Source organism: Amborella trichopoda, chromosome 12 (genome assembly GCF_054954075.1).
Source record: "Amborella trichopoda isolate Santa Cruz 75 chromosome 12, AtrichopodaSantaCruz75HAP2 v2.0, whole genome shotgun sequence".
Classification (NCBI taxonomy): domain Eukaryota; kingdom Viridiplantae; phylum Streptophyta; class Magnoliopsida; order Amborellales; family Amborellaceae; genus Amborella; species Amborella trichopoda.
Window position 1 is genome coordinate 11,208,911 of NC_142347.1, and position 144,179 is coordinate 11,353,089.

General features: G+C 37.7%; 1 protein-coding gene and 1 pseudogene across 14 annotated transcripts; both read left to right on the forward strand.

Moving 5' to 3' along the window:
• The first annotated feature begins 7,156 nt into the window (after nucleotides 1-7,156).
• SRFR1 (Tetratricopeptide repeat (TPR)-like superfamily protein) lies at nucleotides 7,157-115,237 on the forward strand. 14 transcript variants are annotated; one of them, XR_016045732.1, is made up of 23 exons: nucleotides 7,157-7,346; nucleotides 7,482-7,591; nucleotides 14,096-14,562; nucleotides 17,654-17,698; nucleotides 17,814-17,915; nucleotides 17,997-18,077; nucleotides 20,738-20,804; nucleotides 31,751-31,851; nucleotides 31,938-32,048; nucleotides 37,007-37,077; nucleotides 37,221-37,277; nucleotides 57,958-58,066; nucleotides 58,162-58,242; nucleotides 62,492-62,578; nucleotides 70,985-71,590; nucleotides 83,859-84,193; nucleotides 86,164-86,250; nucleotides 86,323-86,422; nucleotides 109,173-109,264; nucleotides 109,358-109,396; nucleotides 109,481-109,568; nucleotides 114,626-114,723; nucleotides 114,814-115,237. XR_016045732.1 is itself a non-coding variant. In XM_088853577.1 (23 exons), exons 6-23 carry the CDS (start codon nucleotides 18,115-18,117, stop codon nucleotides 115,094-115,096), a joined length of 2,016 nt encoding a protein of 671 aa, XP_088709703.1. In that variant the 5' UTR covers nucleotides 7,157-7,346; nucleotides 7,482-7,591; nucleotides 14,096-14,562; nucleotides 17,654-17,698; nucleotides 17,814-17,915; nucleotides 17,997-18,114; the 3' UTR covers nucleotides 115,097-115,237. The 14 variants fall into 14 exon arrangements, 10 of the variants coding, with proteins under 10 accessions (XP_088709703.1, XP_088709704.1, XP_088709699.1 ...); XR_016045734.1 differs by having other exon boundaries at nucleotides 70,985-71,191; nucleotides 83,872-84,193; XR_016045733.1 differs by having other exon boundaries at nucleotides 31,941-32,048.
• A 16,494-nt stretch (nucleotides 115,238-131,731) lies between these two features.
• On the forward strand, nucleotides 131,732-132,359 carry LOC18424576 (putative esterase D14L pseudogene; annotated as a pseudogene).
• Nucleotides 132,360-144,179: the final 11,820 nt, after the last annotated feature.

The following is a 144,179-nucleotide window of genomic DNA, read 5'->3' on the forward strand; positions in this document are numbered from 1 at the left end:
ACTTTTCATTAAATGCCTCTAGAAATACTTTCCAAGTCAAGGTTTTAATTTCTTTGACCAATACTTCTTTTGCCATTAGCCACCAATATTGTGCTTCACCTTCTAACATAAACACTACCAAAGCTACCTTCCTATCATCAGGACATTCCATTATCTCGAATATTTTCTCCAATTGCATAATCTATCCCTCGGCTTCCAATGGATTTACGGCACCCTTAAAAGAATGCAGGTTCAATTTCTTAAATTGTTCGATATTACTCCCACCATTTTCTCGTAACTAACTGCCTGGGTGGATTGTTGTTTTCCATCTGATGTTGCATTAGAGCAACCATATTTTCCAAGGCTTTGTGAATTACTTCCATATTAGCTTCAGCTATTCTGCATCTTGATTTCGTCTCGATCTGTACACACAATAATTGTGATTTTAAGTACATTCTTTTTAAATTTCCTAAGAATCTTAAACCTATCGCTCTGATACCATAATTGTCACACCCCAAGAATTTACAATACTGATATTCCTGAGATGTGACAGTCAAAACAAAGCAAATTTAGATATCTACCATGCATTGAATCAAAATAAAAAACCCCTTTTATTTTTTTATTTTTATTTTTTTAAATTTTAGGATTATTATATAAACTTTGTTCATAACTAATATTAACATAAAGGTCTAAACATATTTACATCTCTTGACAGAACAAATTTACAGTGGCGAATTCTTACGAAGTAACAAAAGAAAGTTTAAGCACAACTACAATATCCTCCAAAGTTGATCCTGACGAGCACTCAAAATGAAACCGCAGTTATCTTGAAAAAATGTTTACCATAGTTTGATGAGTTTGGCTACTCAGTAAGTGATTGAAAGATATCAATATTTTCAACAAGAAGATCTATTAACAGAAATGCATCAACAATTTCACTTTAAAAAATGCATAATTAAGTATAATTCGAATAATTGAAATGCGTATAACATTTTAACGGCAGTGTATAATTCAAAGGATTTCACAAAATACCCTACTGGCGTCCCAAGTAGATCACCTATGTACCCCATCAGCATCCTGATGAGTCCACTTAATACCTATCGGTGTCTCAGATAGGTCCACTTAATTCCTGCCGGTCCACTTATACCTCACCGGCTTACCGGATGAGTCCACTTAATTCTTACAGACGTACCGGATAGGTCCACTTATAGCTCACCGGAGAACCGAATGAGTCCACTTGCATACTTAAAGTATTTCTAAATCTCTTTAAACATTTGAAAGCAGCAATATCATGTACTCAACATATCACTACATTGTTAATATGAATTTCACTTAAACCAATAATAACAGTCACTTTCAATAACATTTCAAAAATAACCAGTCAAATATTTTGGGCTCCAATTCAGAAAGGTAGCAGTTTGTAAAGACATTCTAGCATAACTGCCAATCTAGTATGTATAGAAAAACTCTTATAGAAATCCAAGAATACGAAATTATCACAATTTATGGGATCTCAATTCACAAATAAACATTTCACTGACTATGCTATAGTCAAATGCAAAAATATCAGTTTTCAAATAAAAAGGCAGTCATTTGCACATAAATTTTACAATGCCTAGATATTCAAAAATAGTAGAAAGAAATCTCACAATTTTACTAAAAGCAGAAATATCACATTTATTTTTAATAATTTTACAGTATCTAAAATTCTCTAACAATAGACAAGAAAAATAAATTTATTTCTAAGAATTTACAGCATTTAAAATTTCTAACATAGATAAAATATCACAATTTTATTAAAAAGATTATTTTTTGAGACAATGAGGTCACTTACAGTTGCTCATCAGATTGATTCATCGGAACCATATATAGGTCTGGACCTTCAAAATGGTCTAAGAGATTCAAGGTTTAGAGTCCCTAAGCTTTACTTTGTACGGTTACTGCTCTCACCTTTTTATTTTCTTTGGAGGAACTAACCCTTGTCGGATGGTCAAGCCCTTTGAAATTATCAACTACATGGCAGAAGTAAAAGTTATATAAGCGAAGGAAGACCTCATTACTAAGATGTTAAAAAAGGATGGTCGGAGAAGGACTACTCCAAGAGAAACATCAAAGTGTGCTTTCCTGTTATCCTCAGAACTCATACATATATAAGGGATACAAGGGAGAAATTTTTTTTTTTTTTTTTCTGATGATGTACAATATTTAAAATTCCTAACAGTAAATAAAATTTCACAATTTTACTAAAAGTTTATTTTTTCAAAATAATGAGGTCGCTTGGGCATAAAATTTATTGCTCCTAAAATTCATGATAATAAGCAGAAGTAATTATTTCTTTTCATTTTTAAAAAGAACGGATTATTTTTCAAGATAATGAAGTCACTTACCTAAAATATTTGAGAGGGAGCTTCCGATAAAAATTCGGTTAGAGAGAAGAGCTCACTTTGTTTGTAACAGGGAGAGCAAGAGTGGAGTTTTGTAAGGCGACGCCTTACCCTTCACCCCTGTAACAATCCTAAAATTTCAAAAAAACAAAAAAAAAAAAGAAGGGAAAAGATGCTTTTAAATAGGTGATGGTCTGTTTGAGTATGATGGTCCTTGGGGACCATCACTATTTTCAAAAAGTTTTACTTGGTTTAACTTTTGCTTGCCTGCTTTTGCTTGCTTGCTGCTTGCAGCTGGCAACGTCCTTTAGTGGATGTGGTTTTCGTATGTTAAAAGCAGACGCTTAATGCGACACCTCAGGTATGAGGTAGAGCGTAATAAAATATTATAATAATACGTTATAAGAATTTAAATAGGGGAGGTGAGCACTCCCACTCTAGAAAATTTTAAGATCTCTCTCTCTCTCTGGTCGAAACACAGTGAACTTCTCTCTCAAACCGAATTTTTTTTTATCGGAAGCTCCCTCTCAAATAATTGTGGGTAAGTGACATCGTCTTCCTGAAAAATAGTCTATTTCTAATAAATAGTGATATTTCGTCTAGGATCTTTATTTTATCAGTTTTATGTGTAAGTGACCTCATTGCCTCAAAAAATAATCCATTCTTTTAAAAAATAAAATGAAATAGTTATTTCTGCTTATTATCATGAATTTTAGACGCGATAAATTTTATGCGCACGTGACCTCATTATCTTGAAAAATAATCTTTTTAATAAAAATTGTGATATTTTATCTATGTTAGAAATTTTGAATGCTGTAAATTAGAAAAATAAAATTATTTATTTTTCTTGTCTATTGTTAGAAATAAATGTGATATTTCTGCTTTTAGTAAAATTGTGATATCTCTTTCTACTGTCTTGAATAATTAGACATTGAAAAATTCATGTGCAAATGACTGCCTTATTATTTAAAAATTGACATTTTTGTAATTGATTATAGTATTGTTGTGAAATGTTTATTTGTGGATTGATATCCCATAAATTGTGATAATTCCGTATTCTTGAATTTTTATAAGAGTTTTTCTATACATATTAAATTGGCAATTATGCTAGAATGCCTTTACAAACTGCTACCTTTCTAAATTTGAGCCCAAAATATTTGATTGGTTATTTTTGAAATGTTATAGAGAGTGACTGTTATTAATGGTTTAAGTGAAATTCATATTAATGATTTCAGTGATATGTTGAGTACATGATATTGCTGCTTTCGAATGTTTAAAGAGATTTAGAAATAATTTAAGTATGCAAGTGGACTCATCCGGTTCGCCGGTGAGGTATAAGTGGACCTATCTGGGACGCCGGTAGGGATTAAGTGGACTCATCCGGTACGCCGGTGAGGTATAAGTGGACCTGCAGGTATTAAGTGGACCTGCAGGGATTAAGTGGACCTATCTGGGACGTCGATAGAGATTAAGTGGACCCATCAGGACGCTGATGGGGTATATAGGTGACCTACTTGGGACGCCAGTAGGGTATTTTGTGAAATCCTTTGAATTATATACTGCCGTTAAAAGTGTTATAAGCATTTCAATTACTCGGATTATACTTAATTATGCATTTATTGAAAGTGAAATTGTTGATACATTTCTGTTAATAAATCTCATTTTGGAAAATATTGATATATTTCAATCATGATTATTTTTAGGATTATGATGATCACTTACTGAGTAGCCAAACTCATCAAACTATGGTAAACATTTTTTCTGGATAACTGCGGATTCATTTTGAGTGCTAGTCAAGATCAACCTTGGAAGATACTGTTGTTGTGCTAGCTTTCTTTATTTACTTTGTAAGACCTCGCCACTGTAAATTTGTCCTATCAATAGATGTATATATGTTTTGTCTGTCACATCTCAGGAATAACAGTATTGTAAATTCTTGGGGTGTGACAACCCCATTTAAATATTTTAAAACGCCTCCACCTCATGTATAAAGTGTAACGTAAATGTCCGCCTTTAACCTATGAAAACCACGTCCACTAAAGGACGTGGCAATGCAACAAAGCTTAAACCAAATGAAGGTAAAATCTTTTGAAAGTAGTGATAGTCCCTAAGGACCATCATGCTCATATGGACCATCACTTATTATTATTATTATTATTATTATTATTTTTTTTGAAATTTTAGGATTATTACATCACCTCTCTTAATAGGTGATGTACTTGGCCGGCGTCATACATGGCCCACCCACCTTAGTCTACTCACTCTCATTTTATTGCCTATTGGTGCAATACCTAAATTATCTCGAATAAGATTCATTTCAAATTTTATTCGTTCTTGTCTTCCCATTCATCCATTTCAACATCCTCACCTCTGCTACACTCATTATGTGGATATATTGGTTTTTGTCCTTCAACATTCCGCTCTATATAGTAAAGCTAGTATCACCGATGTCCTATAGAACTTGCCCTTCAGCCTCATTGGCATGCGGCGATCACATAAAATTCCAGTCGCACATCTCCAATTCGCCCATCCAGCTTTAATTCTGTGTGCGACATCTTCCTCGAGCTAATCCATTTTCCTGGATTATTGGCCCAAATTATCGAAAGTGTGGTATTTTTTGTATTTCCTGGCCGTCAATCTTAACTACTTCATTGTCTCTACTCGTATTATTACTAAACTTGCGCTCCATATACTCTATCTTAGTCCGACTAATTTTAAAACATTTGAATTCTAGAGCATCCCTCCAAAGTTCAAACTTTGTATTGATATTTTTTCGGGTCTTATCAATCAAAACTATGTTATCTGCAAACAACTTGCACCATGGTACCTCATCCTGTAGGTGCTTAGTTAAGTCGTCCATAACTAAGACAAAGAGGTACGGGCTCAATATTGACCCTTGATGTAGACCTATTGTCTCTGGAAACTTACTCGTCTCTTCACTAGTTGTTAGAATTGACTTGTTTTCAGTAAATTTAAATTTCAAATAATTTGAAATTAGAAAGCTCTTATTATCAGACTCCTCTGTAATATATTTTGTATCATGAAGTTTCCAAAGTTCTCTTGCTATTGCCTTTGATGCATACTTAGGATTAGTCAATGCATTGAGAATGCGACCCTTGCATAAGTAGTCGTCTTACATACATTTTTTGTATAACCGGGCTTGCTCCTTTGTATCATTTCCAATTGGTGGTGGTGGTTCCGACATAGATTCAATAACTATATAAGCTACTTTGAATGCAATCAACAAAAAGATTACCTTTTATTGCCACATCTTTAAAATTCATACAATTAAATCACTCGTTTTGTGAAATCATGATTCATGATTTTTAAGGAGGTCATATTAGTTTCCTTGATTTTACTCATAATATTGGGTTGACTGTTGGATATGGTATAGATGAAATAGTGGCATGAAAATACACAAAATCCTTCTTCGTTTTTAAGCATGCGATAGCGCTTCCTCAAGACATAAGAGAAAATGACTTCTATTTACTATCTCTATTGATTGAACATAGGAAAGTTTCATTTGAGAATATATATATATATATATATATATATATATATATATATATTTATTGGTAATTTAATAGGAAAGAGTCCTCTACTTGTGGTGGGAGTAGAACTCAATATGTCATGTTGTAGTACCTACCACTCTACCCACGTATGCCTTGAGCCCATTCTTTTTTCTTTTAATGACTTTACTTCAAATCATTAATAAAAAAGGTAATTCCAAAATGATTAAGTTAGAAAACTATCTAATACACAAACTTTGCAATGAAACTCCTCATTTAGCTAGCCCATCGGTAACATCGGTCCCCTCTCTGTATACATGTCTAAAAGAAAAACTCCACCCGATCACAACACTCCATTACCTACATTCAAATGGATATCGGTCTCCAAGGCGGTCTAGGCTCCTTATTGCACTAGATAATTATATACAAAGAGTTCCCTTCTACAATGCATGAATCACTAATCCATCAATCCATTAGTATCTACAATCCTTGAAGAAGTGGAAGTAATTCGGTTTGGTTTACCCAAAATGCAACCCCAAAGACCAGCAAAAGACAAGGTAATACCACCATAATTGTTGCAAAAAATTATTCTGTTGTTTTTGGTTTTGGATTGTCCAAAAAACTACCATCAAATTTCAACTCAACACATTATAAAATTGGAGGTTCCCATCTTCCCCATCTAACTTTAACTACTTTTTGATTAATCAAATTAAGCATGTTGAGAGCCAGAACAATTTTAGATACCCCTTATCCTTCCTTCATAGATGAAAACCGACTTCACATGGTATGTAATATTCAATTTTTCACTTTGAAACCATCCTTTTGAAACAAATTGTTTTGAAATTTCATTTATTAATTTTCAAAACCCAAATACTAAAAATAAATCCTGTACATATTTGGCGAGCTAAATACTCTTGGGTCCTCTACGTATTTGGGAAGCTAAATACTCTTATCATGGGGATATCATGCATGTGTATTTTCAAACCACTGAGGAAACATTGCAGTTCCGCGACCTCTAAAAATTAGCCCAATGTATTGTTGACTCCACTTTTATCTCAAAATTTCCGGTGACAATTCAGTTTTGGCAATCATGTACATCTACATTACGACCTACTTTTAGTATGTTCACACATATTTTGGGTGGCAAAAATAAAAAATAGCGCCTGGAAGAGAGAAGAGACTAAAAAGGGGTTTTCAGACCACGGACAGTCGCAACCGAATTCCTGGCGCCGGCGACGAAACCAGGAAGAAAGAAAATGAAAGAGGAGGAATTGCCATTTTAGAGAGAGAAAGAGAGAGAGTTTTGTTGCAGTGCTCTTTCTCTCTCTAGGTGTTTTCCAACTTGAGCAAGAGGCATGTCTTCGATTGCAGAGAGGAAGGCGTTAGCTAACGCCTGCAAATCAGAAGAATGGTCGAAGGCGATTCGCATCCTTGACTCTATAATCTCCAAGTCCTTCTCTGCTCAGGACCTTTGGTATATCCTCTTCTCCTCTTATTTCCTACTTTCTCTGTCTACCATGTATCTTATGGTTTTTGCCCTAGAGTCAGCTGTTCTTGCTCTTTGGGAGTTGAGTTTATGTGGCTTCTTACCTTTCTTTGGTGTTTCCAGCAATAGGGCCTTCTGCTACAGACAATTGGAGCTTCATAAGCATACGATCAAGGACTGCGATAAGGCAATTGAGCTTAATCCTACACTGCTCCAGGCCTTCATTCTCAAAGGTATCTGCAATTTTCAATTTAGATTCTCGGGATAGATGTCCTTGAGCTTCTGTCCATTTAGACATTGATGCTCTCTCTGTCTGATGTTATGTTCTTCTCCAATGTTTTTATTATTTTATTCGCAAACTAAGTAGAATTCTTTGGTTCTTGGGTTTGCATTTCTTTCTTTCATCATTAACTATGTTTGGTTCGTTTTTGAATATCAGCTGTATTTCATTTCTTTCTGTAATAGTATACGAGTGTGGTGCATGTGCTGCTACACAAGTATTTAGGATATACAATGTTTTCACAAAGTGTGAATATGGGGCTCTATGATAGCGATAAACTCTGGTTAGTGTATTGCACATCCTTGAGCTTCTGTCTGTATAGACATTGATTCTCTCACACTCTCTCTATCTATCTCTCTGATATTATTTACTATGTTCTTCAATTATTATTTGATATTTTAGTCTCAAACTACATCGAGTTTTATGGTTCTTGGATTGCATTTCTTTCGTTCTTAATTTTTTATTGGTAACTGCATTTTATTTATTTTTTATTGTTAACTTTATATCATTTCCGTCTGTGAAGCATAAATTCGTGGTGAATGTCATATATGAGTCCTTAGAATGTACAAATTTTGTACAATTGTGAATATGGGATAAAAGCCATAAACTGTGTTTCTGGGGTTCTTGTGTTGCATGTCCTGACACTTTAATGTATATATGGCTATTGTGTGTCTGCATGCGTGTGTTTTTTTGGGTGGTGGAGGGTGGCGATATTATGTTCTGCTCATAACACTTAAAACGGAGGTTCACATACTTGGCCTCGGGCCCCTGCCGAGCCTAGTAACTTGGGTGATTGGAGTGGACTCGCATGAATAGTGTACGGGGCCAAAGAAGTCCTAAACATCAAAAAATAAATTCAACAAATTTGTTTAAAATAAAATACAAATAGCAAAAATAAAACTAAACTAGAAACAACATAACACGTCCAACTAAGTCTTGGAAAAAAAAAGAAAGATGAAACATGGTTTTGAGAAAAAGTTGATTATAGCTGTAGATATTTCAAAACAATCCAGAATAAGAGAAAAATATATACATCGGGCATATGATAAGAAAAACTTAGAAATCAAAGCCGAAAGAATCCAAAATATATATAAAACATTTATACATTGATTTCACAGTTTAATATAATGTTTGTTTATTTTTAGTTTTTAGTTACCCTTAGTTTACTTTAATACTTGGCTTGGAAGTGGCTGAGTCCGAGTAACTCGGCGGAGTCCGAGTGGACTTGGCTGAGTCTGCCAAGTTATTCATCAAAAGCACTAAAAAAGTTAACAACTATAAGATTCAATCAGGTCTCATGGTATTACCATGGCTCGTTAAGATCACGAGGCGAGTCGACATGGGCTAGCCTTGAGTTAACTTCTCGAGTTTTAAAGCATCGAAAAGGAAATTGCGAGTTTCAAATTACGCATCTCTTGAGGTATTTGATACTTCCAAAAAAGAGTCATTGTGAAAGGCAATTAACAATTTCAAAAAAAAAGAAAAAGAAACAAAAGAGTCATTGTGGAAGTTGAGACGTTATGTAGGGTCTGATACTTTATGAGAATTGCTCCATTTGTTTTGCTTTTTCTTTTTCATTAGTTACTTTTTGAGAATTGTTGGAAAGGATTTGTATTTGGTTTGAGAGAAAAGTTATTTTGATAGGAGGTGCTTTGAGAGGTTTCACTGTATGTGTGTCAACATTTGTTTGTGATCTAGTGGTCCTAGATTTACATCAGGGGTTAGCGTTGAGCCCATACCTTTTTGTCCTAGTTATGAATGATTTAACTAGGCACCTACAAGATGAGGTGTCGTGGTGTATGTTGTTCCCGGATGATATAATTTTGATTGATGAGACCAGAAGCGGCGTCAACACAAAGTTAGAAACTTTGGACTGATGCTCTAAAATTTAAAGGTTTTAAAATTAGCTGGACTAAGACATAGTATATGGAATGTAAGTTTCGAAATAATAGGAGTAGAAACTAGGAAGGAGTTAAGATTGACGATGACGAAATACCAAAAAGAGCACATTTTCGATATCTTGGGTCGATTAATCCAGAAAAATGGAGAGATTGATGAAGATGTCACACATAGAATTAGAGCTGGGTGTGCAAAGTAGAGATGTGCAATCAGAATTTAATGTGATCGCTGCATATCAATAAGTTGAAGGGCAAGTTCTATAGAACAGTTGTGAGACTAACTTTGCTTTATGGGGCAGAATTTTGGGCGTTCAAGAAATAATATACCTATAAGATGAGTGTAGCTGAGATGAGGATGTTGAGATGGATGAGTGGCAAGACAAGAAGGGATAGAATTTGAAATGAATACATTTGGGAGAACTTAGGTGGCTCCAATAGGCGATAAGATGAGAGAAAGTAGACTTGGGTGGGCTGGCCATGTGCAGCGTAGGCCCAGTACAACACCTGTTAGAAGGTGTGAGTTAGTTCAAGTGGAAGCCTCAAAAAGGCCAAGAGGTAGGTCCAAAGGGCATGGTTGGAAGTAGTGAGAAAAGATATGGAGACTTATGGCCTCACTGAGGTTATGGCCCTTGATAGAGTAGAATGATAGACCATGATTCGTGTAGCTGACCCCAAATAGTTGGGAAAAAGGTCTGATAATGATGATGATGATGATCTAGTGGTCTCAGTTTCCTTTGTGCTTCATGATTGAATTAGAGCTTTAATATTATTTCTAATGTATAATATTATTTCTAATGTACTAATTATCGAAATTCATGCTTGATTTAGTGCCAAGGTTTAAAAAAAATGCTAGGCGACCGGCCTGGCGCTTAGCACCTAGGTGCTAAGAGGGTGCCTAGAACCTAAGGTGCCCTGAGGTAAAAAATTGCATATATGTGCTGTTTGAAAGGACATAGTTTAAGATGTTTGTGTTAATTTTATATTTTTTTGCATTTATATGTATTCTAACTAACTTTTTCCATTCAAATATGTACTCGTGAAGGTTGAAACTTGTTCAAAATTTAAAATCATTAAAAATTTAGTGAAAGAAGTCAAAAACATAAACAAGTCCATGATGCATTAGCCTCCAACTATCCAATCCAAACTGAGTACGGCATATTCCAAACTGACACACAAACACAATTACAATTAGACAAGATGAAATACAAAAGAGAAGTATACATATAATCTTTTGACATTTGCTTTATTTGTCAAGCAACTCACCATTATACATATATATGGTCTATGTAACTTTCATGCCTTAGTTCTCTAGTTTCATAGCATTGTGATTATTCATGAAATTTTTATTAAAATGGTTTTAAAGTATGCTTCCTTAAAATCAAAAAAAGTTATTCCTGGATCGAAGTTTATTAAAATGAACCGAAAAAGGATAAAGAAGTATGCTTTTTTCCAATCAGGCTGAAACAATGGAGTGCAAGCTTTTGGATGTTTTCTCAAACCTAAGATTCTTTTTTTGATTCACAGAAATATCAAATCAATTGATTTGGGGGCTTAAATTTGATTTCTTTTTTCACTTTGGGGTTTTAAAATATTCTCAAGTTTCATATATGTAAATTTTGTGGGTCAAAATGAGCCAAAGTGCCCTTAACTTTAATTACAAAAAAGGGGCCCAGTACCTAGGTGCTCGCCAAGGATTGGGCCCCTGGGCGGGCGCCCGCCAGTTAATGGCCGCCTTGGCCAGGGTGTGAACCCTAAGGTTCCGCCTAGGTGCTCGATAGCCCTTTTTTGAACACTGTTTAGCTTATTGATCTTGTCACTCTTTCTTTGCTTTCTTTGTACTACCCAACTCTTTGACACTTTGACCTATCATGGGGTCATACTGGTAAGTTGGATGAAAAAGAAACATGACACATTGTATGCTATCATTTATACAAGTAGCCCATTGAGGCTTTACATGTGACTCAACAAATCTCAATAACCTATCCAGTGGATCCATCAGTCTTATTCTTGTAAGTGTTAATTTATTGTCCATAGCCTCTTTGAGAACTTCAATCCAGCCATTGCTCGTTGACAGTATCTCTATTGGGATTGAGGCCTGTTTGAGTATTGGGGGCATATTGATAAACAATGGCAACATTGGTTGGCATTCCGCATTCTTTAACATCCTTTTGAGGTATTTTATGGCAGAAGCATGTGCACTTCTTGCTGTGCTTGTGGAAATCTCCTAGCATATTTTGGGTTCCTAATGGCAAATTACTAACAATATCTTCTTTTAAGGAAACATTTTTTAGAAAACCATAAGAAAAAGGAAGCATCTTTTGGAACTAGAAGATTGATTAGAAAACCTATGATATTGTTTCCTGCATGCAACTAATATGATTTCTTCAAATATATTATCTTACACGTGAAGCTGCCAATGACGTGTTGTGATCCTAGTTAACCTTTCCTAAAAAGAAAAAACAAATGATGTGTTGTGATCCTTCCTATTGTTTTTCTTTCTTAGTTAATGCACAGCCAGGTTGATAATTTCAAGCCAGAATCCCGTGCATGAAGCTTGAATGGTATGTTTTTGGGGACGACCTGCAATAAATGCATGAGGTTGAGAAATTTTTTTGTTTTTTTTTCCTGTTTTTTGAGACCAAATAATAGAAAATTACAATAACACCTTAAATTCTAAAACTAAAAGATTTTATTCTCCCATGGGAATATATATCCATTTACTCCCTTGGATACAATTAAACTAGGAGTATTTTTAGGAATTCAAATTTTGTAGATGTAACCTCTTCAACTCATACTCTAACCTCAATAAAATTTTTTCCAAATTGCACTTGCTGTTAGGGTTGAGTATTTACCTGGTTTTGATCCGAAACCTGAATTTCAGACCCTATCCGGATTCGGTATGGATCCAAGATTTGGATTCGATGGGTTGGATCCGTATCCAAAATTTGAATTCAAGTGGTAATTCAAATCGGATCCGGGTACAAGTGGATTCACCCAGTTATTAAAATATTATATATTATTTTATATATACATATATATTATATAATAATTTTTGGTTATATATATATATCCGGATGCGGATCCCATGTATACTTTTCACATCCAGATCTAGATCTGAATATTCTGGATTCGATCCGGTCTGAATTTGGATCCGGATCCCATTTATACTTTTCAAATCTGAATTTGGATCCCCGTGGATCTGAACCCGATCTGACCCATTCTCAGCCCTATCTCTATGGGCTTGAAAAAAAACAAATCTCAATATTGACTAGAGACTGTCCAATTTTTGGATGGTGAGATCTAAGTGTTAGACAACTCAAAATTCAAATTTTTTATTTTGAAAATAATTATCTACTGATCATTATGTGGTTCCCAAAATTTCAAATCGAAAAAGTTCCTAAGTAGGTCTTCTACCCGAGGGAGTAAGTGCATTGTGTGGTCCTGTAAGAGCATACTATACATGTTTTTTTTGGGTAAGTAAAATGGGTGAGTAAGTCTGGAGAGGGTCCCTACCCTTGGTAGGAATTGAGACCAGGACGTACATACTATACATGCTTAATGCTAAAATATGTAACAAGATCACATTATTTGTTATTGTTTATGATTTCCTTTAAAAATGAAAGCTTGAATTTCAGGGGTTATTGCAGCTGATGTTGACATCACCTGTCGCTGTTCATTTATGATTAGTAGACTCAATATTGCAGCTAGAGTTGTCATGTTGCGACGTTGTAACTTTGGCGAACATGTCTTGTTTTATCAATCAAATTGTGTTGCAAGGTGTAGATTATTGGGAAAATTATAGGTACCCCCATCGACCCTACTTTCTAGGCATGCCATGCCCCCAATATATTGTAAATCACACTCCTAACCCCAAAACTTTCTATTATTGCAACCACCCAAAGTAAAAAAGAGGGCTTATTTTTGGACTGAAATACCCCCTTTTTAGGCCACGTTTTCCAGTTTCTATCTCAATGCCAGTCCATCACAAAATGTGGTAGACTGACACAACTTGCTAGACTGGCATGACTTGAGTACAGAATCGGTCCTACACATATTTTGTGCTGGGCCTGCTCTATATTTAAGTTGTGCTGGTCCAAAAAATGTGCCGGACCTACACATTTTTTAATGTGTCGGACTGACACGTTGGGTGTCACGTTATGGAATCATGGGTTAAAACCTGAGGGGGTAGGGTAGGTGGGGTATTTTGGTCCAAAAAATTCACTTTTTTACTTGGGGGGTTGGTCGCAAAGAAAAATAGTGTTGATATTAATATTGCGGTATCTCATGTGTTTGGAGGGAGGATGCCTAGAAAGTACAAATTGGGGGGAGGTTATTATTTTCCCTAGATTATTTAATGTTATTAGTATTAGGTTGATTCTGCGTGTCTTCATTTTACTTATTTGTTAAATTTCATGCAAACTTTTGGGGAAAAAAAAAGGAAAAAAAAAGAAAGAAATTATGCAATACCTTAAATCAAGAAACACTTCCAAGTGTTGCTTGTCGTTAGAATGCTGTGCTCGTATTGTCTTCGCATTGATCATTTTTGTTATCTGTTCTAGGTTGTGCTTTGTCCTCTATGGGGAAGATTGAGGATGCTTTGTGTGTCTGGGAGCACGGTTATGGGCGTGCAGCCAGCCATTGCACTGATTTGAAACAAATACTGGAATTGGAAGAGCTGTTAGCTAATGCTAAACTAAATGGACATGCCGTCTGTGAAGAGCAGGCCATGGGATCGTCTTGCACAGTTACATCTAGTTCTGAATCAGACAGCGGAAGTGCCCCCAAATCACATCGAAACGATCAGAATATTGAAATAACTTCTGCTATTGTCAATGCCTGTGAAAGTGTTGGTGTTATGGAGAAGAATTCTATTACTATTGAACCACATGATGTTGGCGGTGTTGTGGAAGAGAGTTCTGTTATCAGCACACCACGTGAAGGTGTTATGGAAAAGAGTTCTCGTGCTAGGGTTTCAAAGACTACATCAGTATTTGTGGATTTTCGTTTATCTCAAGGAATAGCAGAGGTTAATGCTTCTTTGTCATGTAGAAATTAAAATACTATTAGTTGGATTTGCTATCTTGGGAAATTTTTGATTGCATCATACATATTAAACTGAGAATACCTACCACATATATAACTACTATAATCCAGGCAAATGATTCAAACATGGCTTGTGGAGGGGCGCAAGATGCCCCAAGATGCTAGCATACCCATACTACCTCTTGGTGATATGATGCTACCATTACCTACAAATAAATACCTACCTGAGCATGGTCTCCAGCCAGTCCTTGCAGGTACCAAATTTGAACATTGAATATATATTTGAACATTGAATATATATATATATATATATATATATATATATATATATATATATAGGGAAAAGTTTATATATAGAGCCGAGGCTCTAAACAATCAAATTCGAGCCTACCACAAAAATTTCACTAGAAGAGGTTGTTTCTATGGCCAAATATTGATCATCTCGACATCAAGATGTATGGACATAAAAAAAAATAGATTTCAAGTTTTGGAGATAGTGTATTTTAATAACGCATTTTTGGACTGTCAATTTTCAAGATTTTCAAGTTTTCATAGATCTATCGATTTACTCTATTTTTGAAGCTTTAAACTTTATAAATAAAGATTAAAATATATTTTAAGGCTATCACTAAGATTTCCAATATTGAAATCACATTTCTCGACACTATTTGAAGGTAGGGTCTAATTTGATTGTTTAGAGCCCAGGCTCTATACAAATCGCGCCCATATATATATATATATAGGGAAAAGATCCTGTCAACCCACAGGCTGATAGCTACAGTGTCAGCCAATGGCCCAGGTTGAATCTCGGCCGATCTGACGGTCACGACCTTATTTCGTGTTTGAATTTTCATTTGTTTTCTACAAATCCAAATCACTGGAAATTTGGAGCATCTATTCTTCAAAAATAGAAGAATCTAATAAACATATAAAAAAATAATTTGTAAAATATTAATTGATATTTCGGGGGTATTTTGATCAATTTATATTTTACGAATTATTTTTGTATATTTTTATTTGATGTGCCTGATGAGAAGAATGAGCGCCTAAAATTTCAAGTGATTTGGATTTGTAGAAAAAAATGAAAATTCAATTAGGAAATAAGATTGTAATCGTCATATCAGCCTATATTGAATCTGGTTCAGTGACTGACACTATAGCAGTCAGCCCGTGGGTTGACAGAATCCACTCCCATATATATATATATATATATATATATATATATATATATTAACTTGAGAAACTCTACTTTTACTCAACTTGAACAGTTGCTGCGTTTTTTGTAAATGAGAACTGGGTATGCCTGAGTGTTTCATATATGTTTATTTTGGAGATTTTGTTATCTAAGTGGGCATCTCTGAAGTAAGAGCATTGTGGATTTCATTCGTTTTAGAAAGGTCGACTCCAGCCGAGTCCGAGTAACTTGGCTCGAGTAGTGCCGCTTACTGTGGCAGCAAAAAAAAGTCAAAAGAATTATAAAAAATGAAAAAAAAGGAGGAAATGTATGTTTAAAGTAGGATTAAGCAAAACACTTCAAAATGAGGTTACAAGAGCAGTAAAAAAATAGATTTTAAAAAATAAACTTATGATCGGGGTATTTTCAAAATAATTTAGAAACGATGGGAAAACGTGAAGATAAGTATTTGTGGCCAACACACTTTCCAATCTTAGCTAAAATGATAGAAAACAAACAAAAAACATATCACAAATAAATTCCTTAATTTCTGGAATTTTTATATATTCTTTAATTTTTTTTAATATCTTGGAGTGGTACACCAAACTTGGGGTATCTAGGGCTCTCTAGGGTGCCGAGCTTGAGTACTCGGCCCGACTACTTGGCACTCAGAGGAGTAGTCAAGTACTGGTTTTGATTCGGTGATGAGTTGGGTTCGAACCCCCATGATAGACCACATCGTTTTTTTTCCTCCTCATAAACACCAAAAAAAAAAAAAATTATTTTCCTTGTAGACTCTTCAAGTTGGTGGGTCAACTTCGTTTTTGGTAGGGATCGAGTTAATCACTGAGTTTGAGTTTTGAAACATTGTTATTAAATACATGTTCATGTAGTAACCAGGGCAGGGGTTTGCATGTTGGTTTCCAAAGCGTGTCTAAAGTTACACACGGCCCGAAAATTGCAAATATATAATAAAAAGTAATCTTTGTAATCAATTTAAAAAACATTAGTTGTTCTTAAGTTCCATAGTCACAATTCGGTGATTTATCTAACAAAAGAAAATCAATTAAAATTTATTTGCCTTTTGTCTTTCTTATATATTATTTGGCTTATTTTTTGGCAACATTGGCTTCTGAGTATATATACATTTTATACTCAACCTTCATTGGAATTTATGAAAAATATTTACAAGATGGTTATCCTGTAGAAGCTAATATATGTCTACATAAACGTTTAAAATTTATAAATAGGAATAAAATTTATAATATTTTGTCAATTGTCTTTAGCTTGGTCCTTGATGTTCTTTATTTTATTACTAGTTGCCAAAAAAAAGAGAAAAAGAAAGAAAATCCTTTTTCTTAAAGTTCTATTGATAATACAACTTCGAAAAATGATTCACTTAAGGAATCCATGACTTGATCGTAAAGTGCTTGATTCCAAGCTAGGAGGTCACAAGTTCAAATCATCTATGGGAGATTTCGTTTTCAAGAAACCTGGCCTCTTTTAGTCTAAACTTTCTGGTTGGACCCATTTCTAAGCATGTCAAATTGTTTCATTCTGTTAGAACGTGTCAATGCTCAAAACCATGCCCAAAAAGGGATATCTGGGTAACGAAGTTGTTACATATGAAGATTTCAATTAAGTGTATTCATCATTAGTGTTATGTTACAATATGTTTTCAGTTATATAAAATATAGTTTCTTTAGAATTTGCTATTTTGATTGTTCTTTTATTTATGTACAATTTTTATGTCCTGTATCAGCACTTAAAACCAAATCCTTGTCTTGTTTCATAGCATGAAGATTTTATGACTGTTGGAGTTACGTCCAATATGCTGGAACAAATTAAACTTGATCGTTCTCCAAGATATCCTGTTGTCACTAATATACTCTGTCAGCAGGTAAATGAAGGAAACTATGATCAAGCTGTGTCTACTTTTGAGAAGGTATGATTCGATCCTTGTGCTTTGGGAAATGTTTTTGTTATTCAATTTACATTTGTATGCTATTTGCTTTTGTCTTATGTAAGTATTATTTATATTAATATGGTATTTCTTACAGGTGTTGCAAAGAAATCCAGCATCTCCTGAGGCTTTAGTTGGAAGGGGAACTGCCTATGCATTCCAAAGAAAACTTGAACTTGCTATTGCTGACTTTACCATGGTAAGAGTATCTTTTTATTCATGAAATATCTGATGCTCTAATTTCATGATTGATCTTTTTCCTAACTGGAGTTTCATGAAGGCCATACAATTAGATCCATTGGCTGGAGAAGCATGGAAGAGGCGTGGGCAGGCTCGTGCTGCTTTAGGGGAGATTCCAGAGGCAAGGCTCATATCTCTATTGTCTTTGTAACTGAAGCATGGTATTGCCTATGCCACTTTCAATTCATGATGTGTTCATGCTGTTTCAGTTGGCATATTCTATGTTTGTTGTGCTATTATGAAAATCGTATTAGTCAAGATCGTGTGTTCTTTGATTTGAAGGGTGAGTAGGAAATTAGCCCTAATGTTCAATCTGCTGCCTTTGGCCTGTAGAATTGATTTGAAATTCGGGCAGGCAGCAATTTATATTACTATAATCTGGCTGAGATAGTCATGACCTTATGGACTACTATGAGATAAAACTTGCTGTAGTTTACATGTACAATTGATTAAACAAATGAGAGTTAGTTTAATAACATAGGGTCAGGTTGGGACGTGGTGTGTTCTGAGCAGAGTTGAATAGTATCCCGAGCCTCAAGAATTTCAATGAGCTCAACAAACTTCACTGCATATAAAAACTTGTTTGACTCATTTAAAACTCTTCTGACTTGGTACAGACTTAGTTGGTGCCCGAGGTAAGTAAAACTCAATGATTTTAAATCTTATTGCGCTCCACATTTGCTGATGTAGTTTGTGAATATGTGGCTTCAGAAGCTGCCTAGAACTTGCCTCATAAGGCTCTTGCATAGCTGCCACAAAAGGGATATATGTGCCCAATTAGAGTTGACTATGGGAGACTCATAGCTGCATGACAACCCTGACAAACCTGCTATTCTGAGGCATTTCCTGTCCAGTCTAGTTCATGCTAGGTGCTTTCTTGCATATTAGTGTGCATCTACTGTTTTTAAGAAGTCATACCTCTAGTGATTCATGTTGTTGTCTTTTTAACTTCAAAATATTTAGTTTTATTAGTAGGATGGTTTCTTTACATCAATTTAATTACCACTGTTCCTGTAATCATGTTTTTTATCAGCATTACTACCATTTAATATGTCATGGGTAGTATTTTTTGAATCTGGTCTTAGACTTGGAATCGGGCAGGGCCCTGGCCCAGGTCTAAGTTGGGGACTCACAATATTACTTGCGCTTGGCCGAGTCATCAAAACAATAATAAAGAAACCTTGGAAACTGGTGATACTGTGCCTGTTCGCAAGGTTTTTTAGTTAGACTCAGCACTTGCCAGGTGCAAGTGAAGTGACTCAGTTGAGTCTGAGTGTTTGAAACACCAATTATAAGAAACTTTGTTTATCAGGATTCTGTAGCTTGTAAGTACTGGAGATTTTGATAGATTGTATGAATGTGATCCTTTGGGGTCCAAGGTTGGCTTGGCAGCAGTTATTTTTTGATGGGTGTTTGAAAAGAAAGGAGTCTCCAAAGGCTATATCGACATGGTGGGAGATATGTAGGAGGGAGTGCTAACTAGTGTGAGGACAACTATTGGAGAGACCAGTGAATTTTCAGTGATAGTAGACCTACATCAACGGTCAGCACTGGGCCCATATCTCCTTGTTTTGGTTGGGGACGAGTTAACTAGGTACGTACATGATGAGGTATCATGGTGCATGTTGTTTGCGGATGACATAGTTTTGTTTGATGAGACTAGAGTGCAAAGTTAGAACTTTGGAGGGAGCTCTAGAATTGAAAGGTTTTAAAATTAGTCGGACTAAGATGGAATATATAGAATGAAAGTTTAGCAATAGTAGGAGTAGAAACGAGGAAGTAGTTAAGATTGATATCCAAGAAATACCTAAAAGAGGTTATTTTCAATATTTTAGATCAATAATCCAAGAGAATGGAGAGATTGAGGAAGATGTGCATAGAATTAGAGCTGGGTGGGCGAAGTGGAGATGCGCGTTTGGAGTTTTAATTGATCCCCGCATATCAATGAAACTGTGGGGGAAGATCTATAGGGCCGCTGTAAGACCAACCATGCTTTATGGGACAAAATGTTGGGCAGTCAAAAACAACATATCCATAAGATAAGTGTAGTTGAGATGAGGATGTTGAGATGGATGAGTGACAAGACATGAAAGGATATTCTAGAATGAATACATTCGAGGGAATTTAAGTGTGGCTTTAATAGGTGATAAGATGAGCGAAAGTAGACTTAGGTGAGCTGACCATGTGTAGTGTAGACCTAATACAACAACGGTTGGGAGGTGTGATTTGGTTCAAGTGGCAGGCTCTAAAAGGGCATGGGGAAGGTCCGAAAGGATATGGATGGAAGTAGTGAGAAAAGATATGGTGACATATGATCTTACTAAGGGTATGGCCGTTGATAAAGTGGAATGGCATAATAAGATTCATGTAGCCGACCCTAAATAGTTGGGATAAGGCTTGGATGATGATGATGATGATGATAGTGATCCATTTCTTTAGTGTTGGAAATAATAATAATTATTATATCTGAGGGTATGAATGTGTTTTATTGTTGTTTAGGACTTATGTGTCCTGTTTCATTCTTCATGGGAAATATTGTAATTTGATACACTTTATTAAAATAAAAGGAGGTGCGCTATGGTCATTCTAGACCATCACGCCACTCTATTTCTCCTCTCTTCTCCTCTCTTCCTCATGCCACTCCCTCTCCTTCTCTCTCTTATTTTCTTCCTTCTTCCTCCTCTTCCCCTCTCTTACTATTATCTAATAACTTATTTTTACTTTTTCACCTCTTCCTTGTATATACCAGATACTAATCAATGCCACCTAATTTACTTCCAGGCTATTGAGGACTTGACTAAAGCGTTGCAATTTGAGCCAAAGTCATCAGACATCTTACATGAAAGGGGTATTTCCATGAAACATAATTCTTCACTGGAGTTTCATTTCAGTATAATATCAATCATGTGGCATGTTTAGGCCTTATTTTGCTTATCAACTTTTTGTATATGCGTCTTGCATTAATGCTTTTGCACATTTGCATTTTTCAAATTATGTCATAGATAGGAAAGTTTTGTGTGTCCAGTTTTAGTAGTTCACTAAACCTAGTGGATTGATGTTCTATGAGTACCAACTGACTGCAAATATGATTCTATGGAGTTTGGCTTCAACTTATCAAATTCGCACCATGCTGCTGTTGTGTTTTATCCTAAGGGTGTAAGTATGCATGTGCATAATGTTTGTTCATGATGACTTTTTGGATGTATTTACTTATGTATGTATGTACTTATGTATGTATGTATCTCTGTTTGTCTGTATGAATGTATGTAGGCGTCTGTAGGATAGAACCCTTTCCCTTGCTGTTGTTTCCTGCATTACTTATGGTTTGGCTGTGTTGTGAGGAACCTTCAATGATCAAATGGAGGCAGCCATGCATTTTCCAAGGTATAGGACTTCCATTTAGTCACGAGTGGGAGTGTGTAGTTTTGTTCTCATGTAGTGAGGTAAGCCACCTGTCAATAATGCCAGGTTATTTTCTATCAAGTAGTTTGTGTCCAAAATGCGCAGATATGGCTAACAAGGCTATAGTATTAGTTTTTTGTGATTTTATAAATGGGTCGAAGCTCCAAGATAACTGACTACAAGTATATTGTTCATTTTGAAGAATTTGTACAATGTAGCTCTAGGCCCTTCCTAATAAGGGCATTTAAGGAACTTGCTTGGATGCAGATTTTGTCTTTAATTTATGCTCTATGATGTCCCAAGCTATATGAATCAACTTTTTCGATCAGTGTAATGCACAAGTCTTTGTAAGGGAAGACCTTGGTTTTCTGTACTTGATCCACTATCCAAGGGATGGTAGTGTTTGTCTTGCTTATTATCTGCGGATTACCCGTGATTGTATTAATGATCAGCAGTGTTTCAAAAAGCGCTACGCGGGTCCTAGGCGGATTGGGGGGTCCAGGCCGCCCAGCGCCTAGGCGGGCACCCAGAACCTGGGCGGCCCAGTTGAATCCAAATAAGGATTATGCAGTCCAGTTGAATCCCAGTAAGGATTCTGCAGTTATTTGAGTATCAGACTATCTGTTATATTCAAATTATTCTACATATTAGCACTTAGCACACATTCCATGAGCATAACCATAATCCATACGCCGGTTCATACTCCATAATCCATATCCAATTAAAACTTAAAATATGCCAACCAACCGAATTATAAAACTATGAAAGTAATACTTGAAAACTCAAAAGAATCTTCAATAGTTCAAATGTTCAATACACAATACTTCAATCAAAGACTCAAAGTTCAAACTTCAAAGTAACAAAGTTTAATAATTATTCAACAATCAACATTCATTCATCATCAGAAAATCTTGGGTTAGCTGCATTGGCATCATATTCATCGGAGTCGACGGAGTTGTCACCCTCCTCGACATATTGCGACTCGGTCTTCCTCCGCCTCTTGTGAATCTGCCTCTTCTTCTTCCTCTTCCTCCACCCTTGTTCTCTGTGCGGAAGCTTTAGCAGCCCTAGGAGGGTCAGCTGATGTCCCTGAAGCATCCGTGACCATGTCCCATGTCAATCCTTCGTGCCTCTTGACCTCATCATAATCAACTAACCACTCCATAGCATTGTCCATATTTTTTGATCTGATAGGGTCTCTATTATCTCTCTTAGCAAATATGTCCTTCATGAATCGATTGTACTTGACATAGACAAGGTCATTGAGCTTCTTTGATTCAAGCATGTTCCTTTTCTTTGTATGAACCTAACAAAATAAAATGAAAGTGAATTAATTAAAATCTAATATCTATGGTTTATGCCTCCCCGTTTGTATTCTTTTCACAAAAATTGCATCTTATGCAATTTTTATCATTAGGATCTGGGTTATAACTGTATTTCCAGCCAGGATCACTACTCCTATTAGATCCCGAAGAAGACATCTAAAAAATAATGCAAATTATTAAAGGCTAAAGTAATAAAGAAAATCACTTACTTTGAGTAACTGAGTTTGATTGCTCAATCTTCAAATTTTCACCTCAAAGATGTTTTTAAATACTCAAACTCTTCTAAAACACCCCCTAATAACTTTGCAAAACATTAAAAAGTAAATATAGTACCAACAGGTGATGTGTTGATCAATTTTGGTTAACTTTGAGTATCCCTTCGATCTTGAAAAATTCGCCACAATCTAATTTTTTTGTGGTTTTTCTCTCTCTAAATTTGGCTCAAACAAGGTTTAGGTTTCAAATGAACCTAAAACCCCAAATTTTGGGCCTTAAAAACAAGGAAGAATAACCAAATTTGCCCCCACCGAAATGGATTTCCGTCCCTGGGCGTGGCGGAGGCCTTGGGCGGCCGCCTAGGGCTGGTGCTAGGCGGCTGCCCAGGTCTGGTGCTAGGCGGCTGCCCAGGTCTAGTGTTAGGCGGCTGCCTAGGCGGATTCCGTACAACCTAGGCGGCCGCCCAAGGATGGACCGCCCAGATTGGCTACTTAGGCCTAGGCGATGTGCCCAGGTCTTTCGGACCGTCTAGGTAGCCGCCTAGGCGCTGGGCGGTCTGCTTTTTAAATCATTGATGACCAGGATTGAAGCGTGAAGCCCTTTTTGTCACTCCAGGAGCTGAGTGAAGTTCCATGGAGGGCGATAGTTGTTTTGTTTGTCTACCTTTGGTAGTTTGAAGATCATGAAAAAGGAAAGCTGGGGAATGCACTAGGGCTTCAGAAATGGAAATTGTAAGAAGTACTTCTACCATTTGGCACAACTCTTTGCCTTCCAACCGTCTCTTTTAAGAAGATATCAGAGGGGTATATATAGATCTGGTTGAGGCCGAGGTCACATGCATTGAGCCAAAGACATCAGTTAGCATCTCCAAGTTGTCTTGTATGTTATATTTTTTAGTGAACATGGTATCATCATTTTTAATGAATTATTTATTTATAAGTTTATCTAGGATTTTGGAATTTAGATTGTACCGGAAAGTTTTGAAAAAATTGGGTGATGCAATTTTTAATGATCCAGTATGAAGACATTTATAAAGAGAACTAAACTACAAGTATGTAGTATTGATTATAATGTTAATGTCGATAATAATTAGCATATTTATGTAAGAAAGGAAAATATTACATGAATATTATCCACCTTGAAATAGGTTCACACTGTCAAGCAAACTCTTCAATTTCTAGGTGTGTGATGGATGAGCATGGGTAACGAAGGCTTCTGCAGTGATGATTAGCATCATCTATTCCTCAAGAAGCTATAACCATATCTCTCCTCTTTTGTCTATGGCCCGGGTCATGCCCAAAACCCTTACCCCTGGCCTTGTGGAACTACTATTGAGGGTTTATTGTAGGTTCCCTTGTTGAGGTCGTAGAGATTCTCAAAGATGTTTTTTATGGGCCACGAGAGCTATGTGGTCTCTTTTGTGTGGAAGAAGGGCCTATGAGAGCAAGGGCTATATCCTCAACAAAATTTCTGCACGGCATGTAGTCATGTACATATGACAACTGCATTTTGGGAAGAAACCCTATATAGAGGGACACATGTACATGTGCATAGAGAGAGTGCGCCCTTTGCACTATGTCTGCTGCTAGGGGGAGGAAGGGAAGGGGGAGGAGCTGTAAATCCACATACAGGGACTATGGTTCCACTGTTTATTGGCTAATTTTGACGGGTCAATCATGAGTCCATGCACTTGACTGTGGGTCATGTATCTCATTGGGTTAATTTGAGAAGATAGTTGTGGTTCATGGATCCTGGCATTGGTGCAGTGCCTTGATATTCGTTTTTTCTTTTTTTGATTGTTGCCTTGGTATTCACTTATTTTTGAGCCATTATGTACCTGTCCACTTCTAAGTTGGATTTTTTTGGAACTCTAGAAATATTGTTTTCAACTAAAATTTGTTACTGTGAATTTTTTAGAATTTAAAAAACAAGTTTTAATAGTGTAAGAACTCCAAAAGGGTATTTTTGTAATTTTAAATAGTCGGGGTATTTTAAGAATTACAAATTTTATAGGTAGGACCCAAATGGGGCTACGGACCTAGTCCCATAGCTATGGTGCCCACTAGGGGCTATCACATGGGGCCCCCTTGGGCCACACACCCCTCTTTGTGAGATGCCCAAATATTTCCCATTTAGATGGGATTTATTTGTGGTGTAATATTTTATTAAAATATTTTGTTAGTTAAAAATTATCTGGAAATATTATCTTTGTGAAAACTATTTAAGAAAATATTATTCTTGTATCGAGTTTATCTTTCACCAATTTGAATTAATTTGAATTTCTTTATTAAACCTTTGTGAGAGAAAAGGAATTCTATATAATTCTATAGGATATGTTCGATTGGTCAAAGTTCTAGATAGATTAGAAGTGCATATAGGTCAAATATCAAGGGATAAGGTTCATACATATTCACTCTAGATCATGATGACTGATCTTGGAGATGAATGACTTAAATCTTTTCTCTCACCTCATAGATCTCCTAATAATCCTAGATAATGTTGAACTCCTAATCTAACTGGGACTCCCTAGGCCCTAGAGGCCCTTATAAATATAAAGGATCTCCCCCTCATTCAGCACATCAGATATCTCTCTCTCTCTTTCTCTCTCTCTCCTCTCCACACCATTCTCTCTTTCTCTCTCTTTATCTCTCGTCTCATTCTCTCTAGCTCCTCTATCTCCTCTTTACAAGGTGGCCTGCCACCCCCTCCCACCTCCGCCCTGCGTAGGTGTTGGGGTGACACGCACCTCAAAGGAGAAGCTAAGGAGGGGGGACACCCTACCCTCTAGTTTTTAGAATTTTTAGGAGGTGCCATCTTGGCAATGCCCGTAGGTTGAAAAATGTTTCTTTTTGAAACCCTAATTGTGATCCTAGCTCTCTTGCCCCATACGTTTCATAAAGGGAGTCCGAGAGGTGCTTCTCAGTTTTAGATTGGTGGATTCAACAGGTTCTAGGATCAAGTGCGTCATTGGTCGGGTGATTTGGTGTGGGGCGTGCTAAGCTTTAATGGGATAGACCTAGGCAACAGTTAGTTAGTCTTCTCCATGTTAATTTAATTTATTTACTAATGTTCTTGTTTATTTATTTCTGAAGTTGTTAAGTTTTATTCAGTTTGAAAAAAGTTCTTTTTTTTGGCATTTAGTTATTAATATCCTAGATTGTTGCCTATTTTATTATAATTGTGGTACCTGCAATAGAATTTTCAGCGACTAATAAAAGAAAAGAAAAATTTGAATTTACAACCTGGAATTCTACAATATCACTTCTTTCATTGGTATCGGGGCTACTTTTGTTACTGACATATTTTAGGAATTCTTTTTATTTTTCTTGAGTCAAGAACATGGCTGTCAAGAGTTCATGGTTCAACTATTAAAAACTGAGAAGTTTGATGGGAAGAACTATATTATTTAGAAGAGAAAGACATGTTATGTCCTATTCGAAGGACTTAGTGGATGCAGGGGTCCTTTCTCAGTATATGTGCATTTCGCTTGCTAATGGATCAACTATGTAAGAGTGGCTTTCCATTTGTGACCATTTATGCACATGCTATGAGAAGGTTCAAGGTCAGGAATTTGAGCTTATGTCCTCTCAGACCTAACGTTCTCATATTGGGCTATAACACAGAAAATGCTTGAGCTTGTGTCGCACACCATAATCAATATCACATTGCCCTGGCCAATGCAAGTTCAGTTGGTAGAACCACCTGTGATTCAGCTACTGATGTCGGTTTCCATTCCTACCAATGCTAACCCCTTTCAAAATAACCCACTACTAGCAGTTAACATTCACAAAAAAAATAAAAATCACGGTCATGAGGCATTAAAAAAAACCGATCCTGACTAAAGGTAACTGTCAAAACCCTTTGGGTGCCTCTCACATACACACAAATCTCATGATAATCGAGGTTTGAGACTCTTGGTGCTAGTGCAACAAGATCTTAGAGTCACATGGCTCTCACTCACTCCCACTGTGATAAAGAGCTATCAAGAGAAAATAGTATGTTGGCAACGCCTTTAAGGGCCACAACTCCAACAGGTTGAACCCATGCTGCTAGCAAATAAATACTCAAAAAACACACTCCAACGAGCATATAAGTGCGAAAATTCACCAATTGAGGTGGGTGATTCCCAGTGGAGTCACCAGAAGGTCTGCCGCGCTCGTGTGTGGTGTGTGCGGATTTGTGAATTTGTGATTCTGAAATCTTTATGGATAAAGCAAAATTCAATAACACATACAATAAAGCACAACAAACTTTCATTATATGAAGTAAAATAGTACAAAATGCACAAGACAATTACCTCCCATTTTAAAGGTTTGGATCTCGGGTCGTATTGGGACCCCCTCTTAGACCTCCAGTTTTTTGTTATTGGTTGAAGTCTCACACTCTCTTGGACTCTTGTTGACCCATGGGCCTTTGGGGTAATACCCTAATTTGTCCCGAAAGGGGGCCAATTTGGTGACAGAATCCTACTAGCCCTTGAGGTATTTGTTCTCGAGTAGGGAGGGCTACCCTAGTATTCTAGGCTCTTGAAGGGTTTTGGAGTGTGGATGATTTTGCACTTTGTTTGCTTGTTGGGGACTAGTTTAACCATTTTGCTTGGTTAGGGATTAGGGTTGGGTGTAGAAAATCAACCAACGGTGAACCCAGGGTTAGGTTTCTCAATTTATGTTACTCTCTCTGAGGAACTCTTGGGTTGTGAAACTACACAAATGATTCTCCTCCTTTGATATTGGGTGCTATACCTTTTTTATGTTGGGGGTTTCAGAGTAGGGTAGATTATGCACTTTATGGGGGCAATGTTGGGGTGATATTGTCCCGTCAAAACTAAAAAATAACAGAATTTTGGGTCCCAAATGCACAAATTTTCAGTCTGGTCCCTCACAAGCGCTTCCCCATCCCATGCCTACGGTATGAGGGCCTTATTTCTATTAAGTTTTTCTTATGCTGAGAGGAAAAGGAGGCACTTTAGACTTTTTGCTTGAAAAGAACTGGGCAATAGAGGCATGCTCAGGACAATGTATTCATATATTCAAATAAGTGGTGTTACATTAGGGCAACAACTTTACAAAAAAGCGCTTGTACATATACATGTTCCCAAATACAAGAATAAACATAAAACAAGAATATACATAAAACAAACCATCCAAAATTAAAACAAACCTTCCAAAAACAATTTCTTCCTTTTTGGTGCCACAAAGGGCCATCAATAGCAGGAAGATTGTTGATCGGGCTTCTATGGTCTTTTTGCAACAAATTTCATCAAAAAACTCCGAGAATGAAGGAAGTTCCTAGCTTTTTTGTGTTCTTGATTCCAAAATTCAGAAAACCATTTTCCATGTACTTGTTCTTCATTTTCTGGCAAGTTTTTGCTGATTTCTTAATGCCTCATTATCGAGAATAGATAGGCCTCAATCGTACAAATATTTTGGCTTGCGAATTACTTGAAAATTCCCCTTATCGAGTGAGTTATGAGCCTTTTATTGGATCAAAATTGCAAAATCAATGATGTCTATGATTTTCGATGCAAGTTTGCTTGAAATCGGCCTTTGAACTATGCCTTGATCATAGCTTTCTGCACACCTTTGGGAGAGCTATGATTCTAATGCACCAAATCCTATTGCTGGATCCTTATCGGATGAGAGAGATCTCTAGAAAACCAGCAAGAGGTTAAAGTCGCTGAGATTTGCATGACATGAAGAATAGCAAACTTCTCTCTAGATTTACATGAACTTCTGTGTAAGATAGCCTTCCATATGGACCTTAACGGAAAGCTTACTAGACCTAGAACTACATATCTGAGCCCTGGGCTGATCTGCCTTAGGGTCTGGGAGAAAGCAAGCCTGAAAGATGGCCATGAATTGCTGTTTCTGCAGTTTTTTTACCCCCATTTTAGGTGTATTATGAGAAATTAGCTTTTCTACAGTATGCTGCACCCTTGATGTTTCAGTAGGTAGACCCAAATGACCTTGGAACCGTGTGGCACTTTGGGGTTAGGGGTCTTTGAGGCCTCTAATTTCATTTGTGAGGGTCCCGGGTCGGTTAAAGGTCTACTTCCAAGGGTTCCTTTGTAATTGTGGTCTTTTTTAAATGCTCCACAGCCTATGTGTAGTAGTCCATACATTGTTTCGATTGTATCTTCTCCGTCCAACATTGTTTTGAGCTGAAATTTGGGGGTATTGGAGGCTGTCTTGAGGCTTGATTTGGGCTGGTTCACTGTTCACATTTGTGTTTACCATCTTTGATCATGACCGTATATTATGTTCTCCACAGTGGATCATGGTTATAATTGACTCTGAGACCTTGGGTTTTGTTCTGGAGGTCCTTCATCATACAAAATGAGGCTCCTTAAGGTTTGGACCCAGAATTCATCTATATGGGGGTTGGCCCTTTTTGCCATTTTCCTAATGCACCCTTTTGTTTTAAATGGGTCTTTTGGTGTGGGTTTGCCGGGTGCAGAAAATGCATGCAAACACCATACACATATTGTGTATGACCCATGTGGGGCCCAATGGCCAGGGGCCTACACCTGGGAACCACTCTTATGTGGTGTGTGGGCCCACTTGGGCTTCCATGACCCACATGCTCCACATGGTAAATATCTTTTTAACCTTGGTTCATATCTTCTAGGAGCTAGTTATTGTGATTGATGATGCTTTTGGAAAGAGGAGATAGCCTTTTAGAATATTGAGAAAATATTTTGAAAATAAAGGAATGTGTAAAGTCTTCGAGAAGTAAATATTTGGCTTCTAGAAATTCTCTTTATTGCCAGAAATTCTAGAATTAAAAGAGTATGAGTTAAAGAGACTAAGTGATAAGGGTTTTAGAACTTCCTTTTAATCATAGAGCTGATTTAGGTAATGGAGGGGTGAGAATTAAAGCGTCACTTCACCCCACAGATCACCATAGATCAATGTTTCAGATTGCGTCTATGGCAAGCCTGGCCTTGACACCACTGTGTAAGGGGGTCCCTTCTGCCCTTCTTGGACACAGATCTTCCCTTCTTGAACACAGATCTTGACTGAGTCTCTCTCCCCCCCCCCCGCCTGGCCCCGCCCTGCCTCCCTCCCTCTCCATCTCCCCACACTTCTTCCTTTCTCTCCTCTCTCTCTTGTGGGGGTGCCAACCTCCTCTAGCAGCCCTAGAGTGGCATGTTTCGAGGCCCTAGCCCATCCTCCCTCTCTTTCATGTGTGTATGGTGGTTTTAGTTTTGTGGTTGGTGCATCTTGTGCACAAGCTTGGTTTTGCTTCCTCATACCCCTTCTATGAGTTGGTTTGTCTTTTTGTTTCCCATCTTGTGGAGAGTGCAACGGGGACCATGATTGGTGTGCGGTGCCCCATTGATATGAGTGATCCGTGTGGGGTACACTAAGTCCTTCGGAGGTGATCCAAGGCATGTATTTGGGTTACTGCATCCCATAGTTCTTGATTCTTTTCATTCTCATAAAGCTGTAATTTCTGTTATTAATGAATGAAATGAGTTTTGTTTGATGGCAGCAAGTGAGGATCTTTGTTTAGTTTTTTATTGTTTTATTGAGATTCAATTGTAGGTGACACTTGTAAATATAATTGCTGGTGTGAGTGATGAAATTTTTTAAAATACTAGACCGAGTGGATCTTTATAGTCCTTTCAAGTGTTTGTGCAGCTATATAGTTAATTGTAAAAAAATAGGATCTTGTGGGCAAATACAAAATGCATAATCGTTTTAGATGAATAAAATACTGCGGCTTTCAGGTTTTTCTCTCAGGTCTGATGTATGTACTAATTTATTTTTTCATAAAATTTCATGATACATCAAGTAGAAAAGCGGGTTGGGCATGTACTCCTAGGCAATGAAGACTGCTATTTATATGTGATGACAGCTTTGGGAGATGGAGGCAGATCAATATCAATTTTTGGTGTTTGTAATTTGTTACATGAATTGAATTAGTGGATGACTATTGATCTACACGTTCACTACATGTCAATGTGTATTAGAATCTTTACACGTTACATTTAACATATACATGCAGGAAAATTGAGAGTTTAGAGCAATGTAGTAAAATGTAGATGTCAACTTAAAGCAGCAGATTACCGAATGATGCCATATAATCTTTCTAACCATGAAAATTATGGGATTGTATTGATTTATGCCTTTCCATTCCTACAAGCAAAGAATGTTTCTTAATAATTGACAAATGTCATTTTGATGCCCAAGTGAATTTAACTTTTTTGATATTCAAACTTCCATGATTGCTGAATTATTTATGTGGGCTTATTGTTTTCCATTTCTGTTTTTTCTGTTATCTTTGGTAATATGAATGGGCTTTGGGGGGCCTTTGTATACTTTTCTGTCTAATGATTGTCTGATTTATTTATTTATTTAAATATTTGGCTTGGCTGAGGATACCTTGAATGGTTCATGAAGTTTTTTGGGATATGGGCCATCTTCATTTTCATCTATTCATGCCTTGGCTGAGGGTGGGTTTTAATGTTTGGCAAAGCCGATCATATGTTGTGTAATGGAAATTCTCCATACTTTAATTATCATATGTTCTTTAATGGAAATATTCCATACTATAATTTGCAGCAATAGTATGCCTGCCAGTTTCTCTCTCTTTGATTTGATAAGTCTATATACCCACTTAACTCCCACCAAAACCCTCTAACCTCTAACCCCTCTCCTCATTCCCCCCCCAAAAAAAAAAACAAAATAAAAAAGAAAGGAAGAGAAAAAATAATATAATCTCAATAGGAAAAAGGAACATCACACTGAGTGAGAGAGTTGTCAGCATCTACTGCTTTGTAAACTTATGTTGTCGGATATTTTGTACAATGTCCTTGTGAGAAGTGTAATAGCTGTATTGAATGCAGGGGTTGTCAATTTCAAATTGAAAGATTATACTGCAGCTGTGAAGGACCTATCTTCTTGCGTACTTTCTGATCGAAAGAACGAAACTGCATACACATACTTAGTAAGCTCATTTTCCTTTAAGATTTGTTAATTTGTAATCTAAGCAGGTTTGTTTAGTGAGTTTCCAGCGTTTGTCATTGTCTATAGCAGGGCTTGGCATTATCATCGCTTGGTGAGTACACTAAGGCAGAAAAGGCACTCTTGAAGTCAGTACAAATTGATCCAAAATTTCAGGAGGGGCGGACTCATTTGTCACAGGTGGTTACTAATGGCTTGACAAAACGTTTTTTTTCCCCTTAAAGTAGCCAAATACTATAAGAAAATGTATGCATTAAGTCATACTCTAAAAAGTATAAAAAAGTGGACACATCTATGACCGAAAGGGGTAGCGAGAAAGGAAAAAGCTGGAAAGGGGAACAACGGACAAGTGGTTTCAGGGACCATGTACCACCATCCTTCACTATAAAGGCTTCGATGCATGCACCCTCCTAGCTAGCCTGTCAGTCACTTTATTTACTTATTTGCAGGTGTGGTTGGTGGGTACATTCAAGGAGGAACCTTAGGAAGTGAATCTTTTCTCTCACATTTTCTATTCATAGTTGAAAGATATCAACTAGAATTTATGTCAATCAGCAAGTATTAAATGGGTAGATAATAGAGAAGAAAGAAAATGTGAAGAGAAAGTGGAAAATGATGTAGGAAGAGAAAGGAGAGAGGTGCGCGAGAGAAAGAGGGATGATAGAGAGGTGCGTGATCCCTCTTTGAGCTTAATCACATATATTTATTATATTGATATGAAAAATTGCTAGAAATGCCCTTGTGTTAGTAAATAACTCACATATAACCGTATTGAATAAGATACTATTTTTTTGTCCCTAACATACTCCTACACTCGCAACATTCCTCCTCAAGCTGGAGCATAGATCATTCATGCCCATCTTGACAACTATATTCGTAGTCTATCACGGGCGACTGCTTTTGTGAAGATATCTACTGAATCTCTCTATTTCACATGAGGATGAATAATTCGAGCTGCAAGGTTTTCCCTTATGAAATAATGTTCACATCAATATGCTTTGTTTCCTCATGAAATATGGGGTTTTAAAAATTGTGGATGGCGGCTTTATTATCACGATATAGAGTCACATGTAATTGAACTTTAAATCCATATCAGCTGATATAATTTTAACCCACATAACTTCACATACCCTATGTGCCATACACATGTACTCAACTTTTGCACTTGATTTGGCCACTATGTTTTGTTGTTTTTCACTATTCCATGAGACCAGAGTCCAGACCAACAATAAAGGTACAATAACCTATATCAGTTACCAATATCTCTCACCCATCGTCGCGATTCCGATTTAAGAATTTTGATTCCGCAATTTCGATCAGGAATCTTCATGGAATCTTGATTCCTTATTTTAGGAATTTCGATTCAAACATTTATAGAATCTTGTTTTTAATATTTATTGGTTCTCGATTCCGCAAAGTTGAATCTTGGTTCTACACTTGTTGAATCTTGATTCTACATATAATGGTATTCGTTTCAATTAATTTCAAGTGCCGATTCCTGAACGTCAAGTATTGTGGTCTGTAGATGTAAGAAACCACGAATTAATCGAATATCAAATACTAATGTTCTAGGTTCACAAATCTTTGACTTATCGATTGGTTCAAATATTTATGGATTTCAATTTGGAGTTATTTGGGAAATGGAGTGGAGACGATTGTCTCTTGCTGTTCACGTGTGCTTTGAATAGTAAAGATTTTGGTTCGTTTGGATCACGTTTCCAATGGTGGTAGGATTGGCTTGGATCACATTTCTAATAGTGTTATGATTGACTTCCGTTTTTTAAAACATAACTGGTAAAGGGTTTTACATTTAAATAGGGCTACAACATAGACAACATAATCTCACAGAAAAATCCTATTTCGAACTATAATTATGAAATTAAAATCACATTTTACATATAGCAGATAATATTTGTTTGTTTTGTAGACATTTTCCCTAGGGGACTATTGAGTGTTTATTAATTAACCTTACTTTTGATCATAGTTACCTAAATCTCTCGCTGAAGGTCGGGATTTTGATTCAGAATCCCATTCGGTGATTCTGAAAAGAAATCTTTGCGGAACATGTTTTCGTGAAGTTTAGAATCTTGATTACATATTTTTGGAATCTCATTTCTAACACTTATGGAATCTTTCTTCCGATATTTATTGATTCTTGATTTTGCAATCGATGAATCTTGAAGCTACATTTGTTGAAACTAGTTTGTACATTCATTGGAATTTTACCACTTCCCCCCTTTGTTTTCTTTTTGCCATTTTTTTTGAGAAGTGATATTTAGAAGTTTTCATGGCATTAAACTACTCAAGCGAGACATTCAATCTCATGCTACAAGGTGTAGTCATCTTTCTTAGCATGACATGACCAATAAAAACCAAAGTGGTGGTCCACGTTCTCCACTTAATTTTTTAAGTCTGCATTGTATTGATCCAATGGAGAGATTGCAACTCTAAGATGGCATGACATGTAATGTTTCCCTCTCAGTTCCCTCTCGATTTCAATGCTGTCAAAATCTCGACTCTATAAATGAAAGAGTCTCTATTTCATATTGGTTGACTCCAACTAGGTCTGAAGTTCGATTCCAAAGAGCTAGCAATCTCGATTACAACTATATAATGATCTCGATTCTATTTTGGTCAAATCTCGATTCCTAAAAATAGGAATCTCGTCCTACATGATTCCTATTGTATGAACGTTGATTCCGAAAACAAGAATCTTCCAGCAGGTGGCGATTCTGTGCTTCCCACTCCTTTATCAATTAAGTTTCCGAATCGATTCAGGTAACTATGCTTTTGATACCGTGTCTGAGGCTCAATAGTCAATACATTGACTTCAAATCTAAAGAAGCCTTCTTCAGGTCTTAGAGACCTTTGAGCTTGATTGCTTGATGAGGTTCTAAGTTGTTAAGGCGTGAGATGTATGGGGGTGGAAACTTGACTCTGTAGAGTATCAAATCCTGATTGCCGGTTGGGTTGAAACTTGATTCCAAACTGATATGAATCTCGATTCGAAACAGGTATAAATCTTGATTTCAAGTATGTCTAAAACTCGATTCCAAAGATGTCGGAATCTCGATTCTGTATATCAAGGAATCTCGATAGCATATGGGTCCATTCCAAATAAGTCGAAACTTGATTTCAGAGAGGTTGGGATTTCGATTCTATAAATGCGGGGATCTCGATTTCATTTGGGTCGAACCTTGATTCTCATAAAGTAGGAATCTCGTTTCCCACGATTCTCTTAGTACAAACGTCGATTATGCAAATAGGAATCTTCTAGCTAGCCGCGATTCTGCGATTCCAGTTCTTAAAATGATTCAGAGTCTTAGGCATTTCCAACAATTATGCTTTTAACCACCCCGTTCTGCATCATTGTACATTGCAACACATATAATCATGATTAGCAAACATCAGACCTCTCCCAGGAGATGTCTTGAGGTACTTCAGGATACTACATGCAACATCTAATGAGATTTTCGAGGGGCATGCATGCATTGACTAACTGCCCTAACCACATGAGATATATCTAGTTGTGTAATTGTGAGGCATATAAACTTGCCCATTAACCTCTAGTATTGATAAGGGTCCTTTAGTAACGCTCCCATCCCATCTATGCATGAAGTCTATGATTGGCTTTTGTAGGGCTATCAATTGGTTTGGCTGCCAACGATTCGATTGGTTTCCATAGGAGTATCCAGTGGTTTGGCTGACAATGATCCGGTCTGTTGTAACATGCTTGGTACATACTTCCTCTGAGAAATAACGAATCCCTTATTTGACTTTGTCACTGAAACGCTCAGAAAATATTTGAGTGGACCGAAACTTTTTACATAAAACACTACTCAGGTAGCATTGAATATACTTGATGTCTGCGAAGCTATCTGTTGTCACTTTAAGACCATCGGCAATCATTGTATGATCAGTTCTACTCCTAAACCGCATTTCTAACAATGCTTCACTGTAACTCCTTGTGTTTCTCAGCCTATGTAGAAGTTGAAATTTGCTATGCGTGGGCTTGGTTTGTATGTGATGTTTGTCACATGCATGTTTCTAAAGTCTACTTGTCGAAGCGGCATTAGTTGCGTGTGATGTTCATCACTTCATCTTCATAGAGCGAGAATATCTACTGTGATGAGTGAGACTCACAATTTAACAGGTCATTTCATTTGATTTTCTCTTTTAACTGTTGAAAATTTCTAAAAGTGGTTCATTCCATAAAGGATTGTGGTTATCATTCTCTTTATTCTAGGAGTCTTCTGTTTCCCTGTTGTGGCAATTATGCTGATTCATGAATTTTGGGCTGGCAGATTTCTTTGTATGTAGAAGTTAAGCAAATGTTATTGGAGTTGATTTGGGATCTCTTACTTGCAGTCCCATGTGAATATCTCCTACTCTCTATTGTTTATTCCTTCACATATATTCTTTAATTAATGTGATGCACCTGCCCTTCTCTAATTTCCTAGTAGCCCGCATTAGTATAATGAAAAATCAGAAGGTCTTTCTCATTAAAAATATTTCCTGACCTACTGAGTGATCAATGACTTTGTCTTTATTAGTCTCCTCAAGAACCATGGAAGTTGTTATGCTCATACCTTACAATTTCCAACTCACTTTCCATGCTTGGAACTCATTCTTAAAGTTCTGTAGAACTGGACACTGGGTTCCGGATGACCATGCTGAGCAGACAGTGGCCTCATACCCTGTATACCATATAGGTCAAATTACGATGTGTCGGAAACTAAAATATGTGCATCCACAATCTTTGTACAATGTGTCCAGACCTTGGGTTTGAGTATCAATGGCCGATTCTGCATCTTGTATGTTAAGAACCATGCGATCACATAAATAGAAGTAAAAAAAGTGAAGCAGATAAATACTACTTGATAATGTGGAAATTGTAACCAGATATGAGATATGCTCATTGCGGACAATATGTTATTCTGAATTGTAATTCTGAATTGTTTTTTTATTTCCTTAATTAGTGTGGGTTACTTCCAGTTTGGATGCTGATAATATGTGAATTAAAATGTGGTGGATGGCTTTGTATTTATGGCATTATCGGATATGCTTTTTGGGTGGAAAATGATTGCTGGTGTTGTTTTCATTTTAATACTAGTGGTTGGATTTCATTACGAATGCAGTTTTACCATGAATTAGCACAAGTGGAAAAAGCTTCAAAATGCATTCAGAATCTTATCTCTATCGATAATAGGTATTGAGGATGAACCAACTATGTTCTATTTAGTGTTCCTGCTGTTTGAGTAGCAGTATCTCATAGGAGTGCAAATTTTTCTTGCTGTTTTTTGAATTTCAACATTCCTTGACTCTTATAGGGTTCATGTATAAACTTTCCAGGTTTGCTATGGCGTACTACTTGCATGGCAATCTCCATTATGGATTGGGAGACCATAGGTAATCTGATTTTCCAGGACTTAAGTTTCAATAGGATATTATTTAGATGTTTCATCTATAATATTTATTTATTTTGCATGGTATGCAATTTTTGATACGCTTGTATATGGATAGTGGTCTTCAAATATTGGAGAGGCAAATATGTGGCAATCTCTTGATTACGTCTCTTATCTCATCCTAGTCTGGGAGCAGAAGCCATTACACTGTCCAAAAAAACTCTTTGGGCTGACTGATAATTTTTCCATGTTACTTTGAAGGTTGTTTTTCCCAAGGTGACTACTTCTACTCGCTGTTCGTACCTTGTGCAAGCAGGTACCCTGTGCAAGCAGGTGACTAAAGTGTACGATGATGGATGATCTCATCATGAGGAGTGATGCAAATGATTGCGTACTAGAACATATTTCGATCTCAATTTAAGATGATGGATATGGTATTCTAAGTCATTTTTGGGACTGAAAGGCCACAAAAATCTTAGTAGCACCTCCCAAGGTCCCTTCTTTTCAAATTATTCCTCCATTTTTCTCTTTCCCCTTCTTCCGTTTCTTTCCCTAAAATCCTTTTTCCTTTGCCTTACCTTCACCAAAATTCTTTTGTCCTATCCTCCTTTTTCCTTCTTCCCTTTTCTTTCCCAAAATTCTTTTGTCATTTCTTTTCTTTTTCCTTTTTCCCTTCTCTGTTCTTATTATTTTTCCTCATTTGTGCTTGCTTATATTTTTTCTTTGTCCCTCTCCCTTATTATTTTCTTCTTCTCTCTTTCTCCCTTCTTTTCCACATTTTTTTTTTCTTTATATTTTTCCTTAGCATAGGCCTCCCTCCATTATAAAATCAGTCCAAACCCCAACTTCTATCCTATTGACCCAAAACCCAATGCTAAACTGTGGGAGTGCTTCAAGAAATAAACTCATTCTGAGCTGTAGGCTAGTCTTAAGCTTAATTGGAAACAAATATTGTTTGGCTGATTTCTTGTTGGTATATTCCTAGGGATAACAAAACCTCTGCATGACTAGACATACTTGTAATCAGGGCCTGGTGGTTCTTTGAACTCATTTCCTGCAAATAGTTGAACGGTGGACACCATGTCTTTAATGACTTTCGTAGGTTGGGGAAAAGACCAATGATCCTCATGTCTTTGAACTTAAAAGGTCAGCCACCTATAGCCTCTGGGAGGATTGTGTTTTGACCTTAATTGTTAGACTCAACCTGAGAATGGCCTTGGATATGCCCTCAAGATGCCTTGACTGAAAACAGGATATGTGCAAGCCCTTGGTTAAATTATGGTTGGAGTGTCTTTTGACCTTAATTGTTAGATTCAACCTGAGAATGGCCTTGGATATGCCCTAAGGATGCCTTGACTGAAACAGGATATGTGCAAGCCATTGGTTAAATTATGGGCAATTAAGACTTGATATTCATAAAAAGAACACCCACTTGCATTGTGTAAATTGTAGTTTGCATTTGATTTGATTTTACAGATAATTGTGAAAAAATTGGACCTGTAAGCACCCTAGATAAAGAGATTCTTGTGAGAGACTAAGTATGTTTCACATAAGTGGAGCTCCCATGAAAGAAGTCTCCCATAACAAAAGCTCCCACAGAAGAAGCCTCCTACAACAGAAACTCCCATGAAAGAAAGCCTTTCATAGTAGAGGTTTCTTCGTTAGCTGAAGCTCTTGCAGTGGAAGCTGCCATGTAAAAAAGCCTCTCCAAATGGAGTCTCCCATAGGGTAAGCTCCCAAGAAGGAAGCTCCCACAGCAGAAAGCACTATTGCTAGCCCAGGTACTTGATTGCCTTGAACTTTTGTCCTTGAAAAGGGAAAGAAATCTGACATAGGTGGCTAGTCCAGAACTGGTTATGCCATTGGGAAGGAAAGTCAATGATTATTAGTATGACAAGAGGCCAGGATATGCTGGCCTGGTTTCATTTGCATGAAACAGAGAAAGGCTGCATGTCACTTGGAAAGGAGCAAGGAGGACCACTTGTCTCTTGCTTCTTCTAGGATTAATAGAGAAGGATAAATTATCTCTTAGTAGTTATATGATGGTGTGGTTAATCCACCTTATGAGCTTAAGGACTCAAGCCAAAGAGTGTTGTATCTTGGGGTCTGCTCCAGGAATTCTTATTCACCATACTTGTTGACCATTGAATAAAGAGGGACTATTAACCATATGTCCAGATAGGCTTGGTTGGCCCTGGTTCTTGGTCGCGGACCAGGCGAACCCTTCCTTGAGACCGCGGTCTCGGTGTGCGTGCATGCGGTTAGAACCAAAAAGAGAAAATTTTAAGGTGTGAGGCGGGACCTTATCTCACAGATGGGTTTGTGACACGCCTGCGTCTGAGCAGTCCTCTTAGATTACGAATCGGAAGCTCCCTGCCTCTTGGCTCCGCTCGACTTTGGCTCCCTTGCACTACGCTGTGCCTTTTAAATGCACATGTTTGAGATGATTGGGAGTTGGGTTAATAATCCTTGGCTTGTCCTCGAAGGGATGTTTAAGAGTAATAGGAAAAGGGAGGGGTTAGGGATTGGTCTAAAGAGGAGACTGAGAAAAGAGGGAGAAGAAGAAGAAGAAGAAGAAGAAGAAGCCACTTGTTAATTCGGCAGCCTTTCGACGCCACCTCCACTAGGAGGCATCAATGGTAGTACAGAAAGGTACCAAACCGAAGCCTGAATACCCCGGAGGATTCTTAAGATGCTATGTTAAGGGATGAACCCCCCACACCATGCACCTCAAAGGTGCCCCCTAAAGAGCGGTAGAGTGAGAATAATATGAAGAAGAAAGGAAGAAAAACAATAGAAGGAAGTGAAGAAGAAAGAAGAAGAGTGAGAAGAAGAAGAAGAACTGTTTGAAAGAGAGAAGAAGAGGAGGTTGGGAAGAAGAGGAAAGAAGAGAAGAAGAAGTAGAGAACGAAGAAGAAGAAGGAGGAGAAGAGGAAGAAGAAGTAGAAGGAGCCATCTGTTCATTCGGCAGCCTTTTGGCACCTCTTCCCCTTGGAGGCATCAACGGTAGCACAAAAAGGTATCAGACCGAAGCCCGAATACCTCGGAGGATTCTTAAGATGGTATGTTAGGCGACAAACCAACTGCACCATGCACCTCAGAAGAGCCTCCTAATAATAACTGAGTGAATGAAGTGAAGAAGAAAAGAAGAAAGAGGATAGAGAGAGAGGGAATGGAAGAAGAAGAGTAAGAAGAAGAAGAATCGGTTGAGAGAGAGAAGAAGAGGAGGTTAAGAAGAAGAGGAAAGACAAGAAGTAGGGGGAGAAGAAGAAGAAGAAGGAGAAGTGGAAGGAGGAGGAGCCACCTGTTATTTTGACAGCCTCCTCCCCTAGGAGGCTGTTGGAAATATGACCTATCAAGGCTTAAATTCCAGTAGTCTCTCATTCACTAGAAGCGATCGAGAGATTAAAATCTTGACGTCTTGGGAAATGGAGCCCAAATTCTTTTACCCCGAGTACGTATGAGGCATCGAGAGTTCACGTGTTCAGAAAGCAATTTCTCAAGGTGTCTTAGTCAGGGTTTTATAGGTTAGCCTCATGTTTAGCAGCAATCGGCTAGGGCTTGGAGAATTCAAATAAGAAAAACAGAACCCGAGTACTAATTGAGAATTCACCCTATATAGAATGGTCAAGACTTGTGGGACATAAGTTCGTATCCTGACACGAGACTATTGCATGGCATGTGCATTTTCATTTCGTACGGGAAACCACTCTTCCAAATGCATTATTCGAGTTTGGAAGAGCCAGTGCACATGTGCTTTGAAAGGACCTTTGTAATTGAGTTGGATCATGTCCCACAGGGGTACACCTATAATCCATTGAGAGCCAAATGATCGGAAGTTTTGGCTCAACGGCTTTGATATGGCCAATTATGTGTCTCTGCTTTAGACTGTGGAACATAGGTCTATTGGGTCGATCTGAGACTTGGTAGAACATCATTCGGGACTAGCCTAATGGAGTACTCTGATACCTATAGTTATTAGCTTGAGATCTCATTATACCTTTTGTCCGATTTTATAATGATGAGAAAAACCTAATAATTGCTCAAAAATACTTTAAATATTTATTGTGAATTTTAGAGAATTTTTCGGAATTTTATTTGCTTAAAAAAATAAGGGTTTTCATATTGTTTGGCTCAAATTCCACTTTGGTCCTGACCTGGTAGTGCCATGTGGTGTCCAAGTGGCCATAGGGCTGCCACATGGCACCCAAGACCTCACTCTAGGATCACCGTCCAGCTGGGCACTGATCCCTAAGTGGGGGACTAGATTGGCATTTGGTTGCTTGTTTTATAAGGGTTTGTGTTATGGTGTCTTGTTATATAATGTTATAAATTAATGCTCTCTTTTTATCACATGTCTTAATTAACTCACACATGGGTCAGGCTTGGCATGTATGAAGTTTAATTAATTAATTTATTTGATATTAAAGAAAATTCATTTTCAAATTTGAGTTGAAAAATATCTTCACACACATGTGTGAAAGTGACATTATCTTTAAATTGATTGGTTTGAAATTTTAGATCTACAAAGCGATTGGCTTTGATAAAGAAGAATATCTCCACTTGTGTGAGCTTTGCCAATTACTTCTTTGCCCTTTTGCCTTTGTGGTTATCTACTCTAATACATTATTAAGAGAAACTAAGGGTATTTTTGTAAGGCCATATTAGATACAATTGAAACAAAAATATGGGCCAAGGACAAGATGATAAAGTGGCATAACTTAGGGTTAGGGTTAGTGATGATGGTGTTAAATTCCATCCCTTTATCGTAGTAGTTGGTGGGAATAGGTGGCTAGGTACATTAGCCTCTCATGTGCCTTTGGATTAGTGCATCAAGGGTGTTGATTGAATCCAAAGTTATACCTATGTTATAAAAGCACATCATGAGATCTCAAACCCTAATTGTCTCAACTCTTGAACCATTTTGGAAAATTGTTACTCCCCTCTTTCTTCTAAGGTTTTGTGAGAGAAAATTGAAGATAGAGAGCTTTTAGAGTTCCATTAATGATGATCTTGATGGTGGTCATCATTTCTTATGCTTAAGTCCATAGTGTGCATTTATCAAGGTAAACTCCATTGAATTTTCTTTTCTCATAAGATCATATCCTTGGCATCTATAGTTGCTGGAGTTTTGAATTTAGAAAAGTTTCATTGATCTTAGAATCCCCATTTGATCATATTTTTCATCATGCTTATTTATAGTGTGGTCCTTCATGAGTTATAGCTTATATGCATAAGAATCCATGATCATGCATAGTATCTTTTAATTACTTTGCTTCAAACCCATCAAATAATTTAGTCTCAGTGTCACTCCATTTTCAGAACTTTTTCATCACGTTTTTACCTATAGGGGTTCATAATCTTTCTATACAAGACTGTTTTGGTGGTTTGGGGGACCACCGTGTGTAGTTTGGCCATAACCCTCTTGTTCTTTATCCGATTCGATTCAAACCTTTTGCATTCTGTTTTGGATGATAATTCCAGTGTGTTGAGATCTTAAGAAGTGATTTTAAGGTGTGTAATTTCTTCCCATTTGGATTAGAGACTCTAGTGAGATTGAACCACTTTTGTACAATCCGAAGGGACAAAATTAAGTCTTTATAGGGCCCGATTGCGTGTCCCCAGCACAAGGGGTTCAAAACATGGCTTCCCTATTTTAATTTGACATTCTAGTACCCTGTTTAGTTGATTTCATTCTTTAGAATTTTTTTTAGATTAGTTGCATGATGTATTTAAGCTTTGGGACATAGTTTATGAAATTTGTGCTATGAAAGTGTAATTCATAAACTAGTCTTGCTTTATGTGTAATTACCTCATAAGGGGTTGGTATTTGAGTTTATTTACAGTGGTTATACAAGGCTATAATGTTTATGTAAAAGGATTGTAACTTATTCACTTAGCTTGGTTTTTAGCAAGTGGCTTGTTGAAGGTGTCAATTTTGGCTTGTTTTTCGGCTTGAAAATTTGCTGTAGTCTTTGTATTCACTATCAATTGGTATCAGATTTAGGCTCATTTACAGCCTCTTTTACGGTCTTTAGAAGCATTATAGAGTGCCAAATAGGAACCCATGACAGCCCGTTCAATTCAGACCGAATTGCCTAAGGAGAAGAGGTTCAATGGAATCAACTTCTTCGAATGGAGAAGGAAAATTGATTATGTGTTTCATGAAGATGGTCTATTGCCATTATCGACTTCTAGACCACCTAATCCGCTCGCTATCAATGCTCCTCAAGTTGTTAAGGATGCATATGAGACATGACATAACAAAAACCAAGTGCCATGAATATTATTTTTGTAACCATGAGTGATTCCTTTGTTAAGGAGTATGAGAATTCCATATGTGTCAAAGATATTATGGAGAGCATGAAAAAGAAATACGACACACCGAATGAAGCTTAAAGGATCATTAGAATGAGGAATCTCATGTGTTGCAAAATGGATGATCACACCAAAGTGGGTGATCATCTAAGAGAGTTCAAGAGTTGTATAAGAGAGAGTGAGAGAGCCGGTCACTCATATGATGAGGTGACACAAAAGGCGATGTTTGTGCTTTCGATTTCTCCCTCATGGGAGACCTTTGTGGCCAATTTGATGGCCAAAGATGCACCTACAACAATGGAGGAGATTGCATTTTTCATGGAAGGGGAAGAGCAAAGAAGGATGGCAATGGATGGACCATCTTCCATGAACCTTATGGTAAAATCTCACCAACCCTCATCTTCTTCTATTCCCTTACTCATTACTCCTATCTCTCTTCCTAATTCTTCTATGGTGAGTACATGTAATGTGGGAATGAGTGGGAGTGATAATGCTAAGAACAAGAAAAGAAAAGGAAAAAGCAAATGGAAAGGGAAGAGGAAGCAAAAGGGAAAATCCTACTCCCCTTATCCATTTAGCCCTTACCCTCCTAAAACCCATGCCTACCCACCAAACCATGCTAGCCCCATGCCTTTAGGCTTAAACCACCACCCACACCCATGATGGTAGGTGGGAGGTTGGTTTGGCCCTCAAGCCAAGATTATTCGAAGGTGCAATGCTTTAGATGCAAGAAATACAGGCATACCCAAAAGTTTTGTAGGTATCTTCCTCCTCCACAAAACCCTCATTTTGCTCCTAAGCCCAATACCAGTAAGTCTCAAGCTAATGCCGGTGGAGGACCAAGGAAAGAGAGAGTTTGCGTGGTCCATGAGACTTTGATTGCCAATGAGGAGGCGGATATGTGGGTTCTTGACTCAGGGGCTACTATCCATGTGACAAATTCTATGAAGGGTTTTAGAAGGTTTTATGATGTCAAACCCAATACCTATAATCTTTATATGGATGGAAATCAAATGGAAAGGGTCTTAGGAAAAGGGGACTATGTGTAGAGCTCACTAATGGTAAGATTCTCATGCTTAGGGATACCCTCTATGCACCCAGGATGAGGAAGAATCTCATCTTGGTTTCCAAGATGAGTAAAGCCGGGTTTGTGCTCTTGTTCAAGGAGGAAAAGGTCTATGTGCAGGATGGCTCTATTAATGGAGACCTTGTTTTTGTAGCCCACTTGGTTCAAGGGCTTTCTGAAATCAAAATGAAAAAGGAGTTTGCTTACATGGGTGATGATTTACAAAATTTTACTATATGACATTTAAAGTTAGGTCACATTAATCCATCGAGAATTGCATATTATGATGAAAGAAGGATTGCTTGATAAAATAAATATCGATTCTCATAATAGATGCGAGGCTTGCCTTAAAGGAAAGATGGTAAAGAAGTCCCACCAAAAGGTCGAAAGGGTCTCTAGTCTTTTAGAACTAATCCACTCATATGTGTGTGGACTTATGAGTGTGCCTACCATGGGGCACATGGGATACTTCATAACATTCATTGATGATCATTCCTGTTTTGGTCACACCTATCTCATAAGAAACAAAAGTGAGGCCATAACCAAATTCCAACAATATAAAGTAGAAGTTGAAAACCAACTAGGTCGAACGATCAAAAACCTTAGATCAGATAGGGGTGGGGAATACACCTCCCAAGCCTTCCAAGATCTTTGTGTCCAATATGGGATAGTCCACCAAACCACCATGCCTTACTCACCCGAACAAAATAAGGTTGCTGAGAGAAGGAATAGGACCCTAGTTGAAATGGTGCGAAGTATGATGAGTGCCGCTAATCTTGGATTAGAGTTTTGGGGGTGGCGATTCTAACCGCCACATATGTCCTTAATCAGACTCCCACCAAAGCAATTCAATCAACTCCTTACCAACTCTTTATGGGCCGACCTCCCTCAATAAAGCACCTCAAGGTTTGGGAATGTTCAGCCCATGTTTTCATACTATCCCAAAATAGGTTCAAACTTGATCCTAAAACCGTAAAATGTGTTTTCATAGGATACCTAAGTCATGGGAAGGGTTTTAGGTTTTAAAACCTCTTGAATCGTAAGGTGATTGAAAGCCTTGATGCCCATTTCCTTGAAGATGAATTCCTTGAGAGAGAATCAACGCAAAAGAGAGTAGACTTCCATGAGCTTCAGCCTAACAAAGAAATTGAAACTATCCCACTTACGCGCAGTGAGAGAATAAAGAGACCACCTACCTTTTTCACTTACCTTAGAGAGGACTATGAGAGGATTAGTGAAGATCGATGATGAACTTTATTCTTACCTACATGCTATGTCTTGTCCCGATAATAAGTTATGGAAGGAAGCCATGCAAGATGAGATAAATTCAATCATAAAGAACCATGTATGAGAGTTAGTCCGATTACCACCTATCCTTAGATCCATTGGATGTAAGTGGATGTTCAAAAAGAAACTTAACTCCGAAGGCCGTATTGCAAAATACAAGGCAAGACTTGTGACAAAAGGTTTTACTCAAAAGGAATAGATTATTTTGACACCTACTCACCTGTTGCCAAAATGCCTACAATTAGGATGATCATATCCATAGCAGCCTACTTTGACCTAGAATTGCATCGAATGGATGTGAAAACCGCCTTCTTAAATGGTGACCTAGAAGAGGATATATGCATGAACCAACCCGAGGGTTTTGTTGTGAAAGGAAAGGAAAAATTCGTGTACAAACTTAACAAATCACTTTATGGTCTCAAACAAGCTTCAAGAAGATGGTTCCTCAAGTTATCACCAAACCCTGATTAGATATGGATTCATACTAAATGAGGATGACCATTGTGTATACCATAAGACCAATGGGACTGGCATCACTTTCATGACTTTATATGTGGATGGCATTCTAATAGCTAGTAGCACCCTAGACCATATAAGTGATACAAAGGCAATGCTATTAAGTAATTTTAATATGAAAGATATGGGAGAGGGTTCATATGTGTTAGGGATTCATATTATAGGAGATAGAGCAGCCCGCATTATTCAATTATCTCAATCTACATATTGCACAAAGGTTCTTTAGAGATTTGGTATGAGTGAATCCAATCCTATAGATACACCTGTGGAAAGGAGAGGAAAATTAAATGTCAATATGAAACCAAACAATGATCTTGAGAGAAATGAGATGGAAAGGATCCCGTATCAGAGTGCCGTAGGATCACTAATGTATTTAACCATGGGAACTAGACTCGATCTAGCTTTTGCTCAAAGCTTGATTGGTCGATTCCAAAGTGATCTTGGATTAGAACATTGGAAAGGCGTGAAAAGAAAAATGAGGTATTTGAAAGGAATATTTGATTATAGATTAACCTATGGCATTGTGAGTGAGCTTAAAGTATTGGGATACATAGACTTCGACTATCAAGGAGACTCGGATGACTAGAGATCCACTTCGGGTTATCTATTTCTTTATGGGGGTGGTGCTATTTCCTGGCACACCAAGAAGCAAGACATTGTAGCCCTATCTACCATGGAAGCCGAGTATATGGCTTTAAGTTTTGCAACTTTAGAAGCCATTTGGATTAAGAAGTTCTTGAATCATCTTAACTCCAACCCTCTAAAATATGGAACTATTAGAATCATGTGTGACAATCAAGCTGCAATAGCAGTGGCAGTTGAACCAAGGTTCCACAACAAGTCAAGGCACATTAAAGCCCAATATCATAGAGTAAGAGAAGAGATAGCAGCTGGTGAAGTAGAAGTTGGTTACAATCCATTTGAGGCTATGCATGCAGATCCATTAACCAAAAGCTTGGGGGCAAATGATCTTATGAGGCATGTGCATGGGATGGGTTTAAGGAGGTTGACATAGTTGTTATTACTTTGCCTATTGTTTATGAATGATAAATCCATGCATAAGTGTGCATGCTTTAATTTATTGTGAACGATAATGAGAGAGAGAGATATACAAATTTAGGTCTCAAACGGCCAAGTGGGAGAATATTGGAAATATGGCCTATCAAGGCCTAAATTTCAGTAGTCTCTCATTCAGTGGGAGCGATTGAGAGATTGAAAGCTTGGCGTCTTGCGAAATAGAACCCAGATCTTTTGCCTCGAGTACGCATGAGGCATCGAGAGTTCACGTATTGAGAAAGCAATTTCTCAAAGAGGTGTGAAGGTCACCTCCTAGTCAGGATTTTATAGGTTAGCCTCATGTTTAGTTGCAATCGGCCAGAGCTTGGAGAATCCAAATTGAGAAAAATAAGACTCGAGTACTTATTGAGTATTCGCCCTGTATGGAATGGTTAAGACTTATGAGACATAAGTCCCTATCCTGACACGAGATCATTGCATGGCATGTGCATTTTCATTTCGTACGGGAAGCCATTCTTTCAAATGCATTATCCGAGTTTGGAAGGGCTAGTGTACATGTGTTTTAAGAGGACTCCTGTAATTGAATTGGATAGTGTCCCACAGGGGTACACCTGTAATGCATTGAAAGTCGAATGATCGGAAGTTTTGGTTCAGCGGCTTTGATATGGCCAATTATATGTCTCTGCTTTAGACTCTTTAGACTGTGGAACATAGGTCAATTGGGTCGATCTGAGACTTGATGGAACATCATTCGGGACTAGCCTATTGGAGTACTCCGATACCTATAGTTATTAGCCTGAGATCTCATTATGCCTTTTGTCTGATTTTATAATGATGAGAAAAACCTAATAATTGCTAAAAAATACTTTAAATATTTATTGTGAATTTCAGAGATTTTTTTTGAATTTTATTTGCTAAAAAAATGAGGGTTTTTATATTGTTTGGCTCAAATTTAACTTTAGTCCTCACCTGGTAGTGCCATGTGGTGTTCGAGTGGTCATAGGGCTGCCACATGGCACCCCAGACCTCATTCTAGGATCAACACCCAACTGGGCACTGATCCCTAGGCGGAAGACTAGATTGGCATTTGGTTGCTTGTTTTATAAGGGGTTGTGTTATAGTGTCTTGTTATATATTGTTATATTTTGTTATATAATGTTATAAATTAAGGCTCTCTTTTTATCACATGTCTTAATTAACTCACACATGGGTCATGCATGGCATGTGTGAAGTTTAATTAATTAATTTATTTGATATTAAAGAGAAAATTTATTTTCAAATTTGAGTAGAAAAATATCTTCACACACATATGTGAAGGGGACATTTTCTTTAAATTAATTGGTTTGAAATTTTAGATCTACAAAGTGATTGGCTTTGATAAAGAAGAATATCTCCACTTGTGTGAGCTTTGCCAATTACTTCTTTGCCCTTTTGCCTTTGTGGTTATCTACTCTAATACATTATTAAGAAAAACTAAGGGTATTTTTTTAAAGCCATATTGGATACAATTGAAACAAAAACATGGGCCAAGGATAAAATGGTAAAGTGGCATAACTTAGGGTTAGGGTGAGTGATAATGATGTGAAATCCTATCCCTTCATCCTAGTGGTTGGATGGGGATGGGTGACTAGGCATATTAGCCTTTCATGTTCCTTTGGATTAGTGCATCAAGGGTGTTGATTGAATCCAAAGTTACACCTATATTATAAAAGCACATCATGAGATCTCAAACCCTAACTATCTCAACTCTTGAACCATTTTGGATAATTGTTGCTCCCCTCTTTCTTCCAAGGTTTTGTGAGAGAAAATTGAAAGTAGAGAGCTTTTAGGGTTCCATTAATGATGATCTTGATGGTGGTCCTCCTTTCTTATGCTTAAGTCCATATTGTGCATTTATCAAGGTAAACTCCATTGAATTTTTTTTTCTCATAAGATTATATCCTTGGCATCTATAGCTGCTGGAGTTTTGAATTTAGAAAAGTTTCATTGATTTTAGAATCCCCATTTGATCATATTTTTCATCATGCTTTTTCATTGTGTGGTCCTTCATGAGTTATAGCCTATATGCATGAGAATCCATGATCATGCATAGTATCCTTTAATTACTTTGCTTCAAACCAATCAAATAATTTAGTCTCAGAGTGTCACTCCATTTTCAGAACTTTTTCATCACGTTTTTACCTATAGGGGTTCATAATCTTTCCATACAAGACTGTTTTGGTGGTTCGAGGGACCACCATGTGTAATTTGGCCATAACTCTCTTGTTCTTTAACCGATTCGATTCAAACCTATTGCATTTTGTTTTGGATGATAATGCCAGTGTGTTGAGATCTTAATAAATTATTTTAAGGTGTGTAATTTCTTCCCATTTGCATTAGAGACTCTTGTGAAATTGAATCATTTTTGTACAATCCGAAGGGACAAAATTAAGTCCTTATAGGGCCCGATTGCGTGGCCCTGTCACAAGGGGTTTGAAACATGACTTATTTTAATTTGGCATTCTAATTCCTTGTTTAGTTGATTTTATTATTTAGAATTTTCTTTAGATTAGTTGCATGATGTATTTAAGCTTTGGGCCATAGTTTATGTAATTTGTGCTATGAAAGTGTAATTCATAAGCTAGTCTTGCTTATATGTAATTGCCCCATAAGGGGTTGGTATTTGAGTTTATTTACAATGGTTATACAAAGCTAGAAATGGCTGTAATTGTTATGTTAAAGGATTGTAACCTATTCACTTAGCTTGGTTTTTAGCAAGTGGCTTGTTGAAGGTGTCCATTTTGGCTTGTTTTTCAGCTTGAAAATTTGCTCTAGTCTTTGTATCCACTATCAGAGGCATCAACGGTAGCACAGAAAAGTATCAGATTGAAGTCTGAATGCTCTGGAGGATTCTTAAGATGTTTTGTTAGGGAACAAACCCACTATACCATGCACCTCAGTAGAGCCTCCTAAAGAGCTACTTGGCGAATGATGAATAGAGAAAGATATAGAAGAGGAGACGGTGGGATAAGAGAAGACCTCTTGATTCTTGGCCAGATTTTCGATGTAGACCCCCTCATATGAGAAATTTATTCCAATCGAAGCACTGAGCTCTAAAGCAATGAGAGATCTAGATGAAATGAAGTTAAACAATGGAGAGACAAGAAAAAGGAGGAGAAAACCTCTCAATACTCAGTCAGATATCCGATGTAGACCCTCTCATAGGAGGAATTTATTACGATCGAAGTACTGAGCTCAAAAGCAAAGAGAGATCCAGATGAAAAGAAGATGAACAAAGGAGAGACGAGAAAAGGGAGAAGATCTCTCAATGCTTGGCTAGATTTTTGACGTAGACCCCCTCATAGGAGGAATTTATTACAACTGAAGCACTGAGATCTAAAGCAAAGAGAGATCGAGATGAAGATGGACCGGAAGGGGAGAAGGCTAAAGGAAAGAAGGGGGAGAAATAAGAGGGAAAAAAGAGAGAGAGAGAGAAACATGGGAGAGAGAGAGGGAGATGGAGAGAGGGGAAGAGAGAAAGATAGAGAAAGAAAGAAAGTAAGAGGGAAAGGTAATGGGAGAGAGGGGAAAGAGGGAGAGAGAAAGGGGTGAAAGAGAGAGTAAGCCGGAAAGGAAATGGGAGAGAGGGGAAAGAGAGAGAGAAAGAGGGGTGAGAGAGAGAGTAAGAGGAAGAGATAATGAGAGAGAGTAAGAGGAAGAGGAAGAGGAAGAGGAAGAGGAAGAGGAAGAGATAATGAGAGAAAGAGAGAGAGAGTGGGAGATAACGAGAAGAAGAGGGAGAGGGAAAGAAAGAGTGAGACGTGAGAGGGACAGAAAAGAGAGGGGAGTGAGACATGAGAGAGGGAGAGATAGAGGAAATAGAGATGAAGAGGGGGAGGGAGACGAGAGAGAATGGGGTGGTAAGTGGGTTGCTGCCCCATGCAAGTGAGAGAGAAAAGAGGGGGAGAAGAGGGAGACAGAGAGATCGAGCCGACGAGAGAGAGGAGGAGAGAGAGGGAGAGGGAGGGAGAGAGAGAAAGGGCGGGATTGGGCTGGTGGCCAGAGAGAGGGAGAGAAAGGGGAGAGAGAAGAGAGAGGGAGAGGGAGAGAAAGGGGAGAGAGAAGAGAGAGGGGGAATCGGGTCGAGTTGGCATCTTAGAGAGAGAGGGAGAGGGAGAGAAAGGGGAGAGAGAAAGAGGGGATCGGGCTGAGTCGGCAGCTAGAGTGAGGGAAAGGAGAGAGAGACGAGAGAAAAAGAGAGGAGAGAGAAGAGAGAGGGAAAGAGCAGGAGAAGTTGAGAGAGGGAGAGAGGGAAAGAGAGAAAGAGGGAGATAGGGGAAGAGAGAGAAGGGAGAAGAAAGATAGAAAGAGAGAAGAAAGAGAAGAGAGGATAGAGAAAAGAAAAGAGAGATAAAATGATCGGGTACCTAGTGGTGAGCCGGTGGCTTGAACCCGAATGCTCGGTGCGGTCACGATATGCTTAGATGCTACTTGAGAGTAGCTAAGGTCTTGGTGGCGAGGGTTAGGACAAGGGGGTTAGGTGAGTATGGGTTTAGATGGGCTAAGGTGTATGGGAGTTTAGACCAAGGGGTGTATGGGTTGAGACGAGTCTATGGTCTATAATGGGTTAAGTGAGGAGTATGGTTTATGATGAGATTGGTAGTCTATGGAGTATAATAAGGTTGGGTAGGGGCCTCTAGGGTTTAGGGTGCTTAGTGATCTATGAAGTATGGTAGGGTCGGGTAGGGACTATGATCTAGGGTTTAGGGTTGGTGGTCCAAAAGGGTAACTCTCAAATGTAAAATATTTTCTCTCCTCCCTCTTGAAGTGAAGAATGAAAGCACAACACAAGGAAACTCAAGCTATTGCACCTTGTTTTGAACTTATCTTCCACTTAGGGTTACAAATGAATAAAAGAGCTTTTAAAGTGTCATCACCAAACAAGGGTCTATGCACAAAACCATGTCTAATTGCTAAAAAATACAATAAAATGAATTAAGAAGTGATTTTCGTTTTTGTGTGAAAATGATTGTTTTGCCCATCCTAACTCTTATGAAAATGACAAGGCCATCCCTCAGAAGGGGCCTTATGCCTTCCCTATAATTCGGGGCTATTTTTGGAGCTTTCGGATGACATTCCGAGCAAACTAACACCGTAGAAGTGTCGCCCTTCTCGAGACGATCGATTTGATATGCTTTTTGAGGCTTGAATCAGACTTTTGATGATGAACCCAAAATCCGACCAAACCCATAATCTTGAAATTTTCATTCTTCGATCTTGCTCGTTTTGCTGTTTTTTTTGTCAGTTTCTTTATCACAAATCGAAGGGTGAACCATTGTGATTGTTTTGCAACGAAAACCCCTCGATTTGGAGTCCATTTGATCATTTTTATAATATTGAAGGTCGGTGGAAAATGGGATTCCGGCGACAGAAAAATGTGCCTTCTTGCGAATTCAAATCATGTGCCTTCCTGACCTCAATCTCGTGCAAATCATACCTCAATTGAAGCCTTTCGAGTCACAGACGTAAAGGACCTGCTCGTGGGCCTATCGGATGTTAGGGCTTCAAGAAATGGCCATGGGAGTGAAAGGATCTCATGTTTAAAAATTCTGCATTTTTGAGCAACTTCTCTTTAGGATTTTTCCCCATTCGAGAGCCCCCACTGCGCGTGCCATATATCGAAACTTGATGAGATTGGGCTTGATCGAGTTCAAGATGAAGAAGCTATGCCACTTGCAAGAAATCCCCTTTTTGAAAAACACAGTTTTCACAAATGGAAACTGGTTCACCAAAGCCTCATGTGAATAATGTAAGGCCCACCCATTTTAGGATAGTGAGCCCTTGGGGGGTCCGAATGAGCCGAAATTTGGTATTTTAGGGTTTTTGGGCCTTTTGAGTCCGTTTGAGGTGGTTTGAAGACCGTCTAAGACTTTGACAATCTAGCCCCAGTTATGAGGCATTTCAGGCATGTTAGAGAGTCGCATTGCAAACGAAATTTCATTTTGATTAGCTTTATGTTTGTCTGATTGAGACGAAACTTGGTTGGCGTCTTTGGGTCATGATATACTATCCTCACATACTTTTTGGGATCAATCTGGTACCTTTTCGAATTCTTCCAAAATTAGGCCTATTTGGTCCGGGCTTTGTAGTCCTTAGGCATTTTTTGGTACTCATGGGTTTAGGTTGCAATTGGCTCCTCCTTTATTCGCATCGGGGATGCAAGGGCATCAAAAACACCCTACAACAAGGCTTTGTTTTTAACATCCCTCTATGTGGGTTTGAGACGTTTCATGAACTATCCAATGCCACAAAGTGCTGGTTTCTATCTCTAAACCCGAGGTTGTTCTCTGTGTCACTGGTTTGCAGGCAGCAGAAAACAGGGAGCTTGTTTGAGGAACTTGCTCCTGGGGGACACTCGCGAATGCGGGGATGAGAAAATCCCCGATCCAGATAAATGGGTTGAAGAACCTAGATGCCATGTGAAAATGATGCAGAAAAGTAAAAGATAAACTAGCCTAACAAGAACGATCCGACGAAAGGGTAGTAAGTCCCCAATGGAGCCACCAAGCTGGTTAGGTGCCTCGTTCTCGCCCTCCTAATCTAGGTGATCTTGTGGCACGTGCCTCGGGTTTCAATAAGAACCCGAGACTTGAGACCGCTCTCTCAGGAACCTTATCTAGGAGCAAGGGAAGGTATACCAACCAATTATAGAGGAATTTAAGGTGGTTTCAAGACTAACTCGGGCTGGCTTGCATGGGCGCCCTCTTAGAGCACGAAGAAAGGCCCCCAGTTCTACAACTGGTTCGGAATCGCCCCCCATGGCCTATACTCTCATATTTCTACAATCACATTCACATGGTTAATTTTACAAGACAAGTGGTCAAGGGACTCCACTTTATCCTTGGGGTAAATACGCATGAGCGTGCACATTCAAAGGGGAAAGAGATGAGACGAGAGTTGGAGGAAAGAGGAATAAGGGAGCAAAGAGAAGAAAAGAAGGAGACATTTGACTCGACGACTAGCTTAGCACAATGGCTAAATTGATATGATGATTGACCTGACGTGATAGCAAGATGGGCATGGTAACGCAGAATGGAACACGACAATACTACTCGATGACAGAACACCAACAACAACCAGCCTGACACAACAACGAGTTTGACGGGGCAAAAAAACAGGCACGGTAACTTAGAACGACACGATGACAATACTGATCGACAATGAAACGACCGTGGCAGTGCTAAACTTAACTGTCTTTTGGTCAAAATGGGAGAGAAAGAAGAGAAAGAAAGAAGAGAGAGGAAGAGAAAGAATGAGAGAAGAAAAGAAATCGTAGAAGAGGGGAGGAGAGATAAAGAAGAGAAAGAAGAAGAAGAGGGAGGGAAGTAGAAAAGAAAGAGAAAAGGGAGAGGTGGAAAGAAGAAGAAAGAGAAGAGATAAAAGAGAAGGTGATGAGAGAAGATGCGAGAGAAGGGAGAGAATAGAGAAGAAGAGAGAGAAGAGAGAGAAGATGAGAGAGTAGAGAGAGAATAGGGAAGATGAGAGAGAACAGAGAGAATAAGGAAGTTGAGAGAAGAGAGAGAATAAGGATGATGAGAGAGAATAGGGAAGGGAGGAGAGGGAAGAGAGGAGAGAAACGAACCATGGATGAAGATGGGGACAAAAAGAAGCATGGACGGCGATGGGGTTTCGCCGTCCATGACAGAGGGGAAGAAAAAGAGATAGGACGTGGATGGTGATAGGGTTTTGTCGTCATGACAAAGGGGAAGAAAAAAAGATAGAACGTGGGTGGTGATGGGGTTCCGTCATCCATGATAGAAGAAAGAGGAGAGAGAAGGAACATGGATGGTAATGGGGTTCTGCCGTCTATGACAGAGGAGGGTTCCTTCATTGCTGTCCCATATGTTAGCAAGGTATTCATTATGGTTTTAATGTGTTGTTCCTTCACTTTCAAACATAGTTATTGGGATCTTCCAAGGAGGGGTTTGCTTCTACTCCGGAAACTCGATCCCGTACTCCGATACAAGGGACCTCGATTCTGGGCGATTCTGCGATATTTGGGTTCTCGAATAAGGGAAGTAGGGGATCCAATTCCTCTTAAATGGCATACAGATCCCTATGCCAAAAAACACGGCTCCATGATCAATCGGAACCACGACTCCACCAACTCGGAACCGAGTATCATGTCCTTTGGAAGCGAGTTTCAGTTGCACATATTTTGTTCTAATTGCAATGGAGTGTTGATCTCCAATTCTTTAATACCCAAAAAACTTTCTAAATGCCATGATGTATATTGTGTAGTACACAAACTATACACACCTTGTCATTTTGACTCGTGTCTGATTTCAAAGAAAGGCAACAAGAGTGGGCAAGGAGAGAGAAGGAAGAAGTTGGAAGAAGATACAAAAGTTAGTTGTGTTGCAGCTCTTTCGAGGACTGAGGACGTGATCAACAAATTTCACTAAATTTGTAGTTAAAAAGGGGTTCCTTTACTAAAAGTATGAGATTGCCTCTACAAAATGCTTCCTTTGTTGAAAAGGGGTTCCTTCACTAAAAGTACGAGATTTCCTCTAAAAAATGCTTCCTCTCTATTCCCGCTTTTTGTCGTTTCGCTAGTTTCAGTAAAATTACACAAGGGGAGTTTTGAGAGTTTATTCTTGTCATTGTGTGGGAGAGGGAGATGGAAATATTCACCACTTGACAAGAGAGAGAGAGAGAGAGAGAGAGAGAGAGAGAGAGAGAGAGAGAGAGATCGCCGAGGCAATGGACACATCACCGAGGTAAAAGATGCACATAAAGCTCCTTTCATGCCCGGGAACTTGGGTAGGCTATATTGGATTTTAAGTATCACTACTCGCTTGAAATCATAGTCCAATGACGAGAAAAAATCATACAGAATTTCAATGACATGGTTCTTGTTTACTTTGGTACTTGGGTTTGTGAATTTGGGTAAAGATAAACCTATTGTTGGTTAGGATTCGCTTCCCAAATTACAATAGAGGGGAAAGTGAACTTCGTGTATCTCGAACCTACGCATAGCAGAATCTCACTTGTTAAAAAACATGCTTCGTAGTGGACAAGGAACATGCTCCATTGCAGATATGGAACATTCTCCCTGGTATCCAGGGTTCTCGGTCCCTTTGCTTGATCATGTACAAGGGATCCTGGATATCTTGTTACTTCCGTTCTGGGTAATTGTGCTTTCAACTCCCTTTGATGCTGTCCTATTATGTGATGTGGTATTCCCAAGTGTTTTAAGTGTTATCTTTGAGTTAAGAGAGTTGTTGAGGTCTTTTGATTGCTGTCAAAGAACTCCCAAGTCGGGTATATTGTCTTAGTAGCCATCTAGAGTGTAGGAAGTGCCCTTTCTAAAATCTAGTAGAATTCCATCTTTGGGTTAGGTGAGTTCTCAATGCGTGGAAAATCAAGGCAATGAGAACTAGGTTGTAGCTGAGTCTGTTGCCATAGCCAATGCCATGGGCATGGTCAAGTTAGGGGTGGTTTGCAGCAGTCCATCAAACAAAGGCTTGATCAACATTATGACTCCCTCCAGTGGATCAGGGAGCAGTTGCCGCATATTGCGCATGCTATAGGTGTTATGATGGCGCTTCCTCGTAAGCATATCTGAAAGACAACTGAAGATGTCTTTTGTGTGTGTGGTTCCAAGGGGAGCCAAACACTAGATGAGGAAGAAGATAAGAGTGTATGTGGCTGATTCTTATGAGGATCCTAGGCAGTATTGCAAAGATGAGTGAATCGAGGTTAAATTGAAAGGAGCGCTATTGAGGTGGGGAGTAAGGAGATGCAGACAGCAGAGGAGATTCACCCTCTTGGGGCAATTTAAGGAGCTTCCTCCTATATGAGATCCACAACACTGTATAGATCTCACTTGTGGAGTTTGCCTCCCACACATAGCTCATTACTGGATGAGTCCAACAGAGCATAGAGAGTTTGTAGTGTTGGACCCTTTTCCAAAAATGTCCCATTTTGTTTTTTGTCAAGAGCTCTTTGATGTGCCTCATGTTGCAGATTTTTTTCATAGAGGCGGCTGCAGATGCACGTTTACCCTGCCGCTCATGTTTTGTAGGAGACTATGTCATGGTACATTTGAGGCGTGAGAGGTTCCCAATTGGTTTACATCAAGTTAATGTAGTGACGGTTTGGGCCATACCAGATTCTCAAGAAGCTGAAGGTGCCACTTTCCTTTTTTTTTTTTTCTTTTGTTTCCCTTTTCCTGATCGGTGTTGACATGATTTCATTTGTAAATTCTTGGTAGTTGAGAGTGATTATATCTGAATCTTTATGTATTTGTCTAGCTGGAACTATTTGTGTTGAGCAATTAGTTTGCCTCTACGCCGCACTATTAATAGCAAATATTGTCACACTTGTTGGATGGATTTTGCAAGCTGTGGTTTTTTCAGTTGGGTGGATGTGTTCTCTTAGCATCTGATATTTTCTCTTTTATTTTATTTTTAAATTGTATAACTCTTGAATTTTACAGGAGTGCCATCAAAGATTTGTCTGTTGCATTGAGTATTGAGTCATCTGATTTAGAAAGTCTGTACTTACGTGCCTCTAGTTACCATGCGGTTGGAGATTATGTGGAAGCGGTGTGTACATCATAGCTATGTTTTATTGTCCTAGACTTTCTAGCTTCTTGGCATTTGTAATTTGACCCCTACTTTCTTACATTTTTGTGGAACAGGTGAAAGATTATGACACAGTTATTGATCTGAAAGCAGATTCTATGGACAAATTTGTGCTCCAATGCTTGGCCTTCTATCAGGTTAATGAGCTGAAATGGAAAATTAATGCATCTATTTTCCAGAAAAGAACTATGTTGTTTTTGCTCTCAGCCCAAAAAAAAAGTTTATTTTTTCAAGTAGATTTGTGGTCATTTGTATCACTTACTTATGAGTGGTTTGATCTTAATGCAAGCTTTCATTTTTTTGTGCATGTTTTGGATGTTATAATTGAAAGGTGGACATGCGGAACAACAAGCACAGTATATGAAGTCAAAAGTTTTTCGTTTTATTTCTTTATTATTACCGAATTGTCCACTTACATGGGCCACATTCAATGCAAAAGGTATAAAGTAAAACCTACTGCAATCTAGGGATCCACTCTTACTGCCTTTAAACATAAACTTTATTCATAAAGAAAGAATCAATTGCAAAATTAAATATGAATCGATTACTAGGAAGCCACTTACTGGAACAAAAGAATGCCTAGGATCACCTCCATAGGACTTAGTACACTTTTTGCAATCTAGAGATCCACTCTTACTGCCTTTAAACATAAAATTTATTCATAAAGAAAGAATCAATTACAAAATTAAATATGAATCGATTACTAGGAAGCCACTTACTGGAACAAGAGAATGCCTAGGATCACCCCATAGGACTTAGTACACCCACTTTGATCACTAAACCAATAACACACCGATCTTATGGTCCCTTTTGAATCCTCTTCAAGATGGGAAGCTTAGGGTAGAGAGCATAACTGAGAGAGAACACTGAACACAATTAGGGTTTCTTTTTCAACCGTTTTCACTGTGGGACATGCCACCCTAGGGCTAACACTAAGCCTGGTGGGGCACCTCTCCTGAGCTATGGCTGGGCTAAGTGTGCCTCCTAGTAGGCCTCCTAAGGATGCGTGCCACCCTAGGATCCTTCTAGGTTGTGCGCTTGGCCCCTGGAGAGAGAAGGAGAATGGGGAGAGATTCTGATTTCAAGTTCTGAGAACAGGGGGTAGCCCCTTAGTTATAATGTTATCTGGGGTCTAGGGCAAGCCATCCTAGATTAGGATTCAATTTTGGACCAATGAATCTGTGGTGATCTCTTGGGTGAAGAGAGGTTCAATTTGAGCCGTCCATTCCCTAAATCAGCCATCATGAAGGGATGGAGTTTAAAACCTTTACCCTTAGCTTCCTTGACCCACATCCTCTTCGAATCCTCATGGGATTAGTTTTTAACCCCATATTTTCTAGGAACCTCATGTTTCTAGTAGTGTTATCCTGATCCTTTTATAAATCATGTTAAGATAAAACCTTATCCTTTATATTTTATTTTACAAAAAATAAAATTATCACAAAATCCGGAGTCCCTATCTCTCGAAAACTTCTCTACCATAACCACCAAATTACCCTCGGAGAGAAAAAGAGAGAGATGGGGTGTGTGGGCCTTGTGGGCGCCACAATTTTTCTATTTCACTAAATAAATTTTTAGAAAGACATATTTTTGCAGAAAATAATTATGTAAAAACAATTACTTTGAATTTTAAAATTCCTAGGCAAAAATAAAATACAAAATTTTGTTTAATTTTTTTTTTATTGCTCTATAATTTTTCTAAACCATAAAAATGCACATTTAGAAGAGGACTGGGTCCAATGGGTCAGAAACATGCAAATCACTATGGCACTTCACTTATTTTAAAAGCTTGTGACATGCAGACTGTCTTCTCAAACCAATCCAATGGGATTCATGACCCACAGTCAATCGCACTAGCTTATGATTAGCCCATCGAAGTTAGCCAACAAATAGGAGGGACACAAATCTAATGTGTGGATTATAGGTTCCCCCCTAAGAACAAGTTATATCTGGAAGGATGGACGCACAATATTGTAACAACGTAGAGGGTCCTCTCTTTAACACATGCCTACGAATCCGCTTGGGTCGCTTTCCAAAATGCAGCTATCATGTGTACGTGTCATGTGGTGGTTGTTGAGGATTTGGCCCTTGCCCTTGCATGCCTTCATCCGCATATAGGAGACCACTCGCGTCCTAGCTCAAAACGTACTTGGTCATCTCTCTGACCTGAACAAGGGATGACCCTACAATAAAACCCTCCACGATGTGTGTCATATGCCTAGGGGTAAGGGTTTTGGACTCTTTCCATGCTAATACTGCTCATCATGGATGGGTCAACATGCATTACAAAGCATGCCTCTCTAGTGTTACATGGATCACATTCCCATTGGAGTATATATCGACTTCATGTGGTTTTTAAAGCTGTCAAGGGTCAAGGCCTTTGAAGGACACAAACACCACCATATATCAAAATACATTTTAATCCTTTGAATGATGGTTTTATGGATGGTCATGTTAGGAAGGCATTTGCTTTCTGGTTTTCTACCTTCTGTCATGGGTATCATATAATAGTTCATTATCTACATACTGATTTTTCTGCTTTAAAAATTCGTGGAGTATTTGCAATATGCCCCCCTAGCGTGTATGATATCCAGATTGCGGCGTCAAAAATGTTCATTACGTCAAAATCCAAGCCCTCCTCGAGAGGATGCCCCATACGATATGACCTCTTGGTTTTGCATGAATAACCAAACCTACATAGAATCAAGGGGGAATTTTCCCAATTTGATTGCTTTTAGGCAACTTCTGCTCCTTGTTTTATGTTTGACTACCTCTCATACCACATTTCTGTGTCATGTGCCTTTATGTATGGCTTGGCATCTAGCTGCCACACTATTGTTTATTTGTCTCTTTGTCAATTGGCGTGTTCTGAACGTGAGTCTCCTTGATGTAGTCTTTTTTTTCTTAATAAAATCTAAAATGTTTATCAAAGAAAAACCAGTGATATACCTTCTTTAGGATAAATCATATAGCATTTTACTTTTTACTGGTATAAAAGAATGTATCTGACCCAGGTAGTGTAGGTGTTGCGAAATGAATAGATAGTACATGAGTTTTTCATCAAGGATTTTGTTTATACTTCATTTGATTAACTGATACTACCCACTAAATATTTATAATTGTGTAGGTTGCGATTTTAGTAGGTTTCACTGTTATTTAGTTACTCAAACCCATCACTTAAAAAATGCCTGAGAACGATAGCATTTAGCACGTTCAAAGGAAATAATAGCATCTTTATAATGATAGAGAAAAATACTGAAGTAGGAAATAGGTATTATGGGACATGGTTTTTAATTTGGAACTAGTAAACTTGTGAGCAGAGGCTTTTAGATTCACTGATGCAGGGAGAAGGGGAAAGAACAAAAAAGAAATAAAAAAATAAGGGTGGCAGGACATACCCGCTCTCCGTTTCTCTAGGGGAGTCCACCCTGGAAAAGATCTTTTCATAAGGCTCAAAACAAATTCTTCTTCTCAGCTATTTTCTTTCTCCAACACTTAACATATGTATATGACAAAAATCCCTAAACCTAACTCGCTCCTTAAACGATCTTAATCAATACTAAATCTTATCACTTTATCCTTCAAAAGTTACACCTCCAATTCTATCCTTCAGTTCTCTACAAAAAAGAAGCAAATATCCTAGAAACTAGAAACCCAAATAACTGTAAACCTATACTTTAATACCCTAAAAACCAATAAAATAAAAAAATAAAAAACACTAATTGCATCATTTCCCTTAGTTTGGGAGAAGCTTGACCTTGAGCTTGTTTTGTTTGTGGAATCCTTCAAAGGCCATTTCAATGATTGGTAATGGAGTTCCTCCTTTGCATAGGATTTGTTGGCTGATCCAAAACTTTATCTTTTAAAACTAGTTTTGAAGGATTAGAAATATTTTAAGAAATTTAAACAATACTCTCGAAGTGCCTTTTTTGAAGGAGTATTTAGTCTTGGGATCTTTTTTTTGGTCCCTATTCAAATATGGTATTTCACTGAAAACTTGGGAATTGTTTTTGGCTTTGAAAAGATCAAACTGGTGTGCAAAAGAGAAGGTCCCTAAAGCGACTGAAGTTTCTGAATTTTTTGTTTCGTGCAAAAAACTTCTGGTCCGACAGTTTTTAAAGTTGGCCAACATGGGTTTTCTACTATAAATTTTAATGTTCTCTGTGATTTTTTATGACTGGGTGGCTTCCAATTGACTTAGCATTTTAACAAGTCATGCCTCCAGTGTCATCATTTTTTGTTTATTTTTTGTTTATGTACTTACATTGGACTTGCATCCTATTCTGTGTTTCTGTTACCTGCTTTTTTAATTTGTAACAAAATCAATGTCCATTTGTTGAATCCCGCTTCTGTGATATGAGTTTTTAACATGTGTTGTTATTACAGAAAGAAATTGCTCTGTACACTGCATCAAGGGTGACTTTGGAGTTCACAGTGTTCAATATAGATGATGATGTGCACCCGCTTTTCAAGGTGATGCATGTGGATGCCCAAATTTCTTTGGTTGAATGATTTTTTGAGAAGTTGTTGCTGATATTTTAGACTCAAATAATTCATATGGATCCTTTTTCTTTTGCTCCCCTGCCTTTTCTTAAGAGTAGGATGATGCCACATTTCACTTTTTTATGGAGTACTCTTGATATGTTCTTTTTTGAGATGTATGTACTGAGAGATGAGTGTATGTTTAATTTATATGTTTTCTTTATACATAAAATCTTCTATATTTTGTTAATTATTAATCTACAGTACTGTAACCATACTAAAAAACAGAAAGAAAAAGAAAGTCATCAAATCATCTATATTTATCTCATTTCTCGCCTTATGGTTACTGTGGTCATTTTCAGCTTGTTTACATTTGTTTATGTTCATTTGCGCCTCGCATGTTCTGTTTTTTAATAAACTGCAAATTAGTTTGGTTATATGGTATCAAAGCGAATATTGGTGAGGGACCTCATATTTGAGTTTCCATTCTCATATTGTCGTGTACCCTATACACAGTAACGAAAGTTATGGCTATTGGTCTTTATGTAGAAGTATTTTGGTTGTAATGTCTGGCCATTCTGGTAAACAGTAAAAAATAATTGAAGATATCTTTCTTTGGCATTTGAATTTGGTTTTTTCCTTGAGTTTTACATGCATATCTTGTTGCATATGTCTGAAACTATACTCATCAAGTGGATCATTGTCTATGTGGCCACTAAGATTTCTCCATCTTCCATTATGCTGAATATTCCATGGCCATGCCAATGTTGCCTCCTTTTGTTCAATTGGCCATTCTAGTTCTATTAAGCCTCTCCAATAATCAAATATTGAGCTTTGAGTTTATTAGAAGTGATTGGTTTAGCTTCTCTAATTGTGATAAAGATGGAGTGACTTCATTGAAAGGACTTTACCTGGCAATGCCATTCTTACTGCCCTTGCTGCTGGACTGGAACTTCCCTCCCTATCCAACTTTCATACTTTTACTTCATAATTTCTATCGAGATGAAAAAGGGACCTTCAACTTGGTGATATATCTGGGGTCTATGTCCAGGAACAACATACTTTATGCTTAGCTAACTAACATCAACTTAAATTGGCTCATTGAAGCAGGAAGCTACTGGACCCTATCTCCACTCAACCCATCATAGTCTCTTTCTGAGTCCATGTCTTTCACATCTCGAAATTTAAACAAGTTATATGATATTAAAATGCAATTATCTTTCAATAATATGGAAAATTCCTGTTCATAAATTTTCCTTCTTAAGAGCCGAATATAAGTAGGCACTTCCTTCCTCCTAAGGGCATCGGCGGATACTTCATATTTTGATGTTTCTTATCTGCCAATTTTCTACCAATGGTAACTCATCTCACTTAGTGCCCGCACTTTTGTCCTTTTCAGTATCTGGTCTTCATCCTTTCCTTTTCTTTTACTTTAGAATCCTTCTCACTCGTTTGACACCTGCGAACCTATCTCTCCAAGAAATGCCTGTTTTCACTCTTGGCCTCGAAGTCCTTATCTAGGTCTCTTCCTCCATCACATTACTCCTTTACATCTTTTGAGACTTACCACGTAGTTCCCATTTGCTCTTGCTCTATGCATAACCCACTTCTTCTATACCAGACCAAAGCTTGAGTGCATTGCTACATTCATTTTCTGCAGTAAGCATAAATTCCACCATTACGTTACTAAGGCAGATATATGTATGGGATATGTGCGTAAAAAAGCACGATCAACAAATTTGTCCTTTTAGAAATGATACGTTTTTACCTCATTTATGGAGGGGACGGTGTGATTTTAAGCGGTTTGAAAAAATATTGTTAAGAAGTAGAGTTTTCTAACTTTCTAGACATTGGATTTGCATGTCGTATCGGTGTGTTGAGAGGTGCCAAGAGCCCAAGAGCCTTGTGTATGTGACAGCCCCACGGTTTGGAGCAATGGAAGTGAATGGAAAATCAATTTTTTTTTTGTCTCACACGAAACCTTAATTGCAATTTCTGAATTTCTTCACAACCCCTTTTTTGGATAAAATTGTTGGCATAATGGAATTTCTAAAGATAATTAGACCTCACAAATGTTTAGTCGTTGGGACAGGATAAGTATGTTTGCAGAACAGTAAATTTGTTGTTTGCCAGAGGCAACCTAGCCTGAAGCACCATCACACTTAAAAATAACTATATAAGGTAAAATTTATTTAAAATTACTTATGAAACATACTCAGTTATGTCTAGATGCGCATCACAAAATCCATACCCAAGAAAACAACCACAAAAATAAAATTCAGATTGAATGTCTTCCTTCTCTAAATGTCTTCCTGTTTTGAGAGTAACTCAAGCGTCTTCCTTTTTATCAAGGTACCTATGAATATGACCACTGTAGTTTGCTGTTAAACGTACTAAAGATCTTTCAGCTAACTTTTAGATAAATAACAACTTTCTTTCCAAAAAAACTTTTAGGTAAGTTACAACTTTCTTTCCAAAAAAGTAGATATTCTTATTTTTTGTGGCAACTGAAATGTCCATTATGAACCAAGCAACTGAACTTTAACCCTTATCGAAATCTTGTTGCTACTTCTCTAGGTAGCTAACTTCTTTCTAATATACAATCCAAGAAAAAAAAAAAGAGTATATATATATATATAGAGTAATGATCCTATGAGACCCTCCCACACCCATGTGTGTTGGACTCCAAAGGATCACCATTAAATTTGGTATAGATCTCTAGAAAGTCAAGCCCTTCAACCATGTGATAACTTTTCTAGAGATCTGTGTCAAATTTAATGGTGATCCTTTGGGGTCCTACTCACATGGATGTGGGAGGGTCTCATATGATCATTACTCATGTATATATATATATATATATATATATGTGAAAGTATAGATAAGACCGTTTACCTTTGGTACAAGGTGGTCATATTAATCTTGATCATTGGATGTGAAATTGGGTGGCTGCAATTATTCCATTGCCCAAGCACAAACTTCAAAAGAAATTTTCTCCAACTTTGTCACACATCCAAGCTATCAAATTTCACTTCGGATGGTTGTAAGTAATTGTGACCATCTTGTATCAAAGGTAAATAGTCTCATTGTATACAATCCCTATGTGTGTGTATGTGCGTCTCTCTCTCTCTCTATATATATATATATGGGTATGTTAGAGTGCTCACACTATAGAGTAAACCTTACAATAGCTGGGCAGCTATAATGAATAGTAAAATAGGTGGAATCCCAGCTATCTGATCTTCATCATGTGGTTCAGAATGCATATCACTATTTTAATTTTAATTTTTTCTATAAATCTGATTAAGATGAAATTTTGGGTGTATATATCTAACACTATCGTGCACCATATAAAAATATAAAAACATTATTTTCAGCAATTTTAAAAGACCAAATTACCCCCATCATTTTTCAGCCCTATTCGGTCATTTTATATTTTGGAAAATATTTTTTATATATTTTTAATTGTGCGACTTATTTTTTAGTACACACGTATAAAATTTCATTATGATCCGATTTTTAAAAATATTAAAATTCATATAGTTGTATGCATTCTAAACCACTTGATGAAGATTTGACGGTTGGGATTCCACCTATATTACTATTCATTATAGTTGCGCAGCTATTGTTAGCTTTTTCCATATATATATATATATATCTATGGGTTATGTTAGGGTGCTCACACTATGGAGTAATTTATGACACTCTATACCCTTGTTTTGTATATGGAGCATTTTTTTAGCAAGGGTATTTTTTGTCATTAGGTGGGGTGTGACGTCATCCACATGGGGTGTGACATCACCCACATGGAGACGGCACACTCCATGTAGGTGATGTCACACCCCACCTAATGATAAAAAATACCCTTACTAAAAAAATGCTCCATGTACAAAACAAGGGTATAGAAGTGTCAAAAATTTGTTAAGTACAATAATAAATTACTCCTTAGTGTGAACACCCTAACATAATCCTATATATATATATATATATATATATATATATATTTATATATATATATATATATGACAAATACAGTGGTAATGTATTGGTAGAAAGGACTGTTGGTACAAGTGGCGACAGAGGTCATATATACGTTCATAGGATTAGGATATCAGAAGTGAAAGAAGCTTTAAAAAAGATGAAGATAGGAAAAGCTTTAAGACCAAAAGGTATCCCGATAGAAGTTTGGAAGTGTATGGGGAAATTGGCATTGACTAGCTGATGAAGTTGTTCAATAAGGTGTTGAGAACAAAGTAAATTCAAGACGAAAGGAGGAAAGGTATTGTGGTACCTATTTACAAGAACAAAGGTGACATAGAATTGTGCAAACTATCGAGGGAGCAAGCTTATGATTCATATTATGAAGCTCTGGGAGAGAGTCACTGAGCAACGACTAAGGCATGAAACAAGTGTATTCGAAACTATTTGGTTTTATGTCAAGAAGGTCAACAACTGAGGCTATTTGCTTACCTAGGCAACTGATTGAGAAGTTTGGGGCGAAGGGAAAAGGCCTCCATATGGTCTTTTATTGATCTAGAGAAAGCTTATGATAGAGTACCTCAAGATTGATTTGGCGGGTATTGGAAAAGAAAGACGTCTCTAAACACTACATTGACTTGGTGAGAGATATGTATGATAGAGCATTAACTAGTGTACGAACAAGTAGTTGAGAGACGAGTGAGTTTTTAGTGACAATAGATCTACATCAAGGGTCAGCATTGAGCCCGTACCTGTTTGTCTTAATTTTAGACAATTTAACTAGGCACCTACAGGATGAGGTACCGTGCTGCATGTTGTTCGTAGATGACATAGTTTTGATTGATAAGACTCGAAACAACGTCTTGATTGATGAGATTCGAAACAACGTCAACACAAAGTTACAACTTTGGAGGGATGCTCTAGAATCCAAATGTTTTAAAATTAGTCGGACTAAGACAAAGTATATGGAGCGCAAGTTTAGTAATAATAGGAGCAGAGACGAGGAAGTAGATAAGATTGACCGAGATTGCACTTTCGATATCTTGGGTCGATAATCCAGAAAAATGAAAAGATCAAGGAAGATGTCGCACATAGAATTAGAGCTAGGTGGGTGAAGTGGAGATGTGCAACTGAAAGTTTATGTTATCGCCGCATACCATGGAGGCTAAAGGGAAAGTTCTATAGGACAGTGGTGGTACCAGCTTTGCTCTATGGGGTAGAATGTTGGGCGGACAAAAACAATATACCCATAGAATGAGTGTAGCGGAGACGAGGATGTTGAGATGGATGAGTGGCAAGACAAGATGGGATAGAATTTAAAATGAATCTATTCAAGAGAACTTAGGTGTGGCACCAATAGGCGATAAAATGAGAGAGAGTAGACTTAGGTGGGCTGGCCATGTTTGGTGCCAACCAAGTACAACACTTGTTAGGAGGTTTGAGTTAGTTATAGTGGAAGGACCGAAAAGGGCAAGGGGTGGTGCCTACATTGTCGGCATTTGAAGATTAACTTTCACTCGTAACCAATGTTTAAAAAATCGAATCGGTAACCCGAATCGGTCTTAGCCATACCCATGTCGGATCGGTGGATCGGATTGGAGAATCGACCGAATCGGAATATTTTGTTTCTATTTTTTTTTTCAAAAAATCACTACAAATATCTAAAAATTGTGTTCTTTTAGTACGCAGATGACACTTTAGTCTTCCTAGATGCCATTTTTGAGAAAATTGATAACCTTAGGTTGTTTATGATTTGCTTTGAGTATGCCACGAGCTTCAAAGTAAACATGGAAAAGTCCAAAATGATAGGGGTAGGTCTATCTAATCTTGAAACCAGGAACCTTATCCCCTATTGGGAATGTACAGTGGAGGATCTCTCTACATCATATCTTGGCTTGTCCCTGGGTCTAGGGAAGCCAAAGAAGAGGCAATTCTCTCCTGTGATCAACAAAGTCGACAGGCGATTGACAGGATGGAAAGGTAGAGAGATACCTGTCCTTCACATGGAGAACCACACTCATCAAAGCTCTACCCGGGCCAACTCCCCGGTCTACCTCATGTCCTTATTCCACATGCCCACCTCATTAGCTAAACGTCTCGACCAACTGATGAGGAACTTCGTCTGGTCTGGAAGCTGAGTCAAAAAAATTCCACCTTATCTCTTGGGACAAAGTGTGCCTCCCGAGATACCAAGGAGGTCTTGAAATCAGAGTTCTAAAAAAACCCAACTTAGCGCTGTTGGGGAAATGGTGGTGGAGGTTGGCCACCTAGAACAGCTCGCAATGGGCCCAAGTGCTTTGCCGCAAATATAGAATTTCGCCTGATCTTTGGCTGCCTTAGGGTAGACCTCCGACCAGGGGCTCTGGTGCCTGGAAATCATTCTTGACCTCCCTTAATCTGTTCAAGCAATTCATTCGCTTTCATGCGTGAGGGGGTGCTAGAGTGCATTTCTGGTCCGACCTTTGGTTAGGCCACACCCCCTATGAGATCTCTTCCCTTCTCTCTACTCCTTGGCTGTTAACAAATCCTCCCTAGTGATTGAGGAAATGGTTTATCTCCGAAAACCGTAGGGTCTGGAACCCCTCCTTTAGGCGACGCTCTCTGAGGAAGAAACTTTGGACTTCATATCTTTGTTGGCCTCCCTCCACTCTACTTTCCTCATCCTTTCGGGTACAGACACCTTGGTCTGGACCCCTTTTCGCACTGGCTTTTTTGCGTTGGCTTCTTTCTTCAAGAGACTTCTGCAATCTCTCACCTTCCCTCTCAACCCCACCTCTGTTCTATCCAAAGTTTCGTCCACAATCGCACCACCTAAAGTGCAAGCTTTCAACTGGATTGCCTGCTCTGAATGAGCTCTCATTGTAGACCACTTCCCAATAGGTGTGTTATGTGCTTTTGTGAGGAAGAAACAAACTCCCATCTGTTCGTCCATTGCCACCTAGCCGTTGAACTTTGGAGCCTTATTATCCAACTTTTTGGAGTTTTTTGGGTTACCCCAGCCTCTATATCGACACTACTTACTTCTTCCTTCGATTCTCATTGGCCTAAGTCGGGCAGAATCCTCAAGAAAGCTTCCATAGCAGCAACCATATGGGTTCCTTGGCTCGACAGAAATTCCAGGATTTTCCGTGGAATTAAAAGCGAAGTTCCAGTTCTCTTCCATAAGATTACTTCACTGGTAATCTTTTGAGCTTCCAACCACAGGGCTTTCGTTGGAATCTCGGCTGTTACTTTCCTTCACGATTGGGAGAATCTCATACACCTTGTACCCTCTCGGGTTTCAAGAGCCAACAATTGGTCGCCTCCCCCAGATGGTATCATCAAGCGCAATTTCAATGGATGCTCCCTGGGTAACCCAGGCCTAGCTGGAGCCGGTGGGGTTTTTCGTGAGCACAATGGTACTATTTTGGCTTCTTACTCAGATCACCTAGGCCACGTAGACTCTCAATTTGCAGTGGCTATGACTCTTTTGTTGGGCATTAAGAAGTTCGACCAAACCTGGGGTTTGCAATTGTATGTCCAGGGGGACGCCAAAAACATCATATCTTGGGCCTCTGGAAAGGCCACTCCTCCTTTGTACCTTGCCCATATTTTTGACGAACTTGATCATATTTGCAGGGTTATAGACGTCTCTTGGATGCATATCTGGAGGATGTCAAATGCCTTCGCAGATCTTCTGGCTAAGAATGTCGCTTGGACCCAAGCTGAAGGCCCCATATATAAGCGACTTTTTGTTGAGCTACTTAGACTATGGTTTTGTCGTTGGTCCATCTCCTTTATTGCTCTGAACCTCTGCGGGCGCACTTTTTATTCCTTTTGCATAGTTTTTCTCTCGTAATTGGGTGTGTCCTATAAGCCCTCCTTTTTGCACAGTTTACATCTTCTATTTGAGAGTGTCTTTTAAGCCCTTCATTTTTTGTACAGGACCACTGCCAGGTGGCCTATTTTTTGATCGAGAGACCCGGTCTGTGCGTACTCTCAACTCTTACTGATGAACTCTTCTTCTCTCAGCAATACAAACAGTTAACTTCCTGGCAAAAAAAAAAAAAACAAGTGTACTTTTAGTTTCTAAAAGAAATTAGGTGTGGTGCATTAGGTACTTTTATTACTTTGTAAAAATAGGTGAATACGGTTACACTTTTTTTTTGACTCGATGCTTGTATGATTATTAATTATATAATGAAATCGCAGAAAATCATCATATGCATGGTGTACACGTTAATTTTTCCGAATCTGGTATGTTTCCGGGATTTTGGTTTGATAAGGTCATTTTTTTGTTTCATCGATAAAATTAAATCGCAGAAAATCATCATTTACAAGGTGTACATTCCCCAATTTGTCTTTTATTTGCACCTGTTTCTTGTATTTTAATTGATGTTGGTTCTAAGAATTTCTGGTTTGTTGCTTTTCCTTTGCTCTCAGGAGTACTGGTGCAAACGGTTGCACCCACAACATGTGTCCGAAAATGTAGTCAGGCAACCACCGTTGAAAGATGCCCTTAAAAGAGGTCGCCTAAAGAAGCAAGATTATACCTTTACAAGACAAAAAGAGATTCTTCTTGAGGCTGCAGATTCCATTGGCAAGCGTATCCAATACAATTCCCCAGGATTCTTACCAAATCGGCGTCAGGTGTTTCCATTTTACTAGATTCTTCTTGTATATTTCTCAATTTCATCATTATCTAAAGGGTGCGGTTTGTATAGAGCCTAGGCTCTAAACAATCAAATTAGAGCCTACCTTCAAATAGTGTCGAGAAATGTGATTTCAATATTGAAAATCTTTGTAATAGCCCTAAAATATATTTTTATATTTATTTATAAACTTTAAAGCTTCAAAAATAGTGTAGATTGACTGATCTATAAAAACTTGAAAATCTTAAAAATTGACGGTTAAAAAATGCGCTACAAAATACATTAGTTTCAAAACTTGAAATCCATTTTTTTCTCTTGTCCATGCATCTTGATGTCGAGATGATCGATTTGAAGATATTTGAGCATCAAAACAACGTCTTCTAATGAAATTTTTGAGGTAAGGCTCAAATTTGTTTGTTTAGAGCCTCGGCTCTATATAAACTTTTCCCTTATCTAAATTAAGGCATATTTGACATGCTATTTTCTTCCTAAATTGCTTAGTGCTCTTGGAGATGTTTCTGATGATAATTGAAGTCATTTCACAATGAAAACTATGCGATGCAAAGTTCAAGTCTCATACTTCTGTACTTAGCAAATCTATTAACCCGTATTCTAAGTCACGGTTGCAAACTTCAACTTTGGGTTATTTCAATTGGCTTAATTCATTGTATGCCAGCAACCATGGTTCTAAATCTTCATAATCTGTAATATAAATTGTTTTCCTTTCATACATATCCATTTTGTTTTTTGGATTTATGTCATGTCCACGGGATATGCTAGGAATTCATACAAATACAATGAATTTAGCAGTTTTTGGTTGTTTTTCTGCTGTTTCTTCAGTGACTCGTGTGAAATCATTACTGAAAATGGATCTTTGGCTATCCAGTCATTACTGTTGCTCAATTCTATTCATTGAGTGGGATACTGAAAGGTTCACAAAAAATTTGCATCGGAAGCTTTCAAAACCTAGAAGAAGTATTTGGTCATGTCTCACTAGTCTCTACACCAATTATCACTTTGATAGATTATCTGATGGATAATCACATTTTAGGAGCAATTATTGTGCTCATGAGAACCATGTATGCATTGATTCCCTTATGCTTAACAACTTGCAAACGATATTAGTTTATGTCATTGCATGCTAGGATTTGTCTGTTGGGGTTTGTGGCTTTAAAGGCTGTGGGAATATGTAAATAAGAACTATGGTGGATTTTGCTCTTTAGTGGGTGTGTATGTGTTGGTTGACTAACTTAAGATTGGGTGGTTATGGCCCTGATCATATCCAAAACCCTTACCTCTAGACATACGGTACTATCAAAAAAGGTTTTTAAAGGGTTAATCCCTTGTTAACCACGTTTTAAAGAGAAATGAAAATCGAGAAGAAAATCACAAGCGGAAGGAACAAAAGTGCGTATCCGAGTCCTTTGCTACAGGTCCACAAGCACAAGAGGGAAGAAAAATACCCACAAAGGGTCACTTTCTCTCACTTTCTTTACACGATCTGTGAAAGATCAGCTTTTTCTTTTTATTTACATCAAAAAATTTAATTGCAAAATATGAGATGTTCCCCTATTTAAAAGTTCTAAAAAAAAACTCCTACTAGACTCCAACTCTATCTATTATCCTAATAGATTACAACTTTATCTAATACTTACTAAAAATACCATATCACATGAACTTCAACTCTATCTAGTACTAAATAAAAAGGACGGATTTGCTAATACTTACTAAAAGGATAGACTTGCTATTATTTACTAAAAACCATACAACAAAACATACTCATAGCAAAAAATTGGACATATCAAATTAACTCAACGAATCATAGATTAATCCTAATTCTAAAAAATTAACCCTGATAAAAATAAAGCTAAAAAAAACACCCATAAAAGAAATACAAAATTATTTAAGTCCCCCAAAAATTGAGAAAAATAAAAATACTGAATCCATCCAGTCTTGACCTGTATCAGTCTCTCCAAGTTGGATAAAACTTGACATCGAGTTTTAAAATGCATTAAGATGAAATTTGTAGTAGTCTCGCATCCTTTTTCAACCTTAATATTGCATCCTTCTTCAACGCGAATATTGCAAATATGATCTTGAGACATGTGGGTAATTGCACTAATGAAAACATAATGATTGTGCATTGAAAATGATAAGCCCTTGAGGAAAGAGTTGTATGTCAATTTTTCAGCCACATAAACTTATTGAAATTGCTCAAACTTAATCTTTTAGATGATCGCTAGATTCAATAGTCGAACCAACTTCACTTATCGATTCTCTTTTGAGTCCTCCATCTTTTTCTTTATCAGATATCTTCATAGGCTCAATCTCCTCTAGGTTCAAGTCAACATCTTGATTCTCTTGAAAATCCAAACCTACTTGGTTCTTCATCAAACTTAACTAGATCACTCTCTCGACCGTGAGGCTTTCGATGCAGAGCGTGTGCATGAAACGAGTTCTCGAAAATAGCGTCCGACTCAATATCGTTATCATAGTGTGTCGAAGTTAGATTTTGCACCAAGTACTGGGTCAATTCCTCTATTTGCCTTATCAAATTTTTGATCTCAAGATCTCAGATTTTGACAAGATCTCGGTGATCTCAGAGGTCTCGCTCTCGCTGGATGAGGATATTCCTGATACCCGACTGTAGACCATGTCGATGAGCCATGATGTTTAGAGACAAATACCACGATCCACAACAATCCGTTGATGCTCTAATACCAAAATTTACCGGCGACTAAAACCCTGCAAAATAACTGCATTTTCAAGATAGAAAAAAATCGAGAAGGAAATCGCAAGCAAAAGGAACAATGTGTGGATCTGAGTCCTCCGCTATGGGCCCACAAGCATAAGAGGGAAGGAAAATATCCACAAAGGGCCACTCTCTCTCTCTCTCTTTGTGCCCGATCTGTAAAAGATCTATTTTTTTTTTGTTCACGTCAAAAAATTCAATTGTACAATATGAGACGTCTCCCTTTTTAAAAAAAGTTCTAAAAAAAAACCTCTTAATAGACTTCAACTCTATCTAATGTCTTAACATACTACAACCCTATCTAATTCTTACGAAAAAGACCATATCATGCGAACTTCAACTCTACATAATACTTAATGAAAAAGACGGATTTGTTAATACGTACTAAAAAGGATGGACTTGCTAATATTTACTAAAAACCACTCAACAAAACAGACTCAGAGAAAAAAAGTTAGACTTATCAAATAAAAAATACTGAATCCATTCGGTCTTGATCTCCATCATTACCGGATGGATTAAGTATTTGTATTTTTCTCAATTTTTAGGGGACTTAATTATTTCTTTATTTTTTTTATGGGTGTATCTTTTTTATTTTTATTTTTATTAGGGTTGATTTTTTAGAAATAGGATTGGTCTAGGATTCTTTGGGTTAATTTGATAAGTCTATTTTTTTCTATGAGTCCGTTTTGTTGAGTGTTTTATAGTACGTTTTAACAAGTCCATCCTCTTTAGTAAATATTAACAAATTTGTCCTTGTTATTAAGTATTAGATAGAGTTGAAGTTCACGTGATGTGGTCTTTTTAGTAATTAGATAAAGAGTTGTAGTCTATTAGGATATTATATATGGTTGGAGTCTATTAGGAGGTTTTCTTTGGAACTAAAAGGGGGATGTCTCATGTTGTACAATTGAATTTTTTAACGTGATTAAAAAAAAAGTGATCGTTTACAGATCGTGTAGAGAGAGAGAGAGAGAAAGTGACCCATTATGGGTATTTTTCTTCACTTTTGTGCTTGTGGGCCCATAACCCACAGGTCTCAGGATTGTGTTTGCAATATTCAAGCTGAAGAAGGATGCAATATTCGGGTTGAAGAAGGATGCGAGACTAATAAAATTTTTACCTTAGCGCATTTTAAAACTCGAAGTCGTGTTTTCTCCAACTAGGGGAGAATGATGCAGATCAAGACCGGATGGATTCAATATTTTTATTTTTCTCATTTTTTGGGGGACTTAATTATTATTATTATTATTATTATTTTATGGGTGTATCTTTTTTATCTTTATTTTTATTGGGGTTACTTTGTTAGAAATAAGATTAATCTTGAATTCTTTGGGTTAATTTGATAAGTCTAATTTTTTCTATGAGTTCGTATTGTTGATTGGTTTTTAGTTAGTATTAGGAAGTCCGTCCTTTTTATTAAGTATTAGATAGTGCTGAAGTTCATGTGATATGGTCTGTTTAGTAAGTATTAAATAAAGAGTTGTAGTCTATTAGGATATTTGATAGAGTTGGAGTCTAATAGGAGGTTTTTTTAGTACTTTTAAAAAGGGGGACATCTCATATTGTACAATTGAATTTTTTGACGCGAATAGAAAAGAAAGTGATCTTTTACAGATCGTGTAGAGACAGAAAGAGAGAGAGAGTGGCCCTTTGTTGGTATTTGTCTTCCCTCTTATGCTTGTGGGCTCTTGCGGAGGACTCAGATACACACGTTTGTTCCTTCTGCTTGCGATTTCCTTCTTGGTTTTTATTTTTCTCTATAAAACACGGTTATTTTGTCGGGTGTTAGTCTCTGGTAATTTTTGTACTGCATCAGTTGGAGAAATGCCCAAGGATGGTTTGTAGGCAAGGAGGGCTTTCATGGTCTCCTAGGGAGTCCTCCCCACAACCAAACAACAAAAAGAAGAAAAAAAAAAGAAAAAGGAAGAAAGATCTTTGAAACACAACCCTCAATCACTATTCTTATGTCGTAGTTTTTTGGTTTAGGTCTTACATATGTATAATAAGATTAAAAACAAACTTTTATATTTATAATAGGAACTTTAAAACCCTATCATGCCCTAATAGAAAACCCCAAACACTATTAAATCTAGCCTTTTATCATCTCAAAATTAGATTTCCAACTCTACCCCTCAATTCTCTACGTCTAAAGAAACTTAAATATCCTACGAAAGTAAAAGAAACTAGTTGATCAAAATAATGTCAGTCTCTATATAATAAAATCTAGAAATAAAAAAAACTTTAGTGGCGTCAGATGCCAAGGGTGGGGAGAAGCTGCATATCAAGCTTGTTGAGTTTGACGTGTCCTTCAGAGGCCTTTTGAATAGTTGGTGACGAAGTCCCACCATTTGCTTGGGTACTTTTTCCACTTCAATGAAGCAACTATGGAACCTTAAGGTGAAACTTGTGTGTAATCATGATTCTTTCGACTTCCTCCAGCAATTCATTCCTTTTCAATAAATTTTCTACCAAACTCAACTTTGTTAATAAAACCCTTGATATGGACCTTACTAAGGTCTAAAAACACGGGTTCGACTACCTAGGCGGCCAAGGGTGCTGGCTGTGTAGGCAGCTAGGCGGAGCTATTAAGAGGGGTTCAGTTGCCTCTAAATTGTCTCAAAAACTATAGTTTGTTTGAAATACTAGTAAAGCACATTATCTTAGTCACTGATACACCATATTTCATACTTATATTGATATATTAAATATCAATTATCAAATATGAAATTGCCATTGAATTGCTAGAAGTCCAAGAGTCAAAAAAATAGAAAAAGAAAAAGATGCCCAATAGTAATACCCATTACCCAAAATCATCATTCCATAATATTAGTCCGTCATAGCCAAGTGAAACACATAAAACAAAAAAAAAAAGTCCGACTCCATACTCCCAAGTCCCAAGTCCCAAGTCCCAACATCACATAAGATGCTATGAAGTAAATATTTGATGATAGTGATGAACTCAGACTGGTAATTGAGTTTCATCATCTCTACCAACAATGTCTTGGTGTCCACCACGACCACCTCCCATGCCACCATTTGATGATGATGATGTCATGCCTTCATCATCAAAGTTGTCTCTATATATTCTTCCTCTTCCCCAGTTTACTGTGAATCTGCCTCCTCCTCCTCCCTCACTCTTTTCTTTCTCTTCCGGCGTGATTGAGATCTTGTGGCCCTCATAGGCCCAATTAACTTCTAGTCAGTGTTTCAAAAAATGTTGGGCGGCTTCTAAGCGGTCGGGGGGTTCGGGCCGCCCAGTGCCTCGGCGGAGGCCCAGAACCTAGGTGGCCAGTAGAAAGTAAAGTTGTTTTAAGGGTGATGTTTAGATCGATTTCTCATAACGTTGAAAAATCCTTTGATCTTATGAAAAAAAAAAAAAAACTAGTTTTTTGGGGTTTTTTTCTCTCTAAAATAGGCTCTAATAGGGTTTAGGTTTCAAATGAACCTTAAACCCACCCTTATCCCTCTTTTTTATTAAAAAAAGATCCAAAAATGCTCCTCAACTAGGGGCATTTCCTCACCTGGGCGGGGCACAGACCCTAGGCGCTAGGCACTCAGCTAGGCGGGTTCCCTAATGCCTAGGCTGCCGCCAAGGGGCACGCTTCCTAGGCATGGGGAGGCGCCCAGGTCCTTTGGACCGCCTAGGAGGCCACCTAGGCGCTAGGCAGTCTGCCTTTTATAATATTGCTTCCAGTTGCCCGCCGTACTTTGCTCCAACTCAAGTCTTCTCCTTTGAATATGATATCATCTCCAGCATTGACCAACTACTTAGTTGTATCCTCCATGTCACTGATAATGATAGGGTCAATGGTTTCCCTTTCTAGGTAACGCTCTTTGAGTTTTTGATTATATTGAACGGAGACGGGGCCATTCAGTCTTTTTCTGTTCTAGCCTATTTCTCTTTTTCGTATGTATCTGTTAAGTTAAATATACTGACTAATGAAAGATTTAAAAAATATTAAAAGATATTACTTTAGTAGAGAAGACAACAAATTAAATTTTGAAGAGGGAGATTACCATCTCAAAAGAGCTAAAATTGCGCTCGGAACCAGATGATGCATGTAAAGCTGAAAATGAGCATGGCTATCTTTTGTAAGTTCTTAGCACTTTTACCATGATTGGTTGACCATGACCCTAAAAAATAAATAGAGTAGAAATATATATAAATAAATATTGTGAGTTCTATCTAGACTGCTAGAACAAAGTACTCAAATAACAAATTCCTCTAAAATTAACTTATAGAAAAATAGTGTCTTCCTTTGCGCTACTGCTAATTCAGTACCAAGTGTCCTAATTGATAATATATACCTATCTAAATCTCTTGATGGTCTTGTTCTTCCATACTATGGATGTTTTTCATTAAACATTTGTTTGATTGGTGCCATAAAAGCATCCCTGAGTACCAATGTTTGGGTTTTCATAGAAATAAGCAGGGTTAAGATAATACCTTGCTAGGTGAAGGGGCTTCTCTACCGGAAGTCCTATTTATCTTCAACTGTCTTCAAAATTAGAGAATTTATCTTTTCATTGCAATCAAAATTCTTCTTAATCTCCTCCTTTGCCAATTTTAACGCCTGGTATATATGACCCATAGTTTGCTTCTTCTCACTATCAACAAGGCAGAGAACCTTAACTAAAGGTTCAAAGGCTGCCCATTCCAAAAGGTTGGTGCTAAAACTAGATCAGCCACAATCTTCCCAACACTTCTATTGACCACTTGCATTGAACCCATTCTTGAGATCCAAACATCTCCCTAAGCTTGTGTTTTTGCTCCATAATAGAATGCAAACACAAATAAGAGGTGGCAAATATTGTAACTCCAGGCCTCACCACTTCCTTATTATCAGTGAACTTCCTCATCATGGCCAACACATAGGTCTGGCTGTATGTGAATATTGTGATAGCCCTTTCTTTTTTTATACTACTGGCCACAGCTTTCTACTTGCTTATTCCCTCAAGCATGAGTTTGCTACAATGAGCTGCACATAGTGTCCAAAAGTTGTGTGGCTTATTGGCCTCCAACATTCGACCAGCGATGGTTTAAAATGCGGCTGCATCGCCACATATGCAGGCGCAAAAAGAGTTATGCGCTGGGCAGCGCATCGCAACAGGCCACGTATGTGCTTTGGAGAGATGCGCCACATCTCTCCGCATATGCGGCTGCATCCCGCATAATCTGCATATGCGATCAGTTATTTCTGTGAAAAAAAAACCACGTTGGGAAGGGGTATATTCGACATTTTGAGAAGGGAACGAGTTTTGGGTGGTACTATACCCCTCAAACATCTAAAAACAGCCATATCCGTGGATTTTTTTGAGTCAAATCAATCAAAAATAAAAGTGGCGGGTTTTTTTTTTTTTTTTGTGAAGTTATTAGATTTTCGTGTTGCTTGATGATTGGTTGTTGATTTACTTCTTTCGGGTGTTAATTTGAGGAAGCGTTTTTTTTAATAAAGGTTAACTTGTATTAAATAGGAAAAAATTACATATTTAGAGTAGAAGAAGACCACAGCCTACAAGTTAGGTGCTCAGGGAACAATCTAGAGGGAGGAAGAAGAAGATAAATAAAAAAATAGGAGGGACAAGAGGAAGACAAATTAAATATAGCAAAGGGCAAGAAAATAAAATAAAACCCTGTCGATAGGCAAGCAGACATCCTCTGTGGGGGTTTGGTCGATGAGCGAGCGGACATCCTCTGTGGACCTGTTGCACATGGAGGAAGATTAGGTAAAGTTTAGAATGATGATGCACATGGAGACTCTCAAGATAAAACTTCTTTGATTGAAATTTAGAATCTCAAGACTAGTGATGATTTGTCTTGAGCTTGACTTTTGAACTATTTAATCTTCTTAGACTTTGAGTTTGTATTTTGTAATTTTGAAGTTCGTGGTTGCAAATTTGTGATTATGGTTGTTGAATGTTTTATGAAGGTAGTTTCAAGTTTCTAATTTCTATAAGGGGATAGTTTATACAGAATATCTGACAGGCGACGATTGATACTTTTGGAGTTAATGAATAAATTAATTACCAACTATCACATAAATCGCCTCCATATTTTTTTCTATGCATTAACCTATTCTTTTAGATTTTCTAGAATTTTTTATATTTATTGACTGCATTGCGGTGATGCATCCCCATCTAGATTGCATCGAGCCACATCGCCCCGCCCTATGCATCGGGCCGCATCCCGCATTTTAAAACACTGCTACCCGCTGCCACGTTAGCTGCAACAATGTCTGTAACCACTTGAACTGCATGGCTCTCTTCCACTTCCTCGATGCATTTTTCTACCAAACCAAGAATGAAATCTGCATCTTGTATCTTGTCTGACGCATCGATAGACCCTAGAAACATTGTTCCCATTGGACACATTACCAACAAATTCATAATGCTTCTATGCCTTTTAGCGGTCCATGAATCGGTCATTATAGTGACTCCATATATACCCCATGTGTCCTTCTGACTCTTGAAATTTTCATTAGTGAGTTCCACCTCTTTTTAAAGGAAGGGCTCTCTGAGTTGATAATGTGATGAACCTTGGCCCATAGTGCCCCACTACTTCCATCATGATCTGGAAGCTGTTCAAGCCAGTGGCATTGAATGAGATGGCACCTTGATAGATCCATCTTTCAGCATATTGATCGACCTTTCTTTTTGTTCTTTTTGGTACCGGTTTTTTATAGTTGTCTGCAGCTTTTTGTGAATCACAATCTTAGGAGCAGAGGGTTAACAAAGCCCCCTTCTCGAGCTAATTAATCATCCACTCTACTTCCCCAAATATCAATTGACCTATTGATATCTTAAATTTTTTCTTTGTCGCTCGCTTCTTGGTTTTTACCCTAACCCCTTTTAGATGATCCAACATCTCCTTTCTAACATCTGGAGGGACTTGAGTATATGGGGCCACATCCCCTCTCATATCGGCTAAATGTTTCTTCAATCTATTAATGCTGACATTGTATTTCTTTTTCCAAAATTTGCACTCCACACAATTCTTATCATTGGGATTAAGGCACATGCCATATTTCCTCCCCGGATCACATTATTTATTAGAACTAGAAGAAGAGATCTTCACCTAATCAAAACCTGAAAAGTGAAAACAAATTGAAAAACTTCTTTAAAAATAGAATTGACTCAAGAAAAAATTACAAGAACAAGAAACCAAAACAAGAAAATTAAATAGAAATAAACATTGTCAATTAAGTTTAAGAGATTTTGGGGCATAAATACAAGCATTACTTTAAGGAAAACATACAATCACAAGAAACCAATCAAGAAAATTTGATAGAAATAATCAAATAAATAATTTCGATTAAGTTTCCGAAATTTTAATAATATTCATCATCATCATCATCATCATCATAGCCTTTTCCCAATTAATTGGGGTTGGCTACACGAATTCTGTTCCGCCATTATGCTCTATTAAAAGCCTTACTCTCAATGAGGCCATAAGTCCTCATGTATTTTCAGACTACTTCCAACCACGTCCTTTTGGGCCTACCTTTTGCCATTTTCAATCCTTCTACTTGAACTAACTCGCACATCCTCACAGGTGTTGTACAAAGATTTTAATAAGATTGAGATACCAAATCTTAATAAAATGCCACTAAGCACAAAGAAAAACCCACTATGGATTATGGGGCACAAATCCTAACAATAACTTCAAAAAAAAAAAAAAAATACAATTACAAGAGACCAAACAAGAAAATTAAGTAGAAATAAACAATTTCGATTAAGTTTCAGAGATTATAATAAGATTGAGTTACCCAATTTTAGTAAAATGCCACTAAGTACAAACCAAAAACCACTATAGATTTTGAGGCACAAATCCAAGCATTAACTTAAAAAAAAACTAAAATGAAATACAAGAACAAAAGAACATACACGAAGATCCAATAGAAATAAATCATTTCAATTCGATCAAGCTTAGTAAAATGCTATTAAACACAAACAAAAATGCATTATGGAATATGTTGCACAGATCCAAACATAAATTAAAAATAAAATTACGAGAAAGAAATTCAAACAAAAAAAGAAATACACGTTATTGGTCCTTTTTCAATCAAGAATACAAGAACACATGTACAATCCTGAACGTGAACTAATTTACAGGACAAAAAAACCAAAGAAGGGAGAAAAAAAGAAAATTACCAAATATTATAAATATAAACCATAAATCAAAAAATCAAATTATACTAACCTTTTTGATATGCACTCGATCTTGGCTCAAATCGATGCACCGCGAGAGCTGAAAGTCTTCTATCACAACCAAATCAACTCACAAAAAGTATCTGGTTTATTGCTTTTCAATTTCAAAAGAAAGTTTCAAAAAGTTTTTTTTGTTTTTTGTTTTTTTTTTTTTGGGGAGTTTTTCTCTCTAACTCAAGCAAAGTAGATTTTGGGGGAAATTACGTTTTTAGCCCTCCACCGAGGGTGTTTTCCGCTAGTTGCGTGAGGCCAAAATGTGGTGCCTAGGCACTCACCTAGGTGGCGCCTTGGGCACCTAGTCACATCTGCCTTGGTACCTCGCCTTTGCCCTAATTCATTTGGATAAGCCCTTGGGCTGCCTAGGCGGCCCCACCTAGGTGGCCGGGCAGGCGAATTTCTAAACATTGGACATTACCATGAAAGTTAGGGTGATCAACCTTGAAATTGAGGTCTTGTGGACACTCCTCAAGTCATGGTGCTTGCCTCAAAATTTGCTCATTTCTTATGGCATTGGCCCCCGAAGTTGGCCGTAGTGTTCTGAGCCTCTCCATAGTGATCAACATTTTCTAATTGTTGCAATCACTTTATTTGCTTTGCTGATCTCTCCTCAACGCTTACCAATCTGGCCTACAAAATCTTCTATAGCTTGATTTATGTTCTCTTTAATTTGCTAATTCACAACTTCATGATCCAGCATAGTACATCCTCCCTCACAAGTGCAGCTTTGGCAGCATTGCGATGGATGGATCTTATGAAGTGTTGATACTAATTGATGTAGGAATGCAGGAGAGAGAAAATAAAACAAATAAATTTAAAACAAGGTGAGAGAATATGCCATTTCTTAGTTTGTTTGGGCAGTCAAACCAAAGGTTGAGGGATTTGATCCTCTCTCCCTCTCTGGAAGGGTGTTCACAAAAACAAAAAAAGCAAAAAAAACAAAAAAGAGAGAAAAAAAATCTTTTCACAAGGCTGAAAAATCAACTCTCTCTCTCTCTCTCTTCCTTGTCCAGCTTTTACTTATTTATAGAAGGAATCTTAAAACCCTTATTTGCTCCATAAGAAACCCTAATCATTACTAAATCTTAGCCCTTCATCTTCTCAAAATTAGAGTTCCAACTTTACTCCTTAATTTTCTTCATCAATAAGGACATACAAATCATAAGGAAAAAAAAAAAACACCCGACCAAATTATTGCAATTAGTCTCCTGAAAAATAAAAAAATAAAAAATAGAAAATCCTTACTACGTGAAAAAATTGGCGGTATTTTAATCAATGTCAACTTTTAAGTAGTTTTACTTTAGTGAAAGTTTTAGAAGTTCAAGAAGAAATGTTTCAGTGTCAGATATGTATATCGCGTCCTTAGTGTGTGATTACATGCCAAAAACCATGGTCACTTAAGTTACATAGTCTCTTACCTATCATTAAAAAAAAAAAATTATGTTTTGTAGTCCTGAAAAATTTATTCCTGATGAAGTTTATCGTCAGTTGACTTGAAAGATGTGGATAATGTGTCAAAGCTCTTTAGCGATATACTTTTTCATCTCACTATCCTGTTTGTTATGCTATTGTAGTTTATGTTGTTTTCTTTGAGAAAAGTTAGAGTTTCTGTTGTTTCTGGCAGTTATGTTTTCAAATTATAGATGTATCTAATCTATACCACATGTATATTCTCTAAATGCTGGCAATTGTTTTGTATTTTGTTCAGTATCGCATGGCAGGGTTAGCTGCTATTGATATTGCTCAAAAGGTTTCGAAGGCATGGCAATCCCTTCGAGCCGAGTGGAAATCATTGAGGAGATCTGGAGCAAAAGGTAATAGGAAAAACCGAAAGAGTGAAATGGGATCTGTTGCAAGTCAAAATCGGGGTGGTGCAGGCTGTAGCAGCCAGAGCAGCGGAAGTTCAAGTTCTTATAACCCTGATGACGATAGATCTCTAAGACTCCGTTTTGTGATCTCTTGGCATGATGTTTATTCATTTGCTGTTAAATGGAGACAAATTTCTGAGCCTTGTGATTCTGTAGTCTGGGTCAATAGGTTAAGGTAAGTTTCCTGAAGTGTGCAACTAATAAATTCATAAAACTTGTGTCATATTTCTTTGTTGCCTGAATGTTCCAGGGAATCATAGCATCATTATCAGATGCCTAAACCTAATTACATGGCTTGATCTGTTTGTATATTTCTTCCCCTTCCATTGAAAGAATTGGTTCTGTTGAATGACTCAATTTGTGATGCCTGGCATCTGTATGTACAGTGGGTAACTCTGTTCCACACTGTAATCTTTACTCAAACACTTGACTTTGATTAGACATGTTTGATGCCATTGATGCATAAATTCATATCCATTGAATATTGTTAGCATCGTGCCTTTGTATGTCCTTATCATTGACCTCAAACTATGTTGGCCATGTTATTAGACACTGAGATTTACAATTCTAATCTGAAATGTAAATAGCTCCTGTGCTTCCACTTCATAAGATGTTCTCTACAATTACTGTGACAAATGATTTCATAATGGAAAATTGTTTCATGCGGGCTGGACCGTAATTCTACAATATGCGGTCTAGAGTTATAAAGCATCCATCTTAAAGATGGATGCAAATAGGTGGCCCATCTGAAAACAAGTGTAACTAACGGTTGAAATGTTTTCTTTATATAATTATTATTTCTAGTTTCCAAGTTTTGTTTTCTTCATATTCATGATCTCCATGTCAAAGATCATATATTCTCTAAAAATTAGGATCAAATTATATTTAAAAAATATATTTATTGCCAAGCCCACATTTCTACAATATGCGGGCTTGCCGCATAGAAACGGTGCCCTTTCATATTGGTATATTACAAAACCATATCTAAGCAAAGCATAATCTCATGTCATCATGCTTACATCATAGAGCTTATGATTCATTTTAGTCAAATCTTCTACTATTACCTTGAATTTTTGGATTGAGAGGGCAAGTTTGCTTGAGACCACCTTTTCTCAAGTTTGTAGGGCCATAGTTATTGGGATCAGGAGCGAATTGGGGGGGAGATAGGGATTGGGAGCAGGGTTGTGAAAGGCTAGAAGTTCCCTATTGTTGGAGCATTGTCCGTACAATGCATACATTAGTGATCAAGATCCATAAATATTAGGGATCTCGATCCCAACCTTTTGGGATCTCAATTCTAACTTTTGGGTCTCGATCCCAACCTTTTGGGGATCTTGCTCCTAGCCTTAAAGAGTATATATAGTCTAGGACTATACATACTTTTTAGAGTAGGGATCTCTCTGTTTATTGCCAGCAAAAAATGTAACTTGATTAAAAGTTTAGTTGCATTACTAGTTCGCTTGAAAAATCATCATTTTGGTCATTATCTTAGTCTTTAAGGTGCGGATCATGATCCCTAATAGTGGGGATCGGAATCCCTAATAGAGGGATTGAGATCCCGAATTTTAAAAATCGAGATCCTTTGAAAATTCTCCCGAAACGTGGGAGCAAGATTCTGGAGCGGGATCGCCACTTAGGTTGGGAGATCCCATCAATGATGGTTAGGGCTTCTCTCGTATCCAATTTATCTATGAAATGTTCCTCTATCAAGTCAAGGGACAGTTTCCCATTTTACTTGTCATTTATATGTTGGTTATATGCATTATTGGTATATGTTGATTTCCTATTCTCCATCTTCAATTCTGTGATGAACTTTAACACTTCACAGATAGGAGGATCCACACATTTCTTCTTAGAACTTGGCATGATCTACTCCAGGAAAAAAACCAACCTGATCTTGTATGGCTTGTTGCCTAAATATTAAAATATTATTAAAGTGGCGTTAAGACAGTAGAGCTGAATCTTAGTTTCTGGATGCGTGTAACTGGGTAGCATATTTGTTCCCAACATTCATTAGATTTGTTGTGCGTGGTCATGATATTATGTTACATGTACTGTTGATCATTGGATATTTAATATGTTGTTCACAATTTCTCTCTCTTTTTCTTGAGGATATTTTTCATGCTTATCTTTTTTGCAATTCAGTGAGCACAAGAACTCAGCATTTGGTTCTCGTACATCATTGATTCTTGGACAAGGAAAAGTTGTTAGATATTTCCCCTATTATCAAAGGTGAGTGTCTGTGGTCATTGCTGTCATGCAGCTTATACTGGAACATTTCGCTGATCCTCTTATTTGCATTAGAACCCTGGATGCTTTGAAGAACATAATGAAAGAGAGAGCCTTTGTGAATAACAAGGCAAATGAAGTTGTTGATTTGACTGAAGTCAAGATGTTACAAGCTGTAAGTCTCGTGGACCTTGTACTTCAGTTTTCGGCTTAGTATGTTTCAAATTGAATCATGGCATTTTTCCCTCAGTATAAGTCATGGTTATGTTTGGTGTAAAATATGCCCCAAGTGTTACTTCTTTTGTTTGCAAGGAGGGTACATTATTTATCATAGGCATTGCTTCTGGTCTCATAATCTCATAATAGACAAATTGTCCGTTTGCAGTGATGCTATATCTCTGGCCCTGGTCTATGAGCAGATTTAAACTGATCTAATTCTTAAGTCCTAATTTTTACTTCTTTTTGAAATGAATGTTTCTTTTCCCATTGGAAACTACATTCTGATGGCAATTTTACTTGAATGACATATTCCAGAGAAGGCTCTTGGTGATGGTGAGGACTTAGTAGAGCCTTCTCGCCTGATAGTTGTGTTCATTGATGAATTCAATATATACAGCATGGATCATAATCCTTAATAAGCTGTAAATGTTGCCCATTGATTGTCATCCAATTGACAGTTGTGGAAATGAACTGGTGAAGTATTCTATATTCTGTGTTATACTAACAAGGAATAACCTTATTGATCTTCTTCTTGGTAACACCTGGCATTGTTCTTTTACTTGGTAAGTGACAAAACAAGCTATAAAAACCTTTAAAGATACCATTTGACATTGATAAGCTATAGAAATGGTCAAATATTATTTTTATTTTTTTGTGGCCCAGGGTGGTGGGAATTTCTTTATGGTGGGCGGGGGCGGGGTGGTGGGATTTTCCTTAATAACAAATATTTAAGGAGGGGGTGTACCAGCTCCATGTATGAGATGTGGGCCCCATGGGCTCCATGTTCCACACATGTGGGTGTGGCACACATGGGGTTGGATCCTAGGACCCTACATGCATACTGGCCCCTTTACTATTTTTAAACATGACCTTTTAAGGCTTTTTTACAGTTGAAAATAATTTTAAAAATTCTGAGAAATTTCTAAGAAATTCACAAACTTATTTCTTGAGTTAAAACCAAAATATCTAGAAGTGGATTAGTACTAATGGGTTAAGAAAAGTATATGTTAGGGCACTCCACCCGACGCAATAACTGGAATATCTAGAAGTAGATTGGTACTAATGGGTCACGCAAAGTGACTGTCAGGGCTCTCCGCCCGACCCAATAGTCGTGATCCTCAACTATCTTCTCAAACTAACCCAACAAGACTAATGACCCATAGTCTCAAACACAGGCTCATGATTGGCTTGTCAAAGCTAACCAATAAAATATGGAACCACAATCCTGCAATGTGGATTACGGTTTTCCCCCATTAAGAGCAAGTCACATGCACATATCATTATAATGCAAGGGAGACTTTATGCACATGTACATGCATCCCTTTGTATGCTTGCTTCCTAGTATGTGGCTATCATGTGCACATGCTGTACGGAAGTTTATTGAGGAATTTGCTCTCATTTTCACAAACCTACGTCCATAGACACCGGACTACGAAGCTCGCAATGCCTACAAACCGTCCATGGGCATCTCTCCGATCTCAACAAGGGGTGAATCTCCCTCCCATAGTTGTTGGGAGCGGGAGCAGGTGCAGGTGCGGGAGCTCGGGATCAGCACTTGGCTATAGCTCCCTACCTTCGGAGCGCTTGGGAGCGTTGCTCAGGGAGCGACCTGGAGCGATCTTGTATATATGAACTACATCTATATGGGAGTGCAGGGGAAGCGCCCCATATGTGTGTGTGTGTGTGTGTGTATCTATATATGTATATATATATATACCTCAACCTTATTCAACACATCCTTTAAAAATAAAAGTATGAACACAAGATAAACCTAAGCGAGGCACGAAGTCCAAAGAATACATTTTCTATTACTAATAACATGATTTATTCGAAATTAAAGAGTGATTTGTGTTAAAATATATAATATAGTAAAAAATTAACAATTAAAAAAAAAAATCAAGGAATAGATTCAAGAAAGACTTGATACAAAATAAATTTTTAAAGAATTGAAAGACATAAAGGTAGGTATGAAATCCAATAAAAGATTTTGTAATAGCATCCAAAATTTTGGCATGAAAATTAAGAGAATAAAATAAAATAAATGAAAAAGGTCCTTACTTTCAGATACATTTAAATAATATAAAAATTCTTCAATCAGAGAAAATATGAATAGATAGATAAGATATCTTGTTTGGTTTAAATGCTAGAAATGATACAAAATAAATTTTTAAGAATTGAAAGACATAAAGCTAAGTACGAAATCCAGTAAAAAATTTTGTACTATCATTTAAAGTTTTGACATGAAAATTAAGAGAATAAAACTAGCTTTCAAACACATTTAAACAGTATAAAAAATTCGTCAATTGTAAAAAATATGAATAGATAGATAAATCTTGTTAAAAAAAATAGAATCTATGAAATCTTAATAATTTAAATATCAAGAAATTGATTTAAGGAGGAATTAAAATGTCCATTAAATGCTTGACATGATATTTAATTAATTATTTAGGAAATGAAAGACATAAAGGTAAGCATGAAATCAAAGACATAATGGTAAGCACGAAATCCATTAAAAGACTTTGTATGATCTTAAATACCAAAAAAAATATTTAAGGAAGAATTGAAGTGAGATGCATTAAATGCTTGACATGATATTTAATTAACTTTTTAGGAAATGAAAGACATAAAGGTAAGCACGAATTCCAATAAAAGATTTTGTACTATCATCCAAAATTTTGGCATGAAAACTAAGAGAATAAAAAATGAAATGAAAAATATCACTATAAAACATTGAATAATATTAAAAAAATCGTCAACTGTGGAAAATAAAAATAGATAGATAGTACATTTGCTTAAAAAAATATTTCTATGAAATCTTAATAATTAAAAAAAATCAAGAAATAGATTTAAGAATGCTTTGAAGTGAGATGCATTAAATGTTTGAAAAGGTATTAAATTAATTTTTCAGAGATGAAAGACATAAATGTAATTACGGAATCCATAAAAACTTTTGTGCTATAAATCAAAATTTAATCATGATAATTATGAGAATAAATAAATAAATAAAAATGTCATTACTTTCAAACACTTTTAAATAATATAAAATAAAAGAAACCATCAATTGTGTAGGAACCATAAAAAAATATATGACATTTTGTTTAGAAAAATTAATTCATAAAATCTTAATAATTAAAAAGCCGTATGCTTAGTATTTTTTATATTAAGGTACATTGGTTTAGTGGAATTAAATTAATGTTGATGTTATTACTATAAAATTTCTCATGGACTATGCTACATATTTGAAATGAGTTCATGGATTGTATACTTACTAGCATGTACTTAGTATTTTATGTAATAAAGGACATTGATATAGTTGATTTTAATTAATGTTGATAGATAGTATTCGTAGAAGATTTCTCATGGGCAATGCTACATAATTGAAATGAGCATTTGGACTATAAACTCATCAACATTAGTATTACTAAAAGATTTGTCTTGGACTATGAACTCGTTACCATCATGGGTAACAAGCACAAGCACACAAGCCCTTAAAATTGACCCAACATATTCAGAATGCAGCCCATCTTTTGAGGAGTCTTGATCCCCCATCGATAGGGATCAAGATCCTTTGAAGTCAAGGACCGATATCCCTCTAGATCAGGAATTGAGACCCTTTAGATTAGGAACCGAGATCCCAATAGGTAGGGATCGAGATCCCCTTATGCGAGGAAGCAAGTACTGCTTGGGCTCTGGCTTTCGGATCACCAGATCGAGATTCTAAGAGGGAACACTACTGCTTCACCAAGATCCCTGCAACAGTGCTCCCTCCGCGGTAGTGCCTTATCCCCAAGAGAAAGGGTTTTGGACATGACTAGAGTCGTAGATCGCATAACACTAAGTCAGCAGCCAACTCACACTCCCATTGAAATGTACAATCAATATAATTCTTTTACATGCTCTCATGGGCTTTGAAGGCCACAAGCCCCAACATCATGATGTTGTTGTTTGTGTGTTTCTTCTTTAAAGATCGAGATCAACAAATGGATTCATTAACTACTTTCGAGGTTTTATGGGCAACCCTGCATGATTCACTGAAGTTTCCTCTAAAATCCTAAGTTTTTCATGCAGATAGGTATTACCGTAGTTTACTCAAAGGGTGTCAAAGTGATAATGCTCAGATTTATATTATGTGGTGTTGCCCTAGTTTGTTCAGGTGTGTGATAGCGACTATTCTCAGATTAGTATGATAAGTATTTCTCTCTTTTGAATATATATATATATATATATATATATATATATATATATATATATATAAATTGTTCTTAGCCTTTTACTAGGCTTGGTGTGAGTACCTATATTAAGTTGCCCGTGGTTGCCTCCTTAATCTTTTCTTTCATTTACTCATGGCTATTGAAATTGGACCTAGAACCTTTAGTCTTGCTGAGCATGTTGGGATACAAACTACTTCAGGAAATCGAAAACCTAAAACTCTTCCCCAAATGCTTTGAGAATGCCTGAGGTTTCAAAGTGAATATGGAAAAATCAAAGATGATGGGAGTGGGTCTCACAACTCAAGAAATTCCTTCTTGGGAATGTTTAGTGGAGGACTTACCCACCACTTCCTTAGGGTTACCTTTGGGCTTAGGGAAGCCAAAAAAGAGACAATGGGCCCAAGTGATTGACAGAGTTGATGGAAAGGGAGGTTCTTTCCCTGGCTAGTCACTCTACTTTAGTTAAAGCTACTTTGGCCAACTCCCCTATTTACTTAATGTCCATCTTCCACATCCAGCTTTGGTGGCTAACAGGCTGGACCAACTTATGAGGAATTTTCTGTGGTCTGGCCAAGCAGAAAAAACCAGACATCACCTCATCTCTTGGGATAGAGTCGGACTACCCAAGTCCCAAGGTGGTCTAGGAATCAGAGATCTTAGAAAACACAATCTGGCTTTGATGGGGAAATGGTGGTGGAGGTTGGCCACCCAACCAAACTCTATATGGGCACAGGTTATTCGGAACAAATATAAGATTCTGGATCACACATGGGTGCCTCACAGGACTTCTCGTAGTAGGGCTTCAGGAGCATGGAAATCCTTCACCTCTTCTCTTGATCTGTTCAAGCAATCACTACGCTTCTATCCAAAAGAAGGCAATAGAGTGCGCTTTTGGTCTGATCTTTGGATTGGACATGTCCCCCTTAGGGACTTATTCCCCAACCTCTTTGAACTCGTGTCCAACAAAGAGTCCACCATAGCAGATGAAATGGTCTTGCAGGGGGGTGTAGAACTTGGAATCCCTCTTTTAGAAGGAACCTCAACGAGGAGGAAACTTTAGCTTTCTCCAACCTTTCGGCTGCTCTTCACCCGGTGTTCTTACCTTCATCAGGGAATGACTCTGGTATGGACTTTATTCCCATCTGGTAAGTTTTCAGTAGCTTCTTTCTACAAGAAACTTACCCAACGGCCTACCTAACCGTTAAATCCCATCTCTCCTCTCTCCAAAGTTTGGAATACTATAGTTCCTCCAAAAGTCCAAACCTTTAATTGGATTGCCTGCTATCAATGGGCTCTCACGCTTGATCAGCTTCAAAGGAGAGGCCTGCCGCTCCCAAACATATGCGTAATGTGCCTAGTTGAGGAGGAGTCAAACCCTCACCTCTTCTACATTGCAGTACGGCCTTTGAACTATGGACCCTTATCCTCCACTTGTTTGGTTTCTATTCGGTCCTCCCATCTTCGGTTAAGGAACTTTTCGTTTATTACTCAGGTGGTCAGTGGCCCAAAACAGGTAGAATATTGTGGAAGGCAGCAATCGCTGCTACCATCTGGGTCCTATGGCTAGAAAGAAACGAGAGGGTCTTTCAAGGACACAAAAATGAGGTTTCAGTGCTCTTTGACAAGGTTACACCCCTTGTAACGTTTTGGGCTTCCACCCAAAATATCTTTCGTGGGATTCCCAAGAATACCTTTCTCAGGCAGTGGAAGAACATTATCCAACTTCAACCACTCAAGGTACATAGACCTCACAATTGGCAGCCTCCCCCAGAAAATGCCATAAAGCTTAATTTTGATGGTTGCTTGTTAGGGAACCCGGGTCCATCAGAAGTTGGGGGGGTCTTCCGTGACCACAACCGCAATGTCCTCATGACATATTCCAAATATGTCGGACATGGAGATTCTCAGTTTGCCGAAGCCTTGGCACTCCTTACGGGCATAAAAAAATTTAATCCATCTTGGGGCCAACCTTTAGTGGTGGAAGGAGATGCTCAAAATATTGTATCTCGTGCAGCAGGCGCCGCTACCCCCCCTTGGTATCTCTCAAGGATTTTTGACGAAATTTACCACATATGCAGGGATACCAACGTCTATTGGAGGCATTCTTGGCGGACGTCAAATGATTTCGTCGACCTTCTGGCTAAAGACAGAGCTCGGCGACGATCACACCTGGAAGACCCTGACTGCTCTATCTCCTTTTCTGCTCTGGACCACAGAGGTTTTCTAGGACACTAGACAATTTTTTGCTCCTCCTTGTATTTGGGCGTTCCTATAAGCCCCATTTCTTGAAAGCTCAACCTGTTGTAATCAGTCACTTCAAGAGGCTCTATTTTTGTGTAGGGTCAGTGGACCAATTTTTTGACTGAGATACCCGTCTCGTGGGTATCCTCATCCTCTCCTCCCTCTCTCTAATGTATTCTTGCTTATTTCCAAGTAATACAATATTAACTTTATAAAAAAAAATAAAAAAATTAAATGAGTCCAGTTATGTTGTATGACCTCAGTCTGTTAAAGTATCCCTTGGTTCTCGGGGCAATTAATATACCTGATTGATTACATGCCTGGTGAGTTTGATATTAGATATGAAGAGTGTTGGGTTTTTGTGGCCATTTAAAGGCCTTTTGAAAGCTTGTAACCATTTTATTATAGTGGAACAAATGAACTCCAGTGGGATTATGGTCTAGAAGGACCAAAGTTGGGAATATTGATGTTGAGACTTAAACTAGGCTTAACAAGCTAGGCCAGTTGAGTTCTAGAAGCCTAAGATACTTGGGCATATAATACAACTATAGTTACCCAAATCTCCCATTGAGGTTGTGATTTAGGTCTCGATTCCACGTTTCCCAAGATGAAACTTGATTATGGAAGAAAGAAATCGCGTTTCCAAGTTTCTAGAAACGCGATTCAATTTATTATATGAATCTTGATTCTTGTAATCACGGAATCAAGAGTCCATATCGTAGACATTGTGATTCTTAGCTAAACAACAATGTAATTCTACATGTGCAAGACGTTGATTCTAATTATTTTGGAGTCACGGATCCATGTTGTTTGGAAGCAAGTTCCACATCATTAAAAAGCGTGGTTCGCAAATGCACTGAGCAATGTTTTGATCAACATCGAGTCAAGTTTTGAATTTAGGGAATATTTGAAATTTTTATTTTCTTTTCTCTTCTAATTTCTATCCTTGTTCTGGAATTCCATAATACTTTTTAACAGCTCTTACCAAGCATAAATATTATCAAAAAAAATTATTACTTCAAATTTAATAGTGTTTGGTAAATGTTGTGGGTGCTAATGTAATATTGTTTGATATATGATGGGTATTAAGATATCCTATGGTGTTTAAGGTGAAATTAATGTCTAAATATTAGAAATTGAATTAAAATTGATTTAACTCAATTTTCAAAGCTACATTTAATAAAGATAGATAATTTCTATGTCATTCACTTGTTTTCTTATTCTAGGGAAGGAGATGGAAGCAGCTCGCCCTGGTTCTCACTAGTGGTATGCTATAGACCAAGTCCAGGGCTCTTGGTAGGTGAAGGGTTGTTAGTAGATCGAGTCTATTGTATGGGATTGTTGATAAAGAAATGATAACAAGATTGCCATTGGTAATTGGATGAAGTATATGTGGATTGAAATTCAATCTTATAAATAATGATAAAATTTAAATATTTTCTTAATACTTCTCTCATATATCAGAGGTGATTGGTGCACTATTCCTGAATGGGGGGAAATGGTGAGAATCTTGATTCCGAGTTGATGGGAAAACGATTCCAAAAATTTAGGAATCATGATTTGAGTTTCATTGGATCGCGATTCCAGAAGCCACTGAACAATGTGGGGTCATGTACAGACATCGATTTCAAGATTAGGAATCATTTGATATACGCGATTTCGTGATTCCAATTTCTAAAACGATTCGAAATCACAGGCATTTCTAACAACTACGAGCAGAAATGAGAAGGTTTAGCAGGCTTACCCCTTGATGAGGTCAGAGAGATGCCCATGTAGTTAGCCAAGGGACTGTGTGATCTTTGTGTATGATTGGTAGGCCTGAACAAACAAGGACCAAACCCTCATCATAGACCATTACATGTCATGCACATTTGATACTTGTACTGGGAAGAGGATACCATGTGCGTACAAGTATGTGTGACCTAAGCTGGTCCCTAGGGGGAATCTGTAGTCCATGGACTAGGATTGTGTTCTTATCCCCCAGTGGCTGGCTTTGGTAGCCCAATCATGAACCTCTGAAATGGACTGTGGGTCATGGGAACTACTGAGTCAATTTGAGAAAGTGAGTCTGTGACAGTCACTAGTAGAGATGGGGTGCCTCAGTATTTTTCATATTTTCTAACGAAGTTGGATCCCTTCCCATCAAATTAACTTGTGAATAATTAATTTGGTTATAAATGATTTTTAGATTATTAAAATAAATTTTTAGGAGTCTGAATATTTTATTTTCTCAAATCAAAATTTTAAGTAGGCTTAAACTGCATTTTCAGGTATTTAATTATGGAAAAGGTTTCTATACTTCCCCTACAGGATAGAAGATCTATGCGTCCCCTACCATCCAGCTGTCCAATTTTGATCAAAAGAGCCACTCATCATTTGATCTTCATCTGACATCTCAAAGTATTTTACTTTTAGTTTTTTTATACGAATTGTATGAATATGAAATTTGATACGTGCCATCTTCTTCTTGGGGCGCACCTATAAAAAATATTAAAAATAATTTTTTTGATAAAATATAATGGTCAAAATACCCCTTGAAACTTTCAGGGGTAGTTTGGTCATTTTATTTTATAGGAAATATTTTTTTAATATTTTTCGCTAGTGTGAGCTTAATAGAGGATTGGACATCCAAAATTTGGTGTCAAAATAGTTTATAGAAAAAAAATTAAAAATAAAATAGTGTAGAGACGTGACATTGTGATTGGGGCATTCTTAGCCTTGCATTCAAAATGGACAGTTAGATAACGGGAAGTATATAAGTTCTATGCTGCAGGGGAAGCATAGAAAGCTTGCCCTTTAATTATTCAGAAAGAACAAATTTTTTTATTATTTTCTAAAAATCATTTTATTGATTTTAAGGGGATTTATCAAAAGTGTGTGAATCATATGTTCAAGAAATATTGATAAGGAAATATTCCACCAGGGCAGAAATAGCTTCTAATATTTTAAAAATCATCCGTAGTGACATATGCGGTCCTATGAATGTGGCAACCAAAAGCCGCAAGAGATACTTCATCACTTTTATCGATAACCGCAGATGATATGTCCATATTTACCTTATGCACTCTAAATCTGAAGCCTTAGAACGATTCAAAGAGTACAAAGCTAAGGTAGAGAACTAAACAAACTAAAAGATTAAAGTCCTAAGAACCGATAGGGGCGGAGAATACTTCTCACATCTCTTTAGGGACTTGTGTGTAGAGCATGATATTATTCATCAATGCACCGTGCCTTATACACCCGAGAATAAGACCAAATTTAATCCCAAGACTATCAAATGTATCTTCGTTGGTGACCCATGGTTAAGGGATATCGATTCTACAACCTTGAAAATGGAACAGCCATAGAAAGCCGGGATGCCAACTTCTTTGAGAGCGAGTCCTTGAAGCAAAAGCAAGTCACAAGCAAGCTGATCTCTATGAGACGGCTAATGACAAGGTTGTGTCTCGAGAAACCGAACCACAACTTAGGAGAAGTAACCTTATTAGAAGACCACACGAGTTCTTCACGTACTGGGGGGAACACTATGAGAGAGTTGGGGATGAGCCAGACCTTATGCCTCCCACATATCAAGAAGCCATAACCTGTCCTGAAAAGAACCATTGAGTAGAAGCCATGAAAGATGGAGTACAAATCCATTATCCAAAACCACGTTTGGGAGTTAGTATCTTTACCTCAACACCGTAAAGCTATTGGGTGCAAATGGGTCTTCAAGAAAAAACTAAACTTAGAGGGGAAGCTAGAAAAATACAAGGCTAGAATAGTAGCCAAGGGGTTCACCTAAAAGGAAGGGATTGACTATGATGAAACCTTTTCACCTATTGTAAAATTTCCATCCATTAGAATTCTATTAGCCATAACTGCTGGCTTTGACTTTGAGGTCCATCAAATGGATGTGAAAACAACTTTTCTCAATGGGGAATTAGAAGTATAAATATACATGAAGCAACTTGAGGGTTTCAAACAGAAAGGAAAATGGAGCCTAATTTGCAAACTTAGAAAATCCCTTTATGGCCTGAAACATGCATCGTGTCAGTGCTACATCCATTTTCAAGAGACCTTGTCTCAAGCGGGGTTTACTGCGAATGAGGAAAACTACTGCATTTATTGTAAGGTTAGTGGGAGTGATGTCTGTTGTAGGGTATGTTTGACGCACTTGCATCCCCGATGCGAACAAAGGAAGAGCCTGTAGCAACGAAGACCCGCGGGTACCAAAAATACCTAAGGACTATGGAAGCCTTGATCGAATAAGCCTAATTTTGGATATTCAAAAATGTGTCAGATCAACCCCAAAAAGCATGTGAGGGTAGTATTTGCTGACCCAAAGACACCCACCAAGTTTCATCTCAATCTTACAAAGACAAAGCGGATCAGAACGAAATTTCATTTACAATGCTTAAAATACCTCATAACTAGAGCTATATGTCGATGTCTTATTGCTGAGGTCTCAGACGGTCGTCAGACCTCCTCAAACGGACTCAGAAGGCCAAAAACCCCCAAAATACCAAGTTTTGATTGATTCGGATCCTTTGAGGGCCGACTTTCCTAAAATGGATAGGCCTTACATTATTTACCCGAGGCTTCGGTGAACTAGTTTCCATTTATGGAAACCGTTGTGTTTTCAAAAAACAGGATTTCTTGCAAGTGGCATAACGCCTTCATTTTGAACCCGATTGAGCCCAAACTTTGATATGTCGTGCATCTCATCAAGACACATTTCGACATATAGTACGTGCAGTGGTGGCTCCCGGATGGGGATAGGCCTACGAGCGAGCTTGTTGCGACCATGACTCGAAGGGCTTCAATTTGAGATATGATTTGCACGAGATTGTGGTTGGGAAGGCATCCGATTTCAGTTCACAAGAAGGCACATTTCCGGTTGCCGGAATCCCATTTTTCGGTGACTTTCAAAATTATAAAAGTGATCAAATGGACTCCAAATCGACGGGTTTTTCGCTGCAAAACGATTCCCCCTTCAATTTGAGATAAAGAAAGTAACAAAAAATATAAGAAACGGGCAAGATTGAAGAATGAAAATTTCAAGATTATAAGTTTGGCCATATTTTGGGTTCGTCGTCAGAAGTCCGATTCAAGTCTCAAAATGCATATAAAATTGATTGCTTCGAGAAGGCTGTCACTTTTTCAATGTTAGTTTGCTCGGAATGTTGACGGAATGCTCCAAAAATGGCCCCTAATCATAGGCAAGGCAAGAAGCCCCTTTCGAGGGATGGTCTTGTCATTTTCATGAAAGTTTGGAGGGGCAAAACGGTATTGTTTAGCAATTAGGCATAGTTTTGTGCATCCACCCTTGTTTGGAGATGACACTATATCGGCTCTTTTGTTCATTTTGTAACCCTAAGCTCCTTAAGTTGAAGATAAGTTGAAAACAAGGTGCAATAGCTTGAGTTTTCTTGTGTGGTGCCTTCATTCTTCTCTTCAAGAGGGAGGAGAGAGAATATTTTACATTTCAGAGTTACCCTTTTGGACCACCAACCCTAAACCCTAGACCATATTCCTACCCAACCCTACTATACTCCGTAGACCACTAAGGACCCTAAACCCTTGACCATAGTCCTTACACAACCTTACCATACTCCCTACACCATCAAACTAACCCAGAAACCACAGTCCTTACTTAACCCAATATAACCGATAGACTTCTCGAACGATACCCCCCTTTGACCTAAGTCTCATACACCTTAGCTCACCTAGGCCCATACCCACCTAACCCACTTGTCCTGACCCTCTCCACCGAGACCTTAACTACTCTCAAGGAGCATCCAAGTATATCGGGACCGCATCTAGCATGTAGGTTCAAGCCACCGACGCACAACTAGGGTCCTGATCATTTTCTCTCTCATCTCTCTTCTCTCCCTTTCTTTCTCCATCCCCCTCTTTCTCTCTATCTCTCTCACAATTTTATCCCTCCTCTCTCTTTTTTTCTCTCCTCGCTTAGTTTCTCTGTTCTAGCTCTCTGCCCTCTCTCCCCCTCTCTCTTTCCCTCTCTTCCTCTTTCTCTCTCTCGATTTCTCCTTCCTCCCTCTCTCTCCCTCTCTACTCTCTCTTTTTCTCTCTTCTCTCTCTCCCTCTCTCGGTTTCTCCCTCTCATTCTCTCTCGTGGTTTCTCTCTCTTTTTCTTTCTCCTCTCTCTCAATTTCCCTCTCTCCCCCTCTCTCTCCTTTTTCCTCTCTTTGTCTCCCTTTCTCTCTCCTCTCTCTCTCCCTCTCTCTCTATCTATCTGGATCGGCAGCCAAGTCGTCGGCCTGGCCCTTCCCCTTTCTTTCTCCCTCCCTCTCTCTTTCTAAGTCAACGGCTAGGCTGTCGACTCGGCCCTGCCCTCTCCCCCTTTCTTTCTCCCTCCCTCCCTCTCTCTGAGCCGATGGCCAGGCCGCTTGCTCGGCCCGGCCTTCTCCCCCTTTCTCTCTCTTTGGCCTCCGGCTTGGCTCGGTCCTCCCCTTACTTTCTCTCTTTCCCTCTCTCCCCCTCTCTCACTCTCTCTCTGGCCGTCAACTCAGCTCGATTACCGTCAGCTCAGCTCGATTACCTCCCTCTTTTTCTCCCCCGCTCTCTCTGTCTTTCGCCTCTCTCATTCTCTCCCCCCTTCTCTCTTTCCATTTCTTTCTCCCTCTTTCTCTCTCCCCCTACTCTCTCGTCTCTCCCTCGTTTTCCCCTCTCTCATTTTCTCTCCCTTTCTCTCCCCTCTCTCTCTTTCCCCGCTCCTCTCTCTTTTCCCTCTCTCTCATTCTCTCTATCTCCTCTCTTTTTCCCTCTCATGTCTTACTTCTCTTTCCCCCCTCTCTCTCATCCTCTCTCCGTCTCCTCACTATCTCTCTCCTTCCTCTCTCATCCCTCTCTTCCCTATTCTTGTCTCACTCTTTCTTTCCCCTCTCTCATGCTCTCTCCCTCTTCTCTCTCTCTCGCTCCTCTCTCTATCTTTCTCTCATTATCTCTTCCCGTTTCTCTCTCTTTTACCCCTCCTCTATCTCTCCCTTTTGCCCCTCTCTCCCTCTCTCTCATGTTTCTCTCGCTTTCTTTTTAATATTTGTCCCCCTTTACATCTGTCATTCTTTTCTCTTATTTCTCCTCCTTTTTTCCCTTAGTCTTCTTCCATTTCAGTCCATCTTCATTTCATCTGGATCTCTCCTTTTTTTAAAGCCCAGTGTTTCGATCGTAGTAAATTCCTCATATGAAGGGGTCTATGTTGGAAATTTGGTCGAGCATTGAGACGTCTTCTTCTCCCTTCCCTCGTCTCTCCTTTGTTCGTCCTTTTCTCATCTGGATCTCTTGCTTTAGGGCCAAGTGCTTTGGTCGTAATAAATTCCACCTATGAGGGGGTCTACGCCGGAAATCTGGCTTAGCATCAAGAGGGCTTCTCTCATCTCATCGTCTTTTCTCTTCCATATCCTTCTTGTTTCGATTCTCTCTCTCTATTTATCGGTGCTTTAGGAGGCGCTTCTGAGGTGCATGGTGCAGTGGGTTCATTCGAAAACATTGCATTTTAAGAAACCTTTGGGTATTCAGGCTTCGGTCTGGCACCTTTTCATGCTACCGTTGATGCCTCCTAGGGGAGGTGGCATTGAAAGGCTGCCAAATTAACGGGTGGCTCCTTCTCCTTCCTCTTCTCCTCCCCTTTACTTCTTCTTTTCTTCTCTCTGCTTCTTTCTCTCTCAACCCCATCTTCTTCTTCTTCTTACTCTTCTTCTTTTTTTCCCTCTCTCTCTCTCTCTATTGTCCTTCTTCTTTTCTTCTTCACTTCATTCGCTCAATCATTCTTTAGGAGGCTCTTTTGAGATGCATGGTGCAATGGTTTCGTCCCCTAACATATCATCTTAATAATCCTCCGAGGTATTCGGGTTTCATTCTGGTACCTTTCTATGATACCGTTGATGCCTCCTAGAGGAGGTGGCATTGAAAGGCTGCTGAATAAATGGGTGGCTCCTTCTAGTTCTTCTTCCTCATCTCCTTCTGCTTTCTCTACTTCTTCCTCTTTTTTCCTCTTCTTCTCTGTTTCAACCCATTCTTCTTCTTCTTCTTCTTAATGTTCTTCTTTCTGTTCTTCCTTCTATTTTTTTTTTCTTCACCTCTTCGTATCATTCTCACTTTACTGCTCTTTAGGAGGCTCTTTTGAGGTGCATGGCGCAGTGGGTTCGTCCCCAAACATAGCATCTTAAGAGTCCTTTGGGGTATTCAGACTTTGGTCTTATACCTTTTTGTGCAACCGTAGATGCCTCCTAGGGGAGGTGGTGTCTAACGGCTGCCGAATTAACGGGTAGCTCCTCCTTGTCCGTCTACTCCTTCTTCTTCATCTTCTCCCTCATCGTCTTCTTCTTCTTCTTCTTCTTTAGACCAATCTCCTCTTTGGACTAATCCTTAAACCATCCCCCCTTTCCACTTACTTTTAAATATCCCTCTGAGGACATGCCCTGGGTTATTAACCCATCGCCAAGCCATCTCATACATGTGTGTTTAAAAGGCGCAGCGTAGTGCAAGGGAGCTAGAGCCGAACCGAGTCGAGAGGCAGGTGGGCTTTTCGATTCGTGATCTAAGACAGCTGTTCACACACTCGGGCATGTCACGAACCCATCTGTGAGGTAGGTCCCACCTCACACCCAACAACTTTCTATTGTTGGTTCTAGTTATACGCACGCACACCGCAACCGTGATTTCGAGGAAGGGTTCTCCTGGTCCGTGACCAAGAACCAGGGCCGACCAATGCCGTATTCATATCTTTTTATGTGGATGATATGCTAATAGTTAATAGCTCAATGGCCGTTGTGTTGGAGAGAAAAGAATTCCTTTCACGACACTTTGATATGAAGATCCAGGGGAAGCTTCATATGTGTTGGGCATCAAGATAACAAGAAATAGAGAGAATCAAACCATTCAACTTTTGAAGGCGACTTATGGAAAAAATGTACTGGAAAAGTTTGAAATGGATAAGCGTAAGCTCATATCGATTCCTATTGACAAGAAGACAAAACTTAGCTTGCAAATGTGCCCTTGTAAGGATGACGAGAAAAAAGCCTTGGAAAGAATACCGTATCGCAGTGCAGTAGGATCTTTGATGTATGCCATATCAAGAACAAGACTAGACTTGTCCTTTGCCATGAGTATGATTAGTCGATTCCAATGCAACCTTGGGATTGAGCATTGGAAGACAATTAAGAGAGTTCTAAGACACTTGAAAGGAATGGAGAACTATGCGCTGACATATGAGGGAGGTTCAAAAATTGTTGTGCATGGGTTTACAGATGCAAGTTATCAAAGTGACCCCGATGAAATAGGATGTTGTGGCATTATCTACCTTAGAATCGTAATACCTGCCGTGTTGTCTGGCAGCCAAGGAGGTTGTATGGATTACGAAGTTCCTTAATCAATTGCGCTTTGAGCTTGTACGATGTGCGTATGTAAGGATCTTTTGTGACAACCAAGCTACAATTTGTGTAGCTAAGGAGCCACGATTTCACAAGAGATCCTAGCATATCAAACCTTGCTATTATCATGTTCGAAATGAGGTACAAATTGGAGAGATAGAGGTCATACACATTCCCACAGAGGCAATGGTTGCAGACCCTTTGATAAGGGGGCTAGTTGCAATTATTTTTGTTAAACATGTAGAAGGGATGGGGCTGAGAGAGAGAGTGAGGAAGAGAGATTGTAAGGCCTTCAAAGGCCAAGTGGGAGATGTTGGGTTTTTGTGGCCATTTAAAGACCTTATGAGAGCATGTAACCATTTTATTATAGTGAAACAAATGAACTCCAATAGGAGTATGGTCAAGGGGGACCGAAGTTGGCAATATTGATATGCCAAGACTCAAACTAGGCTTAATGAGCTAGGTCAGTTGAGTTCTAAAACCCTATGATACCTGGGCATATAACACAACCAAGAAGTTTTAGCAAGGTTTCTCCTTGATGAGGTCGGAGAGATGCCCATGGTAGTTAGCCAAAGGGACTGTGTGATCCTTGTGTGTGATTCGTAGACCTGAAGAGACAAGGGCCAAACCCTCATTATAGACCATCACAAGGCATGTACATGTGATAGGCATATTGGGAAGAGAACACCATTGAGGGTGTTGCATGTACATGTGCGAGAGATAGCCCCCATGCACCAATTTCAATGTGTGTGCACAGGTCTGTGACTTAGGCTTTTCCCTAGGGTCTGTAGTCCATAGACTAGGATTGTGTCATCTTGACCTATTGGCTGGCTTTGGTAGCCCAATCATTAACACCTCTAATGGACTGTGGGTCATGGGAACTACTGGGTCAGTTTAAGAAAGTAAGTGTGGGACATAGTTACTAGTGCCTCAATAATTTTGCATTTTTTTAATGAAGTTGGATTTGATTCCCATTAAATAATTAATTTGGTTATAAATGATATTTAGATTATTAAAATAAATTTTTAAAGTTTGGATATTTTATTTTCTCGAAATAAATTTTTAAATAGGCTTAAACTACATTTTCAGGTATTTATTATTCAGAGAGAAAATAAAATTTATTGTTTTCTAAAAATCAATTTATTGGTTTTAAATTATTAAAGGATATGGGCGCTCATTATACTTCATGGGCCCCACCTATCTAGCTCTCTTGTTGAGGGTGGGGCCCACTAGTGCCTTTATGGGTGGCACGCCCCACATCTCTCCTGTTTCTATCTATTTTGAAAATGCCTTGTGTCATAAGCCAATATTTGATTGAGTCATGATAGGAAACTTTTTGAAAGTGGCTAATTGAATTTTTAAAGAGGCATGTGTAGAGAATGAATTGAAATAAAAGGAAAGTGCATTATATTTTTTGTAGAACAAATATTTGATGGGATTACACTAAGGAAGCTGAGGGATAAGGTTTTAGCACCTCCATTAGATCATGATGATTGATCTATGGATTGTATGGCTAAGATCTCTACCCCATGACTCTCCTTTGTTCAATAGTGTAGATCAAATCTTCATAAGGATGACTAAACCCTATATACCCTAACCCTATGTACAAGTTTGTTTAATCCCTCTCATTGAAGATCCCATTTCATGCCCTTGACCAAAAGCTCTCTCTCGCTCTCTCTCGTTAAGGTGGCATGTCACCCTCTTGCATCTCTCTATTTTTCTCTCTCTATCTCTTATACTCGCTAAACCTAGAATGGTGGCTCGCCCCATACTTGTTAGATTGTTAAAGGGGGCACGTCCCACTTAGAGAAAAAAATAGAAAGCCCTATGTTCTTGTTCCACTTGCTTACATATTTTTGAGGGGTTTCTAGCCAAAGCTGCCCATAGTTATGAGATCTAAGAAAGACCTTAATCCTATGCACCATCGGTAGAGGATACCGAGAGTGGAGTGTATCAAGTCCAATTGAGGTAATCTTTTGGCATCTTCTTTTACTTTACTGCCTAGTAGATATGAAGAGTGGATGTGAGAGAATTACATAATCATGACTTGTTTGAGAAGTAGCTAGCGTATTAGAAATCAACATCGTGGGTGCACATGCTAGAGAACTATACAAAGTGGAATATATCATCAACAACCCATATAAGGAGCGCATAGTGACTAGGCTATGATGATGTTCATATCTAATTGGGGAACTTGATCCTATCTAGTATGGGATATCGATCCTTAGGAAACAAGAGCTGAGTCGCTTAGATTTAATATTGTATGGGCATGGATCCCTATCATAAGGAGCTTCCGATTAACCTCGATCCATCGATCCCATCCTTGAACCCAGAACGATTCCTGATCATACTCCCACCAAATATGAATAGTGCCCTTGCACCAATGCCCTAAAGATAAGTAACAACAGATGTCCAAGATATGGGTGAAATGCATAATGCAGAAAGAAATTAAGTGGAAATGGGGCACTTGGGAGAATAATACCCTGTTGCATGATCAACAGATGAACATATTAGGGACCTCTGGTTCATTTGGCTGAGTAGACTTCGGGCGAGTCTCCTTCTACCACATTATTAATGGGTAGCGATGGCTTTGTCGAAGCAAGGAGGTTGTTTAATTGGGTTGCATGTTCCGAGAGTCAAATCTAGAGCAAACTGGATGGAATATTTTTCTATTTGTACTTCCTCATCCACTATTGATCGCTGCTAACACCACTTTTCTCTCATATTATAAGACTAGAAATTCAATGTTTATCTTGCTTTGGTGGAAATTTTTTCATCGATCATGTGTTAAGAGGACATTTCTTATCCTCACTCCTATTAAACCTTTCACCTTAACTTGCATAGCTCTTCCTGTTGTGCTAAACTTAAATAGAATAAAAAGGCAAACAGTTCAATAGTTTTCTTCCTACACCGAAGTTTGACATTATTGTTTGTTTCTAATATCTAGTAATCCATGGTTCTTTATTATTTAGATTTTGAAACATTCCCTCTGTTATTAGATGATATGAAAACACTGCTTGCTGTCCAACAATGTGCAAGAAAAATAGGATATGAGAAGCACTTGCATATAGAAGCCATGATGTTAATATTACATTGTTAGCATAATAAGTTATCGTTGGCTTATTTCATGCTATTAAATCATTATGATCATCCAAGTTGTATCTCAACTATTTGGGACATGAATGTTGTTCTGCCATTTTTCTCTATCAAAAGTCATACCCTCTGTCAGGCCATAAGTCATCGTATCTCCTCTCGCTACTTCCATACGTGTTATTTTGGGCCTTCCTTTTGTCTTGTCAGAGCCTTTCACTTGAACCAAATTGTCCTTCCTAATATGTGTTGTATGAGGTCTATGCTGCACATGGCCAACGCACCTAAATTTACACAACGCACCTAAATTTACCTTCCTTTATCTTATCACCTATTGCAGCCACCCGTATGTTCTTTCTGATGTATTTATTCTGAATTCTCTTCTTTCTTATCTTGCCACTCATCCATCTCAACATCCTCATCTCAGCTATACTTATCCTATGGATATGTTGTTTTTTGACCACCTAACATTCCATTCCATAAAGTACAGCCGTACTATAAAACTTTCCCTTCAATTACATTGATATGCGGCAATCACATAAAACTCTAGATGTACATCTTCACTTCGCCCACCCACCTCTAATTCTATGTGTCACGTCTTTCTCAATCTCTCCATTTTCTTGGATTATCGACCCAGGGTATCGAAAATAGTCTCTTTAAAGTATTTCTTGGCCATCAATCTTAACTACTTTCTCATTTCTACTCCCATTATTACTAAACTTGAATTTCAGAGATACATAAGTACATGCATACATGCATAAATAAATACATCCATACATGTCATGCATGCACAAACATTATACACATGTACCCTTTGGATAACACACCGCAACATGGTGCATTTTTGATAAGTTGAAGCCACACTTCACAGGATCATATTTGGGGTCAGCTGGTATTCATAGAACATCTATCTACTAGGAGAAGTGAACTACTGAAAATGGACACATAACTTTCCTATCTGTGGCATAATTCGAAAAATGGAAATGTGCAAAAAACGTTAACACTAGACACATACATAAAAAGTTCACATGCAAAATAAGGCCTAAACATGCCATACAATTGGTATTATACTGAAATGAAACTCCAGCGAAGCACTATGTTTCATGGAAATCCCCCTTTCGTGTAAGATGTCTGATGATTTCTGCCCAAATTGCAATGCTTAAGTCAAGTGCTCAATAGCTTGGAAGTAAATTAGATGGCATTCATTAGTATCTGGTATATACAAGGAAGAGGTGAAAAAGTAGAAGGAAGTAATTATAGAATAGTAAGAGAGGGGAAGAGGACGAAGAAGGAAGAGAAGAAGAAGAAGAAGAGTGAGTGAGAGAAAGAGAAAGTGGTGTGAAGAAGAAAGAGAGAGAAAGTGGTGTGAGGAAAAGAGAGAAGAGTGGAGGGAAAGAGAGTGGCGTGATGGTCTAGAATGTCCATCACGTACCTCCTTTTATTTTAATAAAGTGTTTCGAATTATAATATCGCCCATGAAAAGTGAAATAGGGTATATAAGTACTAAACAACAGTACAATACATTCATGTAACAATTATAATTATTTCCACCACTAAAGAAATGCATTAGTATCATTATTATCCAAGTTTTATCCCAACTATTTAGTGTCAGCTACAGGAATATTGTTCCGTTATTTTGCTCTATCAAGGGCCATACCCTTAGTTAGACCATGTCACCATATTTTTTCTCACTACTTCTTTCCACATCCTTTTGGGCCTTCCCTTTGTTCTTTGAAGCCTTCCACTTGAACCAAATCACACCTCCTAACTGGTGCTATATTAGGTCTACGCTGCATGTCACCAGCCCACCAAAATCTACTTTCCTTCATCTTATAACCTGTTAAAGCCACATCTATATTTCCTCAAATGTGTTCATTTTGGATTCTATCATTTCTTGTCTTGCCACTCATCCATCTGAACATCCTCATCTCAGCTATAGTCACCTTATGGATATGTTGTTTCTTGATCGCCCAAAATTCTGTCTCATAAAGCATGGTTTGTCTTACAGCTCTCTTATAGAACTTTCCCTTCAGTTTTATCGGTAGGCGGCAATCACATAAACTATGGAGGCACATCTCCCTTTCACCTACCTTGTTCTAATTCTATATATGATATCTTCCTCAATCTCTCTAGTCTCTTCTGTTATTACTCAAAATATTGAAAATAACCTCATTTTGGTATTTCTTGGCTATCAATATTTACTACTACATCGTTTCTACTCTTACTATTACTAAACTTGCATTCCATATATTTGACTTTGTCCGACTCATTTTAAAACCTTTCGGTTCCAGATCTTCCCTCCAAATTCTAATTCTGAGTTGACACCGCCTCTAGTCTCATCAATGAAAACTATGTCATCCACGAACAACATGCACTATGATACTATATCCTATAGATGCCTAGTTAACTCGTCGAATCGAAAACCATAATAATTTGATATATGCTTAATGATAACCCCTGATGTAGGCTTACTGTTACTGATGTATTACTTGTCTCTCCACTAGTTGTCCTCACGCTTAGCTCTCCCTCGTACATATCTCTCATCATGTCAATATATCTTCTGTAGACTCTTTTCTTTTCGAAAACCCACCAAATTAAGTCTTTAGGCACCCTATTGAATGTTGTATCTAAATTAATAACAACCATGTCGAGGTCTCTTCACTTCTCTCGAAACTTGTCAATCAGTTGCCTAAGTTGGAAAATTACCGCATTTGTTGGCCTCCCTAGCATAAAACTGAACGAATTTTTTAATACCATCGGTTCATGTCTTCTCCTCCACAGGCTACAGCATAATAGTGTGGCTTGTAATTTTGAACCCTCGATAGTTAATGCAGTTCAATATGTCTCCTTTGTTTTAGTAAATAGTATCGTACTTCTGGCATTTTCTTTATTCTCTACATCTTATTGAACAACTTGGTCAGCCAGAATATGCCAATCATTCCCATGCACTTCTGAACATCTATTGTTATATCATTTAATCTTGAAGTCTTTCCTATCTTCATCTTTCTCAAAGCTTCCTTCACTTCAGATACCTTAATCCTGCAAACGTATCTATGATCTGACCTCATTTATGTCGAAGATTCCTCCTAATATTGTGCTCTCATAGTGCTCGTGATTTGACGATTTTTTATAATAAATTTGCCACGATTCATTGACTTCGTTGTCCTTCACTTGGACTCTTTGATCTTCATTCTTAATGCATTTAATATGAACTAGATCCCTTTACGTGGCTATTAAATGTGCCGTGTATAATCCAGCGTATCTTAAACTCTGGCTACTACATATGTACCCTAATCATCACAGTTAAATTTTAAAAAATCCATTCTGATTTATAGTACTTCATTTGGAGCTTTGGTGTTTCGTTGTGGGTTCCACCCCTGCTTTAGTTTTTCTGATAGAAGTGCTCTGTCTGCTAACTAGGGTGATCGTTATGTTAATAGATGATATGATAATGCTGCCTGCTGGCGAACATTGTGTCAGAAAAATGTGACCGAAGAGGAACTTGTGTAAAGATGACAGCATTTATATATTTAGTTATAAGTAAAACATGTTATTGCTTGCTTATTTCATGTGATTATTAGATGTGTTGTGTATAATCCATTTTGTCTTAATCTCTGACTACTACATAGGTACTCTGAGCATCATGGTTAAATTTTTGTGGAGCAATCTTGATTTATAGTACTTGATGTGGAGCTTTCATGGTTTTATTATAGGTTCCACTGGTGCTTTAGTCTCCAGATAGAAATGCTGTGTCTGGTAACTGATCCTACATTGTGTGTGGCTTATACAGATTGTAAATGCAGAATGTGTTGCTGATCTTTATAACATTATTGGTCAAGACTTCTGGCTAGCAACAACTTGTGTTAGCACAGCATTTGAAGGGTGAGAGTCTGAAGTTTGAAGCGTTACTAGCTTGTGCTAGCAGTTCCATGTTATCTTTCACCTCGTCATCTTGAATTTCTGAAATATGTACAGGAAGCAACTTGAGGGGACCAGGATTACGGTGGAAAAAGAGTAAGTATAAGAGCTTCTGTCTGAAGCTCCTTTTTTCTTTTTGAATCTAAAATTATCAAATACCCAAAACTTTATTGCTTGCAGGGATAAGGGATTTGATTTTGCAATCAGAACACCCTGTACACGTCCCAGATGGGAGGATTATGGTGCAGAAATGACAGCAGCATGGGAGGTATGATGAGCCAAATACTGAGATATATATTACAAATTTAAAGTAGAGCTATGTGAAGAGCAATTTATCTAGCAGTTTCCAGCTTAACCACATAAACATAATGCCTTTTCTCTTTCCTCATTTTAACGTTTGATTGGATTTTCTATTTGATTGTTTCTTCTCCGTGAATGGAAACTAGGAAGTTCTCAAATGCGAATTTCATCAAATGTAGTCGAATCACGATGAGGGCATTGTGATCTCCGTTAGACCAGATTAATTAAACATTTTATTTACACTTTTGGTGTCAAAAAGAAACTTTTGTAATTTTGTGTATTTGTTTTTAGAGTTAAGGGGTAATTAAGGGGAGTTTAAGTCTATGTTAATTTCTTTTAGAGGAGAATTTTGGGGTCAATATTTTAAGTCATGTATGCATAAAGGAGGAGAAAGGGACATATTTGTTGATTGATAAGATGAAACTTTTGAAGAGAAAAGAACCTAGAAATGACTTCTTTTAAACTCATCAATGAAACTATTGAGAGGTAGCACCATCCAAGGGTCCCTCTCTTTGCAAGGTATTTTTTAATTTCTTCTATCTCATTTGCTTTTCTTCTTCTCTTCTCATTCCTGTTTTTTCCCCATTGTATTCTTGATGTAATCTAAAGGCAAAAGGATTGAGAATGGGGCACAATAAAATGGAGTTTCACTCTTTTATATCAGTATAAAGCTGAATACGATTGTTTTTTATAAGAAGGGAAGAAACTAGGAGAGAATCACTCAACCTCACGTGGGAATCATTCATCACTTGGAGAGGAATCACTCACTCTCAAAGAAGGCTCAAGACAATTCTCACTTCCAAGTTGCTGGAAATGAACTCCTTTAGGGGCATTTATAGGCTAGCCGTTGATTTTGGAAGATATTTCTTAGAAAAGTTATAAAAAAATTTCTAGAGAAGGTTCCTGGATACTTCCTTAAACAATAGTTTACTACTAGATATTTCCAGAAATTTTTTTAAATTTCTAAGTTTCTTTGGAACTTTCAAGAATCAGTCTTCTAGATTTAGGGATACATCAGTCAACCCCCCTTCAAAAGAACTCGACCTTGACTTCATTGTGAGGCCTTTCCAAAGTTGCTTCACCTGCATCATACTCCCCTTATTGGAGAAAACCCGTCCTCGTGTTTTGAAGTGGGTTAGGATGAAGGCGATGTCAATCCTCTTCCGCTGCGCCACTCTGATTTATTGGCATTATACTCCAGGAGTTTGTGAATGCACAGTTCCATTGAATTGTCTTCAACAAAAAACACAATCACCTGTAAAGATCAAACACATGGCAACCTATTTCTATTAGAACTTGGTGAGTTGTTGTTGGGGCGCCCCATTGAAAACAAAGCAATAGCCCAACGTAATCACCACCATCTTCACCCTCATAATCACCGTTACCAACATCATCTTCCTTACCAATACCTAGCTCTTTATTGAAAATAGGACTTTCTTCTTTCTTTTCATCAAAGGTAGGATAACCAACTTCTTCGTCATTGATTCTTTTACGAAACTCGAATCTTCATCAGGATACACGTCAAAGATTGGTGGTAAATCCCAATCTAAAAAGGAAGATGAGAATAAGGATTGTTTTGGGCTACTTTAGCAGCCATTACAATGTCTAGGGTGCTGCTCTGATACCAAATGATGTACTTAGGCAAGAGGATTGAGAAATGGGGCACAATAAAATGGAGCTTCACTCTTTTATTTCAGTACAAAGCTGAATACAATTATTTTTTATAACAAGGGAAAAGAAGCTAGAAGGGAATCACTCAACCTCATGTGGGAATCACTCACTACTTAGAGAGCAATCACTTACTCTCAAAGAAGGCTCAAGACAAGTCTCACTTCTAAGTTGTTGGAAATGGACTCCTTTAAGGGTATTTATTGGCTAGCCATTGATTTTGGAAGATATTTCTAGAAAGCTTATAAAGAAACTTCTAGAGAAGGTTCCTAGATACCTCATTAAACAATAATTTACTATTAGATATTTCTAGAGAAATTTCGTATGATAATAATTTAATTTCTAGGTTTCTTTGGAACCCTCATTAATCTTTCTTCTAGATTTAGGGATGCATCAATTCTGGACTTCTCATGCTTTTTCCAATTCACTATATCCGAACCCTCCGAAGAGCACATGCCCCATCCATAAACCCTCCAAACCCTGAAGTAATGCATGCACCTTCGCAAAAACTGACCTGATGGCAATCTTTCAAGACACCAAACTCTAATTCCCTCCTAAAAATATTTTCCATAATTTGTAAAACCCCAGTAACCCCTAAACGTAGATCTTGTTGTGTGTCTTTCCGAAATTAATTAGAAGTTATTTTGTGCTCTCATTTTCTATCTCTACTATAGGCTAGCCTCAGGTTTGATGAGAAACCTATTTATTTTTGTTAATTTTTCTGGAGAGCTTTCAATCTATACTCTGGATTTGGTATCTTGTTCTTTTAGACATTAATACAAGTTCCTAGAATGCATGTTGGATTTTCTAAAGGTTGCTCATTTTGGTTTTGTTAGAAGATACTTGCTGAAACTGTAGGTTTTTATCCTCGTTGAGATTTATATTGTCCTCCAGACATGTTTGTAATGAGTAGCTGATCTTAGTTTACATAAAATTGGAATCCAAATATTCCAGATCTAACTGTACCAGTTTCTTCAACAATAAGTCTCTATCATCAATTAGCAGATCCACCTGGTGTGAAACCAATCCCTTAATGGTCTCTGTTTCGGACAGAGAACTGTTTGATCTTTCAACAACCCTTTCGTTTCTGGAACAATACACACTCAGTTTTGCATAAATGACCACAAAAGCTTCATCATCATCATCCAAGCTTCAGAAATGGCCACAAAATCTTAAATTCGAATCAAGCCCCGTACACATTGTTTCTCCCTTAATTTGTTGGCTTTTTGTCTTGGGGTTTTCTGAAAAAGCAGGGAGTAGTACTTGGTGGAAGGCCCTTGACCATGGGGTTTCCCAAATGAAATGATCTATGTCATGATTCTGCTGACTCTGAATAGCTGACTGTAATTTTGGGTTGCAATCATGACAAGGGCAAACAGCTACTACGTCGGACACACAACTAAGAACTTGGTTAACCAAGTTCTTAAGGAGAACCTAAAAATTTGAAATCAAGACTGCGGCCATAGTTTGATTAAATTGTGATGCCATTAATCGATGATGTAGAGTCAAGTGTATATGTGTCTACTGTCATAGAAATGCATTAGTACATGCATGTAGAGGCCTTTTCTGCTCTTTATTTCTTCAAATTTATTAATTCCTGGCAATAAACAAAAATGCTGAATTCATACTATTAATTTGTGGGACTGCTTTTTACAATCATTTTCTAAAGAAGTGATAATTTCTTGTTGGATAGCATAGAGCTTAAAGAAAGCTATACACAATCATTCTCAAGAGTCATCAGGTGCACTAAGGTTGAACATCAGCCCCACACATTTCAGAATGACCAAGATTTATCGGGAGACCAATATTATATGTTTGTCAAGCTGTAAATCTATAATTTGGTGTTCCTATACCACCATATAGATCAACTAAAATGACTGGGCTACCGTGAGTAAAACACAAGTTGGCAGGTCTGATATGTCTATAATGAACCATATTCCATACTTAAAATCAATCAGAAACTTTTCTACTTCCCTCCTACAAGACTATGTAGGTAAATCAGATCATGGCCAAACAAGACGACAGGGCATGTCAGAGAGGACGTGACTTCCAACCCCTATGATGTGACTTCCAGACTACCTTGTGCATAATGAATATTACAGGTACTGTCCTTATACAGAATGGGCCTTGTTAAAAGTCATTCTTTCTCTTTTATTTGAAGTTAATAGGACTTATATGTCCTATTTCCAGTTTGTATGGGCACTTTTTCCCTTTCTTTGTTTTTATTAACATAAAACTGTGAGGCGCACGAGACCTTTGGGATCTCACGAGTTTCCCTTCCTCTTCCTCTTTTTTATCATCGCTCTTCCTCTTTTATCTAATATAATATCAGAGCGCTGATCCTTTTCTTCTCTCTTACTTATCCCAAGTACTGCTTCCCTTTTAATCTTCTTCTTTCTTGATTTTCGTTTCTACCCTAACCAAAGAAAGGGTTCCTACGGTTGTTCAATCGGAAGCTTTATCTCAATATTTGGGGTCAGCTACATGAATCATCCAAGCCTTATTCCAAAGTTTTATGCTGGCTGCTTACCTAATACAATCCAACTCATTTACTCGGGCTTGGGACTTTAAGGGCAAGTTTAAGGTCCTCGCCCTTTTTAGATCATTACTTTTCCTTAATTTATTAAAATCAGATGTGAATATATCCTTTACATGTGACTTTCTATCTTGCAATCCTCAAACGATAAATGGTGCCCCAAAATATTGCAGCACAAAGCTTTTTCTGTTCATTAAGTTAATGTTGGTGAGAATAATATTTACCCCCATAAGGATTTCTTTTCATATAATTGCTCAATTTGGCTTCTTGTCACACTTATTCCACACTCATGATATTTCTAACATATACTCACACTGATTGGGTCATTTATCCAGAATACTGATGATGGGGCTGATAAGCCACACACTATATCACATTTGTGCATATGGCATATGATTGGCTTTTCTTATTGTCCTCTACAACTATTGGTTATGGTGTTGTTTCTGGAGCCATTATAATTGCGCTGGATTTGCAGCCCTTGGCCGTTAAACACAATTCATTTTGATCTGAGTATTATTTATGCTTTCCTGGAAAAGGGCCCCTTAGCTGATATAAGTCCTCTATGGAGAAAAATTAGTGTATTAGCGACATTCCAAAAGAATGGGAACATTTTTAGTTCTATACATCTTATATCCTGGACGTAACTGGTTTTGCATACCATCTGGGATATGTTTATTTATGCTTCTCAACATGGTCGTATTTTAGCCTGTGTGCTTCATAGTACAATCGTGTTTTGAAGTTTGGGGGCAGTATTGGTTTTTAATTTTTTTCCTTGATAAAGGCGTTACTTATTATATATGTGTGAAACTGTTCATTTGCAGACTGTGTGCAATCACTATTGTGGTGAAGCATATGGTTCAACTGACATTCGCATGCTAGACAATGTAAGAGACAGCATTCTGAGAATGACGTATTACTGGTAAAAGTTGAAACCTACTCCTTTATTCATTGTTGTGTCTCAAATCCTCATAAATCGGGTAATTGACCTTGGTGATCAACAAATTAACAGGTACAATTTCATGCCTCTGTCAAGAGGTTCAGCAGCTGTAGGCTACGTGGTTATGCTGGGTCTGTTCCTTGCTGCCAACATGGAGGTCAATGAGAGCATTCCCAAAGGCATGCAGGTCGATTGGGAAGCCATTCTCTCCCCATATCCTGATATGTTTGTGGACTCTATGAAAGCTTGGATCTGTCCATCTCTTAAGATCAATACCTCATGGAAGGAACTTCCTGATGTATCATCAGCATTCCCCACTACAGGTTTAGTTGTTGCGGCACTAAGCACTTACTAATGGTTGAGTTTCCTCTTAGGCCAAGGAGATTGTAATATGTTTTCCTGCATGTTTACTGAAAAATAATCATGCATTGATTACATGACTAAAATGTTGTATTTTTACTGATTGCATTCTTTTAATGAATACAGCCTTCCTTCACATAATCTACAATATGGAAGTGATCCAATTTTCCTCTCTTGTCTTGGTAATTTGAGTTTTAGGTGCGCTATCTATTGCACAGCTTTCAACAATCGCTATAGCACAGATCATTCATATCAATAGTAGTAGCATTTTAAGTGTGATTTCCTATTAATCAGCTGAATTATGTCAACTTAACGCCATGCTTACTTCTCTTTAGGAACTCCTGAAAATTTAGCCCAAGTTGGATGAGCTAAGAATGAATTAAGTGATGCCTGCTAGAACACACTCCTCGATAACGCATGAAATGTCGTTCTTGCATCATCCCCACGTGGCAATCCCGGAGATATTTACCATCCTAGTGGCTAATAACCTAATCAAACTCCCCATGCCTAAGAGACCAAGCAACTCCAGTGGCTGGTGCATCGAGCTTCAATGGTCACAACTGCTAATTGGGTCATAACATCAAGAATTTTGAGGACATGCTTAAATGAACGGCATTTGAGGGGAAGGTGCTCACTGAAAGTGAGGCAAGTTGCTTTTCTATGACACCCCAACCTCTCATCAATGCCTCGATGTCCATGTCCTCTCCGGTGGTCCGGGACCATAGTTCGGGCTAGTTAAGAGGATTAGGTGATGGACCACCGAGGAATTTCCTACTCCACCCTAGGGCATTAGGAGACATACCCCAATAGGCAGAAGCTAGAAGGCCTGCACCAAGAGGCACTTGAGCAGGCATGAATAGAGAAGGAAACGCCATTGCGGCCCATCCCTCTTCCAATACTTAATAAATTTATGCCAAAGCAATTGAAAGCTGTCGGGGGCAACATTCACGCTACTCAATGGTAGTTCTACCCAAGACAACCAGCTACTATAGGACTCATATTTCTTGGGAGTCTACCCCATCGGCTATATAATCCAAAGTGAGTGATAATGTTAAAGGTACTTTTTTTTTCTCTTGTTGACCACAAGTTTTATTGCAAAAAAAAAAAGGAAAAAAAAAGGAAAAAGAAAAAGAAAAAGAAAAAAACAAACAGAGACAATACAATAATATTAAGGATGCAATCACCAACGACTAATGTTAAAAGCTACTCTTGGTCCAATATTAGTAATGATCTTAGAAGCCCCCTTTTGAATGTCATGCTCCCCTCTTTGGTCTAATTTGGGCCTTATTGTCCAATGTGGGTGAAGCTAGTAAAAGCACCCTGTCCAAGTCCAAGATACAGGGCATTAAAGCTTCCTCTTTTGGACCTAAATAGGCGATGACCCTAAAAGCACCCCTCATTCATGATACAACAACAATATTGTAGGAACGTCTACTTGGTCTGATGGAGGCAATGGTTAGGAGCACTCTTGTGCACCTAGGTTCAACCCCATGGGAAGCTCCTTGAAGGACAATGTTTGCTATGGACAAGAGAGCTGCTCACTAGTCTTCGTGAAGAGCACCCTCACATGTTTATAAGGGCACTAGTTAAAAAATCTTATTGCTAGCTCAAAGAGGAAATATTTTATTGGTACATCCTCAAAAGTTGATCGTGACGAAAGTTTCGAGCCCCAGTTCTTCCACTTCACCCACATGACTCAAGACTAGAAGAAGTGTAAAATTCGTCAGTGGCATCACAAATGCATCATATAGCCTCATGTCAAGCTGGTCTCAAGACAAGCCAAAGAAGAAACTCTGTGGAGATGGAAATAAGGATTACATTCTAGATTAAGATGGTGTAGGGTTTACACAAAGCTAATCAATCTTTCAAAAAGCTGCTTATCATATGGTACAAGTAACCATATCAAGACAGATACAGATACTGAATCCTGCTCAGGTCAAGTCAAAGGAACATGGTACTCGGGATTAATTGTGTTATGGCATCCTTAAGTCAAACAATGACTTCAAGTGTCAAAAGGCAATGTGCCAATTCAAAGCCCTAAACTCTTACGTCACTAATCCCACAATGACGGTAGTGTCAAATATAATGTCCTCTTGCATTTACAAAAGCTACCAATGTTGTTATCCATATTTGATAGCATCATGCCATCAAGAGACTTCATAATCCCCATCATTCATGCCCTAAGCAGCTCAGAGGACTATGAAAACCACCTTTGAATAGAGTGGCATTGACTTTCAAAGATAATGACCTATAGTTGGGCTTATGCCCCCTATAATTGCCCCCTCTCCTTATTTGATGATTTACATGGAGTGCCAGTGACTTAGGTAATGCCAGACAGTGAGTTCGTTGTCAATCTTCTTCCTTTTAAGGAATTTGAGCCAAGTAGGATTGGGTGTTCAAATCTTAATCCTCACGCCTCACGATTCAAGGTTTCAATCAAATGGGAGAAAAAGCTACTGAAAGCATCTCTGCCTCGAATAGGAAATTTATGTATTGGCCACCTACATTGTTTTATTGGGTTGATCGTGTCTGCCTGATAATTGATGCTATCCACCATCACTAATATCTCATGTTTTGCCATGATAGGAAGAACCTTATAGTCCATTAGAAAAACCTTTTCATGTGGCCGACTCTAACTGCATAGTTGCTAAGTATTACTTCCTAGATGAGAATGAACCCTCATGAAAGGTTTTAGCAATCAACAGCAAGGAGAGAATCGATAGTGAAGGTTGTGGGCATAGCTCATCTCAGTAGTAAATTTTTAAAATTTTAATTAAGCACACCAAGAAAGCTCAAATATAAAAACTTTCAACAACACATACAAGATATTAACTAAAAAACAAAACTTAATTACTACTAAAATTAAACTCAAAGACTCATAGTGGAGTTAGTCAACCAGAGAGAGCCTACTGAATCATAATTTCTTCCCTTTCATGTAAATCATTATCATTGGGTTGGAGATTGAAAAACTAGAGAGAGAAACAGGGGCTCTAGGGTTTTGATCAAGGTGGGCGATGGTGAATGCATGTTCAAACCATGGTTGCGCAAGGTGTTGATACAGACATGGCTGCTAAGGGAAATCCCAGCCATGGCGTGGCACTCCCCATGGATGGTAAGCCTCCTGGCCCTAATGATTCCAGTGTTGAGGTTCATGGTATTCGTGAAACTGTTGCAAATTTTGGATCTACGATGGCTGGATCTGGTGGTTTGGGCATTGTCGGTGATGTTTCCATGAAGATCACGTGTCTGAGCCAGAGGATGTTTCTAGTTGGTTATTTGTCCAGGAATATGCTGCTATAGAAATTATTTTTTTTGCATCTGGGCAGAAAGATCAAGTTTTCGAAGACCCCAGGGCTCCTGCCGATGGTCTTGCTTCACTTGATCATATACGTTCTGCTGATGGTGGAGATCAAGGTATTCATGTTGATATTACTAAAGGTTTTTCCTCTCGCAATACTGAGGTTTATGCTCATAACTCTAGATCTAGGTCGAAAGATTTTGATGATGGTTTTGGTGGTTTAACTGGTGATCTTATTCTTCATGAAGGCTTTGCTATTGCAGGTGAGCATGATGGTGATAATCATGTTCTTTCTGGTTTTGTTGATCCTCAAAACTCTATTAATCCCGATGATTCTCATATCGTGGTGAAAGATCGAAAGGTTAGATCTTCGACTTCTTGTGCTTATGAAGCTTATGATGTTCAAGGAGTTGTTGATTCTCGTGCAAACCTTATTGGTGCAAAATGTAGTGATGTTAGTGCAAACCGTATTGGGGTTTATAATGTTGATAATGGTGTTTCAAGGGATGTCATTGGATATTCTTTTGATATTATTGCTACTAAAGGTAAGATGGTCTCCTTTATTGATAATATTGATAAGGATAAAAAGGTTGTGGTATTCTCTATCAATGGTGCGTCTAAGGGAAGGAATTTGTTTCTTAGATCTAATTCTAGTTTTCATAATGATATGGGAGGCATAAGGAATAATGAAATAAAGGATTTCCCGCCTTTGCTTTCCAATTTTAAGGCTAATGAGATGGATAATGCTGCTAACAGCAACTGTTGGAACTCGGATAAGTCCAAAAACTTACTATTTAGTCCTAAGGGGATCTAGAAAGGGATCTTTTATTTCTTAGATCTTGAAGTTACCCCTATTAATATGCTTAATGGCAGATGTTATGTGAAGATCGAAAAAGAAATGGTTGACTCATGTCTAGAGAGATGGAATAACTATTTATTGGGATATTTTTTGGGACGCAAACCAAAGTGGACATACATGAAAGGTATGTTGCAAAGGATGTGGCAATTGAATCATGACTTCAAAATCTTCTCGATAGATGATATCTTTCTTGTCTTCCAATTTCATTTAAAAGAGGAGATAGCCATAGTGTGTACTGACCAACCATGGTTTGTCTACAAAAAATGCCTGATGTTACAAGAATGGTACTCATCTGCAATTCTCTCACCTCGCTCGTCAAACAGTTCCAGCGTAGATCAAGCTTCTGAACTAACCAACCTTGGCTCTCTTGTCAAATGATTCCGGTGTCGATCAAGCTTCCAAATTTACTTGAAATATTATTTAGAATTGCTTCAAGTGTGGTAAGCCAATCTTTATGGACAACCCTACAAATCCCAAGCGGAACCGAGGGTATGTGTGGCAATGGATATGGATGATTCATGTTTAAATTAGGTGTGGTTTGATATTAAAGGGAAGGTATATCATCAAAATAGTATTTATGAGTTTATTCCGTCCCGTTGTTCTAATGTTGTCTGGACGGTCACAAAGTGGTGTTATGTCTTTCATTTATTCTGAATGACTCAATAATGTATTGACGTAATAAGGAGAAATTATTAGGGTTATTATTAATTATTTTTTTGTTTAGAGAGTGCGCAGGGATAATTAGCAGACAATAACTAACTTGGGAGGTTTTTTTTGGGTAAAACATGAGAGGGAAACCTGGTTATCTAAAAACCCAATTTTGTCACATGAATATGAGAGAGAGAAAATAGAGATAAGTGTAGAGATAAGTTTTTTTATTAGTTATCTTATTTTAGTCTATTTAAAGGGACATCTCATTTCTTTGTAAATCAGTCTATAAATTGAATAAAAATTGGTCTCTTTGAAATCAGTCACGAAAGGGCAGGGCAGGCCATACTCTGATAGCACGTGGATTTATAAGCTAGAGTTCAAAAGAGTGGATCCAGACTTATATCGTATATATACTGAAGCCAACTGGCTGGAGTCGAGTTTCTTTCAACTCGAGGGGGAGAATGATGCAGTCATGCCCCTTCGTGACTGGGCCAAACAAGAGTCACATAACCCAATAGGGAAAGAAAGGGCAATGACATAATAAGAAGAAATTATTAGGGTTATTTATTAGGATTATTTTAATTATTCTTTTGTTTAGGGACTGCATAGGGATAATTAGCAAGGCAACTTTAGAGTTTATATTGTGTTTATCTTGTATCGATTGGGTTAGTTTGAGGGATATAATTGAGGTAATGGTAAATTTAGAAGAAAGCCTATCTTTATCAATAATAACCAACTTGGGAGGTTTTTTTTTTTTGGTAAAACATGAGAGGGAAAATGTGGCTATCTAGAAGCCCATGAATATGAGAGAAAAAAAATAGGGATAGGTGGAGAGATAAGTTTTTTATTAGTTATCTTATTTTAGTCTATTTAAAGGGATATCTCCTTTCATTGTAAATCAGTCTATCAATTGAATAAAATTGATCTCTTGAAAGAGATTGTTTTGGGAGTGGATTCCCTTGCAGACCTTTGAGAGATCATATTTTTCTCTTAACTTTCTTTTTTTTTATTGTCAATTTTCTGGTTTTATTCTTTCCCTGCATCAATATGCCTGCCAAATCTTGATCCTACTTTCGTGTTTATCAAGTCCTGCCTATATCGGCCTATTGTGAGGTCTCTGACTCCATTGGGCCCAAATCCCCATTGACATACCACCTTTCTGACATTGGCCTGGGGCCTTGGCAGTAGTATTGCCGAGCCCCATGGTGAGGTCTCTAACTCCATTCTCACCAAAAGGTAGGGGCCCAAATCCTCCTTGACATACTACTTTTTGGAGAATGGGGTTGGGGTCATGGTGGTAGCACTACTTGTACCCCAGCTAAGGCCTAAGCTTCCATTCTCATCTAATGCCTTCAAAAACCTCTAATAATTTAGAAAACGGGTAGGGGCTTGTCATCCCCACTGAATTACCCAAAAAAACCCTATGGTAGCTTTAACAATAAAGGGATGGACCACTGTGTCAATTTCCAAATATCCAAACTCAACGCCCAACTGAGCATTTCCTCCATTCGCTCGACCTAAATATCTTTTTCAAGACATCAAATTTTTAAAATAAAATTTCATTAACCCATGAACCAATCTAAAACAAAATTTGGAAAGGGTTCGGTTTATATAGAGCCTAGGGTCTAAACAATCAAATTAGAGCCTACATTCAAATAGTATCGAGAAATGTGGTTTCAATATCGGAAATCATTGTGATAGCCTTTAAATATATTTTCATATTTATTTATAAAGTTTAAAACTTCAAAAATATTGTAGATCATCGACATATCTATGAAAACCTGAAAATGTTGAAAATTGACAGTCCAAAAATGCATTACAAAATACACTATTTTCAAAACTTAAAATCTATTTTTTTTCTCATATCCATGCATCTTGATGTCAAGATGATCAATTTGAGGATATTTGGGCATTATGGCAAACTCTTCTGGTGAAATTTTTGTGGTGGGCTCTAATTTGATTGTTTAGAGCCTAGGCTCTATATAACCTTTTCCTAATTTGAAATGAATGCCTTCTTTATTGCTTGGAAAAGTAACAAAAAAAAAAAAAAAGGTGGTAGATGTGAGATGGTCAAATCTTTTAAGTCCTTAAAAATTTTAAGGCCCGACTTTATTTTAGAAAGGACACGGTCTCAATGAGTCCATGTAGACATGAGTCCTTTAATCTTTTTTTAACCCAATTTTTAAGAACTTGTAATTTCTAACATGAAGATTGTGAATATGAATAAATAAATAAATAATTTTTAAAAAAATTTAATAATTATAATTTTATGACAAAAATATTTAGTCCCTCAAGGGACGTAAATGTAGAAATGCATTCCTTGACGCATGGAACAATTTTCAAAATAATTATTTGATTTTTCTTAAAAGTATCAAAGGATTAATGGACGTGGACTCTATGAATCCCCCGACTCACATTTGCGAGAGTGCCCCCCTTTTAAAATCCATCTTAAAGAAGCATTTTAGATCTAATTTTTTGAGAGATTCATGGCCAAGGCCTTGATGATCTTGAGCATATATAAAAAAAATTCAATTTGAAAAGTATTTTTAAAAAAATTTGTTTGCGCTGTATGTTTGGGTGCTTTTTTGACTCACAAATAACTTTTCCAAAAGACAATGGACCTTGCAAGTGGCTGTTTTGTCCATAATACGTGCACAAAATAATCCGGTGGTGATATGTAAGGGAGGTAACGGGCCGGACATCCTTGGCCCCGGCCTGGGCGTTGTCCTTAGCCCAGGATAAAAACAAATGAGAAAAACATAATACAAAAAACCAGCCCAGTTTATGGCTTAGGCCGTACGTTTTTTAGGACTGACCCGGTCCATTGGCTGCCTAGAGATATTTTGTACGCCTTGACGCAAAAGCAGTTGGTTACATGGATATGGAAAGTCGTTTGTTGCGCCTAGAGAGAGACAGTAATCTTAGTCGTGTGGTAGAAGACAAGGATGAAGAGCAGTTAGGCCATCGACAGGAGATCGTAGTAGAAGACGAGGATGAAGAACAGTGAGTCCATCTATCGATGAATGCGCATGTATGCAATGCTCTCCAAGATCTTTTCATCGCTTTTACCGGCTCAAAAGGCCCAGCCAAGACCGACAATGACGTCCAAGCAATTCAAGTGTCAGCGAACATTATTAATGTTATGCTTCCCTATCCTCCCCTTTATCCAACCCTTCATTTTGAATGGTAGGCTAAGATTGCCCCAATCACTATGTCATGTTTCTATATTATTTTATTTTTTATTTTTTTTCTATAAACTATTTTGACACCAAATTTTGGACGTCCATCCCTCTATTAAACTCTCACTAACGAAAAATCTAAAAATATATTTTCAATATAATAAAATGACCAAAATACCACTGAAAATTTCAAGGGGTATTTTTGTCATTATATTTTATCAAAAAATTATTTTTAATATTTTTTATATGAGAAGATGGCACGTACCAAATTTCATATTCATACAATTTATATAAAAAAAACTAAAAATAAAATACTTTGAGACGTCGGATCTAAGATCAAACGGTGAGTGGCGCTCTTGATCAAAATTGGATGGCTGGATGGTAGAGGGAGGATAGAACTTCTATGCTTTAGGAGAAGCATACAAACCTTTCCCTAATGTTATTGGGGAAATCAATGAGGTTTGTTATTCTACAACTACATTCGTTGGATGGTGGGTCACTAGAAAGGTCGGCAACTAGGGCGGTTGATGGTCCGGGCTGGACCTGTTTCGGGCTTTGCACTAGCCGGCCTCACAAAGCACCTTTTTAAGATGCCGAGACGTGCTTTTATCGGGCTGGGGTGAAATGACCCGAAAATTTGACCAAAGGCCGGGCTAGGCTGGAAATATTGTGACCTGACCCAATAAGCCTGGTCCGGCCGATTCAAAATGCTTTTTAAATTTTTAAAATTTTAAATTTTTTTTAATAAATCTTTAATCTTCAAATATTTTTTATTTGTAGTAAGTAAAATAAAAATAAAAATAAATAGATGCTAAAATATTTTTTAAAAATATTTGAAACTCGTTCTCTTTAGGAACTCAATCTCTCTATCTAAAAACTCATTATATCTCTCTCTACAAACGCAATCTCTCTTTCTTTCTTTAAAAATTCTTTTTCTTAGATATAGAAAAAGAGATTTGGGCCTCGGGGCGGACCGGCCTATTGGCAGCCGTATTAGCAACATACGAGGGTCCATTTTTATGGGGTCTAGGGTTCAAGAGCCATGGAGACTATAACATACGTTTGAATTTTGGATAAAATTGGATACCTCACGTGTAGAATGCTTAAAAAGACATGATTAAAAGTACTGAGAAAAAAAAAGGAGATTTGTAGTCTCATTGAGGGTATGACTTTTGATAAAGCAGAATGGCAGACCAAGATTCTTATATTCGATCCTAAATAGTTAGAAAAAAAACGCTCTTGATGATGATGAGGATAATGATGATGATGATGTGTGGAATGCCCGTCAATATATATGGGCAAAAGGTTAAAACAAGGCCAGGATTTTACGGAAATAACAGTAAAGTCTCACCTCAAAATTCATTAAAAATTATAGTTTTGGTATCCAAAAACCTTCGAATTGATCCTCTCAACCTTGATGACCGCGGTCGTGAAAGATATTAAGAATTCAAAGAGATGAAGTGGAGTTTTTTTGGCTTCCTTGTCTTGTTGCTCAGGGGAACAATTGTTGTTTCATCTAATTGTGGTTGGATGTTTTTCACTTTTTTGGAATAAGAAAACCGATAGCATGAGAGAGAAAGCCGGTTCGAGTAAAAAGATGAAAGGGTGAATCTATATAGAGATGATGAGAGAGATTACTTGCTTAACAGAGAAATATGGGACGGTGTTAGGAAGCGATGCTGAGAGATGGATGAGAGAGAGAGATGGGCGAATGAGATAGCGCAAAGAGGGTGAGGGCTTTTTGCCTATAGAAGTAATTCTTGTTTTTAACCATTCGTAGCAAAAGACTAAAATATCCATTGTTAGCTTTCACATCTATCATGTTAAGGTATTTAAGGTAAAAGTAATATTTGCAAGTGGTTCTCATATTAATCAATGTTATTTTTGAGGATCGTTAATAGCAGAAATAAATAAATAAATAAATAAATAAATAAAAATATATATATATATATATATATATGGGTGAGTTGCTACAGTGAACTCGCCCATAGCCCATCGTCATCTGAAAAAATCGGACGGCATGTGTTTTTTGACCATCACGAACGTCGCCTAATGCGGGTCTGTTCAATAAACTACCACAAACATAGTAAGTCTGTGGCAGTGATGAAACACTGTAGCACTTCGCCTATGGGCATTTTTTAAGTTTTTCTATATATATATGGGCTATGATAGGGTGCTCATACTATGAGTAATTTATTATTGTACTCAATAAATTTTGGACACTTTTATACTCTTGTTTTGTACATAAAGCATTTTTTTAATAAGAGTATTATTAGTCATTAGGAGGGGTGTGACATCATCTACGTCGGGTGTGACATCACCCACATTCACACCCCTCTTAATACTAAAAAATACTCTTATTGTACTCATACTATAGAGCATTTTATTATAATTGAACTCAACAAATTTTTTACACTTATATACTCTTGTTTTGTATTATAATATTTTTTTTAATAAAAGCATTTTGGTCAATTTTTTTTAATAAAAGTATTTTGGTCATTAAGAGGGTTGTATCAACTATACCAATAACTATTCACTTTGGAGGCCGGGGTAGCAGAAACAATAGGATTATCACGTGGTTTAGAATATAAACTGCCTATATTGTAGGATAAATGATCAGGTGGCTGATGAATACCAATCCGTAGTGAGTCTCTGGAACCAATTATATCACTTTTCCAGTAGGTATAACCAAGTGAAACGGAAGTGGGAATTTCACCGACTTCTTTTTATGGGTTATTATTTAATGATCCATCTCAATAGTTAGTGATAGGACCTCCATAAAGGCAACCATTCCTATGGTTCCTATGTCATGGCAAGTTCCTTACAATGGATAAAATTTAAGGAATAGGGCAAAATTTCACCCATGTGTGCTTAATGGGTATGCTCACAAGGACAATATCAACCATGTCTCCATAAACTACCCTACAAGTGTGGGAGTTGTTGTCACTTGATGGAAAACCTATGACATCATAGAGATGGTAGAATGAATGTAATAAGAGAAACCTTAAGGAATGGGTCTCACTCACAAATAATGCTTTGGAATACTCCGAAGCGATGTTATAACAAAACTGGGGAGGCCTCGAGTCTTAGGCCCCAAAGAAGATTTGAGATTAATGAGGGGAGACCTCTTTTGAGTAGAAAAATAAAGCTTAACTTTAATGGCAGTTTCCTTCTTGGATTTGGTGCCTAGAGTGTACATGTCTAGGGTGTACATGTGTGGTGCAGGTACAACATGACGTTTTGCCAATTTAGCTAGCTTTTTTCCAATTTAAGAAAGGAAAAAAGATTATTCATTAAGAGTAAGATGCACCTAAAAAACCCATTAAAAAAGATTATTTTTATGTTAGAAAACTTTCAAATCGATCATCTCGACTTCGAGATTTATAGATATGAAAAAAGAGAATTTCTACTTCTAAAAATAGTCCATCTTTTAATGTATTATCTAGATTGTCTCCTTCAAGATTTTCTAGTGTTTTTAGATATGCTTGATCATCACCATTTCTGAAACTTTAAATTTTATAATTGGGGGCAACAAGATTTTTATTTCATCGCAAGGCTTTGCCGCACCAAAACTGTATTTTTGACATAGTTTTAAGGTGCACCTTACTTCAATACTATAAGGTCACACCTTATACAAACCTCACCCTTAAAAAAATGACCTCAATGAATAAATTTATTTATTTTTGAGTAATTAAGTGAAAGGCCAAAAATCAGCAACCGAAGACAAATTTCATTTATGACGCAAAATGTACACATTGGAAACTATTACCTTGGAATTTAAAGGTTCAGACTCTCCCATGCCGATTTTCTTGGACTCTATTAGACCACCGGACACCAGGGCAGACCCTTCGCTACCAGCGGCGACTAGGGAATCTGAGTAGGAATGCTATCTTTCCTCGAAGGGGCCAAAGACCAATCCTCCTCTAAGCTGGAGTTTTAAGCTCCAGAGGAATACCGTGTCCTATGATCTGCTCACTGACGAGGTGCTTGGAAAAGGTTGATTTTGTTGTGGTTGTACTAGCTTGCTTCAATTCCTTTGGCACATGGTAAGCATGGATTCTAGAGTTTTGCTCCACATTTGGTTTGCGTGAAAATGTTTTCCAAAAAACATTGTCGCATGAAAAAAAATTTCTTATGTAGTCAAGTGTGGGAATGTTTTTTCATCAATTAATGTGAAAAGATGCACTAATTGACAGCATGAGAGAATTTTTTCATGTGAAATCTTTGACAGCATGAGATAATTTTTTCATGTGAAATCTTTCTAGAAAACATTTTCACTCGAAACAAACATGAAAGGATTTTCTCTAACAATTTTTTTTTTTTTTTTTTTTTTTCTTACTTTAAAATACCTTAAAGAAAAAGTAAGCAAATGAGGGTAACCTTTGCAAATTTGTGGGGGTTGGTGGGGAGTGTGCGGTGGTGTGGTTGAGTGTCTATAACTAGGGCAACAACTTTAAGTTTTGGGTAGAAAGGGGGATAAAAATTCTAGGCCAAAATTTGAGCACCACATATCCTAAAATACCATGAGTCGTATCTCCAAAGGAGCTCCCCACCATACCTATGGTATGGAGGCTTATTCTTCGAGCAATCGTTGGCTGGCAAAGCGTAGATTGGCTCAAGATAATCATTTCATAATAAAAGTAATGTAGAAACTCCAAAGTTTGCGGTAGTTTTGACCTATTCTATATTTCATGTAAATTTCCATGAACGTGTTCTACTTCATCTCGTCCAGATGTCATCGGATTTCTGTATTTGAAGGCCGGAGAATGAACCACAAAAAATGCCCAAAACAAGTCTAATTGCCTAATTAACGGTCCCTTGAATGATCTAAAATCATAGAATTCTCTGCCACCATAAAATCAGATATAATTCGATCCTTGAACATGCAGAAATAGTGAAGCCTGTGCTTATTTTTTGGAACAATATTTTTTTTTCTTTTTATGTATATCTATATTAGGAAGGTCGTTCATTACATATATTAGTTTCTTTAGTAATACATAACTTTGTAATCCCATAAATATAAATTGGGGCTCATGTTCACATCTTTGATAAGCTTAATAATACATCTTCCATGGAGGCTTAAAGCCTAAATTTACAAAAATACAGTTTCTAACATGAAATCAGAGCAAGATCAATGAACCAAAACCTTGCTTTGATACCATGTTAAGAGTCTCAGGTTTCTTTGAAGAGACTCGGTATCAATTAATCATATAAATATACAAATTTGTCTTTTATAGACAAAATACATATACAAATAATAGAAACTAAATCACAGATACCTAAACTATAGCCAGACTTACTATAAAGTACATAAACATTTTTGAAACTAAATGCATTTTCAGATTTTGTATTTTTTTTTTTTTTTTTTTGTCATTGGTTGAAAGGGGAAGTCTTGTTGTGCTTGTTGATCAAGCCTCTGAAAACGGCCGATCTGCACCATCTGCAAAACCGTTAGCGAGTCATATTTCATCTATCTGATTTGTCTCTCTATGGAGTCGTGTTTCGACTCTCTGATCTGCTTTGGATCTTATTTTTTTCATCTCCGAATATAAGGTCCAACTGTGCTTGTTGATCCGTTGTTGATTTATGTTGGCTCTTCCAAGTGCCTCCTATTTGATGATCGAATTTTTTGATCTTGATTGATGATCAATGTTTTCCGTAACTTGATCATGTTTAATGATTGTGTTTTTCATTACTCAATCCTATTGGATGATGAAGTTTTTCGTTACTCCATCCTGTGTGATGATCGAGTTTTTCGTTACTCAATCATATCTGTCCTAGAGGTCTGATGATTTGATGTTATGCGCAAGTGATGATCGATTTTTTCGTTACTTGATCATGTCTATTCCGATGGCCTGATGATTTAATGTTATACACAACTGCTTTGTTCGAGGCGTCGGTTTCTGAGGATCGCTAATTTGCTGCTGCTCAAGCTTCTTTTGTTCTTTCTTTGTTACTAAGGCCTGGCTTTAGTTGTCCAAACTTAAGTTGCTCTCTCTTAACGCATCTTGAGTTTGAGGGAGAGTGTGGAAATATACAAGCCTGCATTTATTTTTTGGAACAATATTTTCCTTTCTTTTTATGTGTACCCATATTAAGAAGGTGATTCATTACATATATTAGTTTATATAGTAGTACATAACTTTGTAGCCCTATAAATTGGGGCTCATGTTTACATCTTTGATAAGCTCAATACTACATCTTCCATAGGGGCTTAAGGCTCAATTTAACGTGTTTTATGACCATACATGGCCTATGTAGTACTCCATAGGATTGATTTTCCCATATCTTCTCATCCAGTTATCTTTTTGAGCTGAAATTTGGTGGGTGTCTTCAGGACATTGACAGCTACTTTTAGGCTAGCTTCCGGTTGATCAGTTTTCTCCTTCCCTGCTTTTAGATCACCGCCTTTCATTCTATGCTCCATAGCAGATCGGGGCCATACCCTCTGACATGCAAACTGGAGATCCTCTAGGTTTAGGCCTAAGTAACACCTGTTGAGGAACCTTTCTTCCATCCTTAAACATTCTATTCGTTTCCTGCAATAACTGCCCGGCACCATGGTCGCCTAGGCTATGTATGAACATGGGTTCAGATACATTTTCCGGATCCTTGGTGTATCAAAAATGCGTGCAAACAGGCAGTTCATCAGGGAACACTCAAATGGTGAATTACATGGGTTCCATATTCAGACCCTCCGCTGTTACAAAAGAGAGTAATAGATGGCAGAGGCTCTTGCGAAGCATGGAACCAGCAACCCATCTTTGGCAGTGAAAATGTTTTGATCGTTTCCAGTTCTTGTACAGTTGTAAATGCTACGCAAAAGATGAAGGAGAAACAAATCAAATATAAAAACACACACAAAAGAAAAAAAATAAAATAAATAACAATTAAACATTGAACGCCATCATGCTCATATAGAATCCCAATATTTTATAAGTCGGGATAGGTGGGGTAGACATTTCACCTATATGTTTGTAGATCTCTAGGTCGGTAATCTACATTGAATCTAGATCTGTCCGACTTGTTGACAAAACTATATTAATATAAATAAAATAATATAAAAATTAAACTAAAAATTTTTGGGATTGGAATTACAGAATACATAATAAACAAAAAAAAATCAAAAAAAGTGGGTTTTAGGGGAAATCAAGCCAGGACCATACCACCCCAAAATCGATTTAGTCCCATCTAATTCTCATCTAGATCAACAATCCTGAGTAGAAATCACCCAATTTTAAAACACAAGAATCAAGGTTAGTTGAGTTAATTTGGATTTTTCTCTCTCTAAACACATTTGGTTAGTTTCTACCGTTCCTAGTCTACAACCCACGTCTTAATACAAAAAGGAGATCCGGATGGATTTTATTTCTAATGTATTTTTTAATATTTTTTATCACTTTAGTAAAAATGGGAAATTGTTTTCGTAATTAATATTTATTTTTATATTTTTCTATTCTTTTAAAAAAAAATCAAAATACTCTTAGAAACAAATCGATTATTTAAAATCTATTTTTTTCACTAATTTTGAACTTCTTTTAGATGTTCTTTGTTTAATTATGTTTTAAATATAATTTTTACATTTTTTTTAGATATTTTTTTATTTTTCATTAATTGAACAATTTTTTGATCATTCAAGACTTACCTATTAAACGGATTGAGCCAACCAACCGATTTACTAGTGAGACCGGTTGAACCCTCCCCGTCCATGTCCAATTAACCATTCTAGTGCGGTTTGTGATGCCGATTCTTTAACCAAATTGTTAAAGGAAAAGTTAGCGAACGATCTCCAGACGTGCGCACAAAGGTCAAATGTCAAAAATTCAGTGGAGAGGGTCCTATACATGTGACAAGGTTTTACATTTGTCTCTTCATTTAACAGTTGGGCAAAGTGCACCACCACTAAGGGTGGCTACCCCACCAAGCCAAATATCCACATTCCGAAGGATGGGGATTGTGGAAGAGGTGCATAATGTGAGGGTGGTGGGTTCAGGCGAGAAGGTTATAGTGCTAGCCCATGGATTCCGCACCGATCAGTCGGTGTGGAAGCACTTGGTTCCCCATCTGCTCCAGTACCACAAAGTCTTGCTCTTCTACAACATGGGGTGCAGGCTCAACAAACCCTGACTACTTCGACTTCGAACGCTATTCATCTCTGGAGGGCTACACCCTCGATCTCCTCGAAGAGCTACGCATTCAGTCCTGCATTTTTGTGGGTCACTCGCTCTCCGGGGTCGTCGGCATGCTGGCCTCAATCGCACGGCCCGACCACTTCACCAAACTCGTCATGCTCTCTGCATCTCCAAGGCATTGATAACCAACACAAATTTAATCCCTTTTTCCCGTCTTCTCTCTCTCTCTCTCTCTCTTTTGTTGAATGTCGGGAAGGAGGAGGCTTTGATACCACTTGAATAGAAATTTCGTTTTTCCGAATTTGAAAGCTCAAATATTAAAAATAGAGTGATTTTCAGAAACAATTTTCTGTCCTAGAATTTTGGCTCGTTTGTTGTCCTAATCTGCATTCACAAAGAAAACATCAGTAGAGAAAGTTAGAGAGAGCATAACACGGAGCTTCTTCCTTATTTGAACTCTTAGGGCTTTGCAGGTTCTTGAACGACACAGACTACTATGGGGGTTTTGAGCAAGAGGACCTGGACAGCTACTCGACGGCGTGCGTTCCAATTTCAAGGCGTGGGTATCAGGGTTTGCCCCAATGGTGGTTGGTGGAGATATGGAATCGCCGGCTGTGCAGGAATTCAGCAGCACGCTGTTCAACATGAGGCCGGACATTGCGTGGAGCGTGTTTCAGACCATCGTCCAGAGCGACCTGTGGGACGTTCTGGGGAGAGTGACGGTGCCGTGCCACATCCTCCAGAGCACCAAGGACCTCGCGGTGCCGGTGGTCGTGTCTGAGTACCTCCACCAGCATCTCGGCAGCAAGTCCGTAGTCGAGGTCATGCCCTCGGAGGGCCACCTCCAGCAGCTCAGCTACCCTGACATTGTCATCCCCGTGCTTCCCCGCCATATTCGCAATGACATCGTTGCCTAACACAGGCGTGCACAATACATCTGCTTCTTTTACTACTGTTCCTTGGTGTTTCAATCTCTTGTTTTTGTTATTTTGTTGGCTTTTCTGCATGACTGTTTGGTACCACAGAAAGGAGACGCTTTGAGAAACTGGAAGTTTAGAAAAGGTTCGCCGTTAGCATGCGACCAACCCGCATACTGTAGAAATGCGGGCTTGACAATAAATATATTGTTTTCAAAATAATTTGATCCTAATTTTTAAAAAATATATAATCTTGAGCATGGAAATAATAATATGGAGATCATGAATATGAAAAAATACATAAATTTTGAAAATTAAAAGTAACAATTATATTAAAAAAACATTTGGAACGGTAGTTATGATTAATTTTAGATGGACCATCTATTTGTATAAGATGGATGTTTTATACCTTTGGACCATATATTGTAGAAATGCAGTCCAGCTCGCATTGTTCTTATTAAAAAAAACAGGTAAAAACAACAAAACTCTGGCTGGAAGTTGAAAATATCAATCAAGCTTAAAACAGTGGAAGTAAACAACTCTGGCTAGAAGTTAGAAAACCCTTGTGGGTAACCTATCTATGGAAAATGGAGACAGCTCGATAAATCTTGAGTAATGAGAGATTGAGAAGTAAGAGATCTTGAGGTTAGAGATATAAAAAGGGGATGATGAGGGTCATGAGTCTTACTATTTTTCTGATAAATTAGCATTTTTTCAAAAATAAAAAAGGCATGAAAACGCAAATATATGCGGGGGAAAATGTGGTGACTGACGGAGTAAGTTTTTTCCCCTATTTACTCTGGTACCATTTATTTGTATTGTTATTACAATTTATTATTAGAGTGTGGTTTATATAAGATGTCGACCTTAAACAATCAAAGTGAGCTGCAAATTTGTCAAATGATGCAAATGATTTAGTACTTTTGGTGGCGGAAATCCTTACAGTAATGTAGAAATTTATTTCCACTCATATTCTAAAGTTCCAAAAGTGTTGCAGAACTGGAGTTGTGTGGACTAGAAAATCTTGAAAATAGATGGTGCTGATAATGTGTTGCATGATTTACTATTCTGTTGAATTAAAAATTTAAGTGATTTACGTACAGACCTAAAATAATTATCTAAACTTATGAAATGATCCTATTATAAGCAGAAATTACAAGAAAGGTTGGTGAATCTGCCTTTTTTTTTTTTTCAAAATTGTTTCTCGATCCTAAGATTCAAGATCACATTTTTAATTTTTTCTTTTTTTTACTTAGCAGGGTAGTGCTCGAGACTTTAGAGGCAGGGCCCAAGCCGTCCGAGGTTAGAATGCTCAGACCGCCCTACGAACATAGCAATACTCCATTAGAGTGGTCCGAGGTCCTCATCTTCAAACTGTTGTTTTTCTTAAAAACTAATAAATAAAGTGTTGTTTGAGGAAGGGGACCTCGGATCGCCCTAGAATTGAGTTTCGAAAATCAGTGGGAATCGCTCTGATTCTCATTTGGAATCGGGAATCAATCGGTTTCAATGTAGGAAAAATCGAATCGGAAGGGTTAATCGAACATGGACCCGGAAGCAGTTCAACCAGCCAAATCAGTAAACCAGTCGGTTCAACTGTTCTAAGCAAGCAAGTCCCGAGCAAATAAAAAAACTGACCATTGCTTTACCAGTTAGAAGAATAGATTTTCCCAACAATGGTTAGTTTCCCATAAAATGGGCCAGTTCTTAGCAGAAGGCCCATCATCGTCGCCAGTTACTCAGATAAAGATGGTTGTGGGAGGAGAGGGTAGTTTTGTTTTGTGGAAATAGATCTCCCCTACCTGTCTTATGTTGGGTAAGTTTTGGTTTTAAGGGATTTTTTTCTTATTTTCATGATGCACAAGTGTATTTTTTAGATAAATAACTAAATGTGCACTTTTGTAGACCAATTTGGATTATCTAGCCTGAAATTGGCCTAGATCGGCTGGATTAGCTTGATCTGCCTTAAAATGTCTTCAAGAATATAATAAAAATCATTTTACATATTATCTTTTGAGTTAAAAAAAAAAAATGGTGGTAGTGTATTATGGATTTGTAATATTTCGTAAAAAAACATGTAAAGATTGAGATGCAGTTCCCTATTTGAGTGGCTATTGATATTAACTTTAATATTATTTTTATACTAATTTTGATACAACATTTTTACAAAACATTTTATGCATTTTCTGATTTTTAGTAAAAATATGAGCTTTTCTTGTGATATTAATTGTGGTTTTTATATTTATTTATTTTATTTTATTGTGATTTTGGTTTTAATTTTGTAATATTAATTGTGATTTTTATGAATCTCTCTCGCTCTATCAATCTCAAACCCATTTTTAACAAAAGTTAATCAAACATATATTAAGCTTTAAAAGCTTTTAGACACACATTTTAGTATTTTACAAAGGGGAAAGGTTTCTATGCTTCCCCTACAGCATAGAAGTTCTATCCTCCCTCTACTATCCAGCCGTCCAATTTTGATCAAGAGAGTCACTCACCGTTTGATCTTAGATCCGACGTCTTAAAGTATTTTTTTTTTAGTTTTTCTTATACAAATTGTATGTATATGAAATTTGGTATGTTCCATCTTCTCATTAGGCCGCACCTATAAAAAGTATTAAAAATAATTTTTCTATAAAATATAATGATCAAAATACCTCTTGAGACTTTCAGGGGTATTTTGGTCATTTTATTTATTGAAAATAATTTTTTTTTATATTTTTTTCTAGTGTGAGTTTAATAGAGGAACAGACGTCCAAAATTTGGTGTTAAAATAGTGTAAAGACGTGACACTGTGATTGGGGCAATCTTAACTCTCCATCCAAAATGGACGGTTGGATAAGGGGGAGGATAGAACTTCTATGCTGTAGAAGAAACATAGAAATATTGCCCTTCACAAAGACATAGTGGACCTCTACTAGACAATAGCTAAAGGCAGAAGCACTATGGAACAATTGTCCATGAGAGATAAAGTTTGATCAAGTTATAGAAACTAATTGTCCATGAGAGATAAAGTTTGATCAAGTTATAGAAACTCTGTAAATTTTGTTACAAAAAAAACAAACAAATGGAAACTCGGTAAATCTTTGTGTCGAGTAAGGATATGAGGCCTCAAAGCGCCTCTGCCCATATGAAGATTTTGGGTCGGATTGGTTGTTCAAGAGGACCTCTACTACATGTTCTCGGGACCGAACTCAAAGAAGCGGTGCATTGTCCGATGAGAACATTTGGGTTCCCTTGTATTTGTGGAGGACATCATTGGAAGACTGAGATTGCTTTCAAAGCCTGAGTTTCAAAACCGTAGGGACAAAGAATCGTACTAGTTGGCCTCTCCAAACAGTCTTAGAGGGAGAAAGCAATATTTCACTGATAATTTGTGCGGTGTTAAGTGCGACAGTGAGATTTCGTCCTCAGTTTGTAGATTAGGTAATGGTTCAGGAGTTGTTTCAAAAGAAAATGGTGAAGTAAGGGTGCTTCAAGGGTTTGTGATGAAGACCCATCTGGGAATTGGGGTTGTGAGGAGAGATGGTGGGAGTGAGCGCAAAAGGTGAGGTTCTTTGTTGGGTTTCCATGGAGAGAGGAGAGAAATAGAGAACAAAAATAGAGAGGGAGCCTCATTGTGTTCAAAGGGGTTCCCATGGAGAGAGGAGAGAATAGAGAACAAAAAAAAAACCTCATTGTGTTGAAACGGACCTAAAAGGTGGGTACCTCCAATAGTGGCTAAACACATAACTGTTACTCCACATAGGGTCTTCAAGAGTTATATGGGGTGGGGTTATAGAAAGGTGAAGGTTGGAATTTTATCAACGAAGGTGGACTTCCACATGGGCTTACAAGGAGGGATGTCGTCCACTACAAAGGAGAGTGGGCCACCCCTCTTCCAATTAAAATAAATTAAATACAAAATTGAATACATATTCAACAGATAAAAGTTTAAAAAAATTAAAAATTGAGAACTAAGCAGCAGACTAGCCCAAGTTTGTGATAAAACTAGCTGGTTTTATTAAGAGGCCAGTTTTTTCAGGAACTGCAAAGCTCTTTAAAACACAACTTAATTCTTGTTGGAGTTATAGCCTTTTAAGGCCTTGGCTCCAGAACATCCTAGTTCTTGTTGGACATATAACCTTTTAAGACCTTGGCTCCATCATTCCACTATAGTTCTTGATCATAATGAGATGAACAAGAGCACTGGACTTACCTGTTCTTAGAGAACTAGGATCTAGAAGGTTCCAAAAACCTTGTGTTTTGAGGCTTGTATAGAGGGCCTTAACTGAAACTGAAAGGTTTCAGGGACTCCACTAGTCAGGGTCAGTGCGAAAACGCCTCATAACCACGTTAGTAAGGGCATAGATGAGAAAAGTTATAGAATACTATAGTTTTAGAAAAACGTTTGAGAGTCGCCTTGTGTGGGAAGACTTGGGTTAAAGAGAACATGAGCTAAAACCCCAGACCTTGAGTCTTCCCACAACATCTGCGTAAATAGTCATAAATATGAAGCTTGCATCCACAAGAGCCTAAGTCCTTGGGGGTGCACATGTAGTCCACTTTTAATCCAAGATCTAGGCTATCTATTTGGTGTTCTTGAACGGACCAAGTTTGCACCCCTGCTATAAAGGGTCATGGGTTCTATTGCAAAAACTTGAGAGATTGTGCTTTTGGATCTAGCCCATAGGACTACCACGCTGGTTATTTTGATTTCCCATAGGACTACCACGCTGGTCATTTTGATTTCCCATAGGGTCCTAATTTTCCTATTTAAACTTTTTCTGGAAGTCAAACTAGGTCATTCTAATAGAAAATGACTGAGAATGAATTATTATGATTTTTTGGAAATGTTTTACAAATTTGTTTTTGAGAATTTTTTTTACAAATGTTTTTGAAAATTTTTTTGCCAATTTTTTTTTTTTACAAATTTTTGAAATTTGTTTACAAATTATTTTTTACAATTTGTTTTTTTACATATTATTCTAATAGAAAATGACTGAGAATTTTTTTACAAATTTTGTTTTAGTGAAAATAGATTTATAAATTTCTTTTCACAAAATTCCAATTAAGGATGGGACGCATATGGGGAGGGGGTTGCCTACGTTATCTTGACATGGCTGATGTGGAGATAACGTGGATATGCGTGAGGTGGGTGCCCACGCTCTTGTTTGAATGGGTAACTTGTCATGAATTTGTGTAATGTGATTTCAAAGGACTATGGCATGTATGCGTCACGTTTGTGAGTTAAAGTAATTTTTTCAAAATTAGGGAATTCTATCCAATGGGATTTGGGTCAAAATGCAAACTCATAAGGAAAATTGTTTCATGTGGGGTCGGACCGCATTTCTACAATATACGATCCAGATGTATAAAGCTTTCATCTTAAAGATGGATGCAAATAGGTGGTCCATCGAAAAACAAGTGTAGCTAACTGTCCAAGTGCTTTCTTAACATAAATATTATTTTTAATTTTAATGCTTTTTTTTTTTCATATTCATGATCTCTTTATTAAATATTATATATTCTCTAAAAAAATAAAATGAAGTTATATTTTAAAAAATATTTACTACCAAGCCCGCATTTCTACAAGTTGGTCGCATAAAAGTCGGGTCCAAATCATGAAGTGTTGATTTAAAGTTGGTTAAATAAGTCGAGCTATGACACACGTATGAGTTATGACACCACTTGTGAAGTAAATGACCCATGAAAGGCATAGGGCATGCTTCAAATTTGAATTTGGTAAGTGATTGAAAGGGACAATTTTGAGTGGGTCGCCCCACAATGGGGCTTCATGTGGCTTGATCAAAGCTTTTGATCTCAAAATTGGATGGTTTAGATTATGGCATTTAAAATTAGGGTTTTTTAAATGAAACGCATTTCAAATTAACCAAGGAAAAAATTTGAACGATTTAAGGTTCATTTGGTGAAAAAGGTAATAAATCTCAACCCCGTTATTACAACTATTGATGATGTTGAGGAAGGCAAAGATCATAAATCTTTCCCACCCTGATTGAGTGTCACGGGTATATAACTTGCCTATATTGTAGGGTAAATGATTGGGTGGGAGATGAAAACCAATCCCTAAGGGGTCTCTTGAACCAATTAAAGTACTTTAAAAAGTAGGTACAACAAAGTGAAGTGGGAAGTTATCCCATAAGAGAATTTCACAGTCTTTTTATATGTTGTTGCTTTATTTTTTTTTTTATTTTTTTAGGTTTTTTAGAGAATCCTTTCTATATTGTTATTTAATGCTCAACCCGAATAGTTAATGATAGGGCCTCCATAAAGGCAGGCATTCTATGGGTCCTTCATGGCAAGTTCCTTCCAATAGAAAATTTGAGGAATAGGGCAAAAGTTTTTATCCATTGTGAGTTTAAAGTGTAAGCTTGCAAGGATGATAATAACCATGTCTTCATAAACTGCCCTACCGTATTTAAAGTGTGGGAGTTACTGTCACTGATAGAAAACATACACTCGATCTCCCCTCTATAATCTCACACATTTCTTTGATCATTTGATCAACCCCCTCTTCTCCAAAGTGGGTAGAATTGTGAAGATAGCCTGATGAGTGCAACATTATAGAGATGGTGTAAGAAACTTTAAGGGAGTGGTATGAAATATTACCAACTCAAAGATCTAAACTTTAAGGGAGTGGTATGCCTCTCTCTTTCTCTCTCTCTTTTGTTGAATGGTGAGAAGAAGGACCACGTGAAAAGAAATTTAGTTTTGCAAATATGAAAGCTTAAATCTTAGAAATGGAGTGATTTTCATAGACAATTTTCTCTCCTAGAATTTGGGCATTTTTGTTTTCCTAATCCGCATTCACAAAAGAAACATTTGGAGAGAGAGAAGGAAACATATTTAGAAGCGTTGATAGAGAGAGAAGAACGTGGAGCTTCTTCCTTACTCGGACTCTTAGGGCTTTGCGGGTTCTTGAAAGACATAGATCATAGCTACCGGGAGCGCCCAACTAGGGTGGCGCTCCCGCTCCGGGACCCAGGTCCGGTGCTCCGTGGCCGAGATCTCGTCTGGAATCCGTTCCCAACACCGCATGGATCTCGCTCTCGTTGTCCCATGGAACGCGTTTCCGAACAAATTAGATCCCCGCTCCCCAAATTTTAAGATCGCAATCCCTCGTTCCCAGAACTCCATTCTTAGGGAGGATCCCACCATAAATAAAAACAAAGCCACCCACCATTAAAATAGTAGGGTTATCAGCTAAAAAATACGTAGAAATTGGGCCTCTAGGACTCAAAGCAGCTGTTCTAGCCTTAATTCTAGATAGGTAATTTTTGGGTACTCCATTAAAAATGTTAATCTGTTTTTTCAATCCTTTACAAAGGTTTCATTTGAATTCCTATAGAAAATCAGTCACCCTAATTCTTGAATTCTTGAGTTTTTCTTAAAAATAAAGGAGCTTGAACTTTTCTCCTCTTCTGTCGAATATATCACCAAGCTTCACAACCATGGAGTTGCCTGCAATCCAGTGAATAATATTCCATTAAATATTTTAGCCATTTCAGAGCTTGTTTGGCCTTTTTAAGATCGCCATGGAGGTCCCCAACTGCTAGCAAGTGAGGTTGAGATAGGTATGTAGATTTTTATTGTTGTTGTGCTTTCTGAGGAGAAAGAAAGAGTCCACTCACTATGAAGTTAGACGTTTTTGGGTTCATGAAGTTAGAGAGAGAGACGGAGGCATTTTGGCAGATGGGTCCATTGGATTAAGGGTACAGAGGTTGAAGAGGTGGTGAATGTCTGGTCAAGAAAGAGAGATAGAGAGAGCGGGAGAGAGAGAGAGGACAGGTACAGATTGGCTCCAAGTTAAGCAGAACGCGATCCAACCTTGAATGGAGCTCGATCCATTCCAAATAGGAACCCATTTTTGTTAGATGGGAGCGCGACTCAACTTTAAATGGGATCCTGTTCCTATTGTCTATGGGAGCGCGATCCTAATGAGCATGGGAACACGATCCCATTTTACATGAAACACGTTCCCGTTAACTAAGGATATTGATCATAATGTATCGAGAACGTGCTCCCTGTTCATATGAGATCTCGATCCACAACTTTTACCCTAACCGAAACTCGCTCCCTGAACTTTGGAGCTTTAGGCAGCCCTCGATCCGATGCTCCCGCTCTCGGAACCTAAGCCATCCCAGCTCCCGCTTCCGCTCCCGGTAACTATAACTCAGACTACTATGGGGGTTTTGAGCAAGAGGACCTAAACCAACTACTCAACGGCGTGCATTCTAATTTCAAGGCATGAGTATAAAGGTTTGCCGCAATGGTGTTTGGTGGAGACATGAAATCGCCGACAGTGCACAAATTTAGCTACACGTTGTTCAACATGAGGCAGGACATTGCGTTGAGCGTGTTTCAGACCTTCGTCCAGAGGAACCTGCGGGGTGTGCTAGGGAGAGTGACGATGTTGTGCCACATCCTCCAGAGCACCAAGGACCTCGCAGTGCCAGTGGTCGTGTCCGAGTACATCCACCAGCATCTCGATGGTGAGTCCATAGTCGAGGTCAAGCCCTCAAAGGGCCACCTCCTGCTGCTCAGCTCCCCTTACATCATCATCCCGGTGCTTCTTTGTCATATTCGCAAATGACATCATTGCCTAACACACGCCTATACAATACATTTTTTTCTTTTCCCACCATTTCTTGGTGTGTCATTCTCTTCTTTTCGTTTTTTCATTAGTTTGTTGGTGTTTCTTTTCTATCTTCCTGTATAAACTGCAACAGCTTAAAGGCTTGTCTGTTTAGTACCTGAGAAATGAGATACTTGGAGAAACTGGAAGTTTAGAAAAGGGTACGGTTTGTATAGAGCAGAGGCACTAAACAATCAAAGTAAAGCGCACCTTCAAATAGTATCGAGAAATGTGATTTCAATACTGGAAATCTTGTTGGTATTGATCCAACTTTGGTAGGAAATTAGAAAACGCTTGTTGGTAACCTACTTATAAAAAATGGAGAAAGCTCGATAAAGCTTGAGTAAATAGAGATTAAGAGGTGAGAGATCTTGAGATTAGAGAAATAAAAAAGGGGATGATGAGGGTCATGAGTTTCACTATTTTCCTGATAAATTGGCATTTTTAAAAATAAAATAAAAAGTTGTAGAAATGCAAATATAAATATATATTTCCATGTTTCCAAACATGGGAAAATGTGGTCACTTACAAAGCAAGTTGTTCTCTCTTTTTTTTCTTTTTTTTTTCTTTGTTAAAGCCCTATTTGGCAGGCCATTTATTTGTAGTGTTGTTATAATTTATTATTAGGGTGTGGTTTATATAAGATGTCAACCTTAAACAACCAAAGTGAGCAGCAACAGTGTGGAATGATGCAATTGATGCAATACTTTTGGTGGTGGAAATCCTTACAATAGTGTAGAAATATATTTTCACTAAGATTATAAAGTTAAAAAAATATTGCAAAAGTGGAGTTCTATGGACTAGAAAATCTCAAAAATAGATGGTTCAGATAATGTGTTGCATGATGTACTATTCTCTTGACTTAAAATTTTAGGTGATTTACCTACGGACTTAAAATAATTATCTAAAATATGAAATGTTCCTATTAAAGTAAAAATTAAGTGGAAGGCCGATGAACCTGCTTTTTTTTATTTTTTTCAAAATTGTCTCTCGGTCCTCGGATTATGGACCGCATTTTAATTAATTAATTTATTTTATTAGTAGGGTAGTGCCCGAGATTTAGAGGCAGTACACAAGCAGTCCAAGGTTAGAATCCTCAAACCGCCCTATGAACACATCAATAACCCAGTAGAGCACTCCAAGGTTCCCATACTCAAACTGTTGTTTTTCTTAAAAAATAAGAAATAAGTGCGGTCTGAAGATGAGACCTCGGATTGCCCTAGAACTGAGTTTCAAAAATCATTGGGAATTGTTCTGATTCCCATTTGGAATAGGGAATCGGGCGGTTTCAGTATAGAAACATCGAACCAAAGGTTTAACCAGACTCGAAAGCGGTTTCAACCATTCTAACCGGATATGTCCCTGGCAATCAATAAAGTGCTAAAAAATTACAAAACAAATTACATCGAAATTGAAGTTGAAAATTGATAAAAAAAAGGAATTTTAAACAATCGATTTGTGTCTAGGGTTATTTTTTAAATTTTCTAAAAAAAGATGGAAAAATATAAAAACATAATTTTCTAAAAAAGATAGAAAAATGTAAAAATATATATTAATGGCCAAAACAGTTTTCATATTTTTTCATAATAGTGAAAAAACATCAAAAATATATTACAAACAAAATTTCTTATTTTTTAGAACTTTATATAACTTTTTTTAAAAATACCTGGCTGGTCACCAAATTAGGCTGAAAGGCCGGTTCCCATCGAACCAGTTGGTTACTAGTTAGAACGGCCAATTTTTCCAACAATGGTTGGTTTCCTATTGACCCGACTAGTTCTTAGCAGAAGAGATTAGGTTCTGTTAGAAGAAGTGGTTTAAAAAGCGGATCGGTGACCCGAATCGGGGCATCTAAAAAACCCATCTGGATCAGTGGATTGGCGAAACGGTGATCTGGATCGAGAATCGGCTGAAGCCGTCGGATTAAACCTTAAAAAAAACCAAAAAAACTATTAAAATTCATTATAAGTGTTGTTTTTATGAATTCAATAAGAAATGAGGGTACTCCATTAAGAATTTTCATTTCTTTGCATGAATATGCGAATATTGATATGTTTTTTCCCTGCATGAACTACTATTTACCATTTAATTTATATCACACAAAAGGATAAACATAGAATTATCATGGATTAAGTATATCATCATACATGGACTACAATAAAGCATACAATTCGTAACATACGATCTAAAAATAAAATGATAGACGACGTCGTTTTTCATCTTGGTCACGCTGGTGTCATTGATTGAATTCGCGTGACAATTCATTGACTCGTTCTAAAAACGAATCATCCAAATTAGTGGGCACTTGACGATACCTAAATCCCTGAGTGTTAGTGTTTTGTTGTGGTCCTACTCCAAAATCCCCGAAGCTTGTCCATCCTTCATGCTCACCTACACTATCGTGCTCATCCTTATCCTCTTGTTGTTGTGACTCGATATGTGAATAATTTGGCTGGGATTGGGTGGCCTCAGAATCATCATCTCTCTCATTTTCCCTTAGACCCCCTTCCCACGCTCCCTCATTAGGTGCAATATCATCGATATCTCCTACAAATTGTGGATATGTTGGCAGGCTGCTTCCTCTTTCATGCTGCTCAACACCTTATTCAAGATCTTCCTCACCGATAGCCTCAAGGAACGCTCTCTTGTGCAACACTGGCTCCTCTTCTTTTACTACCCATTATTATGCTGTGTCTGTGACAAATATTGTGGCCAAGTCTATCGGCCCATAGTCTTCAAGCTTCCTTCTTATTTGTCACTCTCGAAGGTTTAAGTTGTAATGAACGTAGACTAGTTTATGAAGCTTCTTCGAAGCGAGTCGATTCCTCCTAGTAGTGTGTAACCATTGGAACGTACTACAGTTTCGCTCACAGCGAATAGCAGAATATATCTAGGAGAGCACCTTACCTTGATTGCCATCCTCTTTAGGTGAGGTGCATCACTACCATATATTTCCCACCATTCAGTTGCAATTAAATGCAAAAAAGATTGTAAGTGTAAGAACAATTCATAAGATTAAATATATGAATGAACAAAATATTAGTTAGGGGATAACCTGGATCTATCTCAGTTCGAGAATTCCTGGCAAGTCTAGTTCCGAATGATCCTATAGCATCCCTATACATAGCAAGCTAAAACAAAATATTTCATTTTAGTGCATTACTCCTCACAAATATAACAACTCAATCAAGTTCTTACCCAAATATTAAATAATACCTCTTGTATTGCTGCTACTTGGTTTTGATGGCTTCTCCAACTTGGCAATAATGTATCTGACCCCTTCCATAATCTTGTGGGGATGTTCAGGTGTCATATAGAAAAACTTTGGGTTGAAGTAGTAACCTAGAAAATATATAGATAGAGAAATGTCATTTAAAATTTCATAAAAAAATATTTTAGAATGA

Bases quoted from the DNA above. Each gene is read 5' to 3' on its own strand.
- SRFR1 (XM_088853573.1), top strand. From the start codon at position 7,228: ATGTCTTCGATTGCAGAGAGGAAGGCGTTAGCTAACGCCTGCAAATCA. The intron at 17,916-17,996 runs GTAAGAGTATCT...AGTTTCATGAAG, and splicing joins CTATTGCTGACTTTACCATG to GCCATACAATTAGATCCATT. The intron at 109,569-114,625 runs GTATGATGAGCC...GTTCATTTGCAG, and splicing joins AAATGACAGCAGCATGGGAG to ACTGTGTGCAATCACTATTG.